Below are 140,532 nucleotides of genomic sequence, written 5' to 3'. Positions count from 1 at the left end.
CAGTGAGGTAAAGTTATCATGAGTCTGAAGGGTTCTGCCGGGAGAGAGTATTTAGCAGGACACAGGGCTGAGAAAGGGGAAACGGGAGGAGATGCCGAGTCGATGGAAGGAGCTTGATCGTGGCCACTGGGAAACGTGCTGAAGATTTTTTCACGTGGGAAAAAGGCAAATTCCTCGTCGTTCCATTCTAACTGTTGAAACGATAGCAATGAGAGCCGGCCAGATTTCTTGAGGCCCTTTCCTGCCAAAGTCTGGTGTGGGCTGGTCATGTACAACAGGCTCTGCAGGGTGATCTGCACCAAGGGCCAGGGATTGAACCCAATCTTCCAGGGAGGCTCCCACAGAATTTCAGCCTGTATGCCATTACCCTGTCTAATGACTGAAGCCTAAATGATTGCTTAATCACTGAACCTGAGCACTGACTGAACACACCAGCTGACCTTGGCTCCATTAATGACTGAACCTGGGCCTGAAACTGAACTTGAACTGACTGGCAGACTTAAGTCTCCATTAAGGGACCACCACACCTTTTTGGAATGCAAAAAGAAAATTATGAGGGGCAAAGAAAGAACAAAGCAAGAGAACATGCACTTAGAATAAATGGGAACAACACAAAGTGATCAAGGAATAGATGTAGGAAGAAAGAAAACCAAGAGTGGATGGCCAGATAAAGGAGAGGGAGGGTCTCTCTGGAAAGTCCATTAGCTCCTGTTTGTTTCTTTAAGTATCTGCTAATGAAAGCTTCATCAAAGGAGTGTTGAATCGGACCGTGCCCCCCCCCCCAAAGAAAAGAAAAGAAAAGAAAAAAAAGCCACACACAAATATGTACACCAGCTGTCTAAAATCACATGCCCAGTAAATGTATTTTGGACCTCAGTGACGCTTACAAAAGGAAATTAAGCAGCATCTGGACACTTGACTGTCAGTTGGTCTCTACTTGCAGTGACTAGGGAGGAATTTTTGTGCATCCGGTGTAAGGTCGACAAAAGCATAAGGTTTAGGCCCTGATGTCGAGATCAGGTCGACTGGAAGTGACAGGATAGTGTAAAGTGGACATCCTGAAAGGCTTTTGACTACAAAGCAAGGCACATGCTTCTGAAATGCCTTCTACTGCTAGAATTTTCTCTGTAAGTTGGAAATGTGAGCATTGTTGAAAGTTTTTTTTTCATGTATGTTCGGTTTTGAGCTCTGTCTTGAGACAAAGTAAAAAAAAATGAAAGAAAATAAATTTTACTGTCACAATACTTTCACATTTGACTCAGTGTGGTGATACAGTGATCCAAGCTTTTGACCTCTTATTGAGTGGCAGAGTGCTTGACAGTGCTGGCAGATTCATGAGGATTTTAATCAAACAGTGCAATAATTCATGCTTTATAGCTGTGTCATTGATTTAAGAGGATTTTTAGCGAAATGCACTACAATGGTCAACCTTGAGTCTACAATTCAGAAAACTCTTGTCTCAAACAAATCAAAGAGATTTGTTTGAAGCATTTCTATGACACGTACAGTGGTATTGGGATCCTTCCTGATTCCCTCTGTGGGTCCAATTGTCTTCAAAAGTTCCCTGGGCGTTCAGCAGCCATACACTTATGGCTGACCACATGCCAACCCCCCCCCCCCCCCCCCCCCCCCCCCCGACTACTGCCTTGGTGCCGGAAGTGGCCAGGAGCCAACATGAAAACAAGCAGCACTTTTGTTACATCCTGTAGTTTGTAATTGTGTGCAAGATACAGCCATAAGTCATTCAGAGTTGCTTTCTTATGTCGGATGCACTATAATTTACAAAAAGTCAGTTTCTAGGATATTTATGACCTCATCCACTGAATTTAATTATTATTATCAATCTGCCACGAATTCTAGCATTTTGTCTAACTATTACAATTTGTCACCAGTTTTATTGATGTGTCCATTGTCCATTTCCCACTATCTGATCACAGTAATTTGATGATTACCATGCTCACTGGGACATGTATCAAAGGTTTATGAATATAAATATATTGGTATCTGTCTAATGCAGTGACCAAAAAATTTAGGATGATGCTTAACTTCTTGAATAGAAACAAGGCCGGTTGTCTCAGATTCTGTAGGCTAAAGGCTCTTGTCCCATGATGTGAAGAATGAAAATATGCAGAATTAAAAAATGTGATAAATTGTTAAAGAAAAATAGTAAAAAACAATTTTTTTAAATAGTAAAAACAGCCATAAAAACATGTACGATCAACCAAAAACTTTCTACAAAATGTATTTGAACTTTTATATATTTTTAACTCATATATATATACCCTGGGGTTGAATGATCTGAATAGAAATGATACTCAACAACAGTCTTTAATTTAATACTCACTATACTGGGTTTCTTTTAAAGTTTTAATATAATGATATGATCTCTGCCAAACATTGGTAGTTGTATCATAGTTCTTACATTAAACCAATTCCTTTGAGGTGTGAGCCATTGACCGTTACCCAGAAATCAATGTGGCACTTTACTGTGCAGCTGTGCCAAGGCTTGCTGGCAGTATATATTAAACATCATGACAATGTCTGCATTTGTGTGTCTTGCTTGCATGCCCTCTTATGGAGTAATTCTGTTTTGACTTCTCAGTGTGGTTTTTTTGTTGGCTCGGAATCCAAGCATTTCTCCCATGAGAAGCGACATGAGAAAGGCAAGTCGATATTCATATGCCGTCCACACCCAGTCTCTTCCTCTAGCTGTTCACATGGTATTCTGACAGACAGTCCCTCTGATTCTTCCAGTTAAATGAAGGGGGATGGAATAATGAGATCCTTTGGGAGTGAGATCAGAGGTGAGATGTACTGCGCTCCTTGGGTGTGAAGGTGAATATTGGTAAGTGGCCTGCCAACAGGATATAATGACCCCTCTTAATGAGGATTTGCCAGTCTCTCTGGTTTCTGGCAGATTTTATATATAATCAGAAAACAGCAGGTCCCATGGGATAGAATGCATTGCATGTGCTCCAGGAATCTTCCAGCAAAGTGTGTCAGGGGGCACGTAATATTGCAGCGTTTACTTGGAGGAGAACGAGAGATGCTTTTCTGGAAAGGTCAAACGTTGAGTCTGAAAATGGCCAGTGCGGACATGTCCAAATGGCCTGGTCGTGGCCGAGGGCTGCTAGTGTCAGAACGTGTTAGTGGTGGCTGTGAGTCAGTGACCCCACCATCACACCCTTCCCTCCCCATTAAGGTCTACCCATTCCCCAGGCTTCAGGCTCCACCTTTGTGAGCCAGCTCACAGATGCATTCTTTCCTTTAAGACAAAGACTTGCTGGTGTGGTGCAGCATCACGTTGCTGAAAAAATGGGCTCTCTGTTCATCTTTTTACATGTGCCTTTGATGAAGTTAAAATCCCAGGTTTTATCCCACTACATCTGGAATATTTCAAATATTTCATTGATGCTCATGGTCAAAATGGACCCCCTTCCTATTTACCTATCTGACAGGAGGTAGTGATTAAAAATGGTTTTGTTTTCTTCTCATCTCGAGAGTGCCCGTTTGCACACATGCACACAGTGGTAGAATTTTTTTCTGGGAGTGGAATGCGAAAACAGTTTTTGGCCCTGCTTCAAAAGACCCGGCTATCTCCCACACCTTACCCAAAATCCACGAGGGCCCCCCAGTGCATTTGGAGTGTGGCTCGATTCACCGGCGGATCTGCTGCGCCGATGCGTTCCAGCTGTGGGCCTTCTGGGCCCTGATGGGTCTCAGATGTTGCTGCTTTTCACTGCGTAGCCACACCTGTCTCAGACTGGGGAGTGAGGCAGTGAGCAGAGCTACCAAATAGCACAAAGGCACTGGAACAATGCACATCTCAGCTACCTCAACAGCGCCAAATAACTCATGCAATCGGTAACCATTGGCACTGTCTGCTTGTGAGTGCGTGTATACATGCAGATAGATGGACAGCCATAAATATTGCTCCAGAAGGACAGATGACTGCCCAGAACTCCCGGTGGGAGAGTGAGCCAGGCAGCCACATGCATCACCAGGCTTCACCATGCAGTGTCTGACTGCATCAATCGCACAGTTAATATGGTGTAATCAAGCGCGTGCACAAAGAAGTGTAATTTCCTGTCCTAACCAAACACATGCGCTAAATGAAGGTCTTTCTTCCAATGAAGATTTGTGAGATAATCATCCGTAATAGGCATTATCCTAAATAATTTACTTAGCACTGCTGTTATCCAGTGGGGAGAATAGGTCAGGGAGTCTCCCGCCTTGAATCTCAACCTGAACGTTCATTGGTCTGACTTTCTGATCTGGCGTTACGGTTTGATTTCTCCATCCCAGAGGTCTTTAGTGCTCCCTGGAGCCTTGTTCCCAGTCCGGTGCACCTTGGGACTCGGCAAGCTGGAAAAAACACGCCGCGGTCCTCGCCCGCCTCCCCTGGAAAACATTTCATTAGCTTTTATTGTGCCTGTCTCCAGAGCGGCGCATTGTGGAGCCAATCGAGCACCATTCCAGAGAGCTGACATTTCTGTGCTCTCCAGTCCCCCTCCCAAACATCTTCTGTGCAGCGTAACTCCCAGCATGTGCTGCAAAACGTGCCCGAAGTCTTCAGAGGAGCTCCAGCGCTCGTCTCTATGGAAAAAAATACAAATATCAGTAAACAAAGCGACAAAATCGACAATTTAGAGTGGAATGGGTCCAGCTGAATGGGCCTTATTTCAGCCTATTTAAAATCACATTATTTACAACACAATTATAATGCAGTTTTTACATTAACCCTGTAAAGAATTCTGTTTTGCATCAAAAGTGTATTTTTAAAACTGCACATGACTCTACCTACTGTAGCTTTGACAAAAATTTCTTCTACAAGTCCTGGAATTTCTAAGAGGGGCCTTGAGGACAAAGTGCATTTTTGTATTATTATTTGAGAAATCGGTACACGAGGAAGCAATCATATATTTTTTTTTCAAGATTTAAGAAATGTTAACTCAATTTGCAGGACGGAGGGCACATAACGTCAGCTCCAATAAGGCAGGCCTAAAAGAACACGTGTGCCTGTTACATGGTTACGGTGCTGTACACAGCCACTCAGAAGTGCACTGTTTTACAGATCGCAGCCACAGCCAACAGAGAAGAAAAGGAGGCCTGTTTTGCGATATGGACACGTCCAAACTCCTGCGGAGGGCTGTTTATATGTTTCGGCATCATGCCTGAGAAGGAAAAAAGTGTTTTTGCACAATCTAGTGTCTCAGAAGCTTACAACTTTGAAGTATGTACAAAACAGAGTGGTTTAAAATAGCAATGAAGAAATATGGAAAGTGTGACCCTTATTGTAAAGTTGAAAACATGCATCCCTTAAGTAACATTGTCCAACATTTTTATAAATTATTTAATATTATATATAGAAATAGCTTAGTTAATATGTGCACAATTAGTAAATGATTACTTGATACACTAATTAATGCTGTTTAATGCATTAGCTAATGTACCCTTATAGTAAAGTATTACCCAAACAATCTATAGACTTTACTCAATTAATTTGTTATTGAATATTTGTTTCTAATATTCTTGCAATTGTTTTCATGTTTTGTAGAAATTTACATGGAAAAAGAGGTTAGAAGTGGCTTAACGCTGCATGCAATTTTAAATGATAAATATCAAAGTGGGAAAGGCTGATATATCTTGTAACATATGCCTTGTGCATTTTACACAGAAAATATTGTGTATTTGTTACATGTTGGTCTTACGTTTGTTTCATCAAATAAACCAGAGAAACGTGATACATATGCTTGTAGCTGTCTCTGAAAAATGTTTGATTTTGTGAACGAGTTCATGTTCAGACTAGGAATTTCAGTACACAATAACAGTCATTCCCAAAAATGCCTTCCCAGTTAAAGATACTGCTATAAATAATAAACCCATTGATGGGGTAAATACTTTCTGAATATCCATAATTGCTAATGTTAAAAATCTTAAGTGCCCTTCTCTTGGTAGAATGCTCAAGTGAGGGCAATGGCAACTAACATCAGATAGAATGCAATAATTGCCCTCTGATTATGGGACTAATCTGCACAAGATTAAAATGCTTTTCAGCAGTTGCCCATTTCAGAGTTAATTGCTCGTGAAATAAGTCACTGTGTCCCAACTGACACTGCCGTCTTTTATCCAAAGTTACTGTGCATCCCTCAAAACATCAGAGGTGGATGACTTTCAACCAATGTTCCCTTTAATTTTTTTCAAATTAAAATCTTTCTGAGTGCAAGCTTCAGCACTGCGAGTAACTTGTATATAAATGTGTTCAGTGCAACCTACCAGCAGGCTACATTACCAGAACTTGTTAGCCATAAACAACTGTTTTACAAGTGCGGTACCAAAACAAATAATGAGAAAGTAGTATATATATATATATATATATATATATATATATATATCATCCACCTTTTATTAAACCCATATCCATATCTGTTTGAAGAAATATATATAGTTTCCTCAGAGTTCTCAGATACTCTCTGTTGCAGTTCGTCCATTTGCTTCAGAAGCAGTTGGAACTTCTCCGTCAGTCTAGTTACATCATCTGTCCCAGGGCCGGCCCTAGGATTCTGGTGGCCCTAAACAATGAGCAGGGGGGGGAGGATGGGGGTGCTCTGCTAATTCCGCGATAGGGGATGAATAACGGAATTACGAAAATAACGTTATTTACCTTAGATAAACATTGGATCGTGTGGCCCCCCCTAGCGGTTGTGGTCCTAAACAACTGCATAGAGCGTTTATGCCACGGGCTGGCCCTGATCTGTCCCATGATCAAAATCAAGCTTTGAATCCAGTGATTCTAGGTTACTGTCAGAGAAAAAAGAACATATTTTTGAGGTTTCTACTTCCATTGTAACACTGGCCAGTAAAGTTTTGTTGTCTTTCAAACTGAAAATTGAACTGAAAAATGTCTGGAAACCAGCATTCAGAGAGACATGCTGAAATGTTGGAGAGTTTAAAAAGTTTTACAGATCTAAAGATCCCTAGAATCACATGGTGATTTAAGCAGGGGCTCCTGATTGAAAGAGCCCTTTGTTTCTCCAAGGGTTCTTGAGTTCAACTAATCAAATGGATTAGAAGCAGCTTTGAAAGCCCACCGATCTGAAATGGTGATCCGCAAAGCCCACAAAAACAAACACACTTCCGTTTCTCAGCTCTCTGCTTTCACAGAGGTGTGTGTGTGTGTGAGAGAGAGAGAGAGAGAGAGAGATAGAGGGTGGGGAGGGGTAGGATTAGGACTCTAGAAAGTCTGATTGAAAAGAATAAGTTGACAGACAGATAGACAGGCCGGCAAGTGGACAGATGGCCATGCTGCCTGGACCACAGAACACGGACACTTACTCTAAATCAATCAAATCATAACACTGGAATTAAGTATTTGTGTCAGGCAAGTTCAGAACTAATACACTTCTTGTGTGTTCTACATCCATGAATGCTAATGAAGGGGATTACTGTAACGACTTCCATAACTGATTCCTCATCAGCTTGCTTCCCTGATATTGAGATGGTGTCCACAATGGGAGAAGCCACATTTGAATATGCTGCTAATCCTTGAGTTCACTACAGGACACTAAAGTCAGGCCTGACACACTGCTGTATAGAATAGGATTAGAGCTGGACCAGTGAGGAAGTGATGCCTTTCATATCTGTTCAGGCCTCATTCTTCCCAAATGAAACGACAGTGAGTGTGGAAAAAATGGATGGGGATTATTTTATTGGAGCTGCCTTTGGGTTCAGAATTGGAGACTATTCAGACTTCAAAACTTACTTGCTTTTCTACTGTTCATGTCTGTAGCTACACCGTGCAATTTGGGCAAAGTTACTTATATGACAATAGTTATTCTATTCTATTCTATTCTATTCTATTTCTTCGTGACCCTTGGGAGGATTATAATATTGTACATCATGGCTTTCTAAACTGTCACCGTTTGTTTGTGTCCCTGTCCATCTTGGGTGTGGTGTGCAGTGCAATAATCTACCTCTCCAGTTTCTAAAGCTCCACGTCTGAGTTGACATGCTTGTGTTTCTTGGTGATGGATGTCCCCAAATCGCCATGGTTTTCCAGAGAAGGGAATGTTGCAATGCGGCTGAGTTGGTGCATTCCAGAAGCTGAGGAAATACTTGCAGTAAATCCCTGTGAGTTTGAAGTGATGTGATGATGTGAACCAGGGGGACTGAAAAAAAAAATAGCAAGTTGTGTGGAGTGGCCTATGGCGTGCCTGTGAAGGCTACTGGCCCTCATCCATACAGAGAACGAGAATACTCTGAGAGATATGCTGATTGCCAGGACAATATGGCTGCTTGGGTGCTGATAAGGACAGAGCTGCTCTTATCTGTGTGGATGCAGGTGTGTAAAGCAGCGGGCGATACACAGATATGATGAAATAACTCGTGCTCAGGATGGAATTCGCTAACCTGGGATCAGCCCAAATATGCCCTCGGTCGCAGAATGGAATAAGTTAGCTGGGACGTCCCGCCAGCTTCAGGATCAGGGGTCACGGTGCTCCGTTCACACAAGCGCAAACACACGCATATTTGTGTTCATTCTCACGCACACATCTCGGTTCCCTGAAGGTGTATACTGTCAAACAGTGTGGGAAATATCTGTTTGTAAACAGCAAGATTGCTCTTCTGTTATTCTTTATTTGTGTCTGCAGGCATGTTGTTGTTATTTAAGCGAATGTGATTTATGAATCCCCGATTTCTGGAGTCTGCTGGTGAAACGAGGCTGTAACGGACCATCTCTTGGACAGCAGGGCCTGTTTTTCCTGCCTGGATTGTGTCTGCAGCCACACTGGACTTATCACTCCCAGGCAGCTAACTGCCACCGGGGAGCGCTCTGCTGGGCCATGTACCCGGAAGGGATGACTTGGCCTTGCCGCTCTGGGACCCCCCACAGCGAGCTGAGGTCATGCATTAATGACTGGTGTCAGACTTTCACACCCCATATAAGGGATGGGTCCCAGGTCATATCACTGAGGAGAGAGTCAGCTTCCCCATGAAGGGAATCTGAGTTTTGGAGCACATTTGTCATATATATAATGACCAGCATGGCCATCTGTGTATTTGATGGGTGTCCATTTGTCAGTCAACTTATTCTCTTCACTCAGACTTCATGGACTCCTAATCCCCTCCACTGTACATATACATACAAACACACACACACACACACACACACACACAGTAAGTACATTACCATGGCAAGACTTTACTGTTTTGTCAGCAGCTATAATGACTACAATGGTTGCACTGTTTACTTAAAGCTTCATTCTTTATTAAGCAACAGGATAATAACAACATTTCGCCCTCCGCCCACCAGGTTTTTCAGTTAATAAAACTGAACATTTTGTGCTTTTAGAGAAAATTGCAGTGGCAAATGTGTTAGGTTTTAAGACAATGTTTGTTTCTAGCAACCAGTATACAAAGTATAAAACAACAATAAATACAAAGCAGCTCATGATCAGGGGTGTTGATAAATGCCTCATGTTTTCCATCAATTTCAAGTTTTGGTTTTCCTGTGGGAGAAAACACCCCCCCCCCACACACACACACAAACACACACGCATGCATGCGCTCACACTCATGCATAACCTTCACTTTGTATAGTTTTGGTCGCTATTATTGTTCCCTTGAAAAATCTGGACTTTTAAATAGAATACCATCCTTCCCTCACTGTGAGGTGTTGCATTGTAGGGGACTATGGGTTAGGTGTTCAGTTGGGAGAATTTGTCATTGAAATGTACATTGAGACCCAACTAAGGCAGTCATATTCCTGAAAAAGCCAGAAAGGGAGTAACATTTGTTGCAGACTGAGGGTTCATGCTCATGCATAGCAATCCTCCTCTGACAAGATAATGACATGGTCCTTTGATCCAATTTTGCGCTGTTTTATTTTATTCGTTTTTATGCCTTTGTAGTTTCCCCCTGCAGCTCAGACTTAACCAGCAACTGGCTTTAAACGATGGTGTTCATGAGGCCAAAATATCCTTTCTGCTTTGCTTGTAACCTGGTATTGTTTCTAATTAATTACCACACTTTCTTTTAGGGGAAAAGAGATTAGTGTCTCCTAATCTGGAAAATGCGATTCATTCCAGATGTCTTTAATGATGAAGGCAGTGCCTCTCCAAGCCCAGGGAAAATGCTGGTTTCTTTCAGCCGTGGCATAACTCCGCAGGGTTTCAGTGATGGCATACACTATTGCACCTGGCAGAAGTCCCACCGGGTTGAAACTTTGGCCAAAAACACCCTGCAGAATGTATGATGTACTTCACCACAAATACAGATAATGAAGTTTTGAAATCTGGAAGTTATTGGGATGAAGGATGCATCGATCCTATGCTCTGGAGAGGTGATCAAAGAGAGAAAGACAGTCAGAAAGTGAACAGTGAGGCATTGCCACGTAAATCTGTTTTGAAATGACATAATTCTGGTGGTCAGCATGAATGTATTGTGTCTCAGAATTTGAGACACTCTCCCACTGCTCTCTTATGCTAGATTGTAGAGCGACCTTTGTGACCAGCTGTCATGGTCTCTTTCTTTCTGACCGCCTTTGGGCCCAGAATGTGGTCCCTATTATGACAGAGGCCTGTGAGGTGCTCTTTGATTGTGAGCGTGGGCAGTGCAGAAAATGCAAACTGAGAACTGGAATATCAGGGCAGCCTTGAATCTTGTTTTTGAAGTAGGGCCTGTTTCCAGCGTCACAGTGTACTGGAGTGCCAGTGGACAGATACCAGGGCCGTCAAAATGCAGCTGTGTGTCGCAGGACATCACCCGCCAGCTGGGACCACCCGCACAACTACGCCCGCCGTACGTTCCACTGAAGCCACAGAGCCATTGTCTGGGTCCCCTGGTGGTTTGTGGATTCGGTTTCTCTCACCAAGAGCGAGGAGGCTGCTTTGATTCGCACTCCAAGGCAAACGTCCATGAAGAAGAATGTCTGAAACTTTCAGGGATAACATTGGCTTGATTTGTCTGTGCTGAGCCTTGTTGCTGCTTACGGGATCTCTCAGGAGAACTTGCTTGTGTAACCGCTGGGTTGAACCCTTGCGTCCTTGAATTGTGTTAGCTCAAACAGACACTGTTTCTGAGAAAATATGAAATACTACAGAACAAATTAACATTGTGCCAGTGTCAATGAGATCACATACATCGCACCACACTAAGCCTGGAGTCGGTCATCAGTAGAACGAGACGATGCTTGATGGAAATTTTAACACCTTATAATGATACATTGATCTCTCACAGTCTCTGAACGTGGGTTGAAGCCACAAGCCAATCCACAGTATCTGTTCCTATTGAAACCCCAGCCCTCCAGCTCTTCCATCACTGCCCTGCCATCTCCTCCTTGGTTAAACACAGCAGGAGCTGGGGTTGGGGCCCACGTTGCATTGGTGCCACCCAGAGCCTCTCTGGGTAGACAAACAGACTGCTGCCTTTGTTGAGCTTGCCTAGAGAAGCATTACGGTTGGGGTTTGAATGTAGACCCCCAGTGCTAACAGTAAACACTATGAGAATGCCTCCGGGGAATGGCAAACAAAAGCACCCCACCATTCGTTCAACCCCATTGCCCCCCCCCCCCAAATTCTCCCTGTAATGAGCTCTTCCTGCCTCTCTCACTTTCTCTCACCCCACTGGAAAATCTGGCTTTGCGCAGATGCTGCACGTTTTCTACTAACGTTCAGCTGGAATGCAGCAGGGAGCAGGTGGTGATCATTCACAGTCACTTACAAACAAGGCCAATGGACCACCATTCATCACCTCCTCTAAAAAAGCCCAGTTTAAATTTCAGTTCAGTCATGTACATGTGTCTGTTCATTGTCATTTTCATACCTGTCTCAGAAAGCTGTCTGTGCTTTGGTCTCTTTTGGCTGTAAATGGTAATAACATGTAACATTTAACTCTTATCCCAAACTGCCATTTCTGGGCTCCTAGGTCTGCATTCCAGTTGGGCCTGATTCCATTTATCCAGTAGAAGCAGTTGGTAAAGACTTAGTAATCATGGTGGTGGGCATTGCCAGGAATTTGGAGTGATTTGGCAAATGTTGATAGCAACATTCCCCTCTAGGGGCTCACACAGCTTGTGTTTGTTTCACATTGCTCCCATGAATTTGTGACATTATAGCCATGGAGACTTTCAGAACTGGTCTAAACACCAGAAAAATATGTAAGTGGGGTAGAGATGAAAGCCATTTTGAGGAGCACAGTTTGAAATCGACCATCTCCCCACAATCAATGCAACTGAGACTAGACTGTCAGAAAGTGTGCAGGTAAAATTTCAGGGGACATCACAGCTTGGTGGACCCATGTATTTGGACTTTGTAATGTTGATCTGCATGCCTTACCTCAGTCACCTCATCTCCAATGCATAGTGTGTTACCCCACAAGCTCTGTTTACTGCAAATATGTCAGTGCTTCTGAATGATTCCCCTCAGCCAGGTCTTGTAGGAGTATCATCAAATATTATAAACCAGCCACCTGCTGAAATGCCTGCCTGGCTGTTGCTCACCAAAATTCACACTCATTTATTCACTTGTGCCAGAAAAGGGATCAGGGTTTGGAGTTTCATTCAGTTGAGACTGACTCATTTTCGGTGCCATGCTGTGAATCCTGCCATTTGGCTGCTTGTGCTGTGGTGGTCCCTTCACAGGGTCCTGCCTGAGAAAGGCCTGTTTTTCTTACATAGCTTCTTCTTCAGTGGCTCCTCTACATCCCCCTTGCTGGCTCTCTTACAGTAAATATCACATTCTAATTTTAAACCAAGATTACTACTGGGTTTCCAAACCAAAATGATGGTCCTAAAGAGAAACGCTAACACTTCCTCACCGCCATTATACAATTGTTAACATGTAACGTGACATCATGTCCATCTGTTTGTTGCATCCAAATGTATGTGCAATGTTTAGTTGCTCACTTGCAATGAGAGATTAATGTCTAGTGCTATTGTTGGGCTATGGATGGAGTCTTTATTGCATTTGATTACATAAATATTTTCTGTTTTGGACTGAAATAGCATCATCACTGTCATTCAATCAGCGATGAATAGTTTGAATAATCTGCATTACCTTTGCACTTCCAGATTTAAGAATACACGGTTCAACAGACACGCAGGGCAGCCAGGCTGTATGGAGTCCATGCTGTACTGCTGCAACTCCATCAGAAGTCTATCTAATCAGAAAAAATATCAAAAATATCAAATATCACATTTTACAGAATTATATCAAGGAGGCACAAGTTCTCACTTGAAAAATCACTTCAGTTATGAAATAAATGCTGTTACTATGCTGAGGTATTGTAGCATTCATTGTATGTCTAATTGTTGACATTTTCCCAAACAAAATGATAATTAAAAACATCAATAAAATACAATACATTGCAGACATTCACATATTTTAGTAACTTGAGAAGCCTACTGTTGATGGGCTAAACTGCCTATTCCCCACATCAAACATTCCTATGTTATTATGGTGATATTCACAGCTTTTTCCTGAGGGAAGCAATGTTTGGCTGCTCCTTGTGGCTTTACTCAGACAATGGTCCAGGGTCATGTTCATGACTGACCATCATCAGGAGGGAGGGTGTAATGAAATTGAGCTCAGCTGTTCGAGTTTTGTTTTTCCATGGTGGAAGCATTGGGACCAGTTATAAAATGGGGGTGGGGTGGGGGGTTCGGTGGGGTTGCTCAAAACATCTGCTAATGATTTTGCAGACCAGAGTGAGATAGGGACTTATCCGTAACAACAGGAGCAGCATTGTGCTTTGTTTAATTTGTGTGTGCTTTGCTTTTTGTTGGTAGCCCACTGGAGCAATATCCAGTCTCAGAAAAACAAAAGGTTGATTCTGCTCCAGTTATTGAAGCACACACAGGGCATAAGCCAGACCAGAACCTAATCAGACTTTCACAGCCAAATTACCAAAGGAAAACAAAGGATCCTATAACTGTGTGTTATTTCCCATCTCTGTTGATTTCAATTAAGATCCATTCTAAAGAGCTGCTCATTTGAATGGGATGTAAAGAAAGATTCTGTTGTCATTGTTTGCAGGGCTGACTGTAAAGGATTAGTAGTAATAATGATAATAATAATAATAATAATAATGTATTATTATTATTATTATTATTATTATTATTATATCCAAGCCTGGGTGGTTTACAAGCATTTTACTGATCCTTAGCAGTCCTTTACAAATCCTTTACAGTGGATGTTTAGCAGGTTGGAACTCCCCATTTTCATAGTAAGAACCAACTCTCTGTACAGTTAAGAACAGGACAGCAGTTGGCAGACTGATTAATCCCAGTACATCTCTTTTTATTGCTACCTGCTAGACAGAGAGACAGTAGATATCATTTTTAAAGGATCATAATTAACGGATTTGGAATTGAACCCACAGGCTTCTGTGGTTAGAGCTCCAACCATGAAGCCACTGAATTGGTATTTTAAAATTAGAAGTAAAATCTGCCATGAAATTTACATGTAAATAGATTTACTTGAAGGACAATTTTACCCACATTCAACATTGTTTTATGTTGTCCTTTACTACTTATTGTAGTATTGCATGAAGGGTGGGGATGGTGCATTTCAGATTTAAATTTATGGATATGAAATATAGAAATGTTGCATTGTGCATCATTTTTTTCACAAGCATGTATATGATGACATGAATGATTTAAAAGAAAATTTTAATATTTGGCTAAACTGACCTTTAACGATATAAATTCAGAGGTAATAATCTCTGCACAAAGCATGTAGTTGCCTTAGGTTGTTTTGCAGATCATATCAAGTTAAAGGTATTTAATTCAATCTTGTTAACTTTCTGGTATATCATGTACTATGTTCCTACAATATCAAAAAGACATGTGCACTGAAGTTAAATACATAATAATAACTAAGTCATAATTCCATTGTGTGACATTGTGCTTTTGATAAATTCTGAATTTTTCAATGGGGAATTCATGTAATAGTTTAATAACCAGAAAGATTACCTTCTTAATTTAAATCGGTTTTAAATCAATTCTCCGCATCACTTAACCCAGACAGAGAGATTATGAAAAAAGCAGCAATTGCTTTGGACATTTATTTCAGCCCTATCATCCCCTGAGCTGGTGACAATTACAAGTGCACAAAGCCAACTCCCACAGGGAGGTGTCTCTATTGTGCTTGAGATGATAATATTGTGAAATGATTTATGTTGTATGTATTTTATGGTTTGTGAATTGAACAAGAAAAAATACGGAAGAATGTGCTTTGTGGATTAAAACAATTTATTGAGCTCCTCGACAGTGTTGAGTTCATACAATGCTATGCAGTGAACAGGATGCAAGAGTACATTTCTGCCCAGAGATCTGGAAAAGTTCTGCACAGATATGAAGCTTGCAATATTGACCTTGACTGTGAATTAAACAGAATACACGGCTGAGCCTGTTAATAAAATTATTTTCCATTATACCCCTCAGAAACATGGCCAATGAAGCACATTGAAAAACAGTTCTTAATTGTGAACTTGAGGCATTATGCCTGGTTAGAAAATTCCACCTACATTTTTTCACGCCCTTTGTGCCTCTTTTACTGTTGTAACTCACACGCAACCGTAAATCTGGTCCTTGGTGCTTTCTAATGATATTAATGCCTGCATTTCATCAATTCTCTGGGAGCGTTGAGCTTGACTTCTCTGGCCTTTTTGCTCTTTGTAAAGGTTGAAGGCCACTTGGGCCTCTCTATCAGTGGGGGCTTTTGAAAGCCAGTTTCAGTATTTTTTAAGGAGGAGGAAACATTCCTAACCTGGAGGTGTTGTATCTCTGATGTTAATTTTTACATTTGTTTTTTTTATCGAAACAAGTGCTATACGACCTTTGGCCTTAGTACTTTCACTTGCAGTAAGTATTTTAAACCTTAAGAGCCATTCTCAGTGTAGAGGGGGCTACCATGTGCAATTTTATGGGATTGGCATGGAATGGCTAATGCTGAGGCATCCCCGTGTATGCAATGTTGCATACACCCTTGAACCCTGGAAATGCGATGAATAGAATTCCATCCCGTGTCATTGGAGATGATGAAAACCACGGATCAGCCTGGGACTGGGAGAAAGGAGGGAAGAGAACAGGGACTCGTGGCAGTGGGGGTTGGGCATTTGGATACAGCGTGGGGGGGGGGGGGGGGTGCTGGTGGTGGTAATGGTTGAAGGGAGCAATGAGCGCACTTTCTCCCAGTGCTTCTGATCTCCCCTCATCTGCATTCTGATCCTGGCTGTCACAGTAGCTTTTTGCTCCCCTTTCCCATCCATTGGGTCAAAGCTCCATTGTGCCCATTGTCAGACAGGCTGTGGAACCACGTCTTGCTTCAGTGGACTCCTGTCCATCTGCCTGAGCATTCAGCTCTCAGTCTCTGCAAATTGGTGGTTTGGCCACCGCCTTCATTCCCAAGTCACACGCAACTCAGTGCAGTACCATATTTGGTGTGAATCGTCTGACCTATTAAGTTGTCACACGGTGGTGAACTGGACATAAGGGAATGAAGGACATTGCAAACTGGTAAGAGTGGACCAAGATCATCAAAGTCACCATTCACCTGTGGCAGAACAGGCTCATGGGTCTGGCTCACATATAGCGCCGTTTTCTATGAAGTTGTATTTATTTAAACAATATAATTCCCCCCTTTATTATGAGTATTACATTTTTATACAGCCTAGGTGAATGAGAGACATAAATTATGTTGAGTTAATTTGGTAATTCACTTCCCAGCTCGCTCAGGGTGGTGTATTAAATGCTGCCCATAGTTTACTATGAAATGGTTGCCTATAATTATTGCTAGCATGGAAAGAAGATGCGGCATCTGTGACTTTGAAAGAGAGATGATTCGACAGGGCAACATTTGACAGGAGCTTTAGTGATATCTCAAATGTGACTTAACTTCCTGATGTTTTATGAGGAACCGTGAGGAATGTGATATTGGCATGGAACATTGAGGGAAAGACATCATCGAGCAGTCCTGGATCACAATGTCCATGCACTAGTTTGAGGAGCATGGCAAGCAACTCTAAATCAGTTAACAGAAAATTCAATCTTGGGTGAGAGCCAAGTTGGGTTGCAGAGGAAAAACAACATGACATCTGGCAACACATGCTTGCACTTACAATGGTGCAAAGAGAACAAACATTGGACTACTGAGCAGTGTTACAGTGTGGTATGGTCTGATGAATCACCATGCACTATATACATATGGTCAAGACAGGTTCTAGCTTGGTTCCAACAGTGAAGCATACTCGTGGTTCTGAATTGGTTAGGGGTCCATTTTCCTTGCACACATCTTTTGTTTGGCACACAGGCAAATGATGGGCTAAGATGGACTCTAATGTGTTCTTGCCAAAATAATCTTTAATGCCATACTCTGGGGGGTTTCCCCAGTTCAGAACTGAATAACAAGAAATGAAACCCATCAACCTCTTCTCTCCTTTCTCATACCGTGCATAAATAATGTATTTCCTGTAGGACTGCTTAAGAGCGGAGTGCAGTCACAGAGCCAGTGGATGGAAAGCAATGCGATTGAAAAGCTTCTTAATAAAAGGTGGTAAGTTTTTGAGGGTTTTTTTTTATCTTAGCAAATAATTGCAACATTTCAAATATAGACCTGCTCTTCCAGGATGTTTACTGCCCATATTCCAGTCTGTGCCTTCCTGTATATGTTTAAACTATTAACAAAGGCAGTTCTGCTATATGGCCAATGACATACAGCTGAGTTCCAGGATATGCAACGCACATTGCACACACACACACACACACTCGCATACGTACATGTGCGCGTTCACATACACATACACACACACGACTTGAGTGACATTTTTAATATTCCATTTCATACTATATTCTTCTGATATTTTTTTAGAGCTTCAGTTCATTTTATTCCATGTCCAGATATGTTCATAGTTATTTCTTAGCTGTTCTTTTTTCAGTTTTATGAGCATGCGTAGTCTATTTCTGTCTGCCTTATGCGTGTACACGGGCCTCATTTTATATTGGCATTCATGAAAGGTGTGCAAAACTACACTGTAATGATATTAATGTGAACCTACCCACTGAAAGAGAAGCTAATTGCTCTTATGGGCAGGGAAGCATGTGCCATGTGGGACTAATAATGGGGAGGCAGGAAAGGCCATTTGAATGAGATGAGAAAGAACTGTAGAACAACACACAGTCCCCTGTTATACGCAGCCAGTTGCTTCCACTCCAGTTTTAAACATTTGGGCCTTAATGAAGGCCAGACTCATGCTTGAAAATGAATAATCCTCACTAGATGTGCAGTGTAGATACATATAACCGAGTATGCAATATAATTTTACAATGTATTATTATTATTATTATTATTATTATTATTAATAATAATAATAATAATAATAATAATAATAATAATAATAATAATATAAAAGCAATAATTAAAAATAGTCTTAATAGTTGCTACAAAATTTGATGAGATAGAATTCCATTGCATACCCAGTGATGATGCTTTTTTTTTAATGAAGTGATTTTGACTTCAAACATCATGAGAATGCATCCTTCAAAAAATTCCCTCATCCACCACCCCATCAGTAAACCAGCCCATAACAATAGGCAAGAAATTCATCCTTTTTTTCTTCTGTTCATCACCAGCATTCTGTAATGTTGTCTGTTAATTCCCATGCTGGAAAACCTTTTAATTGCAGTTTAACCTTCTTTACCCTCTCTATGACTAACATGATTATTATTAAACATGGTGTCTAATGCAAATGGCCATTGGGGGGGTTTAAAAATTTAAAAAGAAGAGCAAATCAAATCCATAATTTAAACTTCTGATCTGAAATGATAATTGGGGAAGGCAGTAGAGTCTACTATTTTTTGTTTTGTGTGGCGAGATGACCCAATGTGTGCTGTAGTGCTTATAATGAATTGGTGAGAGTCAGAAAAGCCGATTTAGCAGTTAGTGCTGGTCCTGATGTTCAAATAAGAGCCTCATATGCTAAGTGCCCTTTCAGATACTTCAGAAAATGGTCTGTAATGGTTTTCCAAATAAATTTTAAACCAGCTCTAATCTGTAATTGGCTACTGTTAAAATCAGTCAGTTTGTTTATAATGTTAAGATTCCAAATGTGAACATATTCAAGTTTAGCATCTGATGCACACAACCAGCATTGTTTCATATGCATTGATTGCCATCTTCCTCGAAACGGTCATTGCAAATGGACACATGCACTTGTGTAATGCAATGATGTCATAATAGTACTTTGAATCTGTGACTTACACTGGACATGTATGGGCCTCTGGTTTAAAACACTTGTTATGTGAGTTTGTGTACCAATCCCATGCTGGCTTGTTCTTTGTTTTTTTTAATTTAATTACACAGATATGACAAATGATGGCAGGTACTGCCAAAAAAATAAAAAATGGCAAATGAGATTTACAAGCCAAAACAATCTTGCACAGCTTATTTATTGTAAATTTTTACTACCTCCTGCCTCAAGGGACTATAGAATAACCAATGTCTGTTTGTGCAATGTGTGCAAATCATTATTTTATTCTGGGCCTGTTAATCTATTTCCACGCAGGTAATGAAGCCCAGAAAGAGCAGATTGCTTTGGCCTTTGTTGAGGCTGATGAATTTAGACAAGAAATGGGGGCATCATGCTAAACTCATTTAGAAGACTTTTAATGGCTGGTTTGGCATTTTAAGGTGAGAGCACTGACCACCCAGAGCCAGTGGACTGAATTCATAACTACAAATTACAGGCACATTTGCAGCAACCTCCACTATTGATTCAGGAGACAAGCCTGTGCTCTCTGAAGCTTACAATGTCAGCCGCTGCTTTGTATCACAACACAGTTAGCAAGTCAAGTTTGTACAGACATGAATTGGAGGAATACAATTGGCTCATGGCTGCTGTACAGGCAGACTTGCGGGTGCCCAATTGACCAGTAGGGGTCACTAGTGTGCAATGACATGTGATCATCCAAGTCAACTGAAGCCCTTCAATCATGGGACACAGGTGGTACTGGCATGGTCTGAATTCAATACCTAATCAGGGGATCCATCTATGCGCTAGAACAGTGCCTTAACAGGTTGGTCTACTCAGCCGCCCTGATATCCAAAGCAAAGAGCCTAGTTAACTAGTACGAGAACATTTTGCTTCTAACGTACTTCATATTTTGCTTCATTTTTGGCTTCTAACTATAATTGATTTTCAATCTTTATTTGATCGATTTATAGCCATTCCACCATTTTTTATTTGAAATACTGAAAACCTGAATCACTACAGAAGGAGTAGGTCATTCTGGAGGCTCTAGTTGAAGGGCCTAATGTCTCAGAACCAAGCATGGCTATGCTATGGTTTAGGAATGCATGCTGCTGTGTTCTTAGGTTGCCCTGCTGTTTCCACAGCCCCCTATATTTTCTTATCGAAGGAACATACACAAACATTGCCCAGGGGCCAAACACAGAGGGAGTGAGTGATGAATTCCTCAGAGAGACTAATTCCAGAAGCTGTACTCAAACATAGCACGGGTCGCTGGGCAATAAACACCTAAAGCTATTGTAGTGGTCAGGCCCAACAGGCTTTCCTGTTTCAGCTCCCAGTGGCATATTTGATGGTATGCCCCGTTCCTGTTTCTACTCCCCAGGTATGCAGACCTGGGATTGCTACAAGGCCCAGGGAGTGAATGTACCCCATATGAGTTTTCTTTGCAACCTGCTTCCACAGGAAATTGAGAAAAAGTGCAAGTTCTCATCTCAAAAGGTTTGATGAAAATTTATGAGACTCTCCCTTTAGCTTAAAAAGAATGTTTTTGTTGGATTGTTTTTTTTTCTTGTTCAAAAGCTGAGAGACCCCAGTAGAATAGAAGTCTCCAGGTTTTGCGTCCCTTAGACCTGGGCTGTACTGTAAGTAGGGGAAAGACTAACAATGGTTTTTAGTTTCTCGGTCTTCGAGCTGTTATTTGTCAGCCCTGATTTCTCATTGAAGACTGCTGCTTAGAAGTTGCAGTATTCATACGTACACTGATGCACGGGCTCTGCTGGCCCCCAGCACAGGTCTTTAAGGAAGAATTTCACAGGCCTTTTCACCTTCTAGTGCTTTATGGCTTGCAGGTCTGTCATAAATTTCTTGGATGCTGGCTGCTGAAGTTTTTTTGATGAAGAAAAACTAGCCTCATCACAAGATGGTGACAGGTACCCCAGTCATTGCCAGATGTTTTTCTTGACAGTGAGGCATTCATAAAAGAAAAATAATAAAATAAAACAGGAAGAAATCTTGCTTTCGATGGATGGGGCTTGGATAGACAAGCACACTATAGAAGAACTCGGTGAGTGTACTCCCAGTGTCTTTGGTTGAGCAGAGAGGCCACAAGGTCAAGTGCCATACTCATTGACTTGAAGCATTAGAGAGGATCTGCAATCTCACGGAGCGTGAGGACCCTGAGAATTTCATGAGCTGTGTCTTTAGTGTGCGTTACAGTGTACAGTCAGTGGGCCTTTAAATCATCTGCATCGAAACCAGTCAGATGATTCAATGTCAAAGAAAGGGACCATTTATGACTAGAGAACATAGGCGACAGGGGAGCAATCCTCCCTTTTTAATCTGTCCACCACTGATGCACTGACAGCAGCCTGTATTCAGGTCAGAGAAACTTTGTGACTACAGAACCTTTGCACAAGGCCCATTCAAGGGCTGTAGGCTGTGGGCTGATGCTTCTTAATCACCTGAACTGAAATTGAAATAGTGGGGATTTCTGTCTTTCCTACTTAGGTATTCTGGAGGAGCAGAACAGAGGAGGGGAATGTTTAAGAGCTGTGTTTATACACAAAGACCTGACACTATGTGCTGCCTTGTGCTGGTTGAACCTGAAAGTTTAGGAACCAGTGGGCTATAAGAGGCTATTCCTTGGACCTAATGCAGCTGCCCTCTGGCAGGATGCCAAGGTCAACATAGGTGGATCCGATTGTTTTTGCCACCTGTGCTGGGGAGGTGCAAATATACAATAAAATGGAATATAGGCAAACACAAGATCAGGAACCACACAAGTAAGCCTGTGAAAACATCAATCTTTGTGGTGGCATGGTATAGGAATACAGTCATTTATAACTGGTCTGAATTTTAAACAGGCTGCCTGCAGGCAGAACGAGGGTCAAGAAGTTAGACAAAGTGTTGGGTGGAGCTGGGGAGAGAAGGGGATGTGGGAGGGAGCGGCAAGACGTTTTTGGGTATATGATGAGGTGAGAAGAACAAAGACCTCATTGTTAAGGCAGAAAAGGCCTCGGCTGTAAACAGGAAGAACATGGGAGCCCCCTGGAAGTGAATTCAGAGAGAAATTATCAGTGCTGAAGCATGAACCCTGGCATTCAAATCCACCCTGTCCAGAACTTTCTGTGACCTTTATTGAAGTTCCAACCCCCATCCCTATCGCACAATCTGGGGGAGGCTTCGAGGAATAACAGGCCACGGCTTAAAATAAAAGTCAAAACTCATAATAGAGTAATGTTTACTAAACAGAACAAATGTTTACCAAGCGCACACATCTGTTTGCAGATATGGCCCAGGAAATAGTGTGATGACTGGTTTCCCCTGGCTCTGATTAATGCTCTATGTAATGCCAGAATTAATTACTAAACACAACACAGAAGGCCGTGAAGGTCATAGACTCAGCATAGAGTGCCTACACAATAACTCTCAGGAAATGTTAGCGATTCACTTATCAGAAATGACGTTTATTCATATACGTGACACATGGAGATCTGTTTCATTATGCAGCAGTAATATAAAGTCCATAGGAGGCGAAACTAATGCGTCAAATGGTGCATTGTGTGCACAGCCAGAAGGCAAGGACATGAGGATGAGGTGAGTTGAGGTGCAGCCAGCTTTAAATAGGCAGTCCAATAACAAGAGAGAATTTGATATTTTCCAGTGCAGCAACAGATGCTGTGGTAATGAACTCACAGCAATCACTGCTTGCTGAGCTTCCTAAAACCATACCCTTGTCAAGTGGTATCAGGTCCAGGGGTTTCAAATGCCAGGCTGGGAGTTACCCCTGAGTGACCATGCACTAGAACTGCAGTGTTCAGACCTTAACAAGTCTCCTTCATAAAATGTCTAAAAATATACAAGAAAAGGATTTTCAGAGATACTTGTTTTCCAGTAGGGAAAATCTGAGCAGTTCCCATTTTGGACTTGCAGTGGTCCAGGAGGGGCCTTTTACTTCCTGTCAACATGTGGATTTGAGTAAAGGGAATAAAGGTTAGACACAGTATTTTCTCCAATAGGCCATCTGCTGAATGTAGTGTGAATCTGTTTATTTGTCCAGCTCCTATTTTCACCCGAGGACTCAGAAGTCAGTTCAGGTACGTCAGAACTGAAACGACTCTAGCACAGGGTGTCACGGTTGAGGGTTGGACGCAATTGCGGACCGAGGGGATCTAAAAGTTAACCCTGAGGGGTAACCACAAAATCGCTGAGCGATAGAAAGGGAAGGGGAAAAACCAAATAAAGAGCGAAGTAATCGCTCCCTCCACTCACTGAAACTTCTGTCAGCGGGCTCAGAAAACTAAAAGAAATGAAACACCACCGCAGCGTAGCTGCCCAGAAAGAAAACCCCCACTAGAAAAACAGAGTGGGGTCACTTACAAAAGAAAAAGGATATTTGCAGCCTGGTGGGTAGAAAACAAAAGGAAAACTAAAGAGACGAGGGCAAAATGTCCTCCACAGCGCAAAGAGATAAACAGCTCGAGAAGAAACTAAATGGTGATCAAATATGGCAGATGGGATCAACACGGTAACTTCTGCCGATTCTCACACCCCTACACACCAAGAGTCTGACAAACAATGAGTCTGCGCTGAACCCCAGAAATCAAGGGCTAGATATAGGCCTCCCACACCTGACCCTCATCACGGACAATTAGCTCAGAGCAAATGCCTGTGAGGTGCCATCACCTCACCATAGCACTCACACACCTGCCCCTCGTCAGGGTCAATTAACCCGCAGAAATCAGAGAGAGAGGTGCCACCACCTCACACAGGGGTGCACAATTAGGGCTGATCCATTTCAGGATTTTGTGCCAACTTCTGCTCTTAATTATTTACTTAACTCAATAATATTGTGAGCTGACATTTGTATAAGCACCAGCTATAGCCGTAGATTGCAAGTGGATACTAAAGATTTTACTGCGTACAGAAGTGAACCAGCAATAGTTTATAGAGTTATCAGATAACTTGAACCAGGAAATTGGTTTGAACAAAAACCAGCATGCAGAATGGCCCACCAGGACCACAGCACCAGAGCTGTGTACCCCTGCACGAGCATGCTTTTAGTTCATCTGCTGGAGCTTGCTGTGGAATGGGAAGGACTTAAATATCGACCGTCCCACAGGCTGTACGCGTTCACACCAGCTGAACATTTGCCTGTTGCTCAAAAAAATAATAATATTTTGCTTGAGAATACTCCTTACATAAGCCGTTTGCTTGTGGTGTGGCAGAGAATAACATTGACATTACCCTGCAGTCTGACCTGGCCAGTTTCAAATCGCAGCTGAAGGCTTAATTGCCCTGAAAGTGCTCTCTAAGTTGAAAGTTTGATGCTGGTTTCCAAATTCTCTGCTAGGGACAACATGAAATGAGGGGGAATGTGAGGTACGCTTGAATTCATTCGGGAATGAGGAGAGGAAACAAATTAAGGAACCTCTACTCAGGTCAGAGAACTCCCGTTTTTACTTTTTTCCCCTTCTGGTTAGCGCAGCACATGGCTGTCTTGTGCTATCTGCAAGCCTTTTGTGAGCACTGTAGCCGAAGTGTATGGCCCTTTGAGTGGTGTTATGTGCATGTGTTGTGTTACTGCACATGAACACGCATTGTGAGTGTGGACGTGCATGGAGCTAGAGAAAAAGCTAATGGCAGGATGGCTGGCTAATGAGCTCTGTACACTGTTGTATTAGTTGCAGCCCTTTCATAATTTTAATAAAACACTGTTGCTGCACCGTCAACTGGACTGGCTCCGTTCAAAATGGTGCAGCATAACCATCAGCAAATGCACCCCCCAACCCCCCCCCCCTTCGGATGGAGGTGGAGCGCTGGGAACAGACAGGACTGGGAACAGACAGCACGGACACAGGTGTCTCAGTCCGGTCGTGCAATGATTGTTCTCCACAGCTGACATTCATTCTGCCCTGGAGAGCCCAGAACAGGGAGCAGAGTATGTGCATTGGCTCTGCAGCTGAAGGTGCATGTGAGAGTGCTTGTTTTACAATGTAAGTGCTGAAAAAAGAGGTGAGCGAACCTGTCTGTCAAATGCTTCCAAGTAAAGGACCTTGGGATTGCGTCAGTGATCAAGCATGGGGACCGTCACAGGTAAATCCATTTTAATTGCCTTTGAAACCAGAACACGATTCTTAAAACAAATGTCTTATTGTGCCATAAGTTCATCTGAACATACCTCATATTTTTTCTACACCCCCACCCCCCCTCCCCAAAAAAAAGGCCCCATTTCCTGGCAAGTATCGAAAAAAGAGGAAAATATATTCACCCTAAACACATCATCTCATGCGCACATGCACGCAGACATGTACACACACAGTAAAGAGGCAAGGCAAATCAGTTCTGTGAATATAAAGGGTATGTTTGACAGCTTGCAGCCCCTTGTTAGACTAATAGAGTTTGGGAAATTAGGTAAACGGTGGGTTAGTGTTAAATAAAGAGGGACATTGTGTTTGGGCTCGCTGGTTTGCCGTGATGAGGTTTGGAAAGTGGGGGAATAGGGGAGGGGGTGTTGCTGAATTGTGGGGTGTGTGTGCATGAAGAGGTGGTGGGCTTGGGGTTAGGGCAATTAAAACCAGATGCTCATTTGATTTAAAATAGCAAACCATGGTGGAGGTGTTTTATCGGGTTTTTGTGTGAAAATAAAAAGAATCTGAAAATGAAAAAGCGTGGTTTACACATACAGTTTAATCTCATGTTCCATAACCCAGAGTGGTAATGATACTGACAAACTGCAAGGATGTAGTGGAGCATGTATAGAGAGGAAAGGCTTGCTGATGTCCTGAGATCAGTTACAATACCCCCAACTCCAACTCTAGCACTTGACGCTCATCACTTCCTTCTGTAGGGATGCTTACAGTGGCACCTGGTGTCTACACTGGGGCCCCCTTTCAGGAACTCCCCTCTGCCCCCAGCGTCGGTGTAGAGTACAGAGTGGCTCTCTGTCAGGGCTTTATAAGGGGGAAAATGGAATGAGGTAAATATAGTGCTGGAAACGACAGTGCGTTTCTTCTGAGGGACTATTGTGAACGCACAGAGTGCCTCCTGTATGGCCAGGAAAAGTCTGGAAAAGTCTACCCTTGCATTCCTCACCCAGTGATGTCACTGCTGCCACCTCAGTCATATTCACACAACATTAGAAGCACCCCATCCCCCTCTCTCATGCGAAAGGTGGCTGAGTGCAGCCTTTCAGTCCAGCTCAATGGTTCTCAAACTCGGTCCTCAGGACCCCTGCTTATGCTGGTTTTCATTCCAACCGCAATTGCAATCCCAGAATTTTAACAAGCTGTTCACTTTTCCTAATTAGAAGCTTTTCATGTTTTGAAGGATTATTTACCCTCTTAAGCCACATTATGTCAGAGCTAGCTACGCATGCCATGAAGAATCAAAGTCCCATATTCACTTTGTGTTTATTGTACTATATTGCAAATGATTGCATAAAAAGAGGTTCAATTTTTTTTACTGATCAAATTAACCACTGAGGTGAATTAATAGGCTCCTAACTGGTAAAAGTGTGGACACCTGCCACAAAAACTAACCATGTGGAAGACGATGACGAATTCAAAGGCAAAGCAAAGGATAACGAGCCAAACCTGCATTGTGTTAACAAGTTTAAGAAAAAACTTATGAAATAACTTAAATGCACAACAATCTTAATTGAGCAAGAGATTGTCTGTAACGAAAACCAGGAGAAGGGTCCCCAGGATTGAGTTGGAGAACCACTAGTCTAGCTGACTGGGTTGAGTTAGTAGATGGAGAAATTGCCCCAAGCATGTGCAGTTGAGCTGTAAACGAATCAGAGATTGTGTTCCTTGGGGTGGTTTAACACGTTTGGGGGAGTTTGGCCCAGACCGGACCCTCTGGCTGGTTGGGCCTTGAAAGCAAAGGATCCTTCAGTGAAAGCCAGGAGAGTCCACTTAAAACCTGTACCCCCAAGCAAGGGGCCCATTAAAAATGTCACGGTGGCCTAAATTTACTATGAGTGCAGTGGGTTTTATAATGTCTGTGCATTTTGTTCTGAAACCTAAGATGTATTACCAGAACCAGGACCCAGTGCAACAGAGTGGCCCAGGAGGGGAGTCAGGCAATGCTGCAGCACCAGTTTACTCAGTCTGTCAGTGTAAATTTTCTGACCACTTCACATTCCTTGTGTTGGCCATTTTGTTCTTTTGTGTCAGACTGTGTAGGACCTCTTGCATGTTTGTATGTTGGGGTTGGGGTTGGGGTTGGGGTTGGGGGTGGGGGGGGGGGGGGTTATTGTGTGCTTGTCTGTGTGTATGCATCTACAGCAGAAATGTTCAGTCTTGTCCAAATATGGACTGTCTTTCATGATTGTTTCATTAGTTGAATCCAGTGTTTGAATGCTTTGCAGGAACATGGAAGGCTTGCATGGCCCCTTCTTCAATAAGACTGGATACCCCTGGTCCTCAACATGTATATGCAAGTTAATTTTTTGGAGGTAGACTGTGACTTTGTATCTGGGAATTTATGTTTCTAGACTTAAGACTGCATTGTCAGCACACACAATTTTGTATGTTAGTCATCTTTGTGCATTTTTGTGTGTTCGTGTGTATGGGTATGTGTGTGCTCATGAGTGGGGATGGTGTGCAATGCATGTGTTTGTGAATGGGGGTTCTCATGCCCTGTGTGCTGTATTCATGCGTGTGAGTGTACGTACGTATGTCTCTAAGTGATGTAATGAGCAAGTTGTGGCAAAACTGGGGTAGCTCAAACTTTGATTCAATACTTTGGTCAGTCCAAGTAGACCTGTGGGTATAAACTGCTCTCCAGGTATTCATTATCACACCTCTTAGCCTGCCACCTCCAATGGAAATAAGGGGGGAGTTCAATGATGAAATCACTACCTGTGCCAAAGGGTGAAAAATGCTGATTAAAATTGTTTATCCTACTCCACACCCTAAACAAGGCCAGTCCTTCAGGTTGTCCCATGGGTGGGGACGGTGACCCGCTGGCAGGGAAGCGTCAGTGTTTGCAGACTGTGGGGGGGGAGTGGGCGGGGCTTGTCACAATGATGTGAGATGGATGGGCCTTGTTTGTACAGCGAAGCGGGTAGGCCATTCCTGAGAGAGAGTGACCACTCCTGCTGCCCCGCCACCATGGTCCCCATTCCAGAATGCCTGTGAGATTCCGGATCTTTCCAGCATTTCGTCTCAGCCTGTTGTGAGAGCAGTACTGCACAGCCTTTTAGGGCTGCTAGTGAGAGAAAAGGTCTGTGTATATGTCTGTGTGCAGGTATTTACTGCCTTTGACACCATGACATCTAGTGCAGCAAATCTTTCCCTTCCTTCTTCTTTGCTATGACAATAGTTCAGTTATTTCAAGGCTGAAATAACTTTGAGTACCTCTTGTTTCTTCTGAGTTGTATGGATGTACTTTTATTCACTGGAAGTAAAATTATAATTAAACATAAATGTGCCCATACTTGGTGATTTGTTGTGTAGTGTGAAGAAAAAATATAATTCATTGATAAAAAGAGAGAATTTTAACAGGACTCACTTTTAGTTTTAGCATTGGAGAAAGCAATTGAGTGAAAATGAGAATTCAGTCTGCTGGAAAGGAGATATAAAATGTGGGTACATTTTCATATTAAATTTACCTCTCTCTGTCATGCACTCAATTCTGACAGCTTTTCACCATGTTGAAATACATCAGTTTTTTATTTTTAATTTAACAAGAAATTTCCATGATAGTTTTAATCAAGTAAGTCCATACATCAAGGGCAATTTATCACTGTCCATTTAAAGTTGTAAAATGGTGGTTAATTTTTATAGAGGGTGACAAATGTTAATGGGATAGGCTTATTGTATAAATGCTGAGGTCAAACCACCTATGATTAGGGGCTCACATTTGTATATAGTAAGGAAAGGCACTTTTTTCAACTTCCTGCAGTGAGCCTCCTGAAATACAAGCATGTGTCACACTTTGCCGCAACACTGCTGCCAATGGCCCATGTCAACTGAAAGCAGCATGACCCTGCCCTCCATGCGTCTGACCATTACACATGGTTGCCTGCACATGTGTACGAGGCTATCACTTTGCAAGGAAAAGCGCAGTGGCCTTCAGTAGCCCGCTGGATACGCATGTGCCTTCTGAACGTTTTTCCTTTTTATTGAAAGCAGGCCGGTTCCTGGGTCACTACTGTGTGAACGTATCGAGTGTCCCTGCGCTAAATGGTTGATGTCACATCTCTGGAATTCTTTCCTCTGGCTATTGCTTAATGGCCGCCCCTACTGAAAAAAGCGACCAGTAAAGCTTAAAAAAAAGGATGAATTCAGAAAGTGCCCACAAAGTGTCAGTGATTGTACACTGTGACCTCCTGCCTCTGTGGTTTAATTAAACAGTTCACTCATCACATGCTTGTGATTCACTTCAGCTGTTTGAGTTGGTGGTTGGGAACACAGAAATGAGAACAAACCGGAGTGTGCTCAGTCTCAGCGAACTAATTAGTCCCGAGGAAGATCTGTGTGTTCGTTAACTGGGGACATGAAACAATTATCACAAATAATTGTCAGAATGGTGATGATGGTGATCTGCCAAGGTTGTACAATGTATCACTGAATTAATCAAAATTCATCAGACGTACAGAAATGTCTTAGTCGAGAGAACATATTACTTTATATATTCTCCTGATATCAAAGCTATACAGTATAGAGTTAACAATGATGTATGAGTCTGTTTAGCATACTAATGTTATGTCGTTCTTTACATAAGAATAATTCTGCTAAACTGATTTACATAATCCATATCCTCATTTAATTAGTTTTCTAATGTGGTACAACCCAGACAAAGAAGGCATTGAAATGACTTTTTTTTAAAAGACGTTTTAGAAACACAATTTGTCTGCAAAGCATTAGCAATTGTATGAGGTGTAAGATAAGAGGCAAATATGTCACTGAAATTGCAACTTTCATTGCAATTTTACCTATAATATATGGAACTATTTTGTGGGGTAGATAAGCCTGCTTATATGAAACTGTTCACAGATGTTTTGGAAGCTGTGCACCTATGCACCAAACATGGGGCACCATATTTAACTAATCTTCAAGAAAATTACAGAATTAAAAAAGCTAGAGATGGAACAAACTGCAGGTATATTGTGAACCAGATCTGGAATTCCGAATGCAGTGGCCTGTTTCTCTTCACATTTTCTGTGAAATTGTAGTCATGTGTCCTTTAACCACAACAAAGTTTAGACAAGTTTTAGTTTCCATAAAATATGTGACAGTGTTAGATACTGTGGTGTGTAGTGCAGGGTATGTAACTATGTCTGAAATAATCTATCTGATATTGCATATATGTGATCTTGCCTGCTCTAGCACTTAAGCCTTTAAATTGATTCAGATGTAATACAGAAGAATTAATCTTTCTGGATCACATTCACATTTTAAACTGGGGCTTACTTTTAAAAACCTGAGGCGGGGATCTCAGCTGTAGAATTTGTAGAATTTGCACTGTACTTAAATCATATAAATCTACACACACACTATTTATAATGTTGAAAAAGGTTTTTGGGATCATTTTGAGGAAATTGCATTTGTGTGTGAGTGGGATTGAGAGAGATACAGACAGACCAACAGAAACAGTGAGACAGACAGAAAGAGACAGGAGGAAAGACAAAAAGAGACAGGAGGAAAGACAAAAAGATTCCCTTACACTCATTGTGGGTCAGTCACAGTTTAAATCTAGGTCTGACTTCAGGTTAGAAGTTCAGCAGTGAACTACATACATTGATGGGTGTGAAAACACAATAGACATAAATGGACAGCAGTCTGGGCCCCAGCACTGACTTTGGGACACTGGGATTAAACAATGGCACTCGTTGGTGCATCTCTTTCCTTATCTCTCAGGTCAGATCAATAGCCCCTCAGCTGATAAGATGCGTGCACAGGTGGTGCTTATAGTTTGCGCCTATCAGGGCCAGTGTGTGTGTTTTCACACCTCTGGGGTCACTTAGGCCTGTACGTCCAGGTAGGCTTGTGTAAAAGTGTTGGTTTATGTTCTTTCAGGTGAAGAACCATGTCACAGATAATCTCTGCGCTCCCCCTTGACAGCACCTTTTCTGTCCCCAGGGTCAAATGAGGTTCTGCGAGCTGATAACCCCAAAACTGCCACATCCTCATACTTGCAGACATTGCCAAGACTGTGCATGACTGACATAGCTTTCCTACACGTTGTACCGTTCCTGGATTTTTGCATGTTTGAGAATACTCTGAGAGGAAAACATGCATTGAACACTTGCACACAAATTGACCATAGATGTCATTTTAGCCTGTTCCTGACAACTGTGTTGCTATAATGACATTGTACTGTCTCATAATGAAATAATAATATATTCACAGTTGTATTTTTATTTTGTTTTTGTTTGTCTGGGGGAGAGGGGCATTTCATAGGTTAGGAAGACATCAGTTAACCATGCCTCTCCGTTCCATCCCCAGACCTGTTCACGGTTCTCCTTGTAGCCAATGGTAGCTCCTTTTCTTTGATATCCAGCTGTTATGAAGAGGGAGAAAAATTGGGGGGCTTTGGGGGCAGGGGGGGGGCAAAAGGAAGAGAAGAAGCATGCCTCTCTTTTGGGGGTTGGGTGATGGGGGGGGGGGGGCTGGCCGGCCTGTGCCATTTCCTCTTTCACTCAAATCAGATTGGAGAGGGGAGATCGTGTCCCCCCCCCCACACACACAACCCCCCCGGTGTCCCGCTTGGATAGCATTTCAAGGCAGTAGTTTGGGAGGGATATGCAAATCCTGCCCTGGCTGCCTGCCCCTTTGAAGAGGCACTAGCAGGCTGCAGCGTGCAGGGAGAGCACAGTTGGCTGAGAGAGCCAGTCAGCAGGTCTCCAGGTCCACAGGCCGTCTCCACGTATGTAGCACTGTGTCTGCTAGAGCCTCTCTCTTCTCTTTTCCTCTCTGTCTGTCTCTCCTTCTCCTTGTCTTCCACATCTGTGCATTTATTTTCTGAACCTCTCTTCTCCTGCAGTCGTCTGTTTGGTTCCCAAACCGTCTGTTGCTCCTTTCCATCCCTCCTCAGACCACAGGAAAGAATAAGGACGATGCCAGCACAGATGTTCGGGCTACATGCTCATTTTGAGTCCAGCTGAAGACGTCGGCATTTCAGAGGCCCAGGGGAACTTAAACAAAATAACTAAAGAAAATCAGAACTTTTCTCAACCGAAGGAAGGTTTTCGGGAGATCTCATTTTCACGTCCCTCCTTCATCCTCCAGCTTGGTTTTGTTTTTTTGTTTTTTTTTTTGGGTGCTTTTTGAGTGGGAAGGCTGAAGATGAAGTCAATTCTCTCTAAGGTCACTCTTCATCCTTTTCTCTTTGGAGTGTTCTTGTCTTTGGTGGATGCCAAAGGGACCTACTATGGCAATCCCTACCGATACAACCTCTACAAATCTGGAGTCAATCCCCATTACTCACCTGGGAAACCCATGGGCCGCCACAAGTGAGTACCTCTGACTATATCAGAATTAATACACTGTAAGCATACTTGATTTCACTCTTATCAGTTCAAATGCTGTATGAACAGATTTACGTTTAACATTTGAAATTTTTAAATACCACTAGAGTCACTTGCAAACCAAGGAATGGCTGGGACATCAAGTAGACTATCCTTGCAAAGGTGTTTGATTAATCTTTTGGTCAGGCCAACCAAATAATTTCTCTGGGTTTATGCTTTTCAGATAACCATCTGAGGTACAGTATATTCTAATAACACTGCAGAGCCACAGTTTACTTTGATAGCCATCAGTGGTATTTGACATGAAAGAAAAGAGGAAAACAATAATGATGAAGAACATATGCAGGAATTTTGGCAGAGTGACCTGGTATGGGAGAGTTTGCCCAGGTTTATTATAGACAGAATGTTTTTGGTTTATTTAACAAAAAAGCTAATGAAAAGCTTGTTGTGACTCACGTTAAATTATATGCAATACATATTCACTGAAATTCCGATTGCAAACAAATCAATCATCAATCACTCAAATTTTATTTGTATAGCGTATTTTGCAGCAGTTGTCACAATATGCTTTACAGACAAACACAAAGTGGAAATGTCTTGACATTGCACGCCATATTGCCTACAGTTTCACAGTATGATATTTTGCTGGCCAGGCATTTCCTTTAACTCTTTACAATGACGAAGATCATGGGGAATTGGAACTATAGCGTACACTCTATGGAGAATGAGCATGATGAATTGTCACTTATATGAATGGATATAGTTTTTAAGAAGATGACAGCATGTGAGATGTAGGGCAGTGCGTTTGTTGTGGTTGGAGCCCTGACCTCTGGACCTGAAGACCATGGGGGTCAGATCTGGGACGGGACACTGCTGTGTTATCAATGAGCTAAAGATAAAAGATGAAAGTGAATTCTTTATCATTTTTACCCCGGTTAATACCTTGGTAGAGGGGGGAAAGGTGAAGGAGGCTGCACATTGTCAGCTTGCAGTGTGAAGCTCAGGTTTCTGGGTTTGGATTAAAGCGATGTGGAGCACAGATCCCTCTCTGTGGACCTGTGCCATGTGCTCTCTGGGATCGGTGGTGACTCGGCTCTGCAGGAAGTTCTGATTCCTGTCTCTAAGAGTTCCTGCTTTCGCACGGGGAAACACAAAGCCGTCAGGCAGACTCAGGACCCAAACACCTCCAGCTGAAGCAGCTGAGGAGGCTCCTGCCCTAAATTCTTTCACCTTTTTTTGTTGTTTTTGCTTGGCTTCCTCTTTGGAGCCCAATCCCTCTGGACAGCTCTCGGGCTGCCTGCTGCTTTCCAGAAGCAGAGCCATGTCGAAGGTCGGTCCGGACTCTCCCTCCTGGACGTGGGCATGCCACTTCCATGCAGTTTATGAGTTTTAACTGTAGAGGAGTCCACATGTTTGGGTAGCGGTGAACCACACTAGCCCTGCTGTCTCAAAGCAGATGCAGATTCCTTTGCACTCACTGTAAATTTACATGAATGCTGTCAGTCATATCCAGAGTTTCCCCCAGATGTAAATATTTAAAACAGTGCATTTTAATTCCAGGCTTCTTCCTTGTCCTTAAAGACTGTTTTCATGGTCTGCACAGTGCATCAGTATAATATCTGTGTAATTGAGTGTCTTTGGTGCGTAATATGCCCAATGACAACAGCTACTGAGCTTCAACTCTGGCAGTATTGTGGCTTTATTAGAAAGGTCACTGCTCTGGGGACTTGGTTCTATGGCAGACATATTAGCGCAGTTGCTGTTGGGCTGAGCCAGACAATGGAAATAGAAGTCTGTCACATTGTGATGTCAAGTTTAAAAGCATGATCACACTGACCTTAAAAATAACACATGTTTAGTCCTTGCTAGTATACAATGAACAAATGAAAAGGGTCTTTCTCTAATACTACAGTGTAAACAGTGGCACTGGGCTTATGTGAGCTTGTTGGAAGCCAATTATGAAATTGTGTAGTGTAAGACCTACATGTGACTTTCAGCATCAGCCTGAAGGAACTTTTACAATGAAACAACCTCCTTCACCACACACACATGTACATATTACTAACTACACACATACACGCGGACACACACAAACACAATGCATAAACACCCATATGCAATTACATATTTAAAATAATACTACTACTACTAATAATAATAATACTACTCCTACGACTATTACTACTACTAATAATAATAATTTGAAATAAAGCCCCATACTTTGTCATTTCCCCCACGTCTCCTCTACCAAGCGATGCTGCTGAATTTTTTTTTGTTTTTCCTCTGCCTTGCAATGGAGCATGTGATTTGACAGCCGTTCCCCCCTTTTATTTAAAGCACTTCCTGGTGAGAGGCCATTGTGAGCCCTTTCTCATTGGGAGTGACATCTCAGACAATGACCACAAAGGCAGGGCCGTACTGTATGGGGGGGAGCCCGATGTGTCCCGCAGTAAAAGTTGGATTTCTCACTAAAACACTGCTCATTAGTCCCTTGTGTTCCCAGCTATTGATGGTCATAACCCCCATTCTTATGCCACCAGGAGAAAGCCACTGTGAGTCTCAGGAGGAAGTCTCTCTGCACAGCTGCAGGGACTGGTAGTGAATCTGAGGGCACCGCCCACTCAGAGTCCATGCCAGGTGTGCTTCTCCTGCTTCCAGAGCGAGCCACGCTAGTGTCTTAAGCGAGTTTTAAGTCTTAAGTTTGAGTAATGCAATTGATAAACGATGTTTTCTTATGAGAGGGACCTGCAGTCTAAATAAATTACTCATAAAATGTTTGCCTTCTCAAACATACCTGAGAGCATTGTTTCACTAGTGAATTTATCCCCCATTCAGTTTTGTCATACTGGAGCAGTTGCATACGGGTAACCTAACTAGTGAATAGAGGATTATTTGATCAGCTCTGAAATGCTGTACTGCTGAAGGGGAATTCTAGAACAAAGGGCCAAGTTCAGTCATTCCTCTTTTGTTGGGGTGGGGGGTGTCCCTTTTTGCCCACAGTTTGCCTCAGAGCTGCATGGGGCAGCCTGGTCCTTCTGTCTGTTCTGGGTGGGTTTTGCACATGCTGCTTCTGGTGTAGGCCTGGTCATGGGGTCAGGAGTCAGCGGTGTGAGTTTGTGTTGGTTGTTCTGAGGAGGCCAGGGGGTTAGGGACTGGTGGGGGTGGGGAGGGGTTTCGGTCCTGAATCCACTGGGGTCACAGGGCTCACCGTGAAAGACAAGTTTAAGTTACTCCAAAACCAATTTCCCCCAAAGGAAAAAGGACCGCGTTCCAAAAACAGAGAGCAGTGCAGAGGTCCCCGCGGTGCATTAACGCTAATAACTCCTTCAGTGCTTCACACCATAACTGTGGCGTGTCAGGACTTTATAACAGTACGAGGCAGGAGGGGCTTTCAGGATTCCTAAACAGCCATGCCCAAATCACATTCCTAATCTCTGGTATGCAAGTGTTTTGGGGAAAAAAGAGCATGCCCTTCCTTTTCCTTTTCCTGAAAGGCAACAATTTAGGGGTGGCATTAGAATACGTAGATTGTCCCACTGCATACAGGTATTACTGTACCGAATTCCCCACAACAGAGACAGAGACTTTCTACCTGTGTAGTAGTCTGTGACATCTGTCTGCTTGAATTGCACAGTTGTTTTCTAGGGGGCCTCCCTGTCAAGGCAGAGAATTTTGAATATGCGAATTAGTTTTTAGGCAAACTACTGAGACCTTTTGTTTAACAATAATACCAATAGCATCTGAAAGGGTTAACACAATGGCCCCACATTCCTAGATCTGGGGCTGCGCGCAATTTATGCTGTGTATCCGGGCCAGGGTTTGACCTCTAACCCAAATACAGTACTGCAGGTCCCAGTCTTACCCCATGGCAAGCGCTGAGATATTCCACCCGCTGCCAAAGCTCTGGCAACAGAGTGGCCAGGTTTGCATATGAGGCTCCTCTCTTTCGCTCGGGATTCGTCAGCACGTGCGCGGTCCCCAGCCTCTCTCAGATTGCACCAGGGGCCGCAGGTGTGCTATTCTTCATTCTGATGTTCTCTTGATGTTGGAAACCTCCAAACATTTAACAAAAGTTTTCATCAAAAGGATGAAAAAAGGAAACCTCACGTGTCTAAACATTAAACCACAGTGTGAGGCTTTTCTCTCCCTTCCCGACCAATAAATCCCACTTAGGTCAAATTATGGGCCGTTTCTCATGACTGCAGGTGAAAGCAGCACATTATTGGATCGCCTGACAGTCGACGTTTACAGTTTCACTACACAAGAGAAGCAGAGCCGGAGAGGAGAAGGGGGGAGGGGCAAATTGCAATAATATTTGACAAAGAGTGCCGTATGGGAATCTAAAGAGAATTCTCTTTTCCCCTAGGGAAGGTCGAAGGGGATTTAGGCACTGTAACGGCATCCTAGATATATTTACACAAGGGACCAGCGCTGCCAAAAAACGATTCGCCTGAAAAAATGCAAATATTTTTTCAAAGCGACGAGGAGTGTGAGCGCACTGCTCCGCTCAGGCCCTTTGATGAAGAGACAGAGGCGTAAGAGGGAAGCGCAGGACTCGACTGCGGCTCGAGCTGGGAGATTGTCGCTGGCTGGTCTGGGGCCTCCACCACATATGAAGAGCCTGCTCCTCATTTGGTGGCCCCCTGGACCCCCTCTCTGATGCGTGGCTCCCGGGCTCCGTAGCGCTGTCTGTGTGGTCCTCCCATAGCTCATGTGTGGAACAGCTCGGAGGTGCTCGCGTCTAAAAGCTGATCCATCAGGGGCTGCTGGGATCTTCTGTGTGGAGGCAAACACTTGCACGTGCGGCAAAGCACTCACTAATGCTCCGTATGCATCTCCCTTACAAAGCCACATCTTCTCTGTCTGGTCTCCTCATTGGAGAAACACCTGACTAGATCAAATATCATAGGCGAAAATACACTGGCAGGAAAGTGAATGGGGAGGGATGTTTTTTTTTGGGGGGGGAGGGGGGTTAAATATTTTGCTAACATCTGGATTCTTTTGCTTTAAGGCTCAAGTTAAAATATGAACGCTATTCACTTTCCCCAGATGTCCACCTGACAAACAAATCTTGGTTCCCAATTTCTTTTACCTCTCCAGTGGACCCCATTGTGACGTGAGAAACATTCCTCCTTTCTAAATATATTCTTCTGCGGGCTGTCCATCATCTTTGTCCCCTGTTCCAGTAACAGGCCTTGGGGGAGCTGCGCACTCGTGAATTAAATGGATGACAGGCTGTAAGAGATTTTTTTCCCCTCTATCAATAAAGTCCTATATTTATTGGGAGGAAAATACTATGATAAAAACTTCTTAAGTTTTATTGAATGATTTCCAAACCAGCTGTACTTTGAGGTTGCGTTAGGGTCATGATATTTCAACACAGTGCATTATTTGTACAGCTTAGTGTGTATAATGGTGACCATCTGAACTCCCTGGTTATGGGGGATTCTTCTAAAGTTTTCAATAGCGGAAAAATAGAAGAATATGAACTTTAATTGTATTATTTTCCAACTGCCGGGAGCATTGTTGGTGCACAACATTAGTTTCGTTCTCTGAAGATTGTTTGCTCAGGAATTTGTTCATGAACACGAGTGGGCATTCGGGGGTGTTGGGCAGATTTGGGGGTTCATGCTCGAGTGTTTGAGCACTCAGAATATTTTTTTCATGCCAGGCTCTTGAGTGGATCAATTACTGGTTCAGCTCTCAGGAGTTCTGACTCATTGAAAATCCCCAACCTCAACATCACGAGACCAGGTTACACAGCGACAGTTACTGCCTGGATGATTTACAGCAGCTAAATACCTCATAAGATTTGAATGAAAGGAGCCCTATCATGAGCCTGTTTAATCCAAGCCTCTCCTATCTGTTTGATTAAAAAAGCACACATTCTGCTGTATTCATTTGCACAGTGTGAGAGGGCTTCACTCAGAATAGACTGAGGAGCCAGTAGCTTCAGATTATTACTCCTGGTTTCCGCATGTCACCAGCCTTTTTTTACAAAACCTACACTTAAAGAGTTAAGCAAAGCGCCAACAATTGCAATACTTTGGGAACAAAAGGCACATTGTTCATAATGTCTAAATACACTCATAAACGCACATAATACGTATACATAATACATAATACTGTTCGTAACATTTGTGAACTCCGACACACCTTTTGACACACCTTTTCGTTGCAAGCTTTACTTGTGTTGATCACAACCCCCCCCCCCTACTCAGCACCTCAACTAGTTAGGATGTGCATATATTTTATATTTAAATACCCTCAAATAAAATCTAAATATATCATCAGAATGTGGTGGCCATTAAAATATAAGTTGCAGAGGTGGTCAATCGCACTGAATCATGTTTTGCAGTTCTTGATGCTAAGCAATGTTTTGTGGGAGCTTAGAAGAAGAAAAAAACAGTACAGGCATGCAGTACGCATACTGTATGCTGTTTTTCACTTAGTCACCCTACGTCCCCTTAGACCAATAACGCGAACACCAGCAGTATCTCAATCTGACAGCTTCATTTCTGTTTGAGCATTCTAAAATGAATCACTGAACATATGCGTACAATTTTTTATTATTTTTTTATTTTATTTTTTTGGAGCCATGCCATAGGCCAAGATTTGCATTTTGCCCTGTAATATTGTTAAAGACCTCTAACAGGTCTAACAGGAGGCAGGCGGTTCCATTGTTCCAGTACCGTTTGGAGAGGCTGGATGTTCTTGAAAGGAGTGGCCATGAGACAGAGATATCCCTGATCAGCGTGTTTGACATTTCCCACAGGAGATTAATTTTTTTCCGAAATAGGCCGACAGCTGTTCGATCCTCGCACTGGACACACTGCTAAAACATTTTGTAGTTGCAAGGATCGCTGGCAGGACATCTAACTGACATCCTGTTGTTCTCTTTCTCCTGCCCTGTCCTCAGAAACTATTGCGCTTACGTTGTCCAGAAGAACATCTCATGCACGATGCAGGACGGGGTGGCCACCTACGTCAAGGCAGAATACAGCAAATGCGCGTGGGGGCAGAAGTGTCCAGCTGTCATGTGAGTTCTTCAAGTTCCACAAGCAAATGCTATAATGTTTTTTCAGTCTTTTTAAAATCACTGTCGCTAAGCATACATGTAGGTTTGGGGGGGGGAGACATGGAGACATGTCAGCCCCAATATTTTCATTTGGATTGATTGCTAGACTAGATGGCACTAGGTGGTCCAACGGCCCCCAAAGTGAAATGTTGAATTTGGACTTTTGTTAAAGAACAGAAATTTCTGAGACTGACCATATTTGTTTTAATTCAACAGCTCAGCTGATGACTTCTACTCATGTGTTGCATATTTGATCTCTAATTCTAATCTATGCTGAAAGAGATGACTACTATGGATTGGCTAAATGCTGACATCATGTGTCTATGTTTGGTACTGCAATACCCAAGTTGGAGCCAATCCTATTGCGGTCTGCGCTCAAGCCAATTGTTGAAGAAACTGCAATTTACACTCAGTAGAATATTTATTATCATAATATAAAACATATATAAAGATGGTGACAGATCCTAATATATATTTTAAATATAATTTGGTCCACCTTTTATTTCAGCCAAAAAGGGTTATGAGGTACTGTTTTTTTAACACAATAACTAAAATAAATGAAATTAAATAAATTAATCTATATTTCAAATATACATTTCGATTTAGATGTTAAACACCATTAAATAGCTCTTCTAAACAGAGAAAATTAAGCCAGGAACACCTGTGACTATGACACGCTCATGCTTTCCATTGACTGACTGTTTTATCCAGGTACCGGACATTCTACAAGCCCAAGTACAAAGTGGGGTACAAGACTGTGACTGAGCTGGAGTGGCGCTGCTGCCCAGGGTATTCGGGTGAAGGCTGCTTCGATGGACCCACTGCCCTCCCCGACATGCCCCCGTTCAAAGGTGGCCTGCCCCATCCCGGTTTTAAGGGATACCCCCGCGGGCACCCCAGGGGCCCTGAGCAGAAGCCCATCCCCGGTGGTCGCCTGGACCCCACAAAATCCAACTATGGTGAGCCGCACAGTCCTGTTCAATTTTTAACACTTAACACAGAATGTAATACGCAACTATAATCCTGTTATCAGATAAGCACTGACATTGATGCTGACTATGGTCTTTTGTTAAAATAAGATTGAATTAAAGTAAAAGATGATATGATACTGCAGTCTCACCTGTAAACCTATTTGTTATATGTCTCAGCCTGAGGGTCTCTCTCTCCCTCTCTCCCCCTTAAGGCCAGAAGTTTGGTGGGGTGACAGGCGAGCGCCTGGACCGGATCGAGGAGGACGTGCGGCGGCTGTCCAAGGGGCTGGACACACTGAACGGCGCGGTGACGGGCCTGGAGGAGCGCTTGCGGCAGGGCATGCGCGAGGACACCAACAAAATGCTCACCACCCTGCTGGGCACCGCGCCTCGCACCTCCGACTCCACGGTGGGCTTCGGCGTCATCCCCGACGGGACCCCGGACGGCCTGGAGGGCGGCGAGGGCTTCCCCGGGTTCGGCGACCTGGCCGGCCGGGTGACGGAGGTCAAGGACGAGATCCGGGCCAAGAGCGACATGCTGGACGAGATCCACGGCATGGTGCTGGGCCACGACGGCCAGCTGAAGCAGCTGCTGGAGGCGGCCGCCGGCAGGCCCGTCTCCGGGGACACGCAGAAGCTCCTGGAGGAGCTGCTGGACGCCAAGCTGGCCGGAGTGCGGGCCGAGATCCTGGACGGGTTCGAGAGGCGCCTGACGGGCATGCAGAGCCACTGCGACGAGCGGATCGGCCAGGTGCAGCAGCAGTGCCACCAGGACCAGCTGAACGGCCAGGAGCAGATGGAGACCTCCCTGGACGGCCGGGAGACCGGCCTGAGGAAGGAGCTGGGGGACCTGCAGGCTCAGATCCAGGGCCTGACCCTGACGGAGAGCTGCTGCACACAGGTGAGCAGCCTGGCCCAAAGGATGCTGCTGCTGGAGGACTCGGTCAAAGGCCTGACAGAGTCCCAGAGGCAGCTCCAGCTCGCCCACAGCGACCAGACCATCCACGTGGAGACCATGATCGAGGGCCGCCTGGAGTACATTGAGGGCCGGATCAACACCACGGAGAGGGTGCATACCGAGGACGGGGGGCGGGGGCCAGCCGATGGCCTGGACGGCTGGAAGACCTTGCTGGATGACAAGCTCAAGACGCTGGAGGACCGTCTGTTCTTGGCGGTGGAGGAGCTGAGCAACGTGACAGCTCCCGCCCTGCTGGAGGGGCAGGCGGTGCCAGCGCTGGAGACGGAGATCGAGGCGGTGCGGCAGCGGGTGGAGGAGGGCCTGGATGGGGTTCAGAAGCAGCTGACCGACCTGGAGCTCCTCTGCACCTCCGCCTGCTCCCCGACCATGGACGGGCAAGTGGACACGGGGGAGAAGAAGGAGGAGGAGGAGGACCATTGCGGCACCATGGAGGGGAAGCTCACCGGGCGCTTGGACGGCCACTCGGACCGGCTGGACAGGCTGAACGGCACGCTGGGCGAGGTGCTGGCCAGGCTGGCCCAGGAGGAAGAGGAGGGCTCCATTCAGGGGGAGATCACACTGCTCAAGGTCAACATCAACTCCGTCAACCGCACGCTCAAGGGCCTCCGGGAGTCGGTGGGCACCTTCACCCGCGAGGTGGGGCACGTCAACGCCTCCTGGCAGCAGCGCGAGGACAGGCTGGCCAGCCAGGTGCAGGGCATCACGCAGCTGGTGGGGCGGCAGGTGTCTCAGCTGGGCTCCAGCGAGCGCCGGCTCATCCAGCTCAAGGGCGAGCTGCAGAGCCTGAGGCGCAGGCTGGCCGGCGAGCTCCAGGGCTGCCGCAGCACGGCGCTGGGCGTCCAGAGGGAGGTGATGGCCGTGGACAGCCGGGTCAAGCAGGTGGAGGGCCGGTGCAGCAGCCTCGGCGACCTGGCCGATCACCTGGAGAGGATCCGGGGGGAGCTGGAGCAGCACTCCGACGGCTACCTCCTCCAGGTCAACAGCACACTGGCCAGCCACTCGCAGCAGCTGTCCGAGCTCAAAGACGGACTCAAAGACTGCGCCGCCAAAACGGGACAGGCGGGGCCGAAGGGCGCCCAGTAACACGCTTGCGCGCCTGTGGAGCCGTGGCTAGTGGATATATGGATCGGTGAGACATCGATCGTATGTTACTCCAATGGGGCATTTCACTCTATTCCTTCCATTTTCGTTTTTCCTGTTTTGTATTGATTTTAACTGACATTTTAACTTATATGAAGAAAAAGTGACTGCATTGTTATGTTACTAGATGTATTTTATAAAGATAACAAGGCAAACAACACTAATAAGCTGCTACGGGTTTCTACTGGCAAGTCAATTCTACTTTATTCGTTATGGTTTCTTGTCCTTACTTTTTTTTTTAAATACTGTATGTCAACATCAAGGGTGCTAAACGTTTTGTACATGTTTGATTTGCCATCAAAATGTTTGTAAAAAAGAAATGGGCTTGGTTTTTTGTATTTCCTATAGTGTGAGCTTTCCTCTAAGCTAATATTTTACATGAAGGTGAAACTGTTTAAGAGAATGAGAAAATTAAAAATAATATACTTCAGAGTTTATCATGTTATGGTGAAGCAATCCAGCATGTCAGCATGATACTGTGCTCTTGCTCAGTTGAAGTTCCATGGGTGACCACCGAGTGTCAGACGTATGAGCTTGAAGTTCAGTGAGTGGCCACTAGGTGACAGGCAAATCCAAAAGTTAAATGAATGGGCAACCATTGGCAGAGTTAGTTTAGCTTATTCAAACATATTTTTTGGAAATACATATTTTTCTCCAAATTAAACAAACATTGGCAGAATGTTCTTTTGTTTAACTGAAAGTTTCTTAGAATAATCAGCAACATGTTGATGTATGACTAACAACTGAATTAAATACAGTAGCTACACATTGGCGTTACGTGCTGTGCAGATTGCATCTACTGATGCCTTGTATTTCTGCCAGAGGCTACTACTTATTTCCTATTCAATACTCAAATAATGGTTTTGTTTTGCATGCAATTGTGTGCAGTCACTGCACCTCCCACAAATATAACTATGGTAAAACAGAATGGTCTTTCAAATCAATTGTACAATAATCATCTGGAAAAGGATTTTCAGACTTGCCAAACAAAGATCACAGCACGCCACAATGAACATATTTCTGTACATTATTCATGCATGCACATTTGCCGACCACAATCAAACCCCAGCTTGGAAATGCAATAGCTCACTTGTCATATATCACTATATATGATAATGACTCATGAAGAAGCATCAAAGTGCCAGATTGCATTTTGGGGAAGCAAACGAACCTGCTGGTCCTGTGCCTGCGTCACTGACATACGATCATTTTTATTGCACAGTTTTCTTCTCTCTGGTGCCGAAACATGCATCTGTACAGCTTAGATTTTATTTCTGAGAGCATAAGCATTGCACTAACTGTATTTGATGAAAGCAATGTGGAAGGCCTCGCACTACAAAAAGGCCAGAGGTCATTACTGAACAAGTGGGACAGAAGGCAGCCCTGAGCTGTGGAGGCCCTGCATCCCGCCAAGAGCGCTGCTCTGCTGCGCTACGGTCGCGTAATTACCCTGACAGCATAAGCGGAGCAGCGCGGAGCCGTTAGCCGCCAGCGTGACCCCATGGTTACTGCAGCATGTTCCAACGCCCCTGTGGCAGAGTCAGAGCCTTGGGCCTTGTGGGCTGAGAGGGGCGGGGGAACGATGCGCGCTCATTTTCTTTTTTTACACTCGGGAACATGTCGTGGACGCGGCAGCTCATCGTCCCTGTCGGGCCCCCAGGAGCCAGGAAGCGAGGGATGCCTGGGCTAACTGATGCAGTCCTCGCTTTTCCCAGCTGTCAGCCCGCTGCCTCAGCCATAAAGGTTAGCGCTTTGGCGGAGAGGATGGGGGAGCGCTCGACCGCGGCGGGAGGTGACAGCACTCATCAGCGTGATGGCCTATGGCTGCCCAATCACCAGGTCAGGACCCTTTGTCAGTGTGGACGTGAGCCTTTGATTGCGGGCAAGGTTAATAAAAGAGGTATGTGCAATGACAGTAGCCAAAGGCAAAAAGTGCAGGTTCAGGAGGCAGACACTGGTTTTGTGTAAGCACGTTTAGCAGGATTCAAGCCCCAGGGTCTGCAGGAAGATAGAGCCCCACGATTCTGAACCTCAACAGATACAACCTGGACACCAATGCCTCCCCTCCTTCATCTAGAAGGACAGGTCCGTGCTCAGTAAAGCCGTCAGGCAGGAGAGCTGACATTACTGCGATGCTCAGTAGACAAATTCATCACGGGAGATGTGGAGCAGAGGAAATCCTCCGCTCTTAAGGCCACTTCGTTCATTCGCTGCACACAGTCACACTGGTGGGGGCACACGTGCACAGGCACCGACCGCAAGTGCACAACCCCGAGGCACTGCATTGCAAAAGCCATGATTCGAGGGCAACACATGCACCGTTGCCCTAAGCTCTGACTGGCCTCCCTCCCCACTTCAGAGTGTTAGCAGCAAGACTCGACAATGGCAATGCAACAGTTGACACCTTTTTGTTTTTAGTCTACAAATGTACAATTGAACAGTAGAGTAAAAGGAGAAGCGCTTGTCTTCTGCCCTGAATTCTGACTCATGGAACCACGCTAGCTTTATGTGGTTTCATGTTTCTCGCGAAAAGCTCCTTTGGTTCCTTCCTGCGCTGTGACTGTAACTGCCAGCCATTTTCTCAACTCGTGGGAAATATTTGAAATATGAGGCATGAATATGTAGTAGTATGTCCACAAGTACCTTTCATCTGCTTCTAAATGGAGTAACGAAAATAGCAGGAAAATAATAGGAAAAACTGATCTTAGACCTGTCTGTGGAATGCGTAATTTTTATAGCGACCTTCAGTCTTTTAATCTGAAATTGAATTTCTGGGACATTTTCTGAGATAAGCGGAGGGATGCCCTTGCTGTTGAAGTTTCTTGATTCAGCACATTTGCAAGACTAAAATACAAAGCCAAGGCAAGTCAACGAAAACAAAAACAGGACTTCCCAGTATTGGGAGCTCAAATGGTGAGAAACACAGTGCCTGAGGTCATAGTTCAGACAAAACATATAAAACAACTTTATTGGTTCTGTCAAGAAAAGATCATTATTAATCAGTACAACTCTTCTCTTTGAAAGTTCATTTACTTTATTGGTGGATTTGAATAACAATGGTAAAAAATGCAGTCTACTTCAAAGTAATCTCAATAATCAAGGATATGCAGATACATATTTATATATACACACGCAGGCACGCTCACACGCAAACACACACGCTCACAAACACACGCAACTGACATCAAGTTTATATGTGGCAAATGGCTTCAATTCAACCAGGCAGGTTTCAGACTCCTACAATCACAAAAGTACATTTTTATTTATTTTATTTGAATTTAGCAAACCACTGTAATAGAATTTGGAGTTCTTTACGATGCTCCAGTTTTGCTGCCTGAAATAAACATTATTGTCTCTTGGATCTGATTTCTTTGACTTTGCTAATAAAGAGATATTTGAGAGAAACAGCACTGCGGCGCAAACCGCTGGCTAACTGTGGGCCCCATCGATTGCTGTGGTAACCCTTTCCTTCCTCTTTCTGCAGCAAAGACCCTCTACACAGGCTCATCCACCCAGACAGGTATGGTCAGCAGAAAAAAAATGTTCACATTTTTTTTCTGATGAACTAGAAGTATTTTACTTCCACTAAAACCATTTATAAAACGTCAGGCACGCGATGGGGCAGAACAAATTTGGAATACCGGAAAAAGCCTTAATATTATAAAGGGGGCTAAAATGTGACCTCAAACTGGAGATCACAAGATCAAAAGATCTAGAAGTCACTGAAATGAAGTGCGCCAGAGAGGACTGTTAAATATCTGGCCTTGTTTCTCTTAAAGAATGGTGCGCTATTGTGAGCTGAACAAAACTGACCAGCAGAAACTACTCCAAATTCTTGTGTAATACTATTCTGCAGCGATGACGACTATTTGAAAACACAATGACACATGTAAAGATTCACAATTCATTTCATTTAAATAATATTGTTTTATAAAAAAAATGAAAACAAAAACACATGAAAACAATGAAATAAATAAACGGTTTAAGGCTGCCAACCACTCAGAGGGGGTCCCTCTTCATTTTGGCTGGTGCTGAATAGATTCTATCATGGCTCTTGAAGAACTGTGACTGACAATGCATGGGAGGGGTTTCACAGCATAGTGTTCAAAGCAAACTGCAGGCTTGAGCACTGATCCCGGATCAGCGACCCTGACTCTTTCCCCAACCATCCTGCGTGAAACACAGACCCAGAGCCTGAGCGGCTCCGTCAAGCATCACCTGACACTGTGAGCCCTGCGAGCGCCAGGGCTGGCCGTTTCGCTCAAACACAAAGGGAGAGGGGGGAAGGTGCCATGGCCCCGCCTCCCACTCAGCACCCCCACGTGATTGGCTAAGTGACGTCAGCTCGTGCATGACTGGGTTCCAATTAAGACAATGATACATGCAGGAACAGATGTCTGCCATACCATAACTGGTTTCAAACAGCACAGAGTGACCTCCTCAAATGGGTTTTTAGGGACAGCACCATTTCATGAGGTGGGGGGGTTGCTAAGCGAGAGTCTCGGACACAGGTGGCCCCTGACGGGTTCCCCCTCCCTGGGTTCTCATTGGAAACGGCGCTGCGTTTGGGTGGTACAGATGTCTCCCCGACGGGCTACACCTCCTATCGGGATTTAAAGTTCACCGCCGTCGCGCACAACCGCCATATTCTAGCTGCTCTCTTCTTTCTATACTTACCATCACTACAACAACAGCAACACAGAAACCACTAAAAAAATCTGAATCAATTAAATATATAGAGGCCTGCCTCTAAATTAAATTCAAACTTCAAACATAAAAACAAGTAATGTTTTATCATGTCTGTTCATATAAGATACTATTTTTGAATGGGGTTTTTTTTAAGTTGAGGCATGAAGGGGTGCAGCTAAATGGGAGGAGGGGCGCTGCAACGAGGGGCTTTCCACATGCACAGACACAGGCTCGGCTCCGCCCATACACTGGCATTTACACTTGTACCCCTAAAAGGAAACCGTGACCTCAAAGTAGGAACATTAAGAGTGACGTGTCAGACAGCAGCGCTCAGAGGCACCTGGCAGGTCAGGACCCAACCATTTCCTCCCCCTCCCCTCCCCCCATGGTCCCAAACCGCCCCCTCAATCCAACCCCCCAGGGATAAACAGGAGTGCCAACGCAAACCTGAAGAAAGATAGGGAAGCTGGAACTACTTTGGGTGCATTCAAATCAGGAGGGTGGAAACTACATCACCTGGATTTACATCTCCGGAAGAGAGGAACCTCTTATATATTGTAACATCAGTGTTCATAGGCTTGCGTAATGGCCTTTTTTTTTTCAAAACGACTCATAAAATCGATTATTCAAAAAATTTTCAAGCGATGAAATCTCCTATTGCCCTTCAGTCATAGAACAGATGCCTTAAGACCACTGTGTGAAAGGCACACACACACACACACACACACACACGCGCACACGACTGAAAGAAAACAGCACTGGAAACGAGCAGAATGTGTGAGTACAACTTCGGCCTGTGGTATCTGAGGTCAGATATGACACACATAGCGTTCGCTCAGACACAGTGCCTTTAACAGCACACACATGGCTATCGCAGCTCTGCGCAGCTCCGCGCAGCTCCTGCACCTCTCTTTAGTGTCTCTTGGCTGGAGCCCGTGGAGCTGGCAGCGAGGCCCATTGTTCTGTGGGACAGCCAGCTGGAGCGCGCTAACGCTCCCACTGGGCTCAGCGAGTCCTGAAGGGCGGGCGGGCTCCAGGGCGATGCACCGCGCGCGTCACGGCTCGCCAGCACGCCTGCGTCTCAAACCTAACGTGCCAGAGGAACAAGCGGTGTGGCGAGCGAGGTGCACAGATGAGGGCCTGCCTTTGGTGTGCGGTCTCACTGCTTAGCCAGAAAACCCTTCCTGCTTACTAACCTAAGTGATATAGCGCCAGTACAAGGTCAGCTAATAGAATCTCATCTAGTCCAGCGTCATATCCAGCAAGTCAAATCTTCAAAAAAACAAAAAGAAAAAAAAAAAAAGATTTTCAAATCCATCTCAGGTGATCCCAAAAATCACCAACTAAACAGTGAGGAAGTCAGGTGGCAGTGCCCTCACCCGGCTCTGGCGCGGGCACCACGGCACTCTCTTACACTGAGGAGGTGCCCGTTTCTACAGGTGCGTTCAGTGGTGTACGTGCCTTGAGCTGTCAGTGCTGGCACGCTGTCATTGTTCAAGCACACCCTGGAATTAGCTGCAGCAGGGTTTGCATACAGCCTGGACTGTGCAGTCGACAGGCTGTGTCCACACTGGGCCACTTAAACAGGAACTGGCAGCAGGAAAGAGATGAAAACACTAGCGTTGCAACCAAAGCACCTGACGCAGGATGATCCCTCGCTTACTACGAAGGAGGAGTTCGTTTGTTTTGGCTGCATTTGTTCCCCTTCTGGACGAGCAAAAAGAAAGACAAACAGACCCGGCAAACCCAACGAGACCATGCTCGAGATGCCTCAAGGTCCAAGATTGTTTTCCACACAAGCCCACGGGAAATCAACGTGGGCGTGTGCAGCACAAATGAGAACAACATATCTTGGGCTGAAAATTGTGTGTGTGTGTGTGTGTGTGACTGCTCATGCGTCTGTACATGTACACATGTGCATGTGTTCTGTGGGTGCTGCAGGAATGCTTCTATCGGTGCGTGTGTGTGTGTATGCATATATGTGTATATGTGCGAGGAAACACTGGCTTCCCCAATTCAGTGCATTAAGAAACGGCAAACACAACATCATTCCTACTAATCAGCAGTTACACGCGGTTTGGAGAACACTAAACTTTACAACGTCGCAGGAGCAGTTCCACTGATCAAGTGTCCGTACGGACACGCGCGTCACGAGCACGCGGCCGGCCAGCGCTGTTCGATGCCCGCGCGCTGTCGGGAAGTCCTGCTCATCTTGGCGAGGGCGCGTGTGTTCAGGTCCTGTGAGCGCAGCCGGTTTCGTTTGCGTTTCCTTTCCAGTGGTCCCCCGTGTTCACCGCCCCTCTTTCAGTGCAGGAGTGTTTCACAATACAAAAAAAAGAAAAAAAGAAAAGAAAAAAAAAAGACAAAATGAAAGTACTAAAAAAAGATATACTACTTCAGGAAGTTCCACACAGAACCAGCTGTGTGGACTCATACTTCTGGCTGCTTGGCGCTGCTTGTTTCTCAGTGTAGAGGTTCAGTGCAGCTGGGGGACCCAAAGGAGACTGGCCACGGGTCCCCGGGCTATGGGGGCCAACAAACGGAACACCAAGAAGAGTGTGTGTGTGTGTGTGTGTGTGTGTGCGCGCATGTGCGTATGTATAAGTGCGCACGTGTACATATGTGTGTGTGTGTTTGTGTGTGCGCATATGTATCTGTGTGTGTGTGTGTGTGTGTACGCGTGTGTATGTGTGTGTGTGTGTGTGTGTGCATTTGTTTGAAATGGAAAGGACTCCCTAAGCTAAGACTGGGACAGGGAGTTTGTTGCCTAATGGTGCATGACCTGATGGAGGCACTGTTGCTTGTTGTGAACTGTAGGCAGCTCGGTCTGTGAGCTCGGTCTGGAGTCCGAGTCCCGCTTGGAACAGAAATGTCTGTGGTCAAAGTGACAGTGGATTCGGCCTGCTCTGCAGCTGCACAGGAGGGGGGCAGGAAAGCTATGGCGTGAGAAAGGAAGGACAGAATAAATGAGTAAACGGGAGCAGAATAAAGCGCTGCAGGCAGGCCTAAGGCATCGGTCGCCGTGAGGACTGGGCGCAGACAGCAGAAGGATGGGCGGAGTTACGGAGGCGGGGGAGCGTATTGGAGGAGCCAGTGCGGACACGCGGTTCGTCTCCTTGTTCGGTCGTTTGAAAAAAAGACCAGCTTCTTTTTTGGGGGGAAAGCGGCGATGGAGACCGTTGAAATATGGCTGTAGTGGGAGGCGCGGCTGTCGCTTGGTTACGAGCGGGGGTTGCCGAGGGGCGGGCGGTCGTCGCTGTAGCCGGTCACCGGGGCCATCTCCCTGGTCAGGCTGACGGTGATGTTGGTGTACAGGTGGCGGCGGGTGACCAGAGGCTTGTACCTCAGGTTGTTCAGTCCGTCCAGGCCCTGCCTCTCCTTGGACTGCCGGAGCAGCGTGTACCTGCAGGGACCGCAGAGGGGATGAGGAAACAGGCCAACCCCCCCACAAGTTAAAGATGGCCGCCATATTTCTCTGAGGCAGCACACCCAAAAATAGTGGCTTGGACACGCATAAGTCTTCATTCACAACTTCCACATCTTTGACCATCAAAGAAGGTCACACAAATGCGTTCTGTCTAGCCAGCCTTCCTCCCGGCGTCAGGAGAAGTAATTCTGAGCGCTCCTGTTGTGACGCAGGTGAATTTTAGAACAGGTGTCCAGTCTCACCTGCCCAGGAACTGCGCCTCTCCGTGGTGGTGGTGCGGGATGGACATGTAGCGGCCCATGTCGCCCAGCGGCCGGCTCACAGAGTACCCCGCGAACTGCACCCTGCGGGGGGGACGCAGAGCGCGTTCAGGCGTGAGCATGCTCCGCAGACACAGGTACACAATAAAACACAGGTACACAATAACGCGCAGGTACACAATAAAACACAGGTACACAATAACGCGCAGGTACACAATAAAACACAGGTACACAATAACGCGCAGGTACACAATAAAACACAGGTACACAATAACGCGCAGGTACACAATAAAGAGATGCTGTTCGACCCAGATCAAAGGGCTCTGCAAAGACCTTTACTCGTTCTGTTGTACGTGCCAGAAGCATTCTCAGTGCATAATATTTCCCAATAATAAACTTAATGGCCGTATAAAAAGTGGTCATGGCAGTACAATCACTGGGTGTGTTCTGAAGCAGACTGAAGTCCCACCTCTTCTGAGTGCATCTTAGTTCACCTATTATTCCCACGCCATAGCACTCTCACCTTTTGAATCAATTCAGTTTGTGGTTTAGCTTGTACTTCCTTTGGTTAGCTCAGAGTTCTTTGTTAGCATTTTTCTACTAGTGATTTAATGATGTTCTTAGTCAGGTCTGGAACTATTGCTCATTTAAACCAGGTGCATGTACTCATATTTCTCCAACACTGTTTTGGAAAAAAGTGTCTGTTATATGAACGTAATGTAATGGAATAAAAGTGGGCGGTTTGCATTGTTGTCTCAGAAAAATTCCTCACCTGTTCCACAGGTCATCGTCCTCCCCTCCCCAGCCCCAAAAAGCATTGGGGAAACCGTTGATTTTTTGGAACTGCTCCACAGTGAGACCACTGACCCCACCAAAGAACTCATTGTATGGAAGCCTGCAGGGAGCAAAAAGCAATAAATAGCATTATAGGGGACAAAACAGCCAAAAGCTTGATAAAATAGGTCCAAGAAAAAAAACAAAAACCTCACTAACATGAATATATCATCAGCCATCCAGAGATTTGAAAGTACTCAAATAAAAATGAAACACAAAAAAAGTAGGTTGAACCAAAGTGCAAAGTGTTTAACTGGCTAGTTAGTTAATATCTCATTATAACCACAACGTATTACAAAGGTGAGTCATATTACACAGGTGATTCATAATACGTTCAATGCTAATTAGCAGTATGTGTCAGCTATGAAAGAGTTTCTACAGCAACTCACGACCTAATGTGGCAAGAGGAAAAGTGTTGAAAATTACGCCAGCGTACACCAAACACAAACCACATTGGCAAAGAGGACAGACACTTAACAGGACAGTTGCCAAACACCCCAAATAAATGGCTTAAAAAATGAACCACAGAACTGAATGAACACCTCTATGACTCTGTCTCAACAAAATAGGCATTTTGTATACTTCACTACAGTGATACAGTGTTAGATACTACATAGCTTTTAGGTAAACTAAGTATTAAGTGCAGTTTAGTGGTAGGAATAGACAAGCAGTGTTGGGCTGAATGGCCTGTTCTCGACTTACTTTATGTTATGTTATGTTCTGTTATGTTATACTTCACTAATTGAAAAAGTTATGGTCTGATGAGTCATTTTTTACTCCATTTTCTTCAAGTTATTTATATCATTATCTTGTAATAACAAATGTTGTTTTCCCAAGATAACGGCATAACATCTGAAATCTTTACATTCAGTTGTGATTTTGTGCCAAATTTTTTTTGAATAAAAATTCATTGTAAATATGCAGACCTTTTGGAAAATATACCATACATGACAAATATTTGTTTCATTTTCTGCTATATTCAATTTCCAAAAGGGTTTACACTTCAAATGTGAATCTAAACCATGGTTGTCTATTGGACAAGCCTTTGAAAAGCCAAAGAATGCCTTTTACTTGGGTTTATGCATAATGCCTCACTCACATGTAGTAGTACTTGTTGAGCTTCACAGCAAAGTGTCGGGGCATGTTGCTGCAACCGTAGTAATTACGGTCGTTCTCCAGGATGTGGTCCACATCGTGGAAGACCATGCAGTCCCAGTTCAGGTCTTTCATGGCCTCCTTGAACCCCACGTTGAACAGCATGGCCCGGTTGAAGGGCTTGTTCCCTACCTAATGCACATACACACACACACACACACACACACACACACACACACACACACACACACACACAGGTTTTCGTTAACACATTGCAACATTAATTCCATTAGAATGCGTAATGGAATTAATGAGCGTTGAGTAAGCACTGATACCTTGCACTCAACAGATAAGAATGCTCACAGAGTACAACCCGGGTACTTACACAACCCAAGGCATTTCTACACACAAAGACGTTGGGATGTTGAGAAATCAGTGGGAGATATTGTCAAACAAAAACTCCCAACCCCTCCCACCACCTTTTTCCCACAGCTACCAAATACCTTGCATACTGTGGTGCACTGGTTCAGAATCTGGGGCATAAGTGCACCTTGGGCTTCTTCAGATTTCTTCAAGGGGAACTGAAATTTGGGATTTCTCTAACTGATTCCATCCATTACTGTAATAATAGGTATTTTTCTTAATAAGCGATTGAGACCTGTAGCATATCACTTAACTCCCAAGAGCAAATTCAAAATGAAGCAGGGAAAGAACACATCTCACAGTCATGCAAGCCCTTCACATCCAGTTACTGTACCACACACTGAGGACATCACTGTGTGCTGGCGTGTGCTTTTTGTATAATGGCAGGTCTGGATGACCACACTGTGGCTCAGGGTCAGGGTTCTTTTACTTCTTCCCGGGCATAAAATTCTTTTTTTTGCATATGGACCACGTGCTCCACATCCTATTTACTTGAAATTACACATGTGTAAACAAAGAAGACACCTTCTTAAAACATGGCCAGCCATTATGCATTACTCTCTCACCAGGGGGACGCGTTCGGTGATCACATACGACATTACACGCTGATAAATTCCCCGGGCCATGGCATGGGGGGGAGTGGCGTGATCTGCCATGGCGCGCGGAGCGGAGACGGGGGGGGCGAAGGGGCTGACCTGCTCGATGACGTAAAAGCCAAACTGGATCCGCTGCCTCTGGAGAGCGGGGATGAGGTGGCGGAGGAGGATGGGGAGGTGCTCGTGGCGGTTCCGGAAAGGGACCAGGATGGCCACCTGAGGGCAAAGATGCAAATGCCAAGCGGTCACATTACCACACTGAGGGCAAAACATAAGCCTCTATCTGATGCCAGCAGCTATTTCAGGGAACTGGCGTGTGTTGCCAACAACATACAAAATGAACATATGGCTGACAAAAATAAGAGTCATACTGATACTATGTCCTTATTACCATCCACAAACCTGGGCCTAGGGCTGTCATGATCACAAAAGTTTGAGTAACAATTAATTGTCACACAAATAATTGTGATTAACAACTGAATATTTTTATTTTTTGTTATTTAATATTCAACTATTATAAGCCGAATTAATAATTCTGTAATGATACATTGTTTATGAAGAGCCATTTATTGACACTGCACAAACTTAAATAAAACTCTTTGCTTTAACATACCGTACTTAAAAACCTTCAACATATTGTACTTAAATTATTTAATATCAGAGAATTTCATCTTTTACTTGGTTACACAAGTCAGGTATTACGGTTTGGGAAATGTATGTTTCTCTTTGCAATTTGTATAGATTGGCAAATATTTGTACCATTTCCTAAAATGCTCTCAACCGTATTGCACGGCTGCATTTCCTTCGGCACACATCGCGGCACACCGCTCCTTAATGCGCACCATGTGGGGCTAACTTGTTCATATTTTGGCAATTACCTTGACTGACCTGAAGCGATTGCAGTTGAGACTTTAAATTTAGTTAACTGGGTCGGGTGGTGGATTCAAAAGTTGTTTCTGAGGTTCACTGTATTAGCACTTTTTTACCGCTACTTCTTTGTTGCCGATGCAAGACATCGTCTCCTCCAAGTTATTGGGTTCTCCCCTCTTATTTGGGGTTCAAACCAAAATGTCTCCAGATGGGTGCAGTTGTATTTGGCTTTGGAATTAAATGTATGTTGTTCAGTTAAATAGTCTTCTGCCTACATCGAAATTACATGGCTGTCAGCAAAGTGGTGGAGTGAGTATCCTAAACGTCAAGGGGCGTGTGCACACTCTGAAACAATGCTGAAGCAATCTCTCTGCTCACTCCCTGCGCATATATTTATTTCCGACAGCTTGAGCTGAAAATCTGGTAATATGTCGAAACTGTGGACGGAAGTACATTAATGTACAAATACAGTTTAACTTACACATAAAAATTAATATGCAATGGAGAAAGCACAAAACCTGAAGATAAAACACTTATCGTGAAATGAAGCGATTAGGCAAACTGAACGCGGGTGGTTCAAATAATCACAATCATGCGATCATACTACAATTGTGACAGCCCTACCTGGGACCTATTCACACGTTATCTGTTCCCAATACTAATGGTATGTTATCATGTATTACAAAAGCTTTCGTTGTTCTACAGTTTTCCCCCCTCAATTCTTTCAATGGCAGGCTGAGTCCCACTTAAGAAATGCTACTGTGTTTCCTATAACAGTGTGAGCGAACCTGCCTGGGTTGGAATATGGACTAAATCCAACAACCGATTGCACAATTGCCTTCAAGATTACGTACATAATTTGGTGCTCATTTGGCCTTAAGCCCAACTGAAGATCATCGAAGGAAGTCTTATCAGCAGCAGTGAAGGAGACATCTCATCTCAGAAAGGACACTTGGAACAATCTGAATTTAAGGAAAAGGGTCTGGGCGTAAATGCCTCAGACTGCAGAACTGAAGGACAGCATTGTGACTGAACAGGCTTTTATTTTTTAACTTTGAGTATCAGGAATCAAAGCTGAAAAAAACCACTGTATGAGGTGTGTAATGTAATACTCATACAGGGGTTTTCTCTGCTTTTGATTCCTGATACTTACAGTATTACCCGAGCCTGTAGCCAGGGAGTCTAACAAGAATACATATCTGTTTTTATACCACTGGAGAGCAAGAAAATAACTGCGGGGCTCCCCCCAGGGTTAAACCTGGAAGCTTTCCAGTTATGTGAAACAGCCTTCAGCCCACAGACATTTTTAGGGGGTTCTGATATTGGATTCCGCAGATTTCCAGATGTGGAAGGGCTGCACTGACAGATGTGGGGACTGGGCAGGAGGGAAGGAGCTATGGCTGTAATCTTTTCTCAAAGTGACAGGCCTCCCCAAGGGAGATCTAAAGCATGCAGTGAGCACATAGTCATCTCCAGCCACCTTCACTGTCAAGCTCAGACCTCTCCTTTGTCGAAAGCAACCTGGCCCGCAGAGATAAGAACCTGCACTCAGACCCCTTGCTTGTATGCCTCTGGTAGCCACGCCCTTCCTTCACCCAAAGTCATGACATACACACACTAGTATTTGGGCGAAAGCTGGAACACCGTTTGTAAACAGCCCCAAGATCTTCCCTCATCTTCCTCGTGCTTTATTTCCATAGATGAATGACAAACACTTTCAACTTCATTCTTCCAGGAAATTCTCACTATCAAGCAAATTAAGGAACCAATTGGTGATTATGCTCCACATCTCAGCAGTGAAGTGTTTACTAAAGACTGGTGTGAAATGACAAGGTAATTTATAAAACAGTACAACTGCAACAATGGGCTTGTCAACTCGGCATTTTTGATGTCACCCGTGAACTATCATTTAAGAATGAACAGACCAGCTATGGTTCCATGTGGTTAGTTTAAAAAGCTATCAAGCAGCAACAACAGGTTTGTTAACAATGAATTACAGTATTTATGTTTTTTATGGCATTTGCAAATTGTCATGAGTGGTGGGAAAGGGATTTTTTATTTCTCATCCTTCATTACTTACTTGCATCGTGAGGAAATGACCTTACTTGCATTATGCTGCATACTAACAAAACAGCAACCAGAATTTACTAGCTAAGGAGCCAACCAGGCAGCTGGGCATCCATCCCTCTGAGCTTAAAGGTACAGTGTGCAACTTTATTCAATAAAATAGCCCTCATTTAACATAAATCAATAGCTAAAAGGAAATGACATTCTGTGTGAGAATCCTCAGGTCAGGTTTATGCCTTTATGACATGGTTTTCTAGCTGGCAACTTAGTCTGTTTTACAACCTGTGTTTATATGACCCAAAGTTCCAGCCTGAACACAGCATGCTGTGTCACCTTTTTACGTTTTCCTCTTTGTATCAATCTCATACACATGCTATTTGTGTGATGCCACAAGCCAAATGACTGCGTATTGTGAAAGCAGAAATGAGTCAGACTGAGGGAATCTCACTCACTTTCCAACGGGGAACACAGTCATGGGGCTTCCAGTGTCCCCCCGCAGCCAGACTGGGGTCCCCCTCCAAAAGACTCCTTTCAACATCCTCCAGGGCAATCTCACTCATGTTCACATCCACTGGGCCCTCTGAGAAACACACACACACACATAAACCCCACAGCTTCACTGCTTTTCAACAAAGGCCTGCTTCAAGGTGTGGGTCTATGTACAGGCTAGTTCTCAAACGTTACATTACCATTCTTGAATGTCTAGTCATGGAATGTAAATCTTTTTGGAATGTAAAACTTTTGGGAGCTTGAACACCTGCACAAGTCTTGTGTATCGTGTGGCAGTACAAAGATACAGTCTTCAGCAGTGAGATAGCAGTCCATACTCACTCATCGAGGGCAGCCTTTCAGGGCACCTCTGGTTGGGCAAGTAGGTGAATCCCTCTGGGAGGTAGGTGGTTGTCTGGACATATGGCTCACTGATGTCAAAGTCATAGGCATAATCTGTACAGAGGACAAGGAACACTGTTACAAAGAGTGAATGGAGAGAATAAAAATTGGAAGATAGCATTTATCTTATTTGTATTGTTCTTCTGGTGGGTGTTAACACAGTCGTACTTCATTAAGTTGCTTGCTAATAATAGTGTTCACACCTATGGGGACTTTAGAAACTGTAAGACACGGATGTGTGACAGTGACAGCACGCAGGCCGACTGCGTATTTGAGTTGGTAAACTAGGCCTATCATTCATTTGATGCAAACACAGAAGCTAACTGCTATCGCTAACATGTCACTTTCAGTAATGTCAAAAGTCAGACGTCATGTTTTCACACCTCTCTCATAAAACTAAGATGAAGTGAACCACGTCATCATACACGTGAAAACATCTGGACCTCCAAGCAGGCCGTGCTAGCGAGCTCAGCCCCTCTCCCCCGCGTGCTCCTTCTACCTGTGCCGTTGCTGCTGTAGGCTCCCCGGACCACTTGCTCCAGGACCTGCGCTCCAATGCTCCGCACGTTCTCCCTGATCTGGATCCCCCGGGCTTGGACCATAAACAAGTACTCATTAACTGTGTGGAGAGAGGGACAGGCTGTGAGATGCGGTAACGCTAAAAGAAAAGCCCCCCCCCATAGCAACAGGGTCCACCGCTGCAAAGAGACGTCTCTTTGAAAAACCCATGCCACCGTCATCATCTTCCTAGTATACACGTCATCTTCCTTGCACATTATTTGCATACACAAAGTACACTTTCAACATTCTTTCACAAATGGCTCACTATTGAGAAAGTTACAGTAAGGAAGAAACTGCCACGTTCCAAAGCTCAGCAGTATAGTGACTGAATCGATGAGGTTCTGAAAACAGTCTGCCACAGTGCATTGGTCAACAGGGTTTTTGCTGTCACCTGTGAACTGTAATGATCTAAATATGTGATGCCATAAGCCAATTCCCTTTGGCGGAAGAACAAAATATTACTCAATTCATGTGGGAAGTGCATATTTGCAGGAATCAGTCAGTCTAAGAGATTGCATCATCATTTGGGGGCAGCTGATACAGGAAGTATGAAGGCACATTTTTCCATTTACATGACTGCTAATACATGTGACCTGAATGTGAAGCATTGTCTCTGTACTTCAGCCCTGCTGTGACTTGAACTTCAACAGGCTGTGATTTCAAACACGTGCTCAGCTTCCCCGCATAGCAATGAAGAAAATGTGGTCTGACTACATGTGTACCCAAGGACGTACTTTGAAAAGGACTCGTGTATGCCTTCTTGTAAATCTTACTTATAATCTATAATAAACATGCACATACATAGTTCACTTCATATAAAAGGGTTTCAACCACAAACACTCTGTTTAGTCCAGTTATCTCCAGCCCAGTGATAGGTTGGTCAGCTGACGCTGTAGGAACTGGGACTTCTGATACACAATATGTGTATCGGCTGATAAAAAAGGTCAACAGCCCTTTGAGAAATAACTTCAAAGTTATTGCCCAACTTGCATTTCCACCACCCAGCCTACCACCCACCATGCCTCCCACCCCAGCGGTAATGCTAGTTTACAGCTGCAACGCCAGTATGCACTCAATCCAAAGTGTCAACCATAAACCAGTCTAAAAGTAATTAAAAAGTATTACAGCTGTTTACTAGTTTATCTTAAGTGGTACTGCTGCTTTTTAGATGCATTCTAGTTAACACTGTATGACACTTCACAGAGAACATCACACATTTACGAAACTGATATATTAAAAAAACATAGAACAGTATTAACCATAAATAGTGCCAGAATCAGGCAGCAGTACTTATGTAATGCTAACAAGTTATCCATCATACCTGAAACAAAGGTCACAACTCATAAGATTTTTATGCAACCTAGAATCAACTGTGTCAAATATATCTCCATGGTAACTATCAGGCACAGATAGTTTAAACTTAGTGTAAAGCAAAAGTCTTCAGTGTTTAGATCTTAATGATCAAAATCAGGTCTTTTCTATTAAACAACAATTAGGCTGGACAGGCCTAATTGCTGTTATTCTGTTTATTATTCAGCCCCAGCCTACATCTTTAATTTCCCACAAAATGTACTCTAATAACAAATTATGAACAAATGCTAGTAATTACACTACCGGTGCCTGAGTGCATTTCCACTGCTCACTGATGCCTACATGACCCTCTTCCTTCCAGTCTGCTGACTGCATATATTTGTCAGACACACACACTTTGCAATCACCTGCCTGTTTTAACATGCAGCGGCCTATGTTTATTAGTGTGTTTTTGACTTCCTGTCTTTGCAGAGTTCAACATTTCACATTTCAGGCACAGGCATGTACACCATGCATACACGCAAGCATGCACACACACCCTCTCTCTCTCTCATACAAACACACACACACACACAAACACGCACATGCACGCACACAACCTTGAGAATCTGCCTCTATCAGACCGTACACCAGGAAATCTCTGTTCTCAAAGAATCCCATTGAAGAGGGCCAGAAAGATCACATTTGAGAGCACTAGCATTTAAAAAATATTTTTTCATCATTAAAGGGTTTTCAGGCCCTTCTCTCTAATCTTCTAAACCTCTCTAGTATTCCAGACTACTTACTGTGAAAAATGTAATTAGTAACAAAGGACGTGGACTTCAATGGCACTGCAGTGGTCTGGGTCTGATTGGCCATTAGTGCAGTTTTCTCGCTGGATGCATGTGGCACACAGAGACCAATCGCCCGTCCTCTCTCCCACACACACAACGTCTGCATTTGGTGCTTCTCCAAGGTGACACAACAGATCCACTGGTGGTTATTCACCATGAGAGGCTTTTCTGCCTGAGAGTGTCGTCCCTTGGGAGCAGCTTACTACACACTGGAGACTACGGTACACCTGAAACCCGCATTACAGTACAGTACCCTCACCAGCACAGTTCAATCGCTTCTGTCTGCAAAGACAACATTCTATACAACACTGCTTCACTAGAGGCTGAAGTAGACCACGGGAGCATTTTTTTCCTTCACAAATGCAGGTTTTAAATGTACACAAGTGCTGCATATTTTCAAAACCAGTTCTTATCCTCGCTTTTTCTTTTTTGACACTTGATAATTATTCAGTGTAAAATTTGTTATAGCCTAAATGCCTGGAATTCCATACACAGTGATCATTCAATACATGATCCAGTACACATGAACATTAATTCATTTAGGGCACCACACTGTGAACAGGTTTAATAGTTCATTAAACAGTTTCTTTTGCCCTGAGCTAAGTGTGCGCCAGTGTTCCTTATTTCAGGCCAGTCCCTGTGAGGTGTCCCAGTTTTCTGCTCTATATTTTAATCCATATCATTAGGAAACAGGAAACAACATTCTATTGTTTTGAATTGGAGGTTGCAACAACTTGTTTGGGCGGAAACGTTCTCAAGTTAAATTTATGACTTGAATGAGCACACGGTATCTCACTGAAATTTGGAGCAAAACGTTGGCTAGGCTAAACGAACCCCGGCCCAACGATGGGGAGCACCCTTCAGGCCAGGAAAAACCCTGCCAATGAATACATAAATAATACATAATAAAACCTTTAAAAACGACACCCTTCAGACCAAACATAACCTAAAAATAAACACGAGGGATCCTTAAAGAGGTAATGAATCCAGAACTGCTTCCCATAGAAGCTTCCATCACTGCAGTGCCAGCCTCAGTAATGGTGTGTTTGCATTTAGATCACATGCAGAGATTACACAGCGCTGAGCAAATCCACAGAGCAATTGATAAAAAAAGTTACAACCTTGGACTCTTTGATGGCACTCAAATATTCTGTTCTTTTGTTCAGGGTTTTAACGTTCCTCCCTGGACCCGATACGTGAATCAAGGTTAACAGATACGGAAACATTTACTGTGTAACAACGGGTCACAAGGAAAGACAGAGTTGCTGTTGTTCGAGTCTGTGTTTGTATACAGTTGAGCACACACAGGGCGTGTGTGGGTTGGGAGTGGGTAAGGGAAGCGTCTGAGCTTACGGTGTCCTCAAGGCTCTCCGTGACCTTTCAAGACGCGCAACAAAGAATCGATACTCTTCCCCTTCTCATTCGCACGCACACACTTCCTGTTTGCCCCTACAGTCATCCGCAAGTGCGATGCTCCGTTAACTGTCACACCAGGTCTACAGTGGCTGGAAAATCCTGCGTCCTGGTTTCTGGTGAACTGTCTTTGCCGTGTGAACGCCATTATTTGCGTTTCAACTGAGAGCCTCGCCCACAGTTCCAATGTGTTGATGGGTGAGATTAAAATCATCTGGTATTGTCAACCGCTGCCTGTGTTGCAACATGATCATTTGCCAATTCTGTGCATTTGCTAATCAATTTCCTCTGATGGAAAAGATCTCCCAGCTGCTATATTTTTCATTTGTATTTTGAAGTCATTACAATAAGTGATTGTTTGGAGTTGGATTTTGGATTCAGGACAGCAGCAGGGGTCATTTTATTTTATGTCAAAAACTATCGACGATACCAAGTTGTGCAATAAGGGAGTATGTACTGATAATACTTTTTGGTGGCTGTATGTCACACTCTATTCGCATGCCAACTCCCCCATCTCTTCTGGGCTTGTGGTAAGATAAAATTTATATTTAAGCACTTTGTGAGTAACAAGGTATCAACATGCAGCAGAGCTGCATGCATCAATATCTTGTGGATTTCACTGCTGCGATACTCAGTCACTGACAATGATCAGCCTAAATGTGCAAAATGACCCAGAAACCTTAACTTTACTGTCTAAAGATCAAATAAATTGAAAAATTTCAACACAAGAACAAAATCTGGATTAAAGATCAAAAACACCCATGTGATTTAGGCTACATCTCAAAACAAAGAGAACCCAAAAGAACCACTTTCACATAGGGCTAATCTTCTTACAGCCAGTGTAAAACAACTGGAAGAAAGAGCGCCATGTTTGAGACCCTGTGTGCTGAGAGACCCACTATTCGGGAAGTTCATTTTAATACGGGTGACAGCAGCACTTTCAGGAAGTCCAGCCCCTTCGCTGCTTTACTCCCCCCCCCACTCCCCCTCCTCTTGTCGGCAGACTTGGCCAGTCAAACCCACCGCAGGTCATTCATTTCATTCTCATCGTCGGCACATTTTTAAAAATCATCTTGATCATATAAAGATACTGTGAAATAAAATACTTTAATCTTATGTTTCTAAAAGACAAACCTACAGCGTAGCCCACGTTGATTGACTGAGTGGAAAGTGTTATTCCACCTGTTAGTTGAAGGAGTTAGTCCACGAACCCTCCTTTACAGTACACGTTGTGAGTGTGTGTGTGTGTGTGTATAAAAGCACTTCAGACAAGATGGCTATGTTTCTGTTCCTATGCACCCCATTCTCGCTCCCAGTCGACAGCCAGAAGCTGAGGAGTAGCAGGGTTACGTAAGCAGGAATACTTCAGAAGAACCCCGCCCCCGCTTCCCACCCCCACTGCATCACCGACGGTTTCCGAGAAACAGCTGCTTCAGTGGGAACGGCCCAGACCTCCACAAACATCACATCTTTTTCTATAATAAACCCTTTACTTTTTATAATCCCGTTAAATGAACCTGTGTGCCTGTAAACCCATGCTAGCCTTCTCACAAACCACAGTGAAAATGAATGTCGCGGCTTAGAGATACAGCGTAAAATATAGGTCCGAAACTTGAACCACCCACGCATCATGGTCTCAGAAAACAGATTCATACAAGCAGTAGCAAAAGAAACTAAAAAGAAAGCTCTTTGGATATATCATTTAGCCTAACATTAACAATCAGGTTTAGAGGACAGACAAAAAGCAAACAATAGAAGATGGTCAATAACACTCAGGTATTAGCCTAGATCTGCACTCTCAAAATACAAAATATGAAATGTAGGTGGTGGGAAAATACTACTAAATGTATTAATCTGCTACAAATATCTAGTTCTCCATCTATGTGCATGGGATATTAATTAAACCTTCAACAAACAAACTTTATTTCCAAGCCAAGTGTACATTGAAGTGAATTGAAGTTCCAGTTTCCACACAATGCATAAGGCACTTGAACATCAGTCACAGGACCGCTGTTGAGCTATCAGAGGAACTCCTTTGGACTTTGGAATCATGGGACTAGCTGCAGGGAAGGGGTGGGGGGGGGGGGCGTATGGTTGATTCTGAATTCTACAGCGAACAGAGAAGCAGTGAATGGAGACTAGTCAACGTATACGGGTGGACATTATTAAATGGGCTCAGAGGCATTTCAGTCTAAAATCTAGAAGCTAAAATCCAAACACTGTGGGTAGGGCAGTCCCCAGTTATGTCAGTGACACATATGAAAACTGATTCATGCCGACTGTGTACTGTTCACAACGGTGCACAATCACTAAAACTGCCATCTCTGTAGGCAAAAATGATGTGCTCCTAAAAACATTTTGGGCATGGACAATTTATAAGACATCAGGGCAATGATGCTTTAATGTACTTGTCCCAGTCCTGTTGTTTGGTTTAGCTTCTTGGCCTCCCCATAGCATTAGCCATCATGACGGCCTCCTCCACTGCCAGGACAAGGTCCTACCGAACACAGCCCATATGGGACCGTATCAGTCTGGTTTGGAGCAAAACACTTCAGCTTTCATTGATACCACATTGATATTGCTCACGCTCACCACTTGTGAAAAGCTTTTCTTCCTGTGAGTCAGAATCCCATGTGACAGTAATGATGGCTTTTGACTGAGTTACTGAGGAAAGCAGACACAGCATTTTCTCTTCTCCCAAGTGCATTTAATAAGGGGTTTTATCCTTAATCTACACCTTCAGACCTGTGATTAAGGCTACTGCTTTAAGGCAGTACAATGCACATGAGTCTCCAGTGAGCTCCTTGTCCTGACACGCCCTCTTTCTGCTGAATTCAGAACCTACCAAACCCCCCCCCCCCAACACAACTAGTCCCGTGATTCCAGAGGAGTTCTAAGGGGGCAGGGGATTACTCCTCTGGGTGAGTAAAGTGGGGTCATGGGACTCCAAGCTGGGGACGGGACATCTGATTGCTCCCAGCTGACCAGGACAGGGGTCCCATGCAGTTGAGGGTCACATGAGCCCTAGTCATGTGTGCATCATGGGGGCACCCAAGCCCCATGCTGAGTCCCTCATCACAGCGCCTACCCCGCCTGCTCCGACTCAATCCCGCGCTGCCCTTCTCAATGTCCTCCAATCATTGCGTAATTCTATGGAATTTCCATTTCCCCAAAAAAGCCCTCTTGATCGTAACCCTGTACAGGGGACAGGAAGTCTGAGAAACTGGCAGAGCTTAAAAGAAATATCACATGCTTCATCAATCCATTATACCATAATCTTTTATGCTGCGTGGGTGAGAGCTGATTTGTTTTACAGATAACATTAAGAAATGCATCATGGAGGGGTTTTTTTGTACATAGTGTGTTCATCATGCTCACAAACCGTGGGCCTGCGGACCCCTCAGGGATTTGCTTAGAAATGACTACAAATTATTTTGGAAAATTATAAAACCCTTTTTTAAATGTAACTTATGATATAAATAGTTTGGATGCCTATGAGCCTGGGTGGGGGTCCCTGGATCAGAAAAGGTTGAAAGCCCCTGGGCCATAAACAGTCCAGGAATTTTCCATAACTTCCTGCATACCTCAGGTGTGAGCAACTCGGAAAGCGCGTCCCCTCTGGCCTTCTCTTCACTCGTCCGCTCTTTGTGTTAGGGTGGAGGGGATGGCAGGCCGCCCAACTCCTGCTGAGCCAAATAAGCTCCCGCAGCAGGAAGCGGGGTACGCGGGGGAGAGGGACGCCCTACTTCAAGTGAAAAGAGTGAATCCCTTAATAGCACCACAGGAACCAAATTACGAGCGCTGCCTGAGAGAACCGTGCCCTTTCTGCTCTGCCACAATGCCGGCACACATTAAAGAGAGCTGTAGCGAGCGCTGTCCTTGAGCAGATATGGACAGCTTAGGACGTGCAAGAGTCACACAGGTAGTGAGACAAGTATGACTTAAGTGTTCCTCTAATTACACGCCTTACACGCACAACAAAAGTCAGCCATCTGCATACAGTATGCAATTGTAAAATATGTGGGCTGAATTTCTGAATATATGGTTTCGCTGCAGGAAAGGAATAATCTCATTAGAGACACCATTAGAAAGCCTTGGTACACACACTCTCTTCAGCCAAGGCAAAAGAGCAGGGACACAGAAAATAGGAAGGATGGGTGGAGCTTGATGTGTCAGCAGGGACATAGAGCTGAGAGGAGTGCATGATTTAAAGTTAATGAGTAGATGAACAGGAAGGCACTTGTGGTTTGAGATTGAGGATAATCACCAAGCGCAGGGCTATAAACACTCATGAACAGTTAGCCTGAGAAACGGTATCAACGACCAAAGTATCAAAGTGAGTAGAATACATCTGAACTGGAATCTGAGTGTGCTGCTTCCCGGTACACGTGACAGTGGAAGAGTGAGGGTAGGACCATCTGCTCCTGGGGCGATCAACCCAAGGCTGTCTCAGGAGTGTATGGCTGGGGCTGCCAGGCATTTTGATCATTCCATATTACCAAGGCAACCAGTCTTATCTGTCGCAGAAAAATTCACAATGAGATAGGGCTGGGCCATATGACAATAATACTGGATATTGATGAAGATTGAAAGACTACACTACATTTCCAAAAGTATGTGGACAACGGTTCTAATTAGTGGTTTTGACGAAATGAAAAAATCATCTGTCCTCGGATGCAACACTCACTACCGTGTTCCAGACTGCCTCTGAAAGCAACGTCAGCACAAGAACTGTTCGTCAGGAGCTCCATGAAATGAGTGTCCATGGCTGAGCAGCCATATACAAACCTAAGATCACCATGCGTAAGGACAAGTGCTGGCTGGAGTGGTGTAAACCACACCGCCATTGGACACTGAAGCAGGGGAAACGTGTTCTCTGGAGTGATGAATCACGCTTCACTATCTGGCAGACTGACAGATGGATCTGGGTTTGGCGGATGCCAGGAGAAGGCTACATGCCCAAATGCATAGAGCCAACTGTAAAGTTTGTTGGAGGAGGAATGCTGATCCGGGGTTGTTTTTCATGTTTTGGGCTAGGCCCCTTAGTTCCAGTGAAGGAAAATATGAATGCTACAGCATACAATGACAATGACATGGGCTTGAAAGTATTAGTGGACAATAGACCATGTACTTGCACCTATGTAAATCTTATTAAACAACTACCACAGTTATGCTCTATAGTTGCTCTCTTTCAATTGGGTATTTAGTCTGTTTCTTTTGTTACCTGCATTTCTTAAAACATTACACTAAAAGGTAGTGCTCAGTGCCAATTTCAGCAAGTATTTCGGGTCAAAAGATAATCATATCTGTCAATAGCAGCTTCTAAGAGATTTTTCCTTATGCAAGTAGTGAAAATACTGAAAGTCCCGGACTTCTATGCCTGCATTTTGCATAGCAACATACATAAATTTGGGTAGAAAGCATATTTGAGGTAAAAAGGTTATCAAGTTTAAAATATTTCATTAACCTTCAAATGAAAAACTTTACACAATGTATTTTTTGAAAAAAGATTTAATGTCCATATTTATTTAAATAAATTTTCCCACTTCCACGTAGCAGACACCGTATAAACAAGTAGGTTTGAAGCATAATCAACAATATTCTAAACATCCCACGATACAAAACAATGTCTGTATTTGAAAATTAGACAAACTATAAAGGAAAAGGTGTTAGATTTCTGTATTTAGGGTGTCTCGTGTGGTGTAGCCCGTAGAGCGCTTTCCATATGCCCATTGTGAGCCGCGACGTTGGCGAGTCGGGTGCGATCGCCTCCTTTGTCGGATGTCTCTCCCTCTCTATCCTCCTAATTCTTCCTGTCTCTCTACTACACTGATCTGTCAAATAAAGCTGAAAAAGCCCCCCCCCCCCCCCAAAAAAAAAAACAAGATTTCTATATTTATCTAGAGAAGCCTTTTGCCCTTAATGCTGTGTTGTACTTGCTAGAAGTCAAACAAAATCATGACTACCAATGCTGTAGTACTTCAACTTAGCTCCCGTCACAAGCTGTTGTCAAGGTACAGCGTGGCTTGTGTCCACACCTTGGCCTAACAATAAAATACTTTTTATGGCTCCGAATGACAAGTCCAGAATGAATCACTTACTCTTAAAGAATAGGCAACCACTACCCTTGGTGGAAAATAAAATGCTCCCACATAAATGTTTGCCCATGACAGAACAGAGAAGGCAGATACTGAAATGGGCACACCAACGGTCACAAATTTTACCTCACACAAAGTACTTTATTGCATAGTTTAAGATGGTACAGTAATTAGAGCTAGAAAAAGCCTTTAAACACATACTTCCAGTGAAACCTGAGGCTTGTTTTTCTAGATCAATGGCACACAGTTTTAAAGAACTTTAACTAAATTTACAGAACAGATCATCCAATTCTCTCTGCCTACTCTGTCAAGATACACAATGAACAGCAAGGATAATGTTGAGGAAAACTGCGTGAACTAAGAAAAATGTACTTTTTAGTGAACTAAAAAAATGTACTTATTGTTTTGAGGAAGGTAGTAACTAACCTTGGAACTTGTGTACAGCAGAAAATTAATTTAATCACGTAGGCCTACATATGCAGAACCACACAGGATGCAGGAATGTCTGAGATATTCAGCGTATCCCTGATGTATCGAGGCATTGCATTCATTTTTTTTTTTTTTGCAATTAGCCCAAGTTTTATGTGAAGAGGGTTAATATTTTATATAAATAGCCTGCCAAAAATCTAGATACCTGTCTTTAATAAGTTAGCTACTAGCAAGCTTCATGTAGTTCAGAAGTTGGCAGTACAGAGCATTCTTTTCGTTGCCAAGCTGACTTGACTTTAAGTACAAACACATTCTGCTTGCATATTGCTGTGAGCTAGCATAAAATCTCATTAAGTTGCGTAAATCAACCAATCTACACAGGCGCCGGATGGCTGGCTATGGGGAAGTGGTATCTGATGACAAATATGCAGTCACAGCCAAAATAAATACATAAATTAACAGTAATGAAAACCTTATCAGCCCAACCTACTCTACTGTACTCTATTATTTGCGCTAACTTGTTTTTTTTTGGTGTGGACTAACTGTACCACATGCCTAAACTGGACTGTCATCTTTTTTTTTTTTTGGGGGGGGGGGGGGGTGTTCCACAGTGATATGTGTGATGCACACAGGGCACTACATGCACCCTAGCACTAGCCTCATAATGTGATCTCCACCTTCATTGCACGGAACACCTATTACCCAGTTTCCTCTTCTGCCAGTTTAGGGAAAGGTAATGATAAGGTATTCAGTGACTAATAAAGGTGTAATGAAAATAAGTCACTCAGAATTCTTACTTCACATGACTTCTGATGGCTATCTAATAGCACAGCATTTTGGTGAGACTATTAGTCAAAAATACTGTGAATAAAACACCAGAAAAATTCTAAACTAAAGGATAGAATAAACTATTATTATCTAAACAGGCTGTTTTAACTCACAAATAACTGGTTTCTTGGATTACTGGGTTGTTCTCCCCAAGATGACTCAGCGTGGTAGGAAGTACTACATACCAGAAAATTTTCCAGATAGGCCTATATGGTGACAGTGCAAAGATGATATAATCAGTGGTTTTGTTTCCTTCTAGTAAAGGCGCAGAAGTTCCAGGCAGGTGACAGAGCAGGTTTGACAGCAGGTCTCTGGTACGGCAGAGGGCGGAGAGAGATGCCCACTGGGCCGTCTGTCCCTCTTCTTCCCCAGCTCTGAAAGTCATCATCCCTGTTTACCCACTGCTCTCCGCTCATCCCTAAATTACACTGGCTGTACGCCGTAATCTCCCATAATCCTGTTAACCTTATCCCCGGCTACAGCCATGCGTGCACGGACAGACAGAGACACACCGATAGACACAGGATCGCACATGCACGCACACACACAAGCACATACATGTACACGCACACATTCAAGCACACGCACGCGCACACACACACACATGTACATGCACACATTCAAGCACACGCACGCGCACACACACACAAACATGTGCACGCACACATTCAAGCACACACAAGCGCGCACACACACACACACAAACACATACATGTACACGCACACATTCACGCACATGCACACACAAATACTCACACAAACATATACGCGCGCACACACACACACACACACACATAGCTTAGCCATTTCAGATTCGCCTTCTGCCCTCTCTCTTCCTAAAGCAGGCCTATTGTACATTTTGATTGTACGGACAACAGGAAATGGATTCTAAATGAAGTGCATTCTTCCAAGTTCCAATTGCTACGTTTTTTTAGTAGGTTTCAGTGGCATTCCATTACTGCTCTTCTCATCCCTCCCTCTTTCTGTTTTCAGCATGCCTCTATATCAGTGTCAGAATGGCAAAGGGTCACATGGGAGACCTTCAATGCAGATTTGATGTTTCTTTCCCCTGTAAACGCTCAAGGCAAAGCCGTATGACTTAACGTCCTTGGCCAGGATGAAGGGCAATGCTCCACAGGGCTGGGGTCACTCCCATTCACTGAGCAAATGACCATAAATTACAACACCACCCATGTAAAGGTCCCCTGAGCCACTGATGAGCTGAACATCAAACACTTCATTTCTGCACTGATTTTTTACTTAAGGTTTTATTTAGCTGCTACATACTGAACTTGTTTTGTGGAGCTTAGCATTAAACCAATCAAAACTACAATATAGTCAATTAAATGTAGGGATGACATTAAATATGTAGCAGCCTTTTTTTCTCCTTTTTACACTAAAGTACACTTTACTGTATTACCACATTGAAGAACAGAAGGTGAACTACTAGTAACAGTATATGACATGCCTCTGCACCTATGGCTAAAGTGTGTTGAAGGGTTTGGTTTTTGTTTAATATGTTATGCAATCAGTCCTAGCTGCATATGTCACTGTGCATACCAAAAGCTGGGTGTGTGCAGTGCCATTTGTCACACTGTTTACTGCCGCAATGACTGGATATCTCTCATCGCCAAGGCAATGATGATGACAAAGACGTCAAAGAAAAGAATTCACTGCAAATTGGTTGGGTTACATGGTTAATTACCCCAACCATACTGCCATCTGCTAGTCAGGCCAAAGACTCTGTTACACAGGACAAGCCTACTGACCACAAGCGGGACTAAAACTAAGAGACAAATAAACAAACAAAAAATCACTTGAAACAAACTGCTCGAGACAAGTCTTAGGCAGGATGTTTCAGTCTCCTGGAAAGCCATACTGTGCTAGAGTCAAGTTTTTGAATCCTTGGGTCAGGCTGTAACTGATGAACCACAGCCATCACTGGGGAAAGCCATTAGTGCTGTTTACTCCATTCTCATGCCTAAACACCCAGGGGAGACACTGACACAGGCTGTTTAGATTGTGTAGTCTGTGTGTTCCATATTGCAAATGATACCTCCTCACAAAACAATATTTTCCCATTCACCTCTTATGAGTGGATGACTAATACAGGGTTTGCCCTGCTGTAATTAGCCAAAAACATGGATCAGAGGTATGCCTATACTGCACAGTCAGATATGTGTATTTTTCTACTTATCAGAGTTTCAGCTTAAGACACAGATCAAATATTTTCAGTCTATGAATGAGCCTGCGTTTTATTAGCCTACTCCTTCATACCACCAGGCTATATTGTTGAATGATATAGGCTTAAAAGCCAAATGCAAGCGTGTAGAGAAAAACAGTCTGATGCAAGTCTTTCTGTATAAAAACTGATCTTTATGTCCTTGAAGAACACATGTTTAACTAAACTAAATTCTTCAAATAACGGTGAGCACTGGATCTTACACAATCCCATCACATACCATGATTGAGCCCGCACAATACGGAGCAATGAAAGAATTCTCATTATAGACCACAGTTTTTTTCTGAAACCACACTTTGTGCTGTTGCAGCTTCTCATATCAGAATGGAAAACAACAGGGTCTCATTACAACCACAAGGTAGTGCCATGCATGCTTCAGGTCAGTGAATTACCATGGAGATGAACCAGGAAGAGCAGTGCACCTTAAAAGGCTCAGGAACTGGAGCAGTAAGTCAAACAGAAGAATCAATAAGGAATTCACATCCTCCAAGTGCCAAAAAAGGCAGTGTCACAGACTGAGCACCATTCTAGCATGCTTTTTGGTTTACTATACATAGACTGCCATTCAAACCCTGAGGAAATGGCAAATGCAGTAGGTCTTGACCACGGCTCCAGAAAGGTGGCACGGGGAGCAGGGGTGCTCCTGAGAAAGCCACTGCCTGCCGACAGGAAGAGGTTGGGGCAGAGCAAGCCGCTTTCAGAAAACAATGAATAATTATTATTTATTACATATACGCTGGATGCAAAATATATAAATTACAGAATTAAAAAAAAGAAGTTGATCATCGCCCATATCACTGGATTAACAGAACCCATGTAGAAGTCATAATAAAGAATGACAAATGCAAGGGGTAGAAACTCATAATGACTTTACGCACCCCGCCAATGATCTCATAATGCGTCCACATGTGACTACCTCCCTGCACCATGTGCTCATGCTACACTGGAGCCGCTGATGCTATGAGCACTGAATTCACCCAGGAAGAGGTCCGAAACCAAACAAATGTATGAATATCTAACAATGGCCAATAACAGCTTAGAGCATGATGCGCCATATTGTGCCCATTTTTAGGTAGGCTGAGAGAGCTTTGACTCACTCGGTCTTTAGCTCAGCCTGTGGTTATGCTGATCACACTGGACAGCGCTCTCCTCCATGCAGAAGGCACAATAAACACAAATGAGAAAAGACCTTTCTTACCCAAAATTACTACCATGGATCTGTATACAGCCTACCAGTGCATGGTTGTAGGTCTTCGTAGATCAGAAGGACTTCTAAACTACTGGGCACTCAGAGTCACAAAAGGCTTCCTGCAGGGTCAAGTGATGACAGATAGGAATTGTTTTCACATGGTATCAGTGTGTTTGAGGGGGTCTGCTGTTATTCTGTTGTACATCTAATTATAGAAGGGATCTGCAGATAGACAAGTGCCTACTAGTGGGGCCGTATCAACTCATTTAAGTGTTCTCTGCGTTCTCGGGCTAAGACCTGTACTGTACAAAATGGAAGCTTAAAGGGGAATTGCACTTTATAACACTTCTGCTTCTCATGACTGATATTGTCCTTCTAATGAATGTGTCGCCCTTCATTTTTCAATTAGTTATTTCATTATGTTAATATTTTACGCTGTTTTGTTGTTTTCCTACAAATGCAGGTAGTAGACCCAGGCAGTTTAGTGTAGAACTCGAGGATGCATATCATTGCGCGACTTCTGATGTGGGCGTATCTGCAGACAATAACATTAGGTTGGTCATAGAAATAGTGTTGTATTAGGCTACTACTAGCTAGCGAAACTACTGGACCAAAACAACTATTGTTTCACAAAGTGCTACACATATCAGAAATTATGTTCACAAAAAATTGACCAGTGAGGTTTTCTTTGGTTGTTAAATCACCTTGGTTTTCTAAACTGAATTAAAAGGGCAGCAAGCTCTTTTGCCCTCAACATGCGCAGCAGAGGCCGTTTCCTGTTACTGCCTAGGCTTCACCACCTGGTCCCTCCTACCCTCAGCAGTTCCCGTGTCCGCTCTATGGCATATACTCTCATCTGAACTAAAGATAACTTGCTTTATTTAAAGTTATGGTCGAAGGCTTCTGTGCAAAATACCCAACGTTTAAAGATAACTTCAAAAGGAGTGCAAGACCATAAGTGAGCAATCAATATATTCCCTCTTGGTACAACATTCTGGAAGGGATCAATGAATCATTACAGCCTAATTGAGTAAACGTGCAAGGTTGTCCTGGTAGGGTTAATTATACATGAGGATTTATAAACAGGTTTTCTGCGTGTAGCTTTCAGCATTGAACAAAATTGATGAGGTTCCAACTTACTAAGACAATTTGTAAATTATGCTAATTACTGTTAGATTACATTTTCACAGTCTCTGTTTTCTCATTGTGTGGAATGCAACCCTGATGCAAATACATAATTGGGTGTAAAATAACTGTAGTAAAAGGCAATGGCTCTCAGATTCAGTAGATTCTTGTTAAGAAGTCTGGACACATTTTCTTTACATTGCATTACAGGCCTGAACCAACACCTCATAAATTAACAAATTGTTAGGCCATTGTTCATGACATCTCATGAAATAAAAAAACTAAAAGTCTAGATGTAGAAATTTCATGACATGAAATTAATCAGCTACCTATCTAAACTAATATTATCAGCACAAGCATTTCTTGAATTTGAGCCGCGTGTTTTTAAATGTGATGTCATGAGACAGTAGTAGTATTCTGAATTACTATTAGACTGTATCCATTATCCTACATTTGCTTTTACATATTTTTCACCTATAGTTCTCAGTCCTGTTCTTAGTCCTGATAATTGTAATTGATTTTTGAGTCAATGATAATTATAATTGAAGTGAGTAAATGGCTGCACCTCAGCTGTCGTACAATAAGAGTGCATGTTACAGTAAATGTGTACTGGGACAACAATAAGAGTGTTACGCACCACCGCTCACTTGCTGCACACTCTTTCTCTCACCGTAAGCAGAGCTCCCTCAACCGTGGAAAGCACCTGGTCTCTCCCAGGGTTTTCTTCTATAAATAGGTGCTCACTTTGTGCAGTCTGACGGGATCCTCTCCGGTTTTAATTAAATACAATTCTGCACTCGAGCCCAGCTGTGGCCCGAGTCTACTCTCTCTACAGCCCTCATAAAGGCGGGGGATGGGAGGTGGGGGATCTGAATCCTTGGTATTCTTTTGGCCTTGCGCCACGGTCCAAAGGAGGTCCCCCCCAGAAGGATCCACTATCAAGCAACAGCAAGGGGGGTGGGGGTGTTATGGTTGATACTCCTCATTGACCCATGTGAACTCTAACACAATGCAACTGCTCACTCCCATTCCAAGTCTATTACATGGTTTTGGTTAATGGACAACTGCCCATTATTTACCAAATTCTGGAAGTTGGGATGGACCAAAAAAAGCTCAATAAAATAACTCATTCATCATCTGGACTGACAAGTACATTCATTGCAGACTGTAATTTACCAGTACAACATACACTGTGTGCAGTGCCACACAGTGTAACAAATAAGCCTTAAGTTCCAATGCTGTACACTAGCCTACATCCTACCTCCTCTCACCTGTTCACTACTTTCCAGACACACAATGGGCCAAACCATATGTCATTCAGATAAATATATTTATACAAATGTTCAATTTTTCATAGACTATATTAACAATATCTCTGTAAGGTGTACTCAAATAAGCCCACAATGTTCTGAATATATTTTCAGAAGCAGAGTAAGCATGGCCTCCTAGCTGCTTTGACGTCCTCAAACTGAGCCAGACAGTTATTGTGTTGTAGAGATATGCTTCATGAGGAGCTGCATAGGCTTATGGCAGGTGATCCATGACCAGATTTGCTCCGGCTCACTGGGATGAGGACAACCTCTCAAGCTGACGCAAACCCTACTGATGTCTACATTGAACCCAGTACATGGTTCACGACAGCCCAGTTATAATGGATCATTATAAACTGTACAACATTGAAAGGACAAATGTTCTGTTAACCCACACTGTAGTCGTGACAGAACAAGGTGTGTTCTATAACTACTAAACAACAAGGCAACTACATGTGGAATGCTTATTATTCTCAAAATAGAGGACCTGATATACACATAAAACAGTTAGTCCATTTGTTTACTTAAAAAATACAGCAGAATTAGGCTACAAATTACTTGTCCACAAGCAACAGATTTTCAACAGACATTGGAGATCTAAATCAAATTTAATTAATTTAAAATAAATTTCATATTTTGGTTTTTAAACAATATTATCTCAGTTTAAGCAAGTATATTGGCCCAGACCGTTTTTACGTGCTATGAGGCCAACTGACAGAGACAGCGAATTGTCAGCACTAGGCTGTGCATTGAATACAAACAAACAAGATGAGTATAACAAGACACGCAGAGTAACTTTCCGATTCTGACCTTTGGACTATACGTAATGCAACTCTTTACAACTTCTTACACTAACACTGAAGCAAAAGGGCATTTTGAATTCAATTTTGTGTGTTACCACACTGGCGACTAAACGCATTTTATGAAGCTAACGTAAGCATTTGTCATCAACTCTATGGGCATGGAATATAAGAAGAGTTATAAAAACGTATCGGGTATTAAAATGTTTCAGCATCTCAACAATTCGATCGTATCCCATCGAAACCACTACCCTTGTGAGAAGTGCGTCCCTGACCACCAAACACCATGCGACACAACTATTGCATCTCGTGCCGTGGAAGAATGTTTTAATTGTTATGCCAGCTCATGGTGTAATGGTAACATCATTTTATTATTTTAAGCAACCCAAAACCTTTAAACGAGGTTTAATCGTGTAACTTTGGATTCAACCTTGAGTTTAGCTCGGTGATACAACCTCAGAAATACAAGTGGCAAATAGCCAATATTTTTCTGTAGTCCACAACGCCTGCTTCATATAGATTTATACTAGTCTATGCTATATTTTATTATCAACATCATAGGCTATAAAAAAAACCACAAATCAAAATCAAGGTCGTCCAGTAGGCTACTAAGAATTCGAGAAAAATGTACGTAGGCAGCCTAACGTTATTCGAAATTCAATTAAATTAGCCTAAATTACACCACAGTAGCCATGGAGGAAAATCAGTAACATCCTTCAACTTACCAGATTTAACGTTAGCTAGCAAAATCAAACAAAATCGACGTCTTTTACTACCGTTACCTCATCAATGACGTTAATAATAATAATAATAATAATAATAATCTTCATCATCATCATCATCATCATCAAACAGGTGAAGAGCTACAACGTGCAGAGTGCTGCCGTAGGCTACCAGCTTGCTTATTCCCAAAACCTTCAAACTAGCTAGCTAACTTACCTAGGCTAGGTAACGTTAGACAGCTGTGTAATGTGGACTTTCGGCTACATCTAGCCAGAGCCAACACATCTCACAGGAGAGAATTATCAGAGAGCAAGCTATATAGCCTAAGTAATGTAGCAATATTCTTGTTATGTTTCTGGTAGCTAATCTACAACCTGGTTTAATGACCAGCAATATGAAAAATTGATTTTACAAATTAAGCTCTTTCTAACCGCTAATTGGGACGAAAGGGAAAAAGACTTACCGATGCCTGGTGCTGAATAGATGAAGTATAATGCAGAGGTGGAAAGAGAGAACAGAAATAACAGCCCAAGGAATGACCTTCTCGGTAATCTGAAATATGTCCGCATTATATTTCTGTCTTGAGAAATAAAATACACGGAAAGGTTTATAAGAACCGCAAATGAAAGAAACCGCGAAAAGAAAAAATCTCCCCCCGACTTATTCCTCTATCCGTGCGGTAAATTAGCTAACGCTATAGCGATAGCGGCTAGAAGCTGTTACGCTTGCTGCAATAGGAGGAGAGGCTAACTAGACTAGACCACCACCGACCGAGGAGGTACGAAGAGGAAGGCAGGATAAAAGCTAGCAAGAAGTATCCAAAATATTCGCTTGCTCTTCGGGTAGACATTAAAAATTTCCCCTTCCTGGGCGACAGTACAGCTGTCAGTAGCGGCGTTTCATGTGAACACTTCACTGCTTGGAGGTTCGTTAATACTGTTAGTGTTTCAGTGAAATCTCATCACTAAGGTGAAGGTTGCCTCTCAGCCGCTGCGCTGTGGTGATGAATGGGGCATTACGAGCGTCCGCACTCTGCAGATACGGCGAGCTGGCTACCTTCGTTAGAGGGAGTGTCGGGAGAAGTGCATCCGAGTGGGAGGGGCTGTTTATAAATTACGGTAGGTAACTACGTTCAATGTAAATTGTGTAAATAAAATTCCTGCGGGAATTTGTAGTTACAGAAACAATGTTATGTGGAAGAATACCTCAATTACTTTGTACATAAAATGAGGTTTTTTTTTTTTTGATCCAACCCACTAAATGTCCCCTGGAGTCAATCAATGGTAAAAGAAAATCACATACATTTTATAAGCCTACAAAAAAGTAGAGCTTTTAAATAAAATAAATCAATAAAAAACTTATATGATATGTGTGTGTTCTAAAATTTTTTTTTTTTTTTTTTTTTTTGATTGGCGTACCGATATGATGAGAGTTCATACACAGTGTAACCCTGAAGTCCACTCTGCCCTTATCTGTATCGGCAAGAGAGCCTTCATTAAGAGGGTATGGGGAAGATAGCCTGAAGACCTTGACCCACACATAGTCATAGAAGATGCGTCACAAGTGAGGCTTCCAAACGCTACTCACTGTGTAATTATGTGAGAGATTTAGCCTTACCCAAGCCTTTAGGTCAGCCTGTCTGTGCCACTTATCAGTGGAACTGGGCTGTCAGTTACCTTCCACTCTGCCCTGCTCCTCCACAAGCCAGCTCAGCCTCACTGCTGCACTTTAGCACTGCCAGTCAGCTTCTGAAAAGGTAGACTCCAGCAAGGATTACATGGATCTCCTCTCCTCTCTTGATGTCCTTACACCACATATGAATTTTATACACCATGTCTTGTGTATATCTGTTATGACGCGACTGGGACTAAGCACCATGCATAAGGGAACATTGTTCCCCTCATGGGGAAAGGGACGAATATGTGTATAGGGGCTGTAATTTCTACACAGATCGCCTGATATGGACGTAAATACCCCCAAAATAAAGCTGACAACATGTACTTTAACCTCATATTCATTGTTTAATTTCATATCCAAATCATTTCAAGTCACAAATTTCAATGTGCTGGAGTACAGAGCCAAAACAACAAAAATTGTTGCAGCCCAAATACTTAGGGACTGCACTGTACATATGTAAACACAAATGTGCATGCTCATATGAATACTTATAGGTTTGCCTGTGTGTGTGGATGTGCGTGTGAACAAGGGCATATAATCAAGTCTGCCATTGTAGGTTTTAAATAGGGCATTTTAGATATAGTTCTGCAGGGATGGGGGTTGGGCATCTAGGGAGAAAAGTGGAGTACAAGTGGGATGGAGCTGAGAGGCAGGCTGGAGAGAAGGGGGAAGGGTTGTCATCTGTTAGCATATGGAATCCCCTACAGTGTGCCCCAGGTATGCAGATATCGGTGGAGACTGAGTGTACCGGAACCTAATTTTGTCTCTCTGAATACCTGTCTTCCCAGCAGATGGCGATACAGCAAGAAGGGTGTTATTTAGTGTGGGATGGTTTGGCTCTCTTATTGCCTACAAGACAGCTAAATTCAGCTTGGTTGATCCACTCAGACGCCAGCAATGACCACAAGCAATTGAGAAAAAGCAAACAATCTGATCTGTCAAAATGCAGCTTTTTCAGTATCAATGCAATGGGTCCAGCAATTGTTTTCTGCCAGAGACACAAGGATCCACGGTGGTCAGATGAAGATTTTACATCTTTAGGGAAGGAAAACTAAATGAACAGAAGAAAGCCTTTAGCGTTGTGTGAGCTTACTCTAGGTTACTCTTACTCAATTACAGTACCTTATTTCCTTGCATATGAATGTGAGCTTGTGACAAATTGGTGGCAGCTGGCAGGTTTACAGATACTCTGCCACTGTCCCTGTGAGAACTCCGCTGGAAGTGATCTTTTATTCCCAGATAGATAAGGCTAGCAAAGTGTTCCTGACCTATAATAGTGTTGTAGCCCAGGCAACCAAGGAGTATTCACCTGATTTGTAGAGTAGGGAGGTTTACATTTGATTTATTTATTTATTTATTGTCCACATCTGGGCCAAATTAGTCAGGTTTTTTTTTTTAGGTTTTCGTCAATTATTATTTTGGATGTGTCATATCAAGGCATTGATCTGCCAGAAGTTGAGCTCATTTGTATTTCTTTCGTTTATTCATGGCCATTGCTGCACCAAACTGCCTGTTGAATACTTGTTCAACAGGCTAGTATGTAGCTAACTTACAATTTACTAATAATTTAATTACTAATTTAATTATTAATTACGTAATCTGTTGCATAGCCATTGGAAAGTACCTTTTGTGAGTTCATGAACTTTGTCACAACAAATTATTGTTGTTATGTGATACATGATTGCAATATATATGTTTTTTTGGAAACTTGTCCCAGTATTACTTGACAGGATTCAATCTATGTAAAGTGTAACTGAGATGTTATAATCTGATTCAGTTATAGCCACCAACATATCTCACACATATCAGTGACTATTGTCTAAATTAATTTATCTCTCATTTTGCAGTTACAAGCTTAGTCTATTGATATATGTTCACTTGTAGGATAACCACAACTCTTGATCCTTGCTGTGCCCAGCCACACCCATTATATTTGAAAAACATGACTCATGCATATCCTTTCCCAGAATGGCCTAACCAAACATGGAGCATTTATTGTTTAGAGATGTATTGCACGAGGCTATAACCTGCCTTGATATGTCTACCAAATGTGTCTTTATGGAGAGGTTCATAACTTCCCAGAGTAATTTCGCATTTATAGAAAATTTGATGTGTATGTTAGGGATTGCCTCCAGATGTGTATTTAGGTTTTCTAACCACTTTGTCTCTGACCATGCAAAATGTGCAGATTTTGTGCTAATCAGCATTTTCTCATCTTACATTTTCTCAGGCACAATATCAGACTCTGCGTATGAGCTTAATTTAACACCCATTTGACTTGCAAGCATAAAGATATACAGATGGGTGACAAATTAAAGAAAAAACCTGAATAAAGGAGTTGAGAAACAAAATCAGATTCTTCCATACAGGTGTACTGCATGATACAATTAAGCAATTACATCCTATCATGCTCTGTACCATGTATAAAAATGGTAGGGGCTTCAGTTTTTGATGTTTTATTTACTCCAGTTTGTGGAGCAATATGTGGTTATCAGTGGCACCAGATAATATGCATTTTAAATGTAGTGTGAGAATTGCTCAGGAATTTCTCCTCAGACCATTATTAATTTGTTGATATATTACTGATTTACAGTATATTCTTCTGCTGCCTAGAGGGAATACTATTAGTGTCTTTTTTCTTTCAGGAGGAAATTTTAGCGCCCTAGCAAGTGATCCCAAATTGATATGAAAGGATGTTCTGAGTCAGAAGTTGTTTTACAATAAATAAATAAATAAATGAATAAATAAATTGAAAACAAAGAATGATGCTCATGAGACTAAGGAGAAAAGACACCTTCAATTATCTGAAACGACCTCAGGTTGGTTAAGAAAAAGCCAGTAGATCTACTGATTATTTTCCTAGTAATCGTATTGTGCCTAACGTGAGATTTCAATTTCAATAGCCAATTGTGTCCCGCAAAATGTATTGAGAAAACACTTGCACATGCGCACTTTCCAATACTATTCCGATTAACTAAACGCACACAGTAAAATTTAAAACTACAAGTCCCTGAGAACATCGCGTATCACTGGCTACGTCAATTACTTGACTACGTATTTTCGGGAACTGTAGTACAAATAATTACTAGTACCAGAGCTAACACGGTACTGCGCTGATCCTAAGCATGTTTACACGTTGTCACCTCAAGATATTACCACTACATCCCATGTAAAATATCGAATATACCATATAACTGAAGATTAAAGACATACCAAATAGCCATCGTTATTTAGAGACTGCAATTCCCTTCACTGTGAAGAACGGTGAACCAGGAAGTATAGCCGTGGTGTAGTCCAAAACATAAGGCGATATGGAATGGACTGAAATCTTAGTTACAATTTAACGGAATTGTAACATTTTAAGGGACATTTCTAAGGATGGAAAATTTAAAAAACCAAGTATTAATGTACCTAACGTTATTGCTTCTACATCCAGCGTTAATTGTGACAGAGCAAGTTCTGAGCCAACATTCTGGTTTACATTCTAGTGATGACGCCGGAGGTAATGGGGGACCAGAACTTATTGGTAATACAGGCGACGCTAAACACATAGCAGCAAAAAACGACATTGAACTTTCTGCCAACCAGCGTTTGGTTGATGGACAACCGGGGTCAACTAGGTAAGAGTAACCATAACTTGTGTTTGCTAAGTAAATACGACACGTATGCGTGTAATGGATATCAGATACCAGCTAGTGAGTTACTGACGTGTGGTCCGCTGTGCAGGAATTAATGTGCATGGAAACACGCAGTTAACTTGGTTAAGAATGCGGTCATTGACAACGTCAGTGTCGTCATTCGAGAGGAATGAATCTTGACCTGCGTTTTGCTTCCTTACCTGTGCTGTCTTATCACGTTTTGCTAAGTAACTTTTCATTTGACGAAAAGAACATAAATTAGCTGAGGGCTGTCCATTTTGTCAACCAGTCATCATCACATGTATCAATATGGTGAAGTATTTTTAGCCATAGGCTCTTTAGTGCAAAAGCAGTGCTAAGAAACAAATTGTTTGGAATGATGGCCAATATTTCCAATTGTATGGGAACTGAAGTCAATATTCAAGTAGCAGAGAAAGAAGTGAGGCTGAGCACAGGACAAGCCCCTTTTTAAAACGCTGGTATGCATTTTGCTCTTCTCCCAATTCAGCAGGCTTAATGACACTGAAAATCCCAGCAATGAGTCACTCCACACCACAGCCGTTGCCAAAGCAACTACCCCTTCACCTCCAACCCCCAAGCCCATCCTGCCAGTGCAGACCGGGGTCAAAGCCCAGGAGGAGGAGCAGTCCAGTGGGATGACCATCTTCTTCAGCCTCCTGGTCATTGGTGAGTCTTGTCTGTGGGTCAGTGTGGCTCACCCCCCCCCCCCCCCCCAGGGGCACAATGCAGTGAAACACAGGGAGGGGGGAAAGTGAGGGGGAATACACTCCCAGAGTGAGCACTCAAAAGCTTCACCCAGAGCAGCTATATCTGGCCTATGAAACAGTTATGTCTCTATTCAGCTGGACAGCAAGTGAAATTTACCTAGAGTAGAGCAAAAGGTGAGACAGATCATGGCTTGCGTATTGTCCATCCTGGATAAACGACCATGTACCAAGCCGTACTGGAGTGGCAGGGAGAAAAATGTTGAGTCTAGTTTCATATCCAAGGGAAATGTGAAATTTAGGTTTGCTTGCCTTACGAACACCTTCATTTAGACAACAAATGGACTGCATGTGTCAAGATTTATTTTAAAGTTTTTTTTGGGAATAAATATATTGAAAAGCTCATGTTGACTTAGGGCTGATTTGTTGAATGAGAGCTGTGATCTTTTTGATACATAATGAGGTCTTCAGGGATAGACACTTAAGCAGTTCACTGAGGTGGATATTCCTCAGTCCCATTAGATACACCTGCTCATCAGTCTCATGTCATACTTATGAATTGCTTGTAAATTCACAAACATGCTCTTCTCTGGGATTTGTGAAAATGAATGTGCAGTCTTGTAGTCATTTATTTTGCTTGAACAACTGATACGACAAAATAGCGTGGTAATTTTGTGGGAGCCTCTTATCATTTAAATGGACAGTTTGCAGCAGCCTAGATTCCTGAAAACAAACAAGAAAATTCAAATACATTTAAGAAAGTTTTCAAGACTCTATCTTACTAACATTCACAACCTAAAAACCAAGCCACCCTATGGGACAGAAATATAAAATTCATAGTTGATGGATAACAACCATAACATACAAAGTATTATTGTTTGTATGCTATATTCACTCCATACTATAATTGTGTCATTTTCATATTGGCCTGAACTTTTCATCCCTGTGTTTTCTGTATGATTTAACAAAAATAACAGAACAGAGCCATCATCACAGTTTTTTTACTGAAAAAATGTTGTTGGAACTAATTTAAGAGGATTGTATGTTAGCTCTTAGATCTAATCAGATTAACTCCTGACTGGGAGCAGTTTTTACCACACTGCTGGAAGTACAGTACGATTTATGTATCTTGTGTTAATCACATGTCTAAAGCTTTCAGTTCAATTTGGCTTGAAGTGAAAGGCATCTGCAGGCTTTCCTTTATGTTTGCACTGATTGGCTTCAATTAGCTTACTATTTTCGATGTCATCTACTCAGAAAAATTCCATTGCAGATGATGTCAGTGTTTGGCCTCACGGCTGTTGAGCCCGTTTGACTTAGGGGATGCCCATGTTCACATTTATAGGCTTTTCCTCAACCTTTGCAATGCCCCATGTCAGTTATATATGTAATTACAAGTATATCAGGTGATTTAAAATGGCATAGGCAGAAGTACGTGCCACAGGCTACTGATGGACATAAAATGAATGTAATGGAGCTGGACAAATCAGCTGGTAGAAGATCCACTGGGAATCGAAACGTTGTCTCTTATAAAGGTGTGTATGGAGCTGTTCAGTGTGGGGTCTTCCCTCCTTTTCATTTGCGCTTCTGAGCCCAGCACCTTACTAACTGGATGCGACTAACACTTGCTGCGTAGTCACATATGACTCAACAACAGACAATGATGTTTAGCAAGTTTTATTTATTTTACCTGGAAAATCAACTTCATCAGATCTGAAGATTGTCCTTGCTGATATGACTTACCTTACTGCTTAAATTACTGTTCAGTTGCAGATGGGATCAAGAAATGCCTGTTGGGCATTTGTTGATAATGCAAGTTGCATGTTTAAAGGAAGGAACCAGGAAACCCTTGAAGGCTTGATGTGACATGCAGTCCAATTAACCAGGAATGTACACATTTGGCAAAGCAATTTCCCCCAAGTTGACAAACTTGTTGGGAGATTTAAAAAAAAGAAAAAAGCATTATCCAAGCAGAAACTTTTGCTGCGCAAAACTTCGAAGGACTGTTAAATGCCTTTCAGCAAGCACCTTATAACAACTTCATAGCATGGCACTGTAAAAATATGCTAGATGCCACATGTCTGTGGTTCTAATTACCACATTGAATGCAGTAGGTGAAAGTATGCAAACATTGCTTTCAAGTCATTGTTAATGGAAACTGACTCATCAATGTCGATATCTGGAGAGGTGCAATGTGATAATTGTGTAGCGTGCAATTGAAGAAGGCTATACTGACCTGCTGAGAGATGTCTGAAAAGCAGGTATGAAAATGGCTTTGGAATAAGTAGCTGGCCTCTGTAACACTGAAAGTCATATGTTCGCATTCACATGATTCTTTCTGTCTTTCCCCAGGTATTTGCATCATATTGGTGCACCTTCTTATAAAGTTCAAGCTGCATTTCTTGCCAGAGAGTGTTGCAGTTGTGTCTTTGGGTAAGTGCAGGGGCTGTTACATGTACTATGTTGTTATATTCCTCAGAGGTGGCAATTGATTTCCTTCTTAATATTTCTCATACGTCTTTAACCCAGTTATAAGCATAAAATTGTAATAAATACTGTTCAGGAGACAATTGACTATTACGGTATGGGGGTGTATCCTGCACTCATTAACATTCATATCTGTAAAACACATCATATGCAAACCATTTCTCATTGCTAGGTTAGAGTCGATTAGAGCAGATTGCCCCAAGCAGGACATTACACTACCAGACAAAACGAAAGAAAGCCGCGTGAAGGCCTTACCATCATTATAAAACCTGAAGATTCTGTGCTTAATAACACTGTAACACTGAGCTACTGCGCACTAACATTTTACTCTACAGCAGTCTGAAACTCTGGACATTACACCTAAGTCAAGAAAGGCTTTGATTCTACATGGCCAAGCTTGAAAACTATTTAATTATTGCTAGCTAATGGCAGGCCTACTTTCTGTTCCACTGCGCGTCTGTTCTGCACTGGGTTCTGAGTGAAAATGGGCAGTGAAAATACTAACTGTAAGGGCTGTTGCAATATTGCAGTGCCTGTGGGCTCCAGAAATAAAACCCATTTCTTGCGGGTCCCTTAATTTTCTGGAAAATAAAAAAGCATATGGCTTTCTCTCAATCCAGAGAAGGGGAAATGCTTAGGCATTTTCAACTTGCCTTGCCTGCACAAAACAGTAGCATGCGCATCATTTACATATTGCATGTAGGAAGGATTTCACTGGGCTTAGCGTTTTTGCAACACCCAGTTAGTCTCAGCCACTGAGCATTTAGCCAAGGGGAAAAGCAAGCAATTTTGGCACAGACATTTTTTTATTTCAAGAATCATTTAAAAATATTTCTGAGCTGTTAGCGAATACAAAAAAAGTATTAAAACAACATATCTGCCAAGAATTCACAGATTTCAGTTTCCTGGACCTTTAAGTTCCTTTCAGACTGTACAAGGGCATGCAATTTGAGAATTGTAACTATATTCAAACCTTTACTTCCTGTGTGTTTTATGGAGCATCAAACACGGGCTTCCTCTTGCCAGCAGATACACGAAGGCGACAGCTAGATAACAGAAGTTTATTATTCAGGAACATGGGAACATTTCCTTCCTTCACTCTGTTCTTTGTGCGTTTCCGTTTCCTGAGTGCCCTCCTTGTCTTTCTGCTTCATTTAATTAACTACTTTTTCAGAGTGGTGAAATTTTAGACATCCATCGATGTCACAGATGTCATATGTGAAGTTGTACTAAAGTAGTACAATACCACCTGTAATGTGTCTTCTAAAAAAAAGAACTGAAAATGGATGCGATACACGAGAAGACAGGAAAATACTTAATTTTATACTTAACAAAATGTTAATTTACCCAATTGGATTTTATTTCCCAAGCATTGGCTGCTTTTTAAAGCTTGTTATGTTATGTACTGTATCTGCTGGTTTGTTTGTGTCCAACCCCCCCCTCCCCCCCACCATTAGCCATGCCATGTAGATGCCTCCCCTCATTTTTGAATGCATAATTAAAGTTTGCATCGTTATTAATGAAATGGTGGTCTAAATGTTAATTGAATCTATTTTTGCTTCTGTTCATGTGTTATAGGTATTCTAATGGGTGCTTTCATAAAGATCATAGAGTTTCAGGAACTGGCCAATTGGAAGGTAGGAGTTTTCTTTTAAATCCCTGAATTACTGTTAATTTTCATTTATGCCTCTTCCTCTGTGCAACACTGCCAAAGAAAAGGACAGCTGCCTTTACAAAGGCCATGCATCTGTGGAGCACTCGCTGTGATTGCCTTCACTGAGCTCTTAACGGGAGGGTCTTGTGGATTCTCAGTCTGCTGCCTGCTTGCCTGCTTGCCTCCCACAGCACGGTGCTCCTTTTAGCATTGGTGCTCCATTTCAGATTTCAGTGACCCCGTTCATAACAGACACAGGCTGGCCAACATGGACAGCTGCAGCCTAGGGCAAGTGAACCAAGGGGCTATGAACCATTTCCTGTAGCCTCGGGGTTTGCCAGATTCATTTTCTTTATCAGTGTTAGTATGCAGTAAAAAATGAGAAAATGGTTATCTCTATCAGGTATCAAACCCAGACAGATACACTGATTGAGTTTTCTTGCTGTGAGGTCTGTCATGGAAACCCCATTGGCAGTATAGAGCTCCCTGGGGTTTTTCTGTATAATTCCTTCCCAGAGAAAGATTGTTTGCGGTGTTTTACCCTGGCTTCTTTGCGCCACTCTGCCTGTCTTTCCGTACCCCTCCCTGGTGGTACCCTGTCCCAGTCCACAGGCTTTAATTAACATTCTTTCCAGGAAGCAAAGCGGTGAGGCTGGGTATCTCTGTGCTCTGCACAGAAGTGACTATTGTTCTGGGCCTGGGGGCCCGGTGCTGAGTCCCAGGGCCCAGTAACAGGAGACGCACGTTGGCTCATCGGCACGTTGTCCCCGCAGCAGCTGCAGGGAGGAAAGCAGGCGAGCGCCTTTCCAGCCTCGGCACTCGCGTGTTTGCTGTGATGTTCTGCACACTTTTACAGGTCTCCTCTGTTTTGTTACGGGACTCCCAGTAATATAGAAAATAAACACAATGCTGTGCTTGTGCACTGGACGTCTCAAAGATGGTCAGCAGTGGCTGGGGAAGCCAATGCCGAACAGAGAGGGAATTGTGCTTGGAGCTTTGAGCCTACAACACTCTGGAGGACACACGCTTTTAGTTCATTGACTTCATGATTCTGTGTCTGAGTGGGGACTGTGTCGAAAATAGAACTGACATACACAAGATGGTGGAACTGAATGTCATTTGTCTGACACTGCTTGATGATGAATTTATTTGTTTGATAAGAGCCCTTAGTCAGAGTGGTTTCCTGGGCTGACACGTCGCATGATATTAATGGCCACAGCTGAATAATTACTGAAGCTGTTTGTTTTAAACACATCGCTGCCGGCTGCCGTGAGTTATCAGGACACTTCCCTTTGACTGTGCAAGCCAGGCCCATTTTGCTACTAAACAGTACGGCTGTCCCACACGCTACGCTGTTAAGTTCGGCGGCCTTTATGTTTTAGGCCTGACTGTAGCCCTTATTCTGACTCCCTTATGTAACTCCCTTATATAATTTTATCAGACTTCATGAACCCAAGGTTCATAATGCAGTGACTCAGTCCTAGGTTCTATTGGTATTTCTGGAGATTTGGCCAGGAAAAATGGGGGCTGTAATTTTTGTAGAAGCATTAAAGCGTACCAGACCCCTGCTGTCTGCGCACACAAGTGGTGTGCTACTTTTGGTTTTGCACTGCTCTGTTTAAAGTGGGGTGGTCACTCACGGACACACACACACGCACACACTCTCTCTCTCTCTCTCCCTCTCTCTCTCTCTCTCTTTCTATTTCTATGTCTATCAAAAGGTCAACTTTCATTATTTTATTTGCTGTATGTTTAGTAGTTTTATCTGAACTTGCTACAACTGCATTTGAATAATCTCTACTTCTTTATGAAGAATATGAATTGTGTTGCTTTATTATGTTCTCGATCCACAAACGGAATCATAAAAATCTCCCTCATTTAGAGAGATGCCTTTTTAATTGTGTTCTCCTTTTCGTACCACCTGTTTTTCCCATGCGATGCCCTGCTGCAGCTCTGCCTAAGTGAGGAGCATCCACTGAAACACACACACACACACACACACACACACAGACACAGAGTCTTGCTTCCATATCTCCCTGCTCCTCACTCATTCTCCCCCCTTCTTTTTCCCTTTTCTCTGCATCACTACCCTTTCTGTGGATTTTTCCCTCTCCATCATAGCACAACTACTGTAAAGCAACAAATACTAAACAGATTTAATATTCATTTTGGGCTATCACCCAGCTTGCTGCTTGGCCATTTTAACGGCCTAATTTAGCAGAGACTGTGCATAATTTGTCAAAGAAAAATCATGATAAAGATGTAATGCATTAATTGCCAATAGCTAATAGGTTTCTGTTCATTGCCAGGTTTTTTTCTCTTTGGAACTGTAGAAAGATAGGGTTCCCACAGAAGCAGAAAGCTGCCTCAGACACAGAAATGCAGGGTGTGTCCTTTGTAATGTTGTGTATGAATTGTGTGCGTTTCCTGTTCTGTGCATTAAGCTTTAATCGCCCTTAGTGACTTTTGTTTACTTTAGCTTGAGGAAGTTCTGCTTGGTGTGGCCACAGTCTGTAAAATGGTAGTATAAATGGTAGTATGAATAATATGGTCCTCTCAATCTGCAGAAATACAGCCATTACAACTACATTCCTAACATGTCTGTCAATCACCCTGCATATGTAGGATGATTTTAAGGGGAAGATTAGTAATTAGTAAGACTCCTAAAGACCATTCTTCTCACTTTAGCTGCTATTTTCCACAGAAACTTAATTAGCTCTTACTTAGTGCAGTTCAACTATTGTTTTTGCCCAGTTGCATCACATGTAATGCCCTTTTGTCCAGTTTTGAATGCCTCATTTTTCACATTTTTATGTTTGCTAATGCTCTGTGTATTGTGAACATACCTATTGCTAATACTTGTCTTAAAATATGCATTTTATGGTTATGTACACGCATAGGAACAAATACATGTATTTGTTTCCTTGTGTGCTCACATATGTTAATTTTATCTGTGAGGAGAACTTGAAATGACGAGCAAAGGAAATGAGCCAATGAGAAATTGACAAAAGTTTGCAGCATGATTCTCAGGGTTGGCTCCACGTAATGAAGCTGTCCAGTGTCCAGTGTTTCTGGTTCATAATATGTGGATCAATGTGGACCAGGGCAGCTGGGCATTAGCTCTAGGCATGTGACACCAGCCTGCTGTCTCCATCCCAACCTGGGAGTGCATTCTGGGATATGCTCTGATAGCAGGCAGTGAGCTCTGTGAAGTAGGATGCAGCCGGACCTGACCTCCGTCGCTCTTGCCTTTCAGAGTCTACTGTTCTGGAAGGACCTCTGATAAGAAACTTAGTTTAAGTTTAAAATAGATTCACCTCCCCAGTCACAGCCATATTTGATACGCACAGCTCCATTTGCAGATGTCTTGTCTCAGTCCATAATGGCAGGGTCATGGGTCAGCTGCATGCTGTATCTATTTTTACATTAGTAAATGTGCTCTGTATAATAAGTGTTATGTACTGTATTTTTACAGTATCTGTTTTTGGCATTATTTATTATTCCTTTCAGGTTCATAGTTTCAGAATTTTAGATTCACACTGATAACTCTTATTTACTTATTGTGATATTACAATATTTTGTTTTACATTATGCTCTGTGACTGTGCTTCTGTGCTATTTACACTTTGCCACCAGCACTTTTGTTGTCTTTCATACAGGCTACAGAAAATGTGCTTTGATTATTATGTACTGGTTTTTCATATATAACTTTATGTTTATTTGGAAAATTTTATTTGACAAGGCTACTTTGCTGGGCATCTAGAATCAGTGAAGCCATATTAGATTTTTGCTGATTTGCTGATTATGCTCATAGAGATATCTTTGTGTCTGGCAGGAAGAAGAAATGTTTCGACCAAACATGTTTTTCCTCCTCCTGCTTCCACCCATCATCTTTGAGTCTGGGTATTCCCTGCACAAGGTGAGACTTGAAGCTGCTCATCCAATCAATGGCCATCATGGCTTATCCTTATTATGACACCACACGTGACAATAATTTAATGACAGCCATCTTTCTGCTTGAAGTCAGAGAAACATAATTGAGAATGGAGTTTATTTACTGTATGTTAAAGGATCTTTGCCTTTCTAAAACAGCACCTCATTGAAATACTTCCTAATGCAGTGGGAGGAAGAATAATGCTTTTTTTTTCTTTCCCAGGGTAACTTTTTCCAAAATATAGGATCCATCACCCTATTTGCTGTCATTGGTACAGCCATCTCTGCTTTCATCGTTGGAGGAGGCATCTACTTCCTTGGGCAGGTGAAGTATTGCCATTACGTTTTGCATTTTGTTTTCAATAAACAAACTGTGTGTATGTGATGCAGTGCGTGAAAGTGTGGGGTTATATGCTCTTGAGTAAGTAATTACTCAACCCTTGTGTGTCTGTCTTTCATGTAGGCAGATGTCATTTACAAGATGACTATGACTGACAGGTAAGAATGCCATTTTAACATTAAGGTGAGTTTGTACACAGGTTCTTAGGTCTCCTCTGATGGTGAAGGGCAACAGCAGTCGCTGTCTTCTACGTTATGTTTTTACCATATTTTCTGATGAAGGGAATAACACAGAGGGTCTACTTGGTCATTAGACAGTTATGGCTCATATTGCTTGACTTCCCAGCCACATCACTGGTCATGTGATAGAAGAAGGAGGGAGGGGGCTCCACCCTCAGAAATTGGGGTAGATGAATGTGACCTTGGTGTGCGTTATCCTCTGTACCCATTCTTAAAGCCACTATTGGAAATATTTCCTATCTGTACATTTTTCTGTGTGGGAATTAGTCTCACCCCAAACACTCTCCCTCTACAGCAGTGGTGCCCAATCAGGTTCCATGGAGGGCTGAGGTCTTCATTCCAACCAATCACTACTCCTGCTGATTTCACAAATGAACACACTTTCAACCAGAGAGTAGGGAACTAATTGTGAAATCAGCTGGTAAAATGAATGGTTGGGAGGCAAACTTGCATACTCTCGCTCCTCCATGGCACATGATTGGGCATCACTGCTCTAGAGGATCTGGAAAGGGAAGTTAGCTTGGTTTGGAGTCCCATGTACACAAGATCATAATTCATAAGAAGTAACTGACCATTGATTTGTAGGAAAAGCATATCCCTGAGATTTGTATGGACTTACCTCACCACAGTGTCAAGCTCAATGGTACCCTAAAGTCAGTATCCCAACAAGTGGGGCTAGTGAAATAGCAATGTAGCATGTAATTGAGATGAAATGAATGAGTGACTATCTGCCAGTTGATAATTCTTGGTTTTGTGTATATATATATCAGGCCTGGGCGAAATGTATTTGACATGCATTAACTCTTTTGATGCTACTGAAATTAGTAAAAGCTCTTACAGGACCCTGAGAATAGTCATCTATATAAGTTACTAGCCAAAACATAGAATCAAATGAAGGAAAAGTTTGTTTTAATTTTTCTGGTGTCTAAAGGGTTAAAGTATTTTAAGATTTGACCCAGTGGTGAGATACGTGGGTGTTTTTCCTCATAACCTTCTTTCCCACAGTTTTGCCTTTGGCTCACTCATCTCAGCCGTTGACCCTGTGGCCACCATCGCCATCTTCAACGCGCTCAACATTGATCCCGTTCTCAATATGCTGGTGTTCGGCGAGAGCATTCTCAACGACGCTGTTTCCATCGTGCTCACCAAGTAGGTGGCCTCTCCTACAATCCTCTCCTTCCAGACCGGAGGGTGCCAAAGTTCTGGGCTGGAGACCCACGTGTAGAAAACACGTCTGTGCCCTTTTCTTTCCTGACACTCATTCGTGCCCCAGAAGTGCAACTGCGGCCATCTTTTTTTTTCTTTTTCTCTGAAAAGAATGACCCATTTCGCAACGCCACACTTGTATTTACTTTACCCATCTGAGAACTGAATGCAAATGAGGTGTTAACGTGCTAAAGAGACTGACTTGCTCAGGAAGTGGTCTTAAGAGACGCACCACTTTCAAAATGCCGTTGTATGTGGTTTACTTATTCTGTTTGTTGTTCTTATTCATTTGGCCAAAAGTGGTCCTGTGAGTATGCTCTCAGTTCAGCTCTTGATGTTAAAAGGATGTGGGCAACTTCACTTAAGTTTCCAATATGCAATTTCCACCGAGTGGAAAGCCTGCAGGTGTGAAACTTGTGTACTGAACCACTCATGCCGGGAAAAAAAGAATTGCAGAGGTGTAAATCAGTCTGGCGGATGGAGGTCAACATTCTTCAACATTTTCAACGTTCATTCACTTCCAGTGCTCAAAAGAATCCATAGGGAGGTGTTATCATTTGCATTGTGCCGCTCTTGTGGCCTTAAGGTATTTATGCAGTGTGCCCACCTCCTTATTTATACACGCCTGTATAATGTATAAATGCATGTACTGTTTTATTTACACAATACTGCAGACATTCTTAGCGGGCTTTCAGATAGGTATACGTCACTAGCTGTTCGAGGCAGGTGGATGAGGTCAGTTACTTCACGGTCAACTGTTCGGTGGGGTGAGAGATACTGCCCTCCAGGTGACTTCCGCCTCACGCTCGGTGTGACTCACAGCTGCGGTAAATGACGCAGCAGATTCCTGTCACGGGATTAATGGACACCTCAACTGCACGTGTGCGGGAAAACTCATTAATAATGCATTCATGAAGAAGCTGGCTGTGAAAGAAAGACAGACGCGCTGCTCGAAGGAAGGGCTCACTTTCAATTTCAGCATATCCCCCTGTCGCAAAAGCAATGAGAAACAAAGCCTTAATGTGTGTGTGACTTGTTTGCAATAATACTATGGCTACAACTACTTCTACTACTGCTACAGCTACTACTACTACTACTACTACTACAAATAATAATAAAATAATAATAATAATAATAATAATATAGCAACAAAAAAAGGACTGTATTACCAGTGGCGCTACTACTGCAGCTCAGGAAGAATAGACACTCCCTCGCGTGTGTAGAATTCTTGCTGAAATATTCTCCCTGTGAGAAATGTAGCTGTGGTAGATTTTCCTGGTACAAATTTGGTGCCCCCTAGGGAAACAGTTGAGCAAATGAAATGTGTGTGACCGAGCATAGATTGCCTAGGTGTTCTCCTCTTTGGATTACATGTTCATGTCTGCATATTGTGGCATCGTAAATAACATCACAAAATGAATATTAGTGTTGCACCAGTGCCACTTTTCTTTGACAGATTATGGTACTGAGCACTGTGTAAAAGTATTGGCCCATGAGAAATATGCAGTATTGCGTAAGGTTGTGTGGAAATGCACATATAGCCTCAATTAAAGCCAGAGTGCCCTCTGATTGCGGCACCTGTTGACCCTGTGACCGAGCGTGTGGTCTGTGTTTTTGGACAGCACGGCAGAGGGCTTCGCTCGCTCAGAAAACTCGACGGTGACGGGCTGGGAGACCTTTACGCAGGCTCTTGGGTACTTCCTGAAGATGTTCTTCGGCTCCGCGGCACTGGGCACGCTCACTGGGCTCATCTCTGCCATTGTATCCTCTCAGGCTGGTTGTGTGTGCAAGAATTAGAACATCACCGGATGTGATATTTCAGCACAGTCTACTTGATATTGTTTCCTCTGATATGTGTCACCTTCAGGTGAAGATCATAGGATTGTGACCAGAAAGCTGTAGTATAAGGTATAATGAGCTACAGGACACCAGTATGAGGAATAACATGTGACAGGGCACTGTGATGTGAGAAATGTTAAAGGGCTAAGTAATATGAGTGTAACATGGCACAGGGCCCAGGTATAATGAATAACATACGAGACGCTTGCAGGAGGAATAATATGTTGTGGGACAAGCATGAGGACTAACATGTTTAAGGACACTGATGCAAAAGATAACAGGCTACAGTAAGTGTAGCACTATGAGAACTAGCATGTTACAGGATGCGTAGCAATAATATGGAATAACGTTACAGGAAGTGTAGTAGGAGGCTTTCGAGAATGAAGGGTTACTGATCTCCTTAAGTCTTCTCAGAGCCTCAAACACTTTGACCTGAGGAAGACGCCTTCCCTGGAATTTGGGATGATGATAATATTTGCTTACCTTCCGTATGGTCTGGCTGAGGGCATCAAATTGTCTGGTGAGTCTGTACACTTCACCCCTAATGAAACATCATTTTGCGCATCACAACAGGAAAAACTGAATGTATTGTCTCTTGTATACGGGTAAGCAAAACACAAAGCTCTGATCTTTCAAGTTAACTGTGTTTAAGGGCGCTCTGAAGGTTCTGTGTTTACTGCCTGATTGAACTAACTGTCACTCTGATGTTTTTATCGACCCATTTCAAATCCCTACACCAGGTGAGCATGTGACAAAGTTAAGAAATAAAATTTGATGGACTGTAGCCCTCTGGGGCAAAGATTTAAGAGCCTGCCTTAATAGATGGGTAGAGTAGATGTGGAGTGGTGCTTTCATATATAATAACTGGTATGTTCTCTGGGTTTATGTTTCTCTGTCTGGCTGTCTTTCTTTAGGCATCATGGCCATCCTGTTTTCTGGGATCGTGATGTCACACTACACCCACCACAACCTGTCCCCAGTCACTCAGATCCTCATGCAGCAGACCCTGCGAACTGTGGCCTTCATGTGCGGTCAGTCCTTAACCCTCTCTGCCTGTTCTCTTCTTCAAATCTTCTTTCCCTGCTCCTCTCTTTTTCTCTGAAATGTGCTCCCCTTTCCTTTTGTTACTGCACATATTCAGTTTTTTGTCTCCTCCTCCTTTTTTTTTAATGACCTGAGCAGTTATTTTGTAGGAAGAATGATGGCCAGTGGGGAGAACCCCGTTTCTATACTTTTTGCTACTCCAGCTTGTAATGAAACTGTCTCTCCCAGACCCCTTTTCTCACAAGAGGAGTGGAGTGGCTCTTTAGATTCTGACCTTACGTTGCACAGTGGTAATGTAATGCTCTAAGGCACACTGTTCTGAGAACTTGAGCAGATGCACAATGGATTAGCCGGGGTTACATCATGAGAACAGCACTACATGAAGCTTACTTTATAAACTGCCGGTTTGCAGAAAAGCTGGCAGCCCAGGGACATTGCAGCCAATGCCTTTTTGCCTCAATTAATTGCTGATGCTGAAGGCAAAATGTCCACAATTTATTTGATTTATTGATGGTTTTTTTTGGTGAAGTTGGGTGTAGTATTTGGCTAGCCTTTAGGGAAGGTTTTCATCGTGAGAAAACCAAAAAACGATGTCTGCTGACTGATCTTTTTTTTTTCTCTGCAAAGATGGCAGTGTACGAGCACACAAGTATTCTTTGGTACAAACACAGGCTTGGTCATCAAAATGCTTGCCAAATTCGTTGAATCAATTGTTGCTGAGGTATTTTCCTCCAGAATGTGTTGAGATAAAATGATCTGTTACAAGGCTCCCTTTATTAAATTTTACAGCTCCCCCTCGCCCAATAACAGAACTCAAATTGCAGTATGTTCTAGTTATCTGTGAAAAGTACAAAACATTTCTCTCATAAATGTTTGTTTACTCTCTGCTTTACCATATTTAGACTTCAATTCCTAGGTGTTTGTGCCCTTTGGCAGCCGTATAACATTTCTGTGATGCAACTGTGTTGTAGTTGGAGGAACGTGACTGGGAAATGATACGAGAGAGAGACCACTATACAGTTACTTTCTGGATCCATGTTACCGAGCTTGTGATGTGCACCAGTATACCATAGAGCCTTTTATTAAGAGAGGGACTAGAGCCATCACACCAGGTTCATGCCCTGTGGTTGACAGTTTTCTGCTGTCCTTTCTCTCTGCAGAGACGTGCGTGTTTGCCTTCCTGGGCCTGTCCATCTTCAGCTTCCCGCATAAGTTTGAGCTGTCCTTTGTCATCTGGTGCATAGTAAGGGCCTTTCAGAATGACCATGCACTTCTCCATTTCACGATTTCATCATTACATTGCATTACATTACAGGCATTTAGCAGACGCTCTTATCCAGAGCGACTTACACAACTTTTACATAGCATTTTACATTGTATCCATTTATACAGCTGGATATATACTGAAGCAGTGCAGGTCAAGTACCTTGCTCAAGGGTACAACGGCAGTGTCCTTACCCGGGAATCGAACCTACGACCTTTCGGTTACAAGCCCAGTTCCTTACCCACTGTGCTACACTCCGTCCTGATTACATACACCTTCCATGAGTTTGCCTTCCTGGGCCTGTCCATAACAAGAGGTGGTCTCTTTTAATAACCAGGAATTTAATGCCAGTAGCCTCCTTTTAGAGTACAGATGCTGATCTTCAACAACAACTGGTCTTCAAATATAGTTTTACCATATGCTGTCATGTCACTGCTGTTCCAGCCAGTTCTGCACTGTCAGAATTGCAGCTGTACGGACACGCCCATCATCAGACTGTATTTCAGTCGAGTCTCTCCCTGATGGTGGCTTGTAGCCTGAGGTGCTTATGCAATGGGAACCCAATGAACCTTAGGGTTTAGACCACCCCATCCCCAGGGGGGGGCAAAGCCAATGGTGTCCCACCAGACTAACTCCAGTCCTGAACATAGCCCAGACCCAGACAGGCTATAGGGCTCTGCCTGTGCTTTGTGAGTGCTGTTGTCTGCTGAGTCACTCAGAAGCCCCATAAAGATGAAATTGAATGAGGAAGTGCTTACATTGATTATGGTAGACTGTAGGGTCCAGAGCTGACCCCAGTGCCCAGTTTTGCTCTGCTCATTCTCTCCGCAGGTCCTTGTGCTGGTGGGTCGAGCAGTGAACATCTTCCCTCTCTCCTTCCTGCTCAACTTCTTCCGTGACCACAAGATCACACCTAAGATGATGTTTATCTTGTGGTTCAGTGGTAAGAACATGCTACTTCTATAAAAACAAGGCTATAAATATGTAAAGGAAATGGCTTATTGGTTCAGTCTGTGTATGAGGCATCCCTCCATGAGAACGGTTGTGCAGCGCGATGAAGTCCTTGATAAGGGGTCTGAAACTATAGAAATTCACGCTGCTTTTATGGTGTGCCCTGAAGTGAGAATGACTTGAGCGCAAACCCAGCTGCTGTTGAAGCACGAAGCATAAAGCACTCAGTGGCCACTTTATTAGATACATTAGATAGATATTGCAAATTGCCTACTCTCCTCCAAACAGCGTATAATGTGGCTGCAACTCAGTATAAAGCATGCAGACATGGTGAAGAGGTTTAGTTGTTTGACATTAGAATGGGCAAAATGTGTGATGAAGTGTTATTTTTTTAAATAACAGGAACAATTATGAGATGTATTTGCTATGTGTATGTATATTTAAGATGTTGCGTTAACGTAATACACAGATAACCACTATTATGCATGATAAAATGACAAATTAACTTGTATACCAAATATGATATAGTCCAGTTATCTGTATATTAGAAAAGGAATAATACCTGAAACCAAACTTCTGTGACGTAAATCCTGTAAGTGACTTTAAAATGAGTTTATATCCTGTTGAAATAAGAGGATCTATAATATAGAGGGTGTTTTGATTCCCATTGTGAGTGGTGAGGCTTTTTCATGACATTCAGTCGACTTTGCAAAAGCATACTTTAATGATGAGGTGGTGTTTATCTTGCTGTCATTTCTGATTTCTGAGCCTCGTGCTCCTCTGCATATTCTCAGTGCAGCCGAAGTGAACAGCTTGGTTTCCTCCTGACTTCTGAAAGCAGCTCCTGGGGTGTGGGAATATGTTGTTAATATGTTACAGTGGCTTTGGTCCCCAAGGGTGTTGTAGCAGCTTCAGTAGTTTAATGAGGAAGACTGCTCCACATAACAATCACACAATTCCTTGTGAAGTTCTAACAACATTACACATTTAAATGGAAATTCACCACAGTGATTGACATGTTTTAAGTTTCATGCTTTTAAAAAAAATTGTCTTTAAAACCCTTCTGAAATAATGTGTAACATGAGTAACCTGTATAACATCAGTAATAAAGATGTAGGAATGGTGGGGAAAAAAAGCTTCAGAGGATTTGTGAATTGCTCACCCAGTGCAGCGACTAGGGAATAAGGTAACAAGATTGCCAGTCTGAAGTGCTTACTGCCAACAGGCTGTCAGTGCTCCCTAGCTACACATTAATTCAGAGAAAGCATTGATAGAGAGGTGGAAATAAATGGCCAACTCTGACTGCTCTAACTTTATTGGGTGTTATAACTGGTTCGATCACGGGTGCAAGGGGCAAATAAAAACTGCCAAATAAGTGTGGGGAATGTGTAGGGAAACTCATATGATGCTCCATCCCCCAATAATCTATCCAGGCCTCCGTGGAGCCATTCCTTATGCCCTGAGCCTCCATCTGGGCCTGGAGCCCCTGGAGAAGCGTCAGCTGATCGGAACGACCACCATTGTCATCGTCCTCTTCACTATCCTGCTGATGGGCGGTGGAACCATGCCCCTTATCCGCCTTATGGACATCGCAGAGAGCCAATCACATCGCAAAAACAAGAAGGATGTCAACCTCAGCAAGACTGAGAAAATGGTGAGAGTACTTCTTCATACTTGTGTTCACATTGAAGTAGTGCATAAATGTGATCTATTTGATTCACATTTTATGCAAAGCTGTTTGTTATTTCCATTAAACAAGGTGTAAAAGTTGTAATATTAGCCCATAAGTAATTGAATAAGTAAAAAATAGTCACTGTCAGCATTATTACCATTGGAGAGAAGCTGTAATAATAGTATCATTTCATTGATTTTGTAAACTATTGTATGAAAAAATAAGAGGGTTCTTTTCCCCCAACAATGTTCGCATGAATGCCATTTGTTTGGAAGTTATCATTTTAAGATTGTGCAAAGGTAAAATGCAAATGTTAACTGGTTTTATTTTGTCTATCTAGATTTCTGTCAAATTGTTGATTGGCAGGCAACAATGAGCTGGTTTTAAAGGGATATTCATATCCTCTGCATGTGGCAGCTTGAGTTTCTTGCTCATTATGTTATCAGCTGAGGATAATGGATAGTTTGTGAAGTTTTATTGCCTTCAGGGCTAGATTGACAAATATTTCAGTACTTTTAAAAAGACTGACGCTTTAGCATTTTATCCTTTAATGTAATATGTAATAGTAATGTCCTCTGACTGGTAAGTTGACGAAGGCCTGAAACTCGCTTGTTAGGTATGCTGCTCTGTCTGAAACGTTCCGTCTTATTTTTGCCTCATTCCACCTTGTCACATGCTGTTTCCTCCCGCAGTGATGTCATGTTTTGATCTTTCTGCGTCACGTTGTCTTTAGTGAATTGGGCGGTGGGAATTGCGTTCAGGTGTGGGAACGATGTTGTTTGTGCGTATGTGGGCGTGTGTGTGCATGTGTGTCAGGGTGTTTTTTTCTATAATCTGGCCCCCAGTGATGAAATGAGCTCCCTGTGACTGTCGGGACAGCTGAGTCACTCTCCATCTTCTGCCGCAGACTGAAAACACACTTGTTCAAATCGCTTCTTGGCTCAGCAAACTCTGGCTCTTTAATATCATAGACTGAGCATTGTCCTAGGGGTAAATAAACCTGGACATACTTATGCTACATTTAAATCCATTATGCTATTGATGGCATTTGTAAAAGGTTTGCTTGATGACACTTTCTCTTGGTTGTGATACTAATAACTTCATTACTAATAATATCATTCCTGCTCCCTGCTTAACATTTTTATATATGTACTTTGCAAGTCCTGGATAAGAGCATCTGCTGTAAATGGCTAAATGTTTATCTTCCTCCGTCGCAGGGCAACGCCATTGAGTCTGAGCACCTGTCTGAGCTGACAGAGGAGGAGTACGAAGCGCACATCTACCAGCGTCAGGACCTAAAGGGCTTCATGTGGCTGGATGCCAAGTACCTCAACCCTTTCTTCACCCGACGCCTCACTCAGGAGGTGAGGCCCAGCCCCCCGCTGCCTTCCCCGTGTCCACTTCACTGTCCCCTGCACCCTCCCTATGTTCCGTCACGCACTACGTATTTAGACTGTGGTATTAGGCTCATGAAAGGTCGCTTGTTGTATAGTGAAGAAGTGAGAACACTTTCGAGCCTGGTATGAACATTAACATCCAGGTATAGCAGTGAAGCTCCGTAGTTTCTCTCTTGGCTTGTAGAAAGGGAAACCTCACATTCACCTGTCCATCTGTTTTAGGACCTGCTGCACGGCCGAATCCAGATGAAGACACTGACAAACAAGTGGTACGAGGAGGTGCGCCAGGGCCCTTCAGGCTCAGAGGATGAGGAGGAAGAGGAGGCGGAGCTGCTCTGAGGGGGTGCTACTGATACAGACTTCCACAGGAAAAGATGGGACTGTACCACTTTTACAGATAAACCCTGCCCCCCTCCACTGGAGCAAACCATTTAATGTGAACCAAAATGATGAATGTTTGAAATGAAGGAACATTTAGAAAGTCACACTGTGAAGACCTGACACAACTGGAGTTTATTTACACAAAATGGGCACACATACTAAATGTAAGACAGAAAAAAGAAGGGAATTCTCTCAACCAAAAAGAGCAATATTATTGCAACTTCCTGCATTTAAGTAATCTTTTTTATGATCTTATTTCTGTGTCAATATGACACTAAGTACCAATGAATGTTCTGGGCTGATGGGCTTTGAATCTGGGCTGTGGATTTTTGTATTTTATCTTTTTTCATTTGTATTTGTGTGTTGATTTATGTTTCCTTGGACAGCAGTGTAGATTTTATAATATTGTCATATTTCCAGGGAGTGCTACTTAGTAAAAGCTGCACACTGCAGGATGTGTCAAAAAATGAAGGGAGGTTTTTTTTCCATTCTGCCTGGGGAATTCTGCTGGAAATAATGGCATATCCATGAATCACATGCTATTCAAATGACAGTTTAGGGAACGAGTGGTTGGCCCCTTGTGATTCATATAAAAGCCATATTTGTTGCTGTATAATATTGCTGTAAAAATAACCTAGGTTCAGAACTGTTGTGGATTGATCACAGAGCACCTTTATGATGTAATTTCTATTAATTTGCCTGTGGTTGACCACAATTTGACGAATGTCAGTTTTCTTGTTTAACAGTGAAAAATGTTTCATGATTATTTAATTATTGCACATAATAATCCTCCACATGTGTTAATTAGTTTTGCTTTGGATTCCCATTTTTCTTTAAATTGTCTTAAGTATCCGTGTTTTCCTCACCACTAGAGCTCACACGCTGGTGTGGATGTTTGGGATGTCCAATCAAAACAGTGCAGCGAGGTAGAAGTCTCAATTTGATATTTATGGTGAGGGGAGAAGCATCAGGATAAAGCAGGAGCCATTTCACTGGGTGTCTGGATGCCATATTCATAATGCATAACGCAGCCAACAGTTTAATTTTTTTATGAGCTTGATCAGTTTTCATTCATTCTTATATGATATGCAAATCTACCCTTTGATACATGTGTAATACTGTTTACCAGAAGTGGTAATCCAGTGAATCTTACAGCTTGTGGTTATAGGTATTGCTTTAATGTTGGAGGTCTGTGCTTCTGGGAAGTGGACATGATTAACTTTTCTTAGGCCCTCCTAGCTTTTCAATGATGAAGTCAAATACTGAAACTGTACTCACATAACGGTAATGTCTTCAGCTGTAAGAATAAAGACACACTAATGCACGCTGTGTACTTTCAAGTATTCTTATTCTCAACATTTGTTTTTTTGTCATTGCATATTTGCATGTAATTTATGGAATTATATCTTCAGGTCTACAATTAGTTTACAATTTTTTCTTTTATTTTATGAAGTAATATATATTTTAGCTAATGTCAGGTATGTCAGAAAAAACAGTATTACCTTTGCTTTTGGTAGCACTGATTTTCATTTTTGGTTGAAATGGTTGCAGAATGCAGTGGCAAAGTGCCCAGTAGAGGGAGCCGAAGGTACCTTTTTGTACTCCCGCATCTGATTTCTAGCACTTCCAATTTTAACCACCTGATTTTATACTGCTCAAAATTTTACGAATCCTCAAGTTCTTTGCCTTATACACACTCAAATTGCATAGCTGTGACACTTTTCTGTCCCTGCTAAACGTCAGGGACACATAACAGTAAATGTGAGTGGAGATGACAAAAGATTAATCTCTTAACACAGTGTGAAGAAAACTGTTTTATAATATCAATATATTGTATTTATTTCAGATGACTTTCAGATAAACTGGGAAATGCATCAGGAATTTTGTGCTTATCAGATTCACTTGGTCATATTTCAGATTTGGACCTAAACAAGAACAACTAGACAGCAGCATAGAAAAAAACCATAGAAGGAAGCTGAGGTGGAGAACCGTGCCCATCCCTGATGAGTGACAGAAGCCGAAACTTTGGTCGAAGTCAGGGCTGGAGTCAGGTGAGGGACTGTTCTCTGACCGCTCTCAGACCTGTGGCCATAAGCACTAGGCACAGCTCCTGTGATTGCCACGCTGGATGGGGGGCCATTGCCCCAGCTGCAGACCTTTCTGAAAGGACACTGTCCTGCAGGGGGCAGCAGATCCCCATCTCCCTCTCTCAGACTATCCTCTTTCTCCCCACTCCCTTACTCCTCACTCTCCCCATCCTTCTCTCTCTTGCCCCTTTCTTTGACTGCTCATTCCTTCTCTCTATCCTTTGCTCTCTTTTCTCATCTTTCTCTAGTCACCAGCCTCACTCTCTCTGTTTCATTCTGGCCCTCTCTCACCACTTCATATTCCTCACTTTCTTTCCCTTCTCAATCCCTCCCTCACTAATCCCTCTCATTTACTCTTCACTCACTCAGTTTATTTCCCTCTCTCCATCCCTCCCTCTCCGACTCCTCTCTCCCTCTGATTATTTACTTTTTGCAGCCTTGTCTCTCACCCCTCTCTCTCTTGCTCGTCACTGCATTCCCCTTCCTCTCTCCATCCCTCCTCCTCCTGCTCTTCTCTCCTGGTGTTGTATGCTGTGCTCATGCAGTGAGGCGAGTCTCCAGGCTCTGCTGCTCTGAGACAGAGAGGTTCATGCCCCGCTCACCCCTGCTGCCCCTTGGACAGGTTCTTCTCCCGCTTTCTATTAAAATGTATTGAGTGCCCAGATGGGAGGGCACATCAATTTAAAACCGTTTCAAGCCCCTCGCTCTCCCCTCTAATAGAGACTTGCGTTTAAAGGTTTTTTTTTCTTTTGTAGGCTTTACTGTTGAAGAATGAGATGTCAGGCTTCGGTGGCATGGGTGCTTTCATGAACAAGATTTGACTGGATTTCAAGATGGACCAATCTGTCATATTTATAGAATGTCACCAAACCACATACTTTTCTCTGGCAAGCAGGCCAACCCACCCTGCATTCACTTGGGAAAGGAGTTAACGCATCGCCCCCCTGCCCTGCGTTACTCTCAGGCTGTGTAATAATCCTTTTGTTGACGTGTCTCATGGTGCTTGCAAAAACGCCATGAGGGTGGCCAAGTGTCCCGATATATCCGAGTTTGGTGGATTATCGAAAGAAGGAGGGGATGGGAGGGGTAGGAGGAACCTGAGTTCTGGGAGTGCTCTGTAAATGGCAAATGCAAATAGCTGGTTTTGAGGTTGATAAATGAGGAAGGATAAATACTGCACTGGTCAGAAGCTGATGATCTATGAAGACATTTTGGCAATGTTTGACAGAGGCAGAGGAAAGTGATGACAAATCCAGGTGTATCAAATACTATGCCTGTTGGAGAATTCCATTGCATTGCTTATTTATTTCTTCAAAATGTATTTGGTTGCAAAACATTTATTGTTAGATATAACGGATATACAGATGGGCGGCAAATTAAAGGAAAAACCAACATGTGTGTCTTAGTAAGGTTTTGAACCACCATGGACTGCCAGAACAGCTTAAATGTCTCTGGAAATCTACTGGAATGATGGAGCACCATTCTTTCCAAGATATTCCCTCATTTGGTGTTTTGATGACAGTGGTGGAGAGCGCTGTCTAACACATCGGTCCAAAATCTCCCATTAGTGTTTAATTGAGTTGAGATCTGGTGATTGCATATGATTCAAATAATTTTCATACTCATCAAACCATTCCGTGACCCCCTCATGCCCTGCAGATGGGGGCATTGTCATCTTGGAAGAAACCACTCCCATCAGGATAGAAATGTGTCCTCATGGGATAAAGGTGATCACTCAGAATGACTTTGTATTGATTTACAGTGACCCTTCCCTTTAAGGGGACAAGTGGACCCAAATCATTCTGGAAAAATACCACCCATAGCATAACCGAGCCACCGGAACCCCCTCACTGCAGAAGTCAAGCATTCAGTCCTGTACGCTTTTCTTGTATCCCACACATGCATTCGCCCACCCATTGTCGAGAATATGGTGAAGGATGACTCATCTGACCATATTACTTTTTTCCACATTTCTGTAGACGAGTGCCTATGGTTTTTGCACCACTGAACTCTCAAATGTGCATTTGTCTTTCTAATGAGGGTTTTAAGCCCTGCGACCTTAATATCCTTCTCTATGTAGTTACGACAGACTATTTTTGCTGACACAGTCTGATCATGTCCTGCATTGACATTCTCGGTCACCTGAGGAAGAGTTGCTCTTCTGTTTTTCCTTACATATCGCACTAATGCACGAGAATCACGGTCATCGAATGTGTGCTTTCGACCTCAATTTCTGACCCTGTTTACTAATGTCTTTCCCATAGATCTAAATGCAGATGTCACTTTAGTCACTGTTCCTATTGAAACATAAGCCAGTTGAGCAGTCTTTGTGACTGAAGCCATACGTGCCCCTATAATGAACCCTCTTTCAAAGTTATTTAGATCTTTCCCTCTTGCCAGTTTAATCCAAAATCGAGGTCAACTGGGCTTGCTCAGCATTTTTATACATGCCACAGAGCATGATAGGATGATAATAATCATTATGTTTCTCCACTCATTTATTCAGGTTTTCCCTTTAATTTGTATATAATCTGTATATTAACCCTGTGCATTGACTTTATTATTAAATACTAAATGATACTGTATGATGATATTGGACACAGTGGAACAATTACTAGCTTCAAGAAAAGAGTGCTCACTTTTGGCAAGGGTCATGACTCAGTTAGACTTGGCCACTGCTCTGATATGGTTACCCACAGATGTAATGTGCAGATTCTAGTGCTCTTGCTAAGTACAGGCAATTGTGTGAAAAGAAAGACTCTTTGAAATAGTGTAGAAAGTAGAAACGAGGGCCTCTTGTTTTTCCTGAGGTTTGTGCTTCGTTCAAGTGTAGAATGTGATTCAACCATCACAGAATAATAAGGGCTTCAAGTCTTTGTAGAAAATAACAGGAAAGGGTGTAACCTGGCTTGCTTTAGCTCCTATGGGTGTTTTTGTATATTTTAAAAGAAGGTCGTGAAAGTAGATGTGCGTGGGGACTACACTTAAGCACACCTACCAAAGTTTGAGATTCCAGACATGTTGCCCATTTGGAATAGTCACGATGATGCAGCTCTGGTGGTAGATAGTATCAAACTGCCATAAAAAACTCTTTATCACCTTCCTTTTCTGCTTGGAGAAATATTTTTTTAGCCCAAACTGGCGTGACTCTGGCCAGATAAGGCTGCATATTTGATCATCCAGCATCTGATTTTAGAGATACTGTACACCCTTACAACTTCCCTCATGAATTTGTTGGTCATTTCACGTACTTCCAAGTATCCTGTCTTCATACTGGTATGAGTGGATTGTGTATGCTAGGATAAAAAAGCAATAGAAGTGAACCAAGTGGCAGGTAGATTATGCATAGAAATTCAAGTCAGCAAGCCACAGTCACGGCATTTGGTTAACATGGAATAAGCTTGGTTATGTACAATGTTAATTTAAGCAGTATGGCCGTGAGCTGTCACAGACCTGGCTGACACCCATGTCTGCCGCCTGCCAATCCCATAGGAGGCTTGGTCACTGCTAGCCTGTTGTGATGTGCAACTGGCAGGTGGATCAATGTTTGGCCTGCCTTGATTTCAGTCATGTCCTCTTGTCACATAATAGACATGGAAGTAGGTTCATTGACCCCTGGCAAACGGGGGCTGGGTTGGGGAAAGGGTCCGTCATGATGGTTGCAGATTTTGGACATGTGGTATTAAGATTGTGGCTGTGTGTGTGTGTGTGTGTGTGTGTGTACCTGCATATCAGTGCACAGCTGCAGTATAAATGCATTATATTAGGCTTTTCAATACAAAATAAAATAAATTAATACAAGCAGTGAAAAGATATGAGGATCAGAAACATTCTCAGAAGAGGCATGTATCTGAATTTTGAGGATGAATGTCCAAAAATAAAAGAGTGAAATTATTTCATTTTGCTAGTGGCATAAAAATTTTATTTTTGTGAAGGAAGGGAGCCATGAATCTTGTTTGGGAATTTTGTTGGGCTTTTGCATCTATTATGCATTTCTCTCTCAACAGCTTGTTGTTCTTTCTTTTATCATTTTTTAATTATTTTATTGAATTTATTTTTTAGTTTAAGAGTCTTTGAAAGTGTTCCCTGTGGGCTCCTAGCTTCATCAATATGGCAATGTCTTATGGAAATGCAATGCTTAATGTATTCCATCTTTCTAATGGGCCAAGCCGAAGAGAACTAGAGGTGGATGCTCAAGGGGAAGGGGATTGAGAGGTTCTGAGACAGGAGTGTGGGCGGTGCTGCCCATGAGAGGAGAGCTTTAGGACAGAGAGACAGCGAAAGAGAGAGAGTGTACTGGAGGTGAACAGACTGCCAAGTTCCTTGGAACTTTTCCAAAAGATGAGGTGCAGCTGAGCTCGTTGAAAGGTTCTATGTAACATTTTTTTCTTCATCTTCTAATGGTGTCATCACCTGTGGAGGTTTCATTAGCCTTTTGAGGCATGGTACAACCTACTTGTGGAGAATGAGGCATGACAAAAAGGTAGGGATGTCTTCCACTGAGCTATGGTTATCAGGACATTTGCAACTCAGTTCCATTCTGTTCTTCCTGTGGCTTTTGTTGTTTCGTTTGAAATGTCTAGTTTTTCGGGACGGGTGTGTTTTCTTGCCTCTGTAAATTAAATTCCTTTTCCAGTTTCAGAGTAAAAAAAATTCTTATTTAAATTCCATCAATGTATTTAACACAGAAATTGAGGAGTAAGCTTCTTTGATCCTTTGACTAGAGAAATAGGAGGATGCCACATCAGGGAATAATTGATTTTCCCTTCAGTGAAGATTTTCTCTGCCAAAAAAGGGCAAGGAGCCATGTTGCATGTTAGCCCCCTGTTGAAGAGATTTGATAAAAAGAAGGGGGAGTCCAATCTCCAGGGTGCACATGACTGCAACACAGCAGAACAAGACCGATGCCTCACATTTCATGCAAGATGCTGAGGGGGAGCAAATGACCTATAAGAAGCACCGGCACGGAACCAATTTCCTAGCCCTCGACCTTGACCTCTTTAAAAGTGTAGCACTTCAAAATAAGAAGCGTATAAGTGATGTTAGCCTGTTGCTGTCTCTGCCGTCTTTGCCAAGGGTTGAAGTGGCGAGCTGCTGAGAGAAGATAGTACAGGGCCTTTTTTTCTTACGGTCTCTGCCTAAAGCAAACCCAATTAGTTTTGGGAAGAAAGTCAGATCAGGCAGAGGGGGAGAGAGGTTTGTCAGAAGGCTGATAAGAGCTTCAGAGACACGGCCCGTTTGGAGCATTCCCTGCTGTCATGTGGAGGGTGGGAGATATTGAACAGAACAGGACCCTCTCCTGGCTCTCTCTCTACCCCACAACAGCGGTCAGCAGGCGATGGCTGTGTTGACCAGGTAGTCTCCTGGGGCTCCATTTGAAATCAGTTGAATTTATTTATCAATTTATTTGGCCAGCATGACAAATTACATCTGCTATTGAATTTACAATATGTAGTATATAGAGCATGAAGAAATTGTACATGAATTTGATGTAATTGACATAATTAACATATGAAAAACACAATTAAAAAATAGCATAACAATAACAACAACAACAACATATTATTATTATTATTATTATTATTACCCCATCCAGTTCCTACCCGGTATTTTCTTATCTAAAGTAAAAATACTGAGAAAAAGGCAAAAGCTAATGATTGTTTCTAAAAATACCATGAATGCTTCATAAAGTCTCTGCTCCACAACAACAGCATGGAAATGGCAGCCATGGTTACAGCCAGTTCAGACCTCAGGTTCAGCAGATTTGGTCTGTCACAAGAGTCCAACTAAAGTGCCTGATGCATTCTGTTCTGTGCAGCTGATATGCTGCATGAAGCAGCGTGACCTGTGGAAACACAGGCTCACAGTCCTCAACAACCACGCAATTAACATCACCAAACATGGAAAACTCATCTTTACCATCAAAACAAATAAATAAGAATATTGGCACTAAATCTACAAAAATAGTCAGGTCCATTTATTGGCTGGAAACAAAAGGTGCCACGTGCATTCTCCCCCAGTTGTTATGGAGGACTGACTCTGAGAGCTGCTGTGCACCATGGGACCCTGAGGCCATGCTCAAAACAGGGTTATCTGAAATACAGCAGTACAGAGGAGCATGCGGCAGCCGTTTGATAGGCAGTGGTGCTATCTCACAGCACCTCATCTGAGAATATCACGAGGGGTTTTAGCATGCTCTGAAGGCTTCGATCAGATTCAGTTTCAAGAATACTGTAGTTTTGTTGAAGCTGACGTATGTATTATAAAAGTGAAACAAATTGACAATTGGTCTAAAAAAAGTAAAATCCAACAATGTGCCAGGAATACCATAATCACATAAAGGGAAAGTACTATGTCTCTCTCTCTCTCTCTCTCTTTCTCTCTCTCTCACACACACACACGCTTCTTCTTGAGATGAAATTATTTGCCTGGTTGCAGTCAGCAAAGGCAAAAATGAACTGCATGATCAATCAAACAGAGACAGGCAGAATGAGAGACACCTCTGCAGTGGTGAGAGGGTGCTTATTTGACTGCAGTCGAACAGCTGATGGCTTGGAGCAGAAGCCAGACACCTGCAGTATGCAAGTGGAGAGGACTCTGCCTACTCCTTGTGTTCTCTGGAGTTTATATTGTACCACAGGGAAGCCAAACACTAATTACACAAATGTTGTCAGAGCACCTGTTTTCTCAGGCTTGTAGAATCCCTAATGTGAGAATTACATTACCACATTGTACAGTATAAGACGTCACTGCACCTTCATATGAAAGGAACCACCAGTGGACTGAAAGGGTTAGATAGATCTTCAGATGCCTTCAGTAATTGGTGCTTTGAGATGCGCTGTAGTACATTGGAGGATTATCTCATTAATAAGATAAGGTCTGTGCAGTTTCCTATAGACACATGAGGTCTCATGGGTGGAAAATAAAGGAGGAGAGGATAATCATATAGTTTTGCCTTTGCAGCCAGAAAGGAATTCTCAGCAAGGGGTTGTGTAATCATGATCTTGAAGTTTTCTTAAAGGTCCAGGCAAATGAAATCCATGCATTCTTTGCTGATGTGTTGTTTTAAAACGTTTTGTGCCGAGATTGGCTTGCTTTTCCCCTTGGCTAAGCGACAGGTTTTCTGTGGGTGGGGTTTGCTGTTCATCACTAAAACGATATGACCAGTGACATCTTTTTTACTTGTAATATGTAAATGTGCTCTTACCATTTGTGTGCCGGTAAGCTAAGTTAGAAATGTCTAAGCATTGTTCCTTCTCTCGATGCAGAAAAACCAATATGCTTCTTTCTTTTCCAAAAAATGAAAGAAATGTGTTTAATTTCTGGAGGCCAACAGGTGCAGTGCCTTTCCTCCCTTAACCTCCCTCCTAACTGTTACTGCCACTGACACTCCTGGTGGTTGCAGAACAGACGCATGGTGGATCGGTAAGTAGGCCGACCATTAGCAATAATTAAATAGCTTTCAAGCTTAGATATATGGAATCCAAGCCTTTCTTTATTCGGGTGTAATGTTTGGAGTTTGACACTGCTGTCAAGTCTAATGTCAGTGTACAGTAGCTAATTGTTACAATGTTATTACATGTTGAATGATCTGCACGTTTAACTATACAGTGGTAAAGGCTAGTTGCTTTTGTTCATGTTGTCTAGTAGTCTGTTACTGCACTGGACAAATTTCTCTAACCTAGGAACAAGGAATGGTTTACAACTGATGTGTCTTAGGGATATGAATATATTACAATTTAATGGTTATAATTGGGTTAAAAACTTGAAAGAAATATTAAGAAGGAAATCAATTGTCACTTCTGGGGAATATAACCACAATCTGCATCCAGTTTCCCGGACCTTTAAATGTTTTCATCAATCAATGTGTTATTACCATCCACCAACGGGAATTTCAATGACTGGCTCCACCAGAAGGAAGGACTCTGTGGATCAGTTAGGGTTAGTGATATCATTTAAAATTAGTTTGTCAGCAAGCTACAGTGTGATATACTTGCGTGGCTTGTTCTTCCAAGCTGTCCATCATTCCGGAAGGCTCTGCTGTATTAAACACATGGAGCAAGCTTGGGGATTTCCCCGGAATGCCCACTGGCATAGGATATAGGATGTAGGATTATCAGAATAGTATGCAAGGATTAGCAATGCATGTCCTCTAGTTTCAGTATTAAAAACAATGTATGTACAGTATAGGCATTGCTTATGTTTGTTTGTTCAGCCCCAGGTCACTGAGCAGTCAAGTAGTTTGGAGGTGTGTATTCAGCTTTTGTATATTAGCAGTTTTTAACATGAAATCATAATCTTTCAGTCAAGCAAAGCTCAGTTTATTTTATGCTGTGAAATTGATACCGTCATGAAGTTCATGCTGTTGATTTGTGACATGGTGCAAAACAAATGTATGCAATGGATCTTTATACTGTGGTAATCGCATCAGAACATTCCGGTCTTGGCAACTTGTGAAGATATGTGACTGGCACAAGGGGGAACTCTAGGCGTGTGCAGCTAATTCAGCTTGGCAGGTTTTCAGCATGTTAATTGTGTTAACGTGTGGTCTTCTTTCACAGCTTAGGTGACCTTGATCATACAAACCCCATGTGAGAGCAGGGGCAGGACGTTGCTTTGTAAAGAGATGCTGAATGTGTGCCACCTGACTCTGCAATGAGACCAATAATCCATAAGCCCATTAGCAAATATCACCTGTGCATCACCCAAGTCCAGCGACGTGCTAATTCTGGAGTCATGCCATTCGTACACAGTGTGCCATGTCTCCGTGTGTGTAATTTTTGCATTCAATTATTGCCATTATTTAACCGGGTAGGTCAACTAGGAACTAAATTCTCTTGGGGATGTGCTATTTGTGTTTGTACATTCGCCCTTGTAAATACATATACATGCAGTCTGATATTTTTAAAGAATGGTTTTGTGGATTTCTCCTCCTAATGCATTGAAAATATATTCATTTAAAATTGCAATGCCTTGTATTATACATCTGAATATGGAGGTACTCACACCAACGCATTTAAAAATAAGTTCAAATGTAAATATCATTTTTTTAAAACAGGACAAATGTGGGGTGCGAAAGTGAAAGTATAATCAGCAGTGATGTATGGTGTAAACCCTGAAAGAGCTGACAAAAGGAACCAAGGCTTAAACAAAAACCAAAAGGTATCTGTGTATAAAGCGCTCTCCTCAAACTGGAGACATGGACATCTTAACAATACAGGGAACAGTGGCCACGGGTGCTCCCAATTGTACTAACGACCTCTGCTCTGCCCGCCAGGTACCGGTGAAGAAACACACCAGAACAAGCAGCACCCGCAGACAGACCGGGGGGGCCGTCCTATGAGCACTGCATTGAGTGTGATTGGACATTATAAATTGGCCAGTAAAAAAGGGGGAGGATTAAAAATGTCAAAATAGTAGATTTCCATATATGGAACAGCATAATTTCAAATAGTAAATCTACATTCAACAGCACACAAATGCACAGGGTGCCAATAACCTTAGATGCTTATTTGTCACTCAGTTATTCAGTTCAGAATTTATAAGATTTGGCACAAGCCTGTCGTAAATTTGTATTTTTTTCTTCCGTATATCACTTGATATTCTCAGGAGTAATAAATATCCAAGAGCTGAAGTCAGATATGCTTCAGACTCACTCGCTGAAGTTATAAAAAATTTTAAGTGCAAGAAGAGCGTGTGTTTAATCTTTCACCGGGGGCTATGCTGCATGAGCTGTGCTTCATCTCAGCACAGTTACAGCTTCCTCACAACAGCGGCCTCAGTGGAGTAACAGACAGATAGATGAGAGGCACATCCAGTAGCCAATTAGGTGAGTGTAAAAGGTCTCACAAAGGAATGACAAATGAGTGCCTGGGTGCTGCCACGATTGATGAGAGGAGCTCCGTTGTAATTAAATGAAGAAAAAAAAATGTGGCTATGGGTGCATGTGAGAGTGAGTTAGTGAGGAAGTTAGTGTGTGTGTGTGTGTGTGGGCAGGGCTCTGAGATGTTTTCATCAGGCTGTAACGCATTTGAAAAACAAGCGTACATAATTCATCCAGCCCTTGTAGGATCTAATTCCAGGTCAAGGTGTTCCAGCTTCTTTTTTAATGTATTGTCTTAATTCATCTTGTAGGTTTGCCATTTTCGAATGGAACCACGTGCTTAGTTTAATAGAGGTACATGGAAACAGGGTAATGAATTGGCAGAAAAGAGGCAACTCTCTCTTCCAGTGTCAAGCCAGGAAACCTGCTCTGAATACGAACATCCTCCTTCCAGGTTTTACATTTGAGAGACTTTAACCCCAGCTCCTTCTGCCCCCGTAAGCCACACTCTATGTAGTTCTGGCTCACCTAGTTCATCCGTCAGTTTCTCCGCTGGTAGGGACTGGAAAAGCTGAAAATTGGCCAATGTCATCCCTCTACCTGCCTTTAAAGGCCGTCTTATAGATGTATTATTGCCATGCTCTGTGTATAGTCACTTTTCCACCGCATGGTACCGGCTCAACTCGACTCTACTCAACTTTTTTGGTTTTCTATCGGGCAAAAGTTGTGGATAGTGCCTGGTGCCTGGTACTTTTTTTGGTATCACCTCAGTCGAGGTTCCAAGCGAGCTGAGGCGATACCAAAAGGTGACGTGAAAACACTGCAGACCACTGATTGGTCAGAGAGAATTGTCACTAGAATCATGCCTGCGTCATTGCGTCACTGCGTCATCATTGCGCGACACGGGACATCCTGCACAAACCCGCCATTTTAAAATAGCCAAGCTACTATTATTTATTTATTTATTTATTCACTGGACTACTCGATTAAATGGCAACCCACAAAACCACGCCGTGGTCAATTGAGGAGGTGCAGACGTTCCTCTGTTTGGTTGCCGACGAAAAGATCCAGTGACAGCTTTGATATCCTCCATTGTTCCTGTGTGTGTCGTGTTGAAGATGACGTCACAACAGTTTCATGTGGCGTTGCTATGACGACCAGCTACATTGATTGTTAATAAGATTATGATGCTAATTGACCAGCCTGGTAAAATAAAGTTTAAATTAGAGAGATATATTTGGGGATAATGGGGATAAGGGGAAGAGGTAATTAACAAAAAGAAGAATTCAGAAGATAGTTACCATTTAAGTGAGCAGGAAACATAAATGAAATCATCACCTGTACTCTGGAGTGTATTTAAATCCAAAGCAAATTCCACAACTGTGTTTTAGCCTTCAATCATAAGACCCTAGACAGTTTGCAAAGCAACCACCTTTTTCAAAAAGCTCCCTTTTCATGTATTACGTGAAATTGTAATGGTTTCTCCCCTCTATGGGCACCTCAAATTATGCAGTCATTGCTCTTACTTCTTTATTCTTTGTATCTGTAACTGTACCATGACTGGTTGTGAAACTCAAAGGTTGTTATTTCAAATTCATGTTGGAAACCTTTGTGTCCCTCACTGAAATTGCTTCTGTAAATATTCCGCTATGCAAATAGATTATGTCTAAAATGTATTAAAAGTAATGAATGTCTGCCCTTCTAGATAATTGCAGTGTCTATTCAACAAACAATTTTTGTCAATAGCTGCAGAATGTTATTTGTGAATAGCTGGAATGAGCTATTCACAAATAGCTTTGGATTGGATTCAGCTTAAAATAGCTGCACTGATGTGTTAGGCACAAGATGTTGGACTACTTCCACTTTTAACTGATGGCCTTGTCTTTCACATGCACAGTAGTGCTTTGTCATCATGTTCTGAGGAAGCAAGCTGACAATGACGCAAAGACCAAGGTCGTATGACGAGGTCATTCTTTGAGCATAGATCGGGGTGTGAGGACAAAAAAATCAGTGGCTTTTCTTGGAATGATCTGAATCGTGCATTGCTGGGGACAGTATGACATGGGAATAGATGTCACTCACTGTTTGAATTCCTATACTTTAATCAATAGAGAGTGCCTTCTTCTGCCATAAGTACGCCAAACTGGTTCCATAAAGCATCCATGACTCCATATATCAAACAAAAAAATATTTCCCATAACTGTCCAATGTTTTCTAATTAACAATAGTGAGTAATGCTGCCTTTGACACATCAGCCTTCTGCTCCTTGCTCCAGGCAGGGATATGATCATTCTTCATGGAGCCACCCCTCCACTTCTGTTCTTACAATACTGATCCATGCAGAAGACACTGAGCCACACAGACAAGACCTAAATTAAATACGTGGCTGACATATTAACTTTTTTAAATGTCAATAAATGTTGCATGCTGATCATGCAGATATCTGAGAATTTTCAAAGAAAATGTAGTGCCATGAAAAAGTATTCCTGATTTCCACTATTATCGCATATTTGTCACACTGAATGGTTTCAGATATTTAGACAAAACATAATATTGGACAAAGGGAACTTGAGTAAGCACAAAACTTCAACTCAGCTTCAGCTCTCGGACAGATGACTGGACATTGTCCTTAATAATTTTCTGGTTCCGAGTAACGAAGCATCCCCACACCATAACACTAGCACCACCATTTTTGACTGTTGGTATGATGTTGGATTTTGGCAGGCTGGCCACTCCTAGGAAGATTTACAACTGTTAATGATAGCCATGATAATAAGTTTTGTATTGTGTGTGTACTCAGTTTCACTTTGTCTAATTTTACATTTTGTCAAAAGATCTGCAACAATTCCGTGTGACAAATATGCAGTAATAGAGCAAATCAGGAAGGGGGCAAATACTTTTTCTTGGCACACTATTATCAACCAAAACATATTATCACATGAAAGAGGAAGTTTGTTACCTATATTGTACTGTATTGTATATTTGGCGAATGAGAGGCATCAATTGTAAAGCGCTTTGGATAAAAGCCCTATATAAATGCAGTCCATTTACCATTTAAGGTAGCCAATAATCCTTTGGAATTTTAATGGTCTCATTTCAGGAATTTGACCCAGGTTGCATATTGACCTGCAGTTGACCGAATACCAAACTGCAGTATACACAGAAACAGAAAGTACACTTGCTGCAAAAAATGAACACACTACAGTCTGCACACAAGACATCCAAGACAGACTCAGTCTTGGTATAGGCTGTAATGACTTCTGAAGGCAACAGAACACCGGTCTTCACAGAGGTGGAAGCCTTACTTGAAACACTAAAAGTTAACATGCAAACACTGAGCATGCTCACTGTTGCAACAATCCATGTTTTTTGTAGCAAATGAATCTCAAATGATTTATATTAAAGATATTAAAACTGTCAAGTGCCTTTAAAGAGAATTATAGTCTCATCGTTAAACCTGACCTTCAGCTGTACCCTCCTGTCATGGTTTCCACAGTGCTCAGCACAGCCTGGTTCTATGCATCGTTACATGCAAAGTGTATAGTCACTGTCATATGGATGTGGGCTACAGGCCCTCAGGTGGGACATTTTGAATTACTTCAAACTATGGAAAAATGAGGAACCCCCCTCAGCCTTGGATGGGGTCCTCTGTTCAAACTGAGGGTGTAAAAAGATGTGACATCAGGCCAGTGAGTGTACGATGGGCTTCCTCTCTAAACTGGGTTCCGAACAGAATAACTTTCCACCAGAAATTATTTATTTATTTATTGTTTTTTAATTGTCACTGCTTCAGTGTTTTCCCACTTGAGCATTCTTTTTACCTCACTTGCAGTTTTTTCAAGGGTCAAGCAACCTATTTTGTCTATTTGCCTAAACAACTTTTTTTGTGACAGCATCACTGGAAAATATGTGTAATAAATAAAATTGATGAAATTCAGTGCTTATTTTGCTACACAATATTTCTCAGCTGCAGAGAAATGTTGAACTTGCTTTGATATACAGCAATGATCTACATTTTCTCAAAGGATCTGGGCTGCTAATTTCTGGTATCCAGCACCTTTTCTTGAAATATTATTAGATTTGTGATTTATGAAAGTTAAATGTTGCTATACATATTTGTAATGATGCTGTACATTAATTATGCTGTACATTATTTTCTGGTTCCTGCTGTCAAACAAAGGGACAGAATGTCCCCGCTCATAGTTAGAGCAGGGGGAGCCAGTGAGAACAATGCAGGGAAAGCTTCTGTGATGTTCTGTGCAAGGACCCAAACGCAGACCAGGGAAATCCAAAAAACGTTGTCTTTATTCAGTCCGAGGTTAGAAGCCAGGTAATCAGAGAAAGGACGGTGCCGAATCAAGTTTCCAAAAGAATTGTGAAAAAACAGGCAAAAAATCAAAAACCAGGAGATCAGAGCAGCGAAGGTACAAAGGGACAGGCAAAAGAAAAGTCAAAGCAAAGGTCAAACCAGAAGCAAACAAGTCGTAGAGAAGGGGTGTCTCAGGAATCTCGATAAACAAAGGCTTACTAAATATCGGCACAATGAATTCGATCAACGTTCTGACCGTGAGCTGGTGGAAAAGACTGACATTTATACACTGGGGAAGGTAACAATCAAGGAGGGGTAAGTGAGTGCGGGCGGAGTAACAAACAACATCCAGGTGAAGAACATTAGGATAACTAATAAAATGACAGGGGACTGACAAAGCGCGGACTGGAATCACATAGACAACAATAATAGATGGCCTGGGTTAAGCAGGTAAAAACGCGTGCAGAGAGAGAGAGGTGCAGTCAGAGCAAGAGACAGGTGCAGGCAATTGCAGAACTCAGCGTTAGAGCAGGCTAGAAAGAAAAGGGGCGGAGCTACAGCGCAGCATGGAAAAGGGGAGACTGGTTAATGTATTAGTATTGTGATCTAAACTATCAAAAACCCAAAACTAGTGTGTGTTAGTCCATTAGTAATATTCACATGTTAGTATATTAATGAGGTTAGTACTTTACAATCTATAAGTTAGTAAGGATTAGTAGAAATTAGTAAAACTAGAAATAAGTAGGAAGTAAAAACGAGACTGGAAGGAAGGGGGGGAAACCACGAAAACCCGGAACCACCCGAATAGTGAAATCACACAAATGCAGGGGAGTGAAGCAGCTCAGGGAACACAGACACAGAGACAGTACTGGGGAGACAAGTGACCGGGAGATACAGACTACAACATCTTCACCATTAGCCTTCATCAGCCTGTCAGATGGGACCTTAATCCATGGCACTTGGATCTGTAAGCATATCCGAGAGCGATCTTTCGAGGTGTGAGCTGCTGGCACTCTCCATTAAGGAAACTTGCCCTAATGGTTCCCCAGGTAGGGCAGAGAGCAAGTCTGGGCCAGGCGAAGGTAGTGATTGACAGGTCTAATTAAGATACATCTGTGACATTCAATGCAGGGGACCCAGGGGTGGAGAAAGCAGTCTGGCAAATTATGGAGCTGAAATGGGACCTTAAAGAGCATGTCTGCGTGACTGAGATGGATTCATTTGCACTCCATTTTAAACATGTCAATATTTCAGTTGAGTCCAGCAAGAGAGTTTGTTTTGTGTTAGGATAGCTATAAAGTGACTTATATAATGTCTGTAAGTAGCTATAATGAATGTGTCTTTACAAACTTTGCAATACAGGATGAATTATAGCTATTTGAAAGAAGGAAATGCATTTCTGTAAGCATTCACTGTGTGTGAATATACCCTTTCTTGACAAAAAAAAATTGATCAAGAGAAGTTTCATATTTCTCTCTTCAGCATGTGCAGCCTTTTTATTTTTTTAAGACATGGTGCCTTTTCTTCCCTTGTCACACTTGATTCCATGCACACAGAAGCCCATTCAAATAACTGTGAGCAGCTGTCAATTTTTACCTCCACAAAGGAGGATATTGTAATGACGTCCATCCGTCCATCTGTTTGTCCAACTGTCCATGACAGACATATCTGGAAAACTAATGGACAGATTACCATGAAATGTACAGTTCATATTCATGTTCCCAAGAGGAAGGAAATGATAGATTTTGGTGTGTCCATGATCTTTCCTCTTTCCTAGTGCCGTCAACTTTCAAATTGTGATTGACATATCTTTAAAAATAGTGGCCAGATTGCAATGAATTTTCTGTGCTTATGAATGTACCCAAGAGGAAAATAGCTTAATTTTGGTAACCCCATGACCTTACCTGTAGCCAAACATATCTTGAAAAGAAATGATTGTGCAAAGTCATGCAAGAGGAGACTGTTGCGTCTTGGCAGAGGTATGCATTCTACTGAGTGAATTTTTTCTAGTTATGTCTTTGTTTTATTGTTTTCTATATCAATTTAAGTACACCCACTCTTTTCCTGGCTGCCTTAGGACATCAAAATCCACCAAGAGATCAGCCAATTCATTTTTCTTTACCGTCTGCCAGTCATAGTCCCCTCTGATCTGTTAGAGAGGACTGGTGAGGTTTACAGAGTCTATTTATCCTTTCAGATAATCCTGGATAATCCTTCATTTGCACATAAACCACAGGATCTAATTTCCACTGTCTTGAGGTGTGGAGCTTAGCTCCCCCCACTGAATTGGGGAAAAACATCTACTTTCAAACTGTAGGACCCAGCCACTTGTCATATCAGAGGAAAGACCTGCAGGCAGGCCTTGTGGCCACCTCTTCCTGTAAGTGTCAGAGTTGGTCAGTGTCATTTTGGCGGCAGGATCCTCTCATATCCACTGGGTAGAAACATTGATGCAACATCAACATCAGCAATTTCACAAGAAAGGTTTGTGGGGGGTGCTTATATTCAAGCAATGTGCAAATCCAATCACAGTTAGTAATATCACAACAGGCATGTACCTTTAGAAACAATACACAGGCTGTAAAAATGAGTATTTCTTGAAAAGTGTACAGTTGAAAAAGTATACATTTTGTCAGGGATCCGAAATTCTCAGAGGAGGAGAGACAAAAAACCTTCTAAAGAAAATGGAGTTGAGATAGAATGAGGGAATAGAGCCAAAGCAGCTGAAGATGTGATGAGAGGAGAGGAATTTCATGGTGTGCTGTCAACCATGTCCTCCAGGAGCCAGCCCAGGAAGGGTGAGTGGTCTCTTGATGACCCATCCAGCAGATGAGTGCTGCGGGCTATTTTCAGTTGCCATCCTCGCCGGAGTCATTGGAAATGTTGCTGTTGCCGCTGCTTTTGCTTCTAAAGTTGAAAAATGCCCTTGTTGATGAAATGATGAACTTAGCCATGTCAGAGAATAGAGGCCACAGGTTGCAATGATGAAAAGTCTGTACACTTTACAATTTTGGAGAACTGGCTATAATTTGTAGTAAAAAAAAAAAGGCTTTTGAAAGTCACAAGCAAGTCATGCGGAGTAGACTTTGCTCTGTTGCCTTCATATTTCAGGTTACAGACTGGACTTGAAAGGCACAAATGGTATCATGTTGTCGTATCAGGATGAGCTCAATATGTCCAGGGTTCCCTGGGTTGCAGTTGCATTAATGCCTCCCACCCATGCGCCAGGTGCCCACAGGCTGCAGTTCTGTCAGTGAGAGATAAAGCCACTGATAAGGATCAGAGCTTTGTATTGCTGTGTGACTTGTATTGTGGCTTGTAACTGAAGGGCAAGACAGACTGTGATTCAGCTGCAGCTCAATTCAGACTCAAAAGTACATGTGACAATTCCACGTTATTAATAACAATTCCTCCTAAAAAATCAAGTGCATAAGAAAGAGAGGCATAGGTGTAACAAAAGGAAATGTGGGATTGTTTCAAGCCAAAATAGTCATTTGTCAATTAAGAAACCTTTGTCAATTTTGAACTCAGGTGCCAACCTGTAGAATGAAGACTGGCACACATGCAAATACAACACTGAGAACCCGTCTCACAGAAACAGAAGAGAGAAATACAAATGTAATTGAGATTTTTGTTACACAGAAGTCACACTCTATCCAGACTCCCTCAAAAAAAAAAAGAAAAAGATAAATTAACTGCCTAAATAAATTAAACTCTTCTAAGGAAATGAATACCCTACACAGAAACCCCCTGTACCTTTATAAATATATTATACAGTATTTCTAAAGGTACAGGGGTTAGATCTATACAATGCTCCAATGTAATAGACCTCTTGATTTAAGCCTGGAGGTTTCTGCCTCTGGCTGATTCAATTCCGCAGCAAATTTCCTGCATTTTGCATCCTTATGTATCACATGGTTCTCAAGATTAATCTCATTCTGTTGAAGCAGCTTTGAGTAGCTAATCATTGAAAAACTCTGTGAGGCAAAAAAAGAAACAAATTATGAAAAGCCCTTTTAAATCTTTTGTAACCTTTAACGATTCCAAGGACTAATCTATACAGGAAGCATTTTAATGCACAGTGGAGGACATAAGAGAAAGCAATTGCAAGTCTTGTGTGTGTGTGTGTGTGTGTGTGTGTGTGTGTGTGCGTGTGTATGTGTGCATGCGTGCATGTGTATCTTTCTTTTTCTGCAGTTACATAGGGCTTATTATCAATGGGACATACGGACATACACACTGCTGAAATAGATAAACTTGAATAGACAAAAGGCATAATATTGGCATGAACGCATCTATTATTTTAATTATTTTAATGCACACAGTTTCAAAAGCTCTGTAGCAGCATCTAACGCACAGTGCAATACTTGATAGACATATTTCATAACTATTTAGAAGTCATATGTGTAGTCCACCATGACCGGATCCTTTTGGCTTATTTTAGTTTAGATTAGTTTAGTCTTGTGCTAAACCACCACAGCCATGGAGAATTACATGCCAACAGATCTTCCAGCTCTCTGAATACCACCTATGATCAAAGCAATCTGTACTAAACTGACTGAATTCAAACTGTAGTTGTTTGAGTAGGGTGGTTTAATTGCATAGAGGTAAGGGAATTCTACACACTCCATGTTATCCAGGATAATGAACAGTGATCATGCTTTTCATTGATAGGTCTTTGGCACATGCCTAGCCAGCAGAGTTGAGTTAAACATTCTCAGGCCGTGATGCTATTTAGTCAGGATACGACATGATAGCATAAGAGAGGACAGAAAAATCATGAATCACACTGAAATTGCTATCACACAGCAAATGGGTGTCACGAGTAGTCAGTGAAGGCAACGCAATCCAACTTATTGATTCAGAAATATCCTCTTGTACATTCAGAACATTGTTACAAGCAACATTATCCAACACAGCAGGATTGAAATCAATCAATGCATGATTAAACGACAGTCATTACAGAAACCGAATGTACTTCCCTGACCAAGACATTGCTATTTGCCTGTAGATACAATTCATGGATTAATCCATTTGGGTCCACTGATAAATAATTTAAAAAATAAATAAATAAAAACATCCACAGAACAGCTGAAAATAGAATCTGTAGACATCAGCATGGTTGGTGTGTCTACTTACACAGATCCAAGAAAACCTTCCCAATGATAAATTGGAATCCTTTAAAAAGACAATGTCACAAGTGTGGTTTGGGGGGCATGGAGATATAAGCATGTAGAATACTACATTGATACTGAACAGTGATCCAGATGAGCCATGTGTCCATGAGATGGATGAGGAATAAATAGGGCACAGTCTGGCTTTGGTTTGCAGTAGCTGAAATGCACTTTGACAGTTTCAAAATTAGATTCCACTTTGCTCAAAAGGATATGTAATCAATCTCCTTGTGTGTGTATCTTTTAGGTGCACATAATTGTTTTGGGGTAATAGCAGTGGCAGATTCCATTAAAATGTTCTCGAACAAAGCCATCAGTTGTGGACAGTCTTTTACTCCTAATAATCAAGCCAGGCAGATATGAAATTCAAAGATTTAGCTGTTGATTTAGACCTATTACTCAGCCCCCTGTTCTTCTGCCCCAGTATATAGCAGGTCTTTTTCAGAGCGGGTTTCTGCTGGAAAGTATGTCTGCTCCAGTATTAAAGTAGCTTTTGTGTTGGAGCACAAAGCTTTTCTGTCCTTAGTTTAGGGCCTGATTCCTCTGGCCTGGCAGTTTCTCACATAACATCTGTATCACTTTCCCCACTCGTGTTGTTGTTGTGTGTGTGTCTGTGGGGGGTGGGGGAGGGTTCTGAGAATGCACGCAAAGTTGACTCACATCAAGGGCACCATTCGAATAAAAATCATGAGATGGAGTCATGCTATGGGAAAAATCTTGATCCTGTGACAGTGCACGCTACCCCTCAGTGGATTGTGCTGTCTCTTTGGGCCTGGAGTCCTTCATATGTCTGGAATGTTACATGGAGATCATGCTTTATTTTCTCCCACATTAAAAGAAAAGGAGTAGGCATTTGATTGGGCATTTACTATAGGTTCAATTACAATTACATATATTTGAGTATTATGGAAATCCAATCAATATTCTTTAGATAGATGGGCTTGCAGGGGTTATGTCACTCAGCCTGATGGCCTTTAACCATTGCCAACACAACCATGGCATTACATTGGGTCAGCATGTTAACTGAGTGGAAGTAGAATGAATAGTCCATCAGGGTTGTTCAGTGCTAGCAATCAAGAGCCCATATAGATTAAGAACAGAATTACAGAAAGATGGCAGTTTACAGACTAGTTCATGAATCAAGGCTCAATAGAGCAATATATATGAATCACCTATAACAGTTGTGCCTAACCCCATTCCTGGAGATCTCCCATCCTGTAGGTTTTCACTAACAAAGCAGACTTCATTCAACAACAGGAGATCTTGTATATCCATCCATTATCTAACCCACTTATCCCTGATCAGGGTTGTTTGGCGGGTGCTGGAGCCTATCCCAGCATGCATTGGGGCAAAAAGGAGGAATACACTCTGGGCAGGTCGCCAGTCCATCGTATCACAGAGATCTTGTTGAGCTACTAATTAGCAGAATCAGCTGAGCCAAATTTGGGTTGAAATGAAAGTCTAGAGGATGGTAGATCTCCGGGAACAGGTCTCCTGAACCTAGTATATCTAGTTATTTAAATCGAAAAGGGGCAGAACAGTGCCTTTTGGCTAAAACGATTAATTACTGTCGAACACAGTTATGTCTACCCCTCTCCGGCTGCTGTGCCTGTTCATGTTGTTAGTTACACTGCAGTTTTAAATGCCTGAAGCTATAGCTTTCCACTAGAAAGAATGTGATTGTTTTCTGCCTGTGATATCCTGTTTTGAAAAATATGTTTCTCTGTAGTCTAGAAGAGGAGCTCGACAGAAGGAGATAGCCACCGCCATAGCTGTATACCACTGATGCCGATAAAACGCATGCAATGGGGCCTTCAGCACCCTGATGATTTATTTCTCAGGTCTCTGAGTCCAACTCTTTCTGTCTGCCATTTGTGACGTGTAGTTGCATTTTGATTGCAGTGGAAATGTTAGCCACTTTCACTGTGTTTGTTTGTGCTTCTTTTACAATGTTTCAATAATATTTAGAGTAATTCTGACTCTGAAAACAAACTTCAAAGGGTTCCCTTTGTATTGATGGCACAGAGCATCCAGCTACAGTATAAATGTGAGGCTGCCCATGAAGGATGAGGAAGAACAGACTAAGGCAAATAACGGTAAACACACACACATACACACACACACACACACACCAGTCATGGGTTTTTAACCTTTTCTGATTCACAAAAGTCTATCCAGGAACCCAGTACCTTCATCAATCCCCCAAGGGTCTGTGGAACCCCTATTGAAAACCCAGGGTATGGATAGATGAACCTGCACAGTTAAAATGAGTTGCTCATGTAACAGTTGCCACTCATGAGTTCAGCAATCCAAGGGTTACTAGGAAAATTACATCTTTAGTACAATTCCAAATTGTACTATCATAAGTAATATATCATCATTCTGAACTGTAGAGGTAATGTTTCATGCACATTACACATTCATAATAATAGCAATAGATTTGACTGTGGTGAGCCTTTAATAGTTCTCTAAATGTTTAATGTCAGTGTTCATCAAATTAAAAGATACACTTACAGTAATGGAAAATGTTTTACCTCAAAATTGTCAATCTTCCATGTATTTCTTGGGACACCCCCCCCCCCCCACACTAATTTCGACCTCAAATTAAAGGTGCCAGGTTCTTTTGTGAATACTAAACACTTGCTCTGAATAAAGCTGCTTCCAAGCTGAACTGTGATTCTTCTACAGTGCGATTGGGTAAATGAGGTCTTGCCCTTTTAGATATAATCTTTTGGGGCTTCTCCCTTCGCCCTCACACCCCTGTCTGCAGTCTTGCTTTGTTTTGGTAAGTTCGAGCAACATTATTTTGAAAATAGTAACTATAATTATTGAATCATAGTTGCATAGTTGTCTTCGGCTATTAAATCATATGAAAAGCAATACAAGGAAAATATCTAATTCTGGTTTAAGTTCTTATTGAAGTTCTATATAGAAACCCACTTTTGAATCTATGCAAAATTGCCTGTTGATATGTTTTGGCCCTGCCCATTCAATATTATTTGATTCCAATTTTTCCTACAAGTGGGAGCAGTGGAGGGAGGCCAGATCTTCCATAGGGGATGATGTGTCAGCGGTATGTCTCATATTCCATAAAGCTGTGACATGGATAATTGTTATGCACGAATGCTATTGTTATGCTTTTCACTCATGGATTTTGATGATTCAGCTTAAGTGTGTGTGTGTGTGTGTGTGTGTGTATTTATGTGTGATTGCATCTGTTCAAATCTTTGTTGCTGAAAACAGTCACTATTTGAAGGTTTCATAGCCCCTGGTGTTTTAAATGATACTGATCCATGTCCTGAACAGGGGCATAATTCACTGAAAATAATTTGCCATATTCTACCATTGTATCATTGTTGTTTATACAAACAATGTTGTTTCTCCATTTGTGTTCCTCAGCAGCAAGAGGTCAAAACATGCACCTGACAGCAGGTATAAACCACATTGCTGTTCTGTGTTTGCATTGTATGAACAATTGTAGATTTTGAACAGCAAAAAATCTATAAAACTCATTGCATGACAAAGGTTGTTCAGCTTGTTCCTCCATTTTGTTAATTTGCCATTGAATAATAAAGTTTTTCCAACACCCACTTTTCTCTGGGCATTTCATCATCAGTAAATTCCAAACAACCCAACTGCAATCAATGCAGTACAGATCAATGAGTATTTTCTGAAATGGGCATTATTTCTTAAAAATGGAATTAAGCACGAAGGAGAACATGAATACTGGTGCCATACATAAAAACTCTAATAGCCATTTTAAAATTGCATCTGTGCTTGTCCTCCCTAATTCAAAGCCTGGCCATTGAGTGAGAGCATCCACTGTTATCACTGTGTTGCATCATCCATGTGGGCCCTTTCATGCACAAAACCTGGGGTTGACATGGATACTGAACACGGGTTCAACCGGCGTTTGACCCATTCACATCACACTATGGTCATGCGTAAGTACCAGGGCCTCGCCGTTCACACAGCTTTACAGCTTCTTTACGCATTCCATTTTTTCCTGCTAACACCGCTTGGTAGAAGAAGAAGAAGAAGGCTTTATTTGTCACGTGCGTATACATGTACAAACAGCGAAATTCATCCTCTGTATTTAACCCATCCTAATTACTTAGGAGCAGTGGGCAGCCACAGTGCAGCGCCCGGGGACCAACTCCAGTTCTGAGGCCAGTGCCTTTGTCAAGGGCAACGGCAGGAGTACACCCAGGGGTAATTTAAACTCTCCAGTTAACCTAACCTGCATGTCTTCGGACTGGCTGGCTATCAGATACAATGTAGTTTGCCATTACGCTAGCTTAACCCAGTATGTTAGCTCCTTAATTGATAGCCCAATGATTAATTGATAGCCCAAAATCTTGCCAATATGGTTTCCATCATATATAGAAATGCTTTGGAACATCATCTCAGCATGTGGGTTGTTGTAAGCCGGAGTACCGATTCAGGAAATTTGGGCCAGTAAGACACATAACAAGTTTGATGGTTGGCCAGCTAACCGTGCTGTGTACAACAACTCATGTCACCCCTTTCATACCAAAGCTGAGCTGTGTCAAACCCGTGGGGTGATGGACCCAGGACGGGTAACGCGGGTTGACCTTCTCACACCAATGGTAAACACAGGCTTCACTCAGGACATTGCTTCTGTGTTAAAAGAGTGTAAGTACTGTATGTCCTCACCTCTCAGCACCCATTTCAACTGCACTCTGTATCAGACAAAAAATACAAGATCGTTTTCATTTAATAATCTGCTTAAGCTGTTTAAGTCTTTATCATCCAGGGCTTATTGCTTTGGAATATCTTTACACGTTTAGCTAGACAGGCAGTGGGCTCTCTGCTCCCTCCCTCTCTCTCTCTCTCTCTCACTCTCTCACTCTCTCGCTCACACGCACACACACACACACACACACACACACACACACAAACACACAAGTCTTTAGAATGTAACTGCTGTTCACTAAGGTCAAGGTGACCTTTACATGTCCACAGTTTTCTATCACTCGAGTAACTAGACCTGACTCAGTTGACACAGTGGCTTCCGATGGCACAAAACAACCCAAACAGCTTTGGAGGGAATAAGTGGGAATTGCGTTTTTGCTCAGATGTTCTGTTATCTTATTTTTCCACGCAGACAATGTGTGCACACTGATGGCAAATGCAACCAATGTTGATCATTCAGACTATCCTAGATTTGTGATTCATTAGTACAATAAAGTGATGAGATGATGATTCTTTTTTGGAGAGACATTAAATGCCACCTGATGCTTTTGAATAGATGTGTTCAACAGAAAATGGTCGCAGGTTACTGTCAGACACTTCTTGCCCACCATACCTAAGCAACTACACATCTTATACTTACATTTTCCTCTTTTGTGCTGTAACTACTTTCATTCTATCAAACATACATTTCCTAGATGCTGAAAGCAGAAAATTCAGATTGGACTCAATGCATTTATCCATTAGCCTTGTGAAGGCCAATCTCTTGGTGTGTTCCCTTGGTGGAACATCAGTCTAAAGCTCCCTGGTATTTATTCAAATAGGCGTGGATTTGGACGTCTCTTGAGTGGGTCAGTGGGTAAACATACTCACAACAATTGCAGGCTGACTGCTATAGCCCAGGCAGTGCTAGATTATGTCTGAATTATTTCACTAACCAATAATAACCAGGGGTCTGCAGTGGTGGCACACGGTTTTTAAGTCCACCAGGGCTCCATTTTAACGCTGCATGGGCACCCCCTTGCTACAATCCAGGTGACCACAGCTTACAAATTGTCATCAGCAAGACATGCACGTCTCCTCTCAGTACCACAAGTGATGTTTATTTCAGAAGACAGTTCCTGGCTTGTGGATGAGCATATCAATGCTCCTTCCATGATCACTAGCACACTTATTCAAAAAAGGAAGAAATGCGGTGATACATTATCAGTGGTTTCCATTGTTAGCATCATCATCTTCAACATTATTTGTTTATTATTATTTCAAATGCATGCAGTAAGCGGTGCATGTTGTACCAAGACCAGTCACCTGCAATAGCATCGTGTTCAGATTCACCAGGTGTTCCCACAAAAATTACATATGCATTTACAGTAATGAGTGGTTTGCAGTGTATTGTTCTGGAACAGGTCCCGAGAATGTGATGAATGCTTAGCATATGGGGTTTGGTCTTAACACTCTGCTGGGCATTGGGGGCTAGTCAGACCATTAAGAGAGCAGCTGTAAAATTTTAATTGGTTTGAATGGAAACTGATTCTGCACAAGCAATACTGTCACACACTCTAGATGCAGCCCTAGGGATGATCATTGGAATATATAAATTGTATAACAGGTCAGACCCCAATTATGCTAGAACCTATAAAAGCTCCTACATATGTACAGCTGTTATTGGTAAAAACCCTGTGTAAAATGAATTGTTGCTCATAATTACACTACAGCTAGAAATAGTAATTGTAGTGCCCTTCACATTCAATTGTTATGGTGACAGCTGTGCTCTGGACTACTACATGTTAAGCAATAATGGTAAAATATGAGTTAATTTTAAAAGAATGATCAGGCATTAAACCTGACAGGCTTTCGTGAAGCATGTTTGCTCATTTAATAATACAGATCTATCTAACAGATGAGATTAAAGATAACTAACAGAGGAGTATATGCATTCTGTTTGAGTTAAAAGTACTCATTTTGCTATGTATGCTGTTCTACAGTATGGTTTGGCAAGGTTCAACTACAAATTGTTTGCCAACGGGTGATACTTTGGTGAGCTGCCACATGCTGCACTGATTTTTAAGTTAATGTGGTACCACTACAACTTCCTTATATCGCCCTTCCTTCTGTTTAATTCAAGACTATACATTGTGTGGACATGTGTGTATTACTATCTATTTAATAGCTCATTTGGCTACACACTGGTGTCTGTGTTTACATGGATGTGGCTGTCTGTATTTTTGCACTCAGCTTTCACCACGAAGGCACCATGCTCATGTAAAACGTTAAGCTTAATGGCACCAGGGACAAGCGTAATCGGCTTGCACGAATGAGCACCTGCCACTATGTTGTGGCTTCTATGGGGGCGAGAGAGCTTTCTTTCTCACTCCCCACAGCAGCTTTCTTTAGACAGCGTTGCACGGCGTCTATCAGCGGTGACCGGACCCCCGGGGGAACGCTGACTGCTCTGTCGGCCAGCTCTGTCACCGCCCTGCCGCTGTGACAGCCTCCCCTGTTCGTCCTGCGCGGTCCCCTGTGCTCCCTCGTGGAATCAGCATTAATGACACTGCTTCTCTCTGGCTCATCATTTTATCGCCTCCTCCGCCCGCAGGAGGACCCACAGTAATGTCACGTAGACCTGCGATGTCCACCACTTCCAAGGGCCATCTGACAAATTGCCTCGTTATTCCTCTCCACGGAAGCAGCCATTTATAAAAGCCATTTATCTCTGTCCTTTGGTATTCTCTGATGATATCTGTCCCTTTTGGGAGTCGGCAGCAAATCAAACAAACCAAACTGCCTTGCCTTCGTTTACTGCTACAATATTTTTCATTACTTTTGGGCTTATTATTAAGGAGGTCACTTGTGTTAGTCTCTTTGCCAAAGGCCTCTGTTATGCATATTTATTAAATGAATGCTGTACTACTGTACTAGTTTTGAAGTGTGTCTGTGCATGGGAAACATGTGATGCAAATACCAACAACTAAGAACAATGGGTACTGTAGGTTGTGTATATGTATCTGTTTTACCAAGTAACAAATGAATGCTGCCTTTCTCAAATAACAGATGGTTGTGGTTTTACATGTGAACTTTAGATAAACAATTAGAAAATGTGACAGCCTCCTGTATACCATGCAGCTCTGAAAATGAATTTGTTAAGCTTATTGCACACATGAAATAAGTTTGTCCACTTTCTAAAAATGCCATTGTAAATAGGTTTATAATGGACAGTTTTATATAGCACTTTTACAGTAATCTCAGAATCTCAAAGGGCTTTGCAATCAAGGACAGGGAATCACTTGTCACAGTGATGCACAAGAGAAATTTTCTGCCAGAACACAAAATTGGAGGATAATCAGCGGGCCAGGGTGAAAAACAGAACTGCTCTTTTTACTTCAGTCCACGTCCCAGATTTGAGGTGGTTCCAGGTTTTACCCAGCTAACTCCATAATTCTGCTTTGTGATACAGGCCCATAGTCTCCAAACCAAGCACCAGCCTAGTCCAGCATGGATGCTGGTAATGTCAATGCACATGGTAGTCCATGGTAATACTTGTTTGAAGTTTCTTCTTCTAACCTTTTGACCTCAGTTGTATCCTCATTCTTTCTATATTATTGCTGAAAGGTGAAAGCAATTGGGTACATCACGAGGGAGTGCAAAGTATGCTTACAAACACGTGATTAGTTCTACACTCATCAGCAGTGCGCAAATCTGTTTACCAGCAGTCCACAACCATATGTTAGGTCAAGGCCCAGTGGATTTCTACATTTATTTCTTCTTGAAAAACACATACATTGTCAATGTATAGGGTGTAATCAGTGGTGGACAAAGTACACAACCCCATTACTTGAGTCAAAGTGCAGATAACCCTGGTCAAATATTACTCCACTACAAGTGAAAGTTGGTCATTTTTCCTTGAGTTAAAGTACTGGAGTACTTGCTTTTAAAAATACTTAAGTACTCAAAAGTACATTTTCTTTTTAATGCCAACGCACTGCTGTATTGTTTCTACGATACATTTACAGAAGCTCATTTACAGATGCATTTTTACTGTTATTAGATAGCAACACATGATAGATAGCATTGCCTGAAATGTGAAACAGTTGGATGACCCTTCACTCAAATTCCATGAAATTTCATCTGACCAAAGCTCAGACAACTTCATAATTAGCAAACGGGCTACCGTTAACTAACATTTACATACCGCAACATAAGGGGTTAAATTGGGATTTGGGAGGTGGGTGGACCCTGAGATCTGCTGGGAGGTGGGTGAAAAAAGGTACAAACCGATGAATGTCTCAGCTCAAAATAGTTTAGTAATAGTACATCTTTAATGTATTGTGCACATAATTGTAATTAAGGAAAACAATGTTTTAAAAAGAATGTATACTATTGATGCAAGCTTTTACATAAAATATTTCAAGTTTCATTAATGTGTCATTAATGCTGAGAATTTTTTTACCCACGAGAACAATTGGTCATCCTCCTCTTTTGTCCTCCCTTTCTTCCTCCTTTATCCATCTTTCTTAAACTGTCGAATTGAAACAAAATAAAACCAGCGGCGACTGGTGAGCTGAAAATTGGTGATGCACAAAACTTTCCTTTAAACTAATCATTGATCTCGAACTGTTTTAATTAATTTTCAGTGATTAACAAGCATGCAAATGATCTGAAGCAATTGGAAAGGGACACACAGCTTCTTCGCATTGTGTTAAGGAGATTAAATGATAAATGCGATTTAGAAAAACCAGTTTTAATCACTAAGCAGTGGCGGAATCTTCCCCTGATTTTCCTTGAGTATCAATGCAATTAGTGCACAAAATAGGCTATCAATAGCAATACTATCATATAGCCATCAGTTTTAGCGAGTAGCCTAGGCCTAATAGCCTACATTTATTTTCATTTGCAGTACGAAATTGTGAAATAATTTTTAATCAACATTATTTGTGGATACATGCACTTTTTTCTCCGCACTCAAATTCATGGCAAATATCTGCAATGCGTAGATTGTAAACAAAATTGAAGTGTAGGTTTTGTTTTTGCTGGTTATTCTGAAAGCTAACACGGTAGATAACAAACTGGTGTATCTTGTTTGTTAAGTGTAGACTAGCTAGTTGGTGATCAAAACTGATTTTAAATGGATAAATTGAATTTATGATTTAATCCCCCTAACACGGTATGAAGACGCTGTGTGTTAGGCTACTTGCCATTTGATTAGTCCGATCGTTGGCACGCTTGATAATAAAGGAAAAATTACTAATGATTAGTTTAAAGGAATGTTTTGCGCCCTGCCAATTTTCAGCTCACCTGTCACCGCTGTAAATGTTATGTAGCTATGTGGGAAATATCCAATCCTAGCTTAGCTGCTGACCAGCAACCTGCTGATTTTACTTCCTAACATGATTAAGCTCTTCCAAATGGTTTCTTGCTTGTTTGCTAGTTTTATTTTAGAGCCACTTTGAATGACAAATTGACAAAACATTCCACAGAATATACCTAAATTAATGTGTGTGTATGTATGTGGATGTATGTTTATGCATGTGTGCACACATTATTGTCAATCAACATAAATATCAAATCATTTCCAACATGAATGTATCACGTAAAATAATTGTTTTTGAGTCAGGCTTGCCACTGGGTGTCCAGACCAAGGGGTGTCCCAACATTTTTGGTCATATAATGTACATAAGGTGATTGGCTCACTTGAATGAGGATGGTTTTTGGAATGTGTGTCATTTGATTGTAATAACCCACATCACAGTCTCTGTAGGGGTACTTTGAAATTTCTGGGATTTGACCTTGAAGTTTCTTGGAATACAAATATATGCTGTTTTTGTCTTCCCTGTTGCCAGTGAATGCATCGGAGTTGAAGCAAAATTATTAATCTCATCCCAACCACATACTCATTGTATTTCATACTCCTGAGTCGAAGTTAGCAGGTGCAATCCAATTAAATCAATTATTCCCCAGGTATGACAGCTATGTTATGCTTGGAATTAAATCCTATAACCATCTAGGCATGAGTCCAGTATGCTCAATTCTGCACCACACTGTTCACTGTTTTCCTGGGGGGGGGGGGGGGGGGGGGGGGATGTATGGAATGCTGTAATGGAATTTTCCACATGGGTAAATAATGGGTTGAAATTCATTATTATCAAGTAACAGTGAATAGCGCTCGTGTGGAAATGATGTTAGTGGCTGAGGCACGCCTGTCAGACAATGGAAGTAATGAATGAGGAAGAGGCCTGAAATCCCTGACTGTTCACATGGCACCCAGCTTAAGAAGGATAACCACATAAAAGAGCTAAATTTGGTTGACTGGAACAACTCTTGGCTGTGTGTTCCTACTTGTTTTTTTTTTTCTTTTCCAGAAAAGGAAAACACTTTTTCGTTTGACTCTAAATGGCAACAGAAGACTCCATCCTGGTGTGCTCTCTTGTTCACCTTTGAGGTCCTGTAAGACATACCTCTCCCTGAAGCAAGGTGATCAAACCCACCAGAATGGCTTTGATTCTTCTTGTTACTCCAACAGGATAATATGCTGGAGGCTGGAGGAAAAATAAGGTCTAGGGCTTGCAACCATGTGGACGTTGCTGCTCAATTCAAGGGAAGCAGGTGTATGTTTTTATCCAGTGGAACCTTTCATGGATACAAAAAGTGACTAATCTTTCAGAGTAGATCAACAAAATGAAATAAAAGCCACAAAATAGAATAATACCAGATCAGTCAGGTGTATCATGCACATCTGTATTCTGAAATCTGAATTCTACTCCTGAAAATATGAATGGTTCGTTTTTCTTCTAGCTAGTAAAGGTAGTGATGCCAAATGTAATGCCTTTTGTTGTACTTCGGTTGTTTGTTGCTTGAATTATGCACAATACTCTGCAAGAAAGTGAGCAAATACATGCAAAATAAAGACCCATGAACAGCATCTTCTGACGTCGTTTGCTGTGGCAAACTCAAATTTCAGCATGTTTTTAGCGCTTCACTTAACTACTGTCCTCAGCTTTGAGAATCTGTCGAAATGCATGCAGTATAGCATAAGTTAGGAATGTATCCTCATTTTAATTAGTATTTTACAGTATTTATTCATTTACAGTAGAGTGAACACGTAGGACCACAAATGCAGGATACATACAAGTAAATTTCACAGGAACAAAATTATATACATAACGCAACAAAATTAGTAAAGCATTTGATAGCTATAGCAGTAGCTACAGGCAGTCAGCAGCACAGGCTGACAATGGTCATATTATATTAAGAATAATAAAAAAGTGATATGTGAAGTATTGCACCAATGTATGATTAAAAATAATATACTCCGTCCATAACCAAAGAACCCCCGGGGAATTTTTATTTTAGTCAGAGAACTGGAAGCATCTGACATAAACAAGACAGATTTGTAATGGCATTTGCTGGGGTTCCTGAATCCATTGACATTAACCAAAGCCCCGGGACCAGTAAATGCAAACAATCTATAACATCAAAGATCCACTGCCATATTTCATCATAGGTATGAGAATCTTTTCACCGTAAGTATCCTTCTTCCTACGGCAATCCAAACAAAGATGTGCATTCAAAAAGTTCTATTCTGGTCTCACGTGACTATGATACCCGTTTCAAATCAAAGTTTCCATGCTGATTGGACCCAGGTGCCATGTTAACATGAATGGAGTCACTGAACTCCAACAAGTACTATGACATTTTGGCCAAAAACTTGGCATCCCCCTGCCAGGAAGCTCAAAGGTACCCACAAATGAATCTTTTAGCATGACAACAATTCCAAGCATGCCTTAAAATCAACCAAGAAATGGTTAACTGACCACATAAATATTTTTTGAAATGGCCATCTCGGTCTCCACATAAGCCCAATTGAAAACTTGTGGTTTCAATAGAAAAGAGCAGTCCAGCAAGTGCACACCAAAGGATCTTGAAAGATTCTGTAAATTGGAATGGTCCAAGATCCCAATATGTACAGCAATCTCATTAAATGCTATAGAGGACAGGAAAAAGGAGCGTAAATCTTTGGAAAGAAAGGGTGCACAAAATACTTAAAACAGGGATGGGAATGTTTGTGTCATCCCATTTGTTTTTGGAAAAGAAAATACTTGTTGATATATTTTTCGCTTCACAATTTCATTAACAAAGAAGGACAGGATTTTCCTATTTTAGCATAAAATACAACTTATTACCTGTTTTGTTTATTTTATGCAGTCTTTTATTGCTCCTCTTTATCAAGAGATGTGAATAATTTTGGCAATCCCTGTATGCACCTTCAAGCCATGGCAATGTACACAGTTACAAAGACTTTAATGTCTTTAGGCTCTCATTTGGAATCATTTGCAAAGAGATGCCTCACCAGTTTAACTGGTTTAAATCCTGCATGTGGTCATACCATATTAAAAAGTCAGCATTGATCATGGATATTACTCTGTCTGTCTATGCAAACATGACCTGCTTTCGTTCACAAAGAAATAACACACATGCACACACAAACAAGTGAATGCAGAGTTATTATTGTATATTGCACTGCTTTTTAATCAGAAGTTACCGTTCTGACTTTGTGGGTGTTTTTCTGTGCTATTTCTGGTGAATCCACACTCAGTTGAAAGAAAAAGCACCTAAACATAGGGATATTGCACTGGATGGTGGCAGTGGGTCCCGACATCCCTTTTAGTCAATGGAAATAATGAGAGTTTGGCCAAACAACCATATTTACCCAAAATTGGTTTGTCACTTGAATTTTTTTTTTTCCAGAACATACACGGCCTTCAGATCCTTTTAAGAGGATAATTCATGCTGCTTCAGTGGCCATGGAGAAAAGCCAATTATGCACATATAAATAACAATTATATGAGGCTTTTAGTGACAGATTTATTTTCCTCACTAATGAGAAAGGGTGGAAGGCATTATATCAGCTGTATATATATATATATATATATTAGTTGTAGCTCCCTTCAATAATGGCATAGTGTGGCTGTGCTTAGATGAGCAAATAAATCATGATAATAAATATAATACAGTAAATATAATATTGTGGAAACTCACCCATCAAATTAGATTTGAGCTTCTGCTCACCTATATTAAAGAGTCTGTTCTGCAAGACAAATTCTCTTTAAGTCTCTTTAAAATCTTTAGAAAATGTATAGTTGCAACATCCAACGAACTGTAGTGACGTTATGTGGTGAGTGGTGCCAATTTATTTTTCAAGAAACAAATTGTTTATTAAAATGCACTACGATAAATTTAAACAAATGTCTATGATGACACTATGGTTATCCTATACTTTAGTTTTGGGTATGTTGCAGTAGATTGATTCTGACTGTTGCCACCTTATTATACATGAACAAAACAACACAGTAAATACACACACACACACACACACACAATACATGCTACATTTTTGCTTGAACTGGCACTGTATTCAAATATTTTAGATTTTCAGTGACAATTCAAATGCGATTATCATTCACATCCTCAGCATTTATTAATAGGCATTTTGGTTTCAGCCTGTAGAAATGATAGCACTTTTTATAGTCAACCCCACTATGTTTAAGGATTCCGTCATTCGTAGTGTAACCACACATTCTGTGGGATGGAAATTCATTGAATAGATACAAATGAGTTTTGTGACCAGGTTGTGCGTCAATAGTTTGTTCCCTTTAGCGATCTCCTTCACAGTTTAAATTCTCTCCTGAAGTAGGAGAATGTCACGTTTCAGTTCCCCATTTACTCTCCCCAAAGGTCATCATTATCATTGAGTGAAGCTCAGCAGAATTATTAATAAGGGCGGGAGGGCTTCACAGGGGATAAAAGCAGTGCTTACCCAGCAGCTGCCACCTTCATAAGCCCTCCTTCCAACCCCAGGGTGAGCAGAGCAGGTTTGCTTCCCTCCAGGGCAAGGGCAAACGTGCATGATGACTGGGTTAGTGGTGCTTCATCGTGAGCTTGGTGTGACTGTATCATGAGCTTCACTGTCCGAGCTTCACTCTCCCGTTGTGGTATTGAGATGTTCTAAAATGCACCTGAACAGCAGTTGTCCACTAAGTAAGGAAGTAAAAGAAGACAGACAGCCCATAGATATATTAAATGCAACAATAAATAATGTTTTCTAGTTAATACCTCTGTGCCTTCATTTAACCTACGTCAATGGGTGTTTAGCTGATTACACAAAAACATGGCACACCTATTTTAATAAACTGCACCCTCTCTAAAGTGGTGTCATTATGTACTGAAAAGATCAGCCACATCAGAACAGGGCATTTGGAACCTCGTCACCTCTGATATGGCAATGATTATTTTCATTGTTATTGAATTGCTTACCTACCCAGTTTGTGAAAGGGGTTGTTTGAATGTGGATCAGTCCGGTCAGCAAGTTACGGCACATGTCACCTGACCATGTCGCCTCTATCACCATGCACTGCGTTTTTTTTATATTTTCGTATCTATATATTACCCTCTGCACCCAGTTACGTAAAATGCAGCACACCTCCTGGCAGCCATTTTTACTTTAAATGGGCACTTGATGATAGATTCAAATACAATACAAGCCTAAAAAAGAACACTGTTGGACAGGGGCTACAGATACAGGCCACACACAGACTATGTGTGCATAGATATACCACCATTCACACATACATGCGCGTGCACACACACACGCACACACACACTCACTCATGCCCTTTCTTTCCTGTGACCTGCTCTCCTCTCCTTATATCCACATGTAAATCATGCCTTAAAGTAAAAGGTCAATTCCCAAATTCACTGGAAATTGCAGTCTGTCATGTAAAGTGAAGTGTAATTCAGACGCTAAAGGTACATCTGTAGGACGAAGGAACTAAATCTACACGATTGATTATCCTATTGACCCCAGGCTCTGCCAGTGACAAGAATTCCCAGATGTATAGTAAGACGATCCACGTCAACTACAGAGTGATTGCTGGAATCAGTGCAGGTGCAGTAGTGTGTTATTAGTGGTTAGGGACAGAAGCTTTATTCACTGTGTTCCCTTGTGCATCAATGAAGTTGGATGCTTGAGTGAGTGCCACCGTACATATCTTTGAATTTTTCACTAATAGCATTTAAACTCATAGAATTGTGATATTTAAGCATCATGACAAGCATTCTGTGCCATTCTGCAGCAACACTTTGCCAGGATTGCCATACACATTTAAAAAGCAACAAAAAGTTGGTTATTAGCTAAAGGTTATTAGCCAGAGAGGCTAAACACATGGCCCTGAAACACAGCACAGTGTGCATACCCCTACTGAAGAAATTCACTTAACTTTACAGGTTTGATCAGCCAGCAGCACATTCTGAAGATGTGCCAGCAGTGCCGTAAATAAATAAATAAATAAATAAATAAATAAATTCTGTCAGCTGGAATTCTTTCATATTTATTCAGTGATGAATAATGAACATGCTGAATCTCTTGCTGTCACAGGTTCGTTCAGATATCTGCCTGCCTGTGCGAAGCTTTTTCAGAATGAGTCTGATTGAAACTGAATACACGCTGTTTATTATTTTAATACCACTCCATCATTGGAGGGCATAAAAAGGATAATCAAACATGCATATGTAGCAAATAGTATAACTGAGAAACTGTAATGCATATACACACTGTAAATAATGGTTATAGTCATCACTAAAATGAAAGCAGAACTTTTTCTACTTCATTTATTTTAACAAGATGAGCTCTGTTTCTCAATCATTTGACACAAGTCAGTAAGATCACATTATATGTTATCACATGTTATAGCAGGTTTGCAGAAGGTGTAGCCCAAACAGTGGTGACTAAGATGGCAGCACGTTTCTGCTGTTCTCTGTGCGAATGAAAATGTGACTCTTTTCCTTTCCTGTTCCTTTGCACCTTTGATGCATTTGCAAGGCTTGCGAAAAGCTTGGGCTGATTTTCCAGCATTTCTTACGGTAAGTGTACATGAGTTAAGGTGTGTGGTGGGGGGTAGACCAGGGGAAGACTGCATATACACTATAGAAAAGAGACCCCTGAATGATGTGTGACTGTAGGCACATATTTCAAATATCTGTTACTTTTATCTAAGATGGGAAGCCGAACATAGTTTCACCCCTATGGACTTCACCTACCATATCCCTCACAGTTGGGTCTGCCTGTATTTAGCAAATAAAAACAATTTGTGTCACGGTTTCTGTGCAGGGTAGATCATTTTTCCGTGCCTGCACCGGCTCAGTGGTAAGCATTCTGATTAGCCACTCGGCTAATCGTTATTTTGGTGTGTGGGGACGATTCGTTTCGAGCTTGCAGATTAGCCACTCGGCTAATCGTTATTTTTGGTTCCTGTGGGATGATTGTTCCTGCTCTAACATTCCTTGCATTCCTGCAGGATTACCTCTGATCTGTTTCACCTGTTGGTTGCTCACATCTTCCGCTGATTACCAGCCACACCTGTGGCTGGGTATTTAAAGCGTCAGTAGGCAGTGGAATGTTGCTTGAGTGTAACGTGTTTTGCTCCAGCCAGTTCCCTGTCGCTTCTCTGAGCAAGGTGTAAGGATTATAAGAACCAAGGAATTTAAAAGAATTCAGACTTCAGTTTGTTTTTTTTTGGGGGGGGAAAAAGGTATTAGGACAGGATTTGTCCACATTCTGAGGTTGGCGGTTTTAAGGGGTTATTGTGTCACCTTCGGGGCACAAACCTTTCTGCCTCTTACTAACCAGTTTTCCCCCTGGTTTTAGTTGGCCTCAGAACGTCTTCTGTTTGTTTTTGAAAAGACATTTTCTTTTTCTCAGCTTCGGTTCGAAGTCGTTTATTCTTCATTTCTCATTTCCCTGTTCCTTTATTTTCTTTATATACTCCTTCTTCCTCAGTTACCCGTTTAGGGGTTTATTATTCATTATTTGGGATACGTCCCTTAGGAGTATAGCACCCCCTTATTTCGTCTCTCACGAGACTCAGTGGTTACTGGAGTGCCCTTTGGTAACTTAAGCTGCGTTTCCACCAAATTACCCGGAACTTTTAGTCCCAGGAACTACTTTTCAAGGAACTAAAAGGTTCCTTCAGCCCATGGTTGTCTGCGTTTCCACCGCGGTCTAAAGTCCCGCAAAGATTAGG

General features: G+C 42.3%; 3 protein-coding genes across 12 annotated transcripts; 2 read left to right on the top strand and 1 right to left on the bottom strand.

Annotated features, from left to right (window-relative positions):
* The first annotated feature begins 24,102 nt into the window (after nucleotides 1-24,102).
* On the top strand, nucleotides 24,103-43,323 carry LOC135234235 (EMILIN-3). 8 transcript variants are annotated; one of them, XM_064298632.1, is made up of 6 exons: nucleotides 24,106-24,686; nucleotides 24,936-25,341; nucleotides 32,242-32,710; nucleotides 39,645-39,764; nucleotides 40,515-40,762; nucleotides 40,987-43,323. In XM_064298632.1, exons 3-6 carry the CDS (start codon nucleotides 32,544-32,546, stop codon nucleotides 42,834-42,836), a joined length of 2,385 nt encoding a protein of 794 aa, XP_064154702.1. In that variant the 5' UTR covers nucleotides 24,106-24,686; nucleotides 24,936-25,341; nucleotides 32,242-32,543; the 3' UTR covers nucleotides 42,837-43,323. The 8 variants fall into 8 exon arrangements, with proteins under 8 accessions (XP_064154706.1, XP_064154702.1, XP_064154705.1 ...); XM_064298635.1 differs by lacking the exon at nucleotides 24,936-25,341 and having other exon boundaries at nucleotides 32,293-32,710; XM_064298634.1 differs by lacking the exon at nucleotides 24,106-24,686 and having other exon boundaries at nucleotides 24,696-25,341; nucleotides 32,293-32,710.
* Nucleotides 43,324-45,904: 2,581 nt separating this feature from the next.
* Nucleotides 45,905-77,974, bottom strand: b4galt5 (UDP-Gal:betaGlcNAc beta 1,4- galactosyltransferase, polypeptide 5). 3 transcript variants are annotated; one of them, XM_064298639.1, is made up of 9 exons: nucleotides 77,672-77,974; nucleotides 58,545-58,664; nucleotides 57,986-58,099; nucleotides 57,607-57,734; nucleotides 54,317-54,433; nucleotides 53,203-53,390; nucleotides 52,042-52,164; nucleotides 51,252-51,353; nucleotides 45,905-50,985 (listed from the first exon to the last, which is right to left on the bottom strand). In XM_064298639.1, the coding sequence occupies exons 2-9, from the start codon at nucleotides 58,645-58,647 to the stop codon at nucleotides 50,802-50,804; spliced, it is 1,059 nt and encodes a 352-aa protein (XP_064154709.1). In that variant the 5' UTR covers nucleotides 58,648-58,664; nucleotides 77,672-77,974; the 3' UTR covers nucleotides 45,905-50,801. The 3 variants fall into 3 exon arrangements, with proteins under 3 accessions (XP_064154709.1, XP_064154708.1, XP_064154711.1); XM_064298638.1 differs by having other exon boundaries at nucleotides 77,371-77,973; XM_064298641.1 differs by lacking the exon at nucleotides 77,672-77,974 and adding an exon at nucleotides 76,910-76,930.
* A 3,815-nt stretch (nucleotides 77,975-81,789) lies between these two features.
* Nucleotides 81,790-102,677, top strand: slc9a8 (solute carrier family 9 member 8). Its single transcript, XM_064298628.1, has 16 exons — nucleotides 81,790-82,204; nucleotides 82,731-82,909; nucleotides 85,300-85,380; nucleotides 87,013-87,071; nucleotides 90,923-91,006; nucleotides 91,244-91,345; nucleotides 91,484-91,518; nucleotides 92,605-92,748; nucleotides 94,428-94,566; nucleotides 95,059-95,164; nucleotides 95,559-95,675; nucleotides 96,849-96,931; nucleotides 97,784-97,895; nucleotides 99,337-99,557; nucleotides 100,793-100,939; nucleotides 101,195-102,677. Exons 1-16 carry the CDS (start codon nucleotides 81,963-81,965, stop codon nucleotides 101,309-101,311), a joined length of 1,968 nt encoding a protein of 655 aa, XP_064154698.1. The 5' UTR covers nucleotides 81,790-81,962; the 3' UTR covers nucleotides 101,312-102,677.
* Nucleotides 102,678-140,532: the final 37,855 nt, after the last annotated feature.

This window comes from Anguilla rostrata, chromosome 11, assembly GCF_018555375.3.
Source record: "Anguilla rostrata isolate EN2019 chromosome 11, ASM1855537v3, whole genome shotgun sequence".
Taxonomy (NCBI): Eukaryota; Metazoa; Chordata; class Actinopteri; order Anguilliformes; family Anguillidae; genus Anguilla; species Anguilla rostrata.
Note: the sequence above shows the minus strand (reverse complement) of the source record. Positions and strands in the feature narration are given on the sequence as shown.

Excerpts from the sequence above, each read along its gene's own strand:
- LOC135234235 (XM_064298635.1), top strand. The coding sequence starts at position 32,544 with ATGAAGTCAATTCTCTCTAAGGTCACTCTTCATCCTTTTCTCTTTGGA. Across the intron at positions 32,711-39,644 it reads AAACCCATGGGCCGCCACAA|AAACTATTGCGCTTACGTTG; the intron begins GTGAGTACCTCT and ends CCCTGTCCTCAG. Across the intron at positions 39,765-40,514 it reads CAGAAGTGTCCAGCTGTCAT|GTACCGGACATTCTACAAGC; the intron begins GTGAGTTCTTCA and ends TGTTTTATCCAG.
- b4galt5 (XM_064298638.1), bottom strand. The coding sequence starts at position 77,476 with ATGCGGACATATTTCAGATTACCGAGAAGGTCATTCCTTGGGCTGTTA. Across the intron at positions 51,354-52,041 it reads GACGATGACCTGTGGAACAG|GGTGCAGTTCGCGGGGTACT; the intron begins GTGAGGAATTTT and ends TCCCCCCCGCAG. Across the intron at positions 50,986-51,251 it reads GAGGCGCAGTTCCTGGGCAG|GTACACGCTGCTCCGGCAGT; the intron begins GTGAGACTGGAC and ends CGGTCCCTGCAG.
- slc9a8 (XM_064298628.1), top strand. The coding sequence starts at position 81,963 with ATGGAAAATTTAAAAAACCAAGTATTAATGTACCTAACGTTATTGCTT. Across the intron at positions 91,519-92,604 it reads AAGATGACTATGACTGACAG|TTTTGCCTTTGGCTCACTCA; the intron begins GTAAGAATGCCA and ends TCTTTCCCACAG. Across the intron at positions 95,165-95,558 it reads TGAGGGCATCAAATTGTCTG|GCATCATGGCCATCCTGTTT; the intron begins GTGAGTCTGTAC and ends GTCTTTCTTTAG.